At 37.0% G+C, this 144179-nt stretch overlaps 1 protein-coding gene across 6 annotated transcripts; it reads right to left on the bottom strand.

Moving 5' to 3' along the window:
* Window positions 1-7955: 7955 nt before the first annotated feature.
* HBS1L (HBS1 like translational GTPase) lies at window positions 7956-94846 on the bottom strand. Of its 6 annotated transcripts, XM_007078586.3 has the most exons (18): window positions 94480-94749; window positions 89935-90000; window positions 80950-81078; window positions 80257-80451; window positions 43679-43787; window positions 39292-39551; window positions 38657-38822; window positions 35976-36093; window positions 30773-30919; window positions 28428-28502; window positions 27560-27677; window positions 27090-27158; window positions 24235-24339; window positions 20602-20692; window positions 20059-20167; window positions 13493-13593; window positions 10219-10363; window positions 7956-8624 (listed from the first exon to the last, which is right to left on the bottom strand). In XM_007078586.3, the coding sequence occupies exons 1-18, from the start codon at window positions 94520-94522 to the stop codon at window positions 8613-8615; spliced, it is 2058 nt and encodes a 685-aa protein (XP_007078648.1). In that variant the 5' UTR covers window positions 94523-94749; the 3' UTR covers window positions 7956-8612. The 6 variants fall into 6 exon arrangements, with proteins under 6 accessions (XP_007078648.1, XP_042843117.1, XP_042843116.1 ...); XM_042987183.1 differs by lacking the exons at window positions 80257-80451; window positions 80950-81078; window positions 89935-90000; window positions 94480-94749 and adding an exon at window positions 75227-77489; XM_042987182.1 differs by lacking the exons at window positions 80257-80451; window positions 80950-81078; window positions 89935-90000; window positions 94480-94749 and adding an exon at window positions 65725-65902.
* Window positions 94847-144179: the final 49333 nt, after the last annotated feature.

The raw sequence follows: 144179 nt of genomic DNA on the forward strand, positions 1-144179 counted from the left end.
AAACCAGGGTGGGTATTTCGAAGTCTAATGCAGGGAAATGGTTACATTGTGTTGGAAGGCCGAGAGAGGAGAGAGGGGCCAGTCCGGCTGAAGCGCCCAGACGATAGTTAACATCAAAGAGAAGATGTCATGTCTGAGCCCCAGGAACACAAGAAGAGGTGGGTAGAGGGAGCTCCTGCAGGGTTGTGGCGTGGCCACAGCGGGCTGGGCCAAGGGCAGCTGGGGGCTGCAGCTCGAGCTGTCGCTGGAGAGATGCTGATAGGGCCTGGAGACAGGGAGCGTCTCTTCCCTCCCCCTCCTTCCAGGCTCTTCCTAGTGCCTCCCGTTGGCAAAAAGCCACTTGGCAAGGGATCTGAGCGATAGGGTCTGCAGACCCCAGCTGTGGCCCCACAGTTCAAAGTACCAGGGAGGGAGCCTGGAGCAGAGAGCTGGCAGGGAAATACCCAGCCCAGACAGACTTATCTTTTTTTTTTTTTTTTTTTTAATGTTTATTTTATTTTATTTTTATTTTTATGTATTTATGTATTTATTTTTTTGAGAGAGACAGAGCAGACAGACTTTTCTTAGTTTGTGTCCCTGATTCTCCCACTCAGCTTCCAGTGTCTTGTTTGCTCCTTCCGAACTTTCTAGAAGCCCACCCTTCTTTCTCCTAAGCACGTCATGCTCAAAAATATGCATCACCCTCCCTTCCCCTCCCCCACTTCACTGAGATTTCTCTCACCCAAGCTATTGAGAAAAAGATCTGATTGTGCGACAGAAACAACGGAGACTAATGTGGATTGCTTAATCAAGGTTTTTGTCTTTTTGTATAGTTTGCAATAATCCAAAAGATTCTAATTAGAGGACTACCTAAGGGAGATCTTTTAAACAGAAGGGACTTTCCAAGGACACCGGGGGGGAATTTTCTGGAATTTTCTGACACAGAGAAGCAGAATAGTGCAAGAAGCTGGCCCCAGTACTTGTAACGTGCACTTGGTGCTTCTCAGAACTTCTCATAGAAATCGGCCCAGCTTCAGAGCAGACATGAAGTTAGCTTTAGCTGGTGCATCTTTGTGCCACTTGTCATTCAAGCTTGACCTGGTCCATTTGGGCATAGTGCCGTGGCCCTTCACTTCCCTTCTCCCTCCGTCCTAGCAGCCCCTTCCTGTCTACACGGCAAACATTGATCCCCACGTGCCGCTCAGCCACAGGCCTGACTCTGGAACCAGAGCGCAGGTGAAGTGGGAGACGCTTCCTGAGGACACGGCATTCAGCCTCACTTCGGCCTGAGCCCTAATGGGTCTTCATGCCCTTCCCTTGAAACTCAGGACCAATCGTCTCTTGCCTGTTTCCCTTAAGGAGACTAAAATCCGATACCCAAGCCTAGGAGTAGAGACTCTACTCCCTTGTGGTTCCACCTGCCTCACTGTACCTCTGCATGTGACCTGCTCCCGAATCCTGCGGACTGGTCCACCTGCTCTGCAGTGCTCATCCTGCTGAGCCCAGACCCCTGGACTGCGTCCAAGTGTACTCCCATTGGCAGCAACTGCCCCCGCCGCACCCCAGTGGTTGCTCTAGCGCCAGGGCCTGCACAGTGAGAATAGAGGACTCAAGGCTTTAAGTTCAACTGACAAAATTATGAACATGAGGTGTGCAATATTCTGAAGATCAGTAGTTCTAGAATACTTCAGAAGGCGACAGGGTAATTTTCACCTCATAGGCAACAAATTGTTCTTTTTGGAATTATTCCCTGATTTTCCACGATCCTCTCAAGTGTTTTTGGAACTCTGAACCACCCAGGTGGGCCGCAGTACCAAGAAGTAAACGGTGTGTTTGTTACGTAAGCATCTCCAGAAGCCATAGGGGAAGATACGGGTACCTTCCAGTTCTCTCTCTCACCTTCGTCTAGGGGAGACAGAGCACAAAGCAAGTCACAATGTAGTAGCGTGTGGGTACCCCGAAGGCGGGCACTATGCTTGGCAGAAACCCAGGGCGGGGAATGGAGAGCTCCACCTGAGTTCAGTGAAGGGACCAGAGGACGGGACTTTGGAGGTGGATAAGGAAGGACGGGGAGGAAGTTAACAGGCAGACAAGAAGTGGGTAATTCCAGGCAGAGGCAAGACCTGTTGAGGACCCCACCATCCTTCTGTCTCCACAAGAACCTTGACCAGAAGACACTCTCCTCTCTGCCCCCTCCTTCTCCCCTCTCCTGGTTCTGCAGCCTTTTAATGGGCTCAAGTCTCTCTACTATAATATTGTATCATGTGACTATATGGAGGAAAACAGAAGCTGATAAAGTGAAAATGTGTATCTTCTCCAGCACGAGAACACTGCTCTGAGAATCACAAAATTAAACCCAGTTAATGGGGTACCGAATTGATATTACAAACGCCACACGCTACCTCCTGCCCCTATATTGGAGGCATAATTTAATTGACTTGTTTGTTCTGTTTTACACTATTATTTCTACCTATTTAAGTGGTTTCCGAGTAAGGAAAAAGTTGCGTCTGAGGGCTGAAAGCTGGCTTGGCCATCTTGGGTAGGCCATGGTGTTCTTCTATCAAACATTAACAATTCCTAAATCTCTGACATCAGACAAGGTCACTGTGATCCTGAAGTGAGATCCTATAACCGCTGAGCGAAAGGCACTGTGCAAACCATAAAAACGACTGAACGACTCCCTCCTGTGGCTAACTTGAGTGACTGCTGTTGCTTTACTTGCAGCCATTGCCCCTCCCTCAAAGGGTACCCAGTTGCAGAATTACTTCCACTTTCTGACAGCCACCAAGTCCAGAAGAAACCCTTGCTCACTCGAGCCCACCTCAAAATTACCTATGTGTGCCAAACTCTCTAACAAGCCCCTCTGTACCCCTTCTTACTCAGAAGCACCTAGTCTCCATCGTGGATGGCCTCTCTTGCTGCAGCCAGCATCGGTCATTTTGACTAGTCGTGTCCTGGTGGTCTTTGACTGATGACACCAACAAATGATGGGCACCAACATATGCTTGATGCAGATTCTTCTACTATGACTTCCCGGAAGTTTTGAACTACATCTATGACCTGAGTATTGTATATCCTGCCTCCCCACTTCTCCACCCCCTCCCACAAGGACTCCTTACCTTCACCTCTGAATACCACCGCCTGGGTGGCTCAGTCGGTTGAGCGTCCGACTTCGGCTCAGGTCACGATCTCGAGGTCCGTGAGCTCGAGCCCCGCATCGGGCTCTGTGCTGACAGCTCAGAGCCTGGAGCCTATTTCGGATTCTGTGTCTCCTTCTCTCTCTGACCCTCCCCCATTCATGCTCTGTCTCTGTCTCAAAAATAAATAAACGTTAAAAAAAAAATTTTTAAACGCATAATGAAATTAGTGGCCTACATCCCCTCTAAAAGTTTTACACATTTGGCACCTGTGTCCCTTTGTCTTCTAAAATGTGGTGCTCCACAAAAGACTGGGGTTAATTTTTCGTTTCTTTGAAGATGACATTTTTGGGGGAGGCTTGCTTTATTCCCAAGATTTGTTTTAATCTTAGAAAAGTCAACGTTTTGACAGAAAAATGTGGTTGTGATCCCTTTGTGATGTTTTGCACAAAAATGGTGTGCTCTCATCACATGCAATCTTGGGATCTCTCTGTCCACCATTTTCATCTATCTGTGTTCTAGGAGTGGCTCCGAAGGAAAACTTACAGGTCATCAAACTTATAATGATCACCTGTTTTCAGTCTTCAGCGAGTATTTGGATGTTGCTGTTATGATTTAGGTCGGTTCCTATGCAGTCTCTTCCAGCCTATCCTGATTCCTTCCTCAACTCAGCAAAATCTCCTGCTGAGACACCATGCAGCAGTTCAAGAAAACTCGTGTTTGTTAGGATGCACCTGAAAGGTCTTTGCCTCCAGATGCTCAGAACACTACTCTACATGTAGGGCTGATTTTTCCACAGCCCTCATGCTGTGTTTCACAATCATCTTTAAAAGAAATCTATCGGAGCCCAGTGCTAGAAAGCAAGAGTGTATTACGTGCCCTCAGCCACCTCACAGTCCATTTGCGTCCTGGTAGAATCTCTGGCAGCCAGTTGATTTCTTGTCCGCATTCTGAAACGCAAGCACATTTCAATCTCCGCAGCTCAAGAGGCTCACCCCAGGTCAGGAAAGACTCCAAAGTGGGGCTGTGGTTTAATGACAAGAGGACAGACAGAAGCAGTGCTAAAGTTTGCTTTTCTTTCTCTTTCCTTCACTATAAAAGTAGCCGTCTGCACACACAACATTAGAATAGAAATAAAAGCTTGTAATTTTCGGTCACTACACACATAAGGAAATGGAAAGCAGTCATCTGCTGCCACCGGCATTAATTCTTGCACTCACTCAACAGTCATACGTGCTAGGGACTGTTCCAGTTGCTGAAAAATAGTGGTAGGCAAAACAGAAAAGGTCTCTTTCCTCTTGGGACCGACATTTCAATAGGAGAAAATGACGAATTATACAAATGAAATATGAAATTGCAGCCATGAAAGGATTCCAAGGACAGGGACAAGGTCCATGAAAGCACGCAGTAATCCTATCTACTGTAATCAGAGCCCACGGGTTCCCTGGAAAGTGACAACGAGCTGGTACGCGGGAGCTGAACCTCATGTTACATGCGGTCTTTCCACCAATCCTCATCATGTAGTTATATGCCTCATCTCATCCCTAATGTTTATTTTTAAAATCTTGAATAGCTTTGGCATTTTCAAAGAACCAGACTGTAAATTATTCAACGATTCTACTTTTCCTAAGACCTCTGATACAGAAGGGCTTTCAGTGGCTCCATCAAGGGTTTCTGTTGGGTTCATCTTGCCCCTGGACCCCATCCCTCCTGTCAGCACGTTGTTCTGCTGGCTTGTGGCAGCTCTGGTCCCACTGTTAAGATGCTCATCGGTGTGGCTCTTCTTACTGGAGGTAGGTGGGTTCTAAAGAATGGTTTTCACTGTTGGTGGGATTTTAAAATGTTGCTAGTTTGGAGGCCAAAAGCTGCCCTCTTGGGTGATTTTGCCAAAGCAAAACCTGCCTCCCTCTCCCCGCCCCCCCCCCCCCAATTTTTAATTTTGCAGGAGGGAGACTGTGATTTCCAAGTTGAATTACTTAGATTCAACAGAATCATAATGGCTCCCCTCCTCACCTAGTCCCCCTGCATTGTCCTTAAGGTACATTCTTGCTAGATGCTTCCATATTAATTCTTCAGAGAACCCCCTGGGCTGGGCTGTCAGCCCTAGGAAGACCTGTGCTCCAGGGCTCTCTCCTGTGCCTAGAATATGGCAGGCTCATGTTGAGGAAGGAAGGAAGGAATGTTTTTCCATTCATGTATTTCTATGGGTATTTTAGAGGAAAACTGGAAAATGATGACCCAGTAATTTTTATTGGGTCTTCTTATCTGGAAGGTTTGTGTGTATGTGTTTTAGCCATGTAATCCTGATGAATTCCTACAAATCAGGAATGTGCTGGGGACATTCAAATGACTGTATTTTTACATCTTTTCTTTTTTTTTTTTTTAAAGAGAGAGAAGCAAGAGTAGGGGAGAGGGGCAGAAGGAGAGACAGAGAGGATCCCAAGCAGGCTCCACACTCAGCACGGAGCCTGATGGGAGCTCGATCCCACAACCCCGGGATCATGACCTGAGTTGAAATCAAGAGTTGCAAGGTCAAGCAACTCCGCTACCCAGGTGCCCCTTTACATCATTTATTAAAAGCTACTAATACTTCTATTGAAAAATCTTGATTGCAGTATAAAATAAAAAGATCTTGAGTAATGATCAAAACTACATTAAAAAATAGGGGTGCACCCACATGCACTCTCTCTCAAAATAAATAAAAAAAATATGTGCTAGAGGCAGAAAAGAAATGTATCAAAATATTGGCAGCAGCAATATTTAGGCAATGGAACTATGGGTGAATTTTATTCTTCCCTCCACTTTTCTGTATTTTACAAATTTTATACAGTGAAAGATTACATTTTAACAACGGTTAAAGTAATTTTTCATCTGCATATCCATAGGAGAAAAAAAAGTCTATGTCTAGAAATTGTTTTCTAAAATACCTCTCAAAATAGAAGGGCTCAAATACTGTCGTAAATAATGTACCTATGGAAAAAAACACTAACAAGTCAAAATATGGATCTATCATGTTTTTAAGGCCAGTTATTCTACAGGCAATTGAGCGGTGGAGATTCACAAAGAGCTGAGATCAGAGAACAAAGAAGCCACTTGTGTGCAGAAACAGAGAAACCATAAATAGGAAGAAGAAAAACAGCACGGGAAGCGAAAGTGCCCCCAAATGGATGCACTGTTAGTAGTATGGATGGAATTTTCAGGGGGAAGATTTCCACCAAAGCCAAGCTGGTGTATGCTTGCTGTTCGTCACTTAACCCCAACCTCCTACTGCCACCACACCTCTCCCACGCTGGGTGCGTCCCCTTAATGTCTCCACCCCCTTAAACAACAATCAATTGTACACATAACGCAAATAAGAAGACTGCACTTTATCACAATTTAAGAAGGGAGAAATAAACACTCATTTCTACTACTGTTGCTACTATTTTTTGATGCTAAACTTTTTTTTTTAATGTTTATTTATTTCTGAGACAGAGAGAGACAGAGCATGAGTGGGGGAGGGGCAGAGAGAGAGAGAGGGAGGCACAGACTCGGAAGCAGGCTCCAGGCTCTGAGCTGTCAGCACAGAGCCTGATGCGGGGCTCGAACTCCCAAGCTGTGACATCATGACCTGAGCCGAAGCCGGACACTTAACCGATTGCACCACCCAGGCGCCCCGATGCTAAATTCTTAACAGTTAATTCTATCAAGGCCTTATACAACACTGAGTGCACGTCTCTTGTTCTGGCCGCACCCCTGCCCAGTCCCAATCAATTTCTCCTGCCTAAAATCACCCTGAGTTTCCATCCAACCCTCCCATGATTCTCAGCCACGTGCTGTGCGTGATATCCACTTCACACCCAACTACAAGGGTGCCCCAAGCAAAGAAATTAAACTCAATTACAGTCAGTGGTGAGCTGTTTCTAGAACTTCTGGAAAACAAATGCTCTTTAAACCTGCCCTTGACCTTGATGAAGGCTCTGCGGATCCAGGTGTGGAATTGCAGGGGGTTCTGAACAGAGTCAGAGGGAAAAGCCAACACTGGAGAAGGCGAGTATAGATGAATGAGTCTTTGCTGACACTGAGCTGCTCCATCTAGATGGAGTCAATGTCTGGCTACCGCTAGTCTTTCTTTTTGGTTTACATCACTTTAAGTTAGGTTTTTGTCAGATCGATCTGTTAAATTCCTGATTACTATAATGCATAAATAAAACACTTTCTTAGCTTAGCAAGTTTACACTGGAGTGACAACTACTCAAACACTCTTCAGTAAAGAAATGTACTATATGGGTGTGTTTGCTCCGTGATCATTCACCCAGCAGCACACCTACACTCTGTACATTTTAGCACATGGATGTTATTCTTCCACAGAATAAAAGAAATGTTGTCACACAAGGTAAGCCGCCGATATACAAATCACACTATTTCCCAATAAAAAGGTTTATCATACAGTCCATCAGATCAGAGTCCCAGGCCCAGCTGAGGATGAATTCTACCCTAAAGCGACTTACACTCAGGAGGCAGCACAACAAATACCCATTAACTAAATTTACCTTGGAGTTTGCTGTTGCAACTTTAAAGAAAAACATGGCTTTACTCACAGGGGACTTACAGTCTATAAAGTATGCAAGATAAAGTCATCATGTATGTAATTCTAAAACAGAGAACAGGAGAAATAAATTTATGGTTAGAAATGGAGGAGTTGAAATTTAATCTGTTAGGAAAAAAAAAAAAAAAAAAAGGAATTCATGTGTCGGGAAACTTAGGTGAAAAAGATCCCATAAAATCCCCAAGTCATTTTTAGCAAGAGTGGTAGAGAACCTCATAAACAGACTCTAAGAAACAAAACACGATCTGCTGTTATGCTCAAACTAAGGCAATTTATTAGCTGGCTTTACACCTTAAATAATCTCTTGGTTACCTACAGGGACAGTTCCACTAATTCCAAACTAAGCTTTCAAAAGTTCATTGTTGGAGGAAGAACATTCTTATGCTCAACACAAAATACCTCTTTTATAACTTTCAGCAAATCTTTTCTTAGAGTTAACTAAAAAAAAAATTGCTCAGGTCAAATATTAACTACCTCAACAACCAATTTAGTTTATTTTCCATCAAAATGTGCGCAGGAGAGTTGAAAATCAAAAGAGAACACTGTAAACATTTTGTGGTTTGGCTGGAAGTAGAGTTCATTTCATGATGACTGAACGTCTTCTAATACATATTTCTGATAGTTTCCATAAACCTCAGCAAAGTAAATCCATTCACTAACATTTCAAAGGGAAAGTTGTTTTCTTAAATGAAAGTGCAATATTAGCCTTTCTTTGCCATTTGGCAACTTGAAATTTTCGCAGGAGTGCTGATTAATACTTCTTTGTAGTTGATTATATCATTTTAAGTTTCTCTCTCATTTAAAAAAATATCAATTGCACATTGTTCCTTTAACTGAACAACTGGATTCTTTAAAACAGAGGTTAGCTATTTCACTGCATTTGGAAACATGGTAGAAATTCTGACCCATCATTCTTTTATCTGTAAAAGAAAAAAACAAAAAAAGGCGCTATAATTTATTCATTCACATTTTAAGAACAACGACAAAAGGAAAATGACAGTGAAATAATCATTATATCAAGATGAAACTTTTCTTTTTTCCTGCAACTTTTCCCCTTCCCCAGTCATGCTATTTCTGAGATTTACTATAATCTCTCCATTATGTTCCACAAGACACTGTGTCTTATTTCTAGAATGCTCTTTTAGAAAGAATGCTTTGATGGATTACGTGTAACGTTGCTGACAGTGCATTAGATAACATTTACTGAATGCCAATTACGGTGCCAAGTGTTTTGTGTAGACCTTCACTTCACGACGCTGGGAGGTAGGTTCCTGTACCCCATTTTTACAGGTGAATAAACTGAAGGAGAAATGTGCTTGTGCTGCTAGGAGTCAGTGGGGTAGTAACAAACTTGGGCAGCTGGACTCCAAAGCCTTTTGCAGGATGCAAGTATAACTGGATTTGGATGCAACAGAAAGCCCCATGTTCAAAGTAGACACTCCATTCGATGAACTGAATAACTTTCATGCGGAAAACGATCAAATGAAGTAATGAAGTTCCCTTTAAAAAAATAATATTCCTAAGATTTACATTAATCATGATTGTGTGGAAGAACATTTAAATTACTGAAGTTCTCTGGTCCAGTTCTGGCTATTTTCTCCAAAATTCAACTGCACCTTACATTATACAATAGGTCCCTTTCATTAACATTAATTGAACTTTCTGAATGAATCATTTCAAAGAACACTGAGAACCAGTTATTTAAAGAAAAAACAATAATGATGGCTCTTCTATTAAATGAAATCACTTCCCCCAAATTCATTGGACTCTTAAAGTCTGTATTCTCATAATTTGGATTGCATAGTTCCAAATCTATTTTTCAACAAATTTAATTAAAAAAAATTTTTTTTAACATTTATTTATTTCTGAGAGACAGTGAAGGAGTTGGAGGGGGGCAGAGATGGGGGGAGACAAAGAATCTGAAGCAGGCTCCAGGCTCTGAGGTGTTAGCAAAGACCCAACATGGGGCTCAAACAAACAGTGAGATCGTGACCTGAGCCAAAGTCAGATGCTTAATCCACTGAGCCAGCCAGGTGCCCCGAATTTACTTTAATTTTTAATAAACGTTTATTTATTTTTGAGACGGAGAGACAGAGAGAGAGCATGTGTAAGCAAGGGAAGGGCAGAGACAGGGGGAGAGAGAGAATCCCAAGCAGGCTCCACGATGCCGGCACAGAGCCCCACGTGGGGGCTCGATCTTATGAACCCTGGGATCATGACCTGAGCCGAAATGAAGAATCGGACACTGAACCGACTGAGCCAACCCCAGGCGTCCCGAAAGTTACCTTAATTTTGAGGGATATCACTCATGGGGAAGATAGTTTGGAAGTCTCACTGTGAAAAGTTCTAAAACCACACATTTTCTTGCCATCATGTAAAAAGACTTGAACATAAATTTTAAAATCTTGTTCTCATACCATAACTGTGTTCCCCTTAAGCCATAAAGTCTCAGTGAGCATTCTCACAAAGCAGGTAAAGAAGAGACGCCACGACAGGTAACCACCCTCACGGTACCTCGGTGACCACGCCCGCGGCGATGGTGGAGCCTCCGTAGCGCAGCATGAACCTCCCCAGCTCCTTAAAGTCTTTGTACAGCTCCAGCGCCACCGGCCGTTGCGTCTGCAGCTCCACCAAGGCGTTCTGGCCTTTGGTCAGCAATCTGTCAGGACAGGGGGAGCGGGGACGACACGGATAGCCCGCAGAGGTGAATAATGCGGTAACAAGCCAAAAAATGTATATTTCACATTTCATCAACTTTCAAAAACTTAAAGAGTTTTTAAAATGAAAATATATACCTTTGAATTTTTCTGGGTCAGTTGAAAGAAATGAGAGGAATAATTCTAGATTTAAGAAATATTAGCTACATTTTATATACGTGTGTGTGTGTGTGTGTGTGTGTGTGTGTGTGTGTGTGTGTGTGTGTGTATTTTTTTACCAATCTTCCAAATACAACTCTTGAAGGACCCTATAACCTAAAATGCTCAAGGGCCCTCCACCAAAGCCTTCCTTTCATTCCCTCATGCAACTGAGAGGTTCAATATCTAATAAAGAAAGTAAAGAATTTTCATTTTAAAAGAGGAACATAATATAAAATTCTAATTGGGGGGACGAAGTGTTAGGAAGTTATGTATAAAGGGGACAAAATCTCCTAGTGCCAACAGACTATTCTAAACCTCTCTCTTTCCTTCCCTCCTCTCTCTTTTCTCACATAGGAATAATAATTCTTTAACAAGGGTTCAAAATAAAATCACATAAGATTTTCCCATCGTATGATGTCTGTAGGAAATGAACGGGGTGGGGCAGGAGCCTTCATATAAGCAGTTCCATACAAATATAAACAAAAATCCTCATGCAATGGGCCCTCCCAAACTTACGGGAAGAGTAGATCCCAAAAGGGGACATTTTGAAAATGTTCTCTAATTTAATTTCGATAACATTCTCTAATTTAATTTTGATGTGTTCTAGAAAGAAAACAGCAATTATAAACTCTCCTTCTAAAAGATTAGTTCAGAGACAGAATAAGCCAAAAAAGTTTTTAAAAAAGTATTCCAAAATTTCCAAAAATTGGCTTTGGACAATTTCAGTCCAAAGTCCCATTCCTTAGAAAGGAGAGTATCTAATATATTCATAATTTGTACTTAATGTTGTTTCTAGAAAGCTTGATTCCATCCATATGAAGCAATCAAGTCTAATTTGCCAGCGGTGGAAAGGAAGGAAAGACCAAATGGTGCTGGTGTAAAGTAAGAGAAAGGCTACAAATTAGGTGCCAGGAAAAATTAATATGAGAATATAGTAGAACCCAGAATCACTGAGCAGGGAGCAGAAGCAGGGAGGGGAAAATTCAGAATTAGATATGATGAGTCAATTTTAGATTGAGAATTCTCCCAATCACTTGTGTGGGTCAAACAACCTGGATCCTGCCAAAAATACTATAATTTATGTGAACCAGCTGACTAGGTTAAATTCCTGACTCTGCCCCCTTGCTAGCTCTGTGAACTTGAACATGTTCTATAACTTCTTTAAACCTCAGCTTCCTTATCTGAAAAATGGGGGAAATAGTACGTGCTTCGTAAGGTTGCTGAGAATATAAACCATGTGAAAGCAGTCCTGAGAGAGCCTAGGAAATAGCGGTCATTCAGATGTTCGCCATTATTTACACTTCTCGGGACATTATGGCATCAAGGACTTTAAAGACTCAGGTTAAACCTCAAGAAGTATCAATGACTACACATACTGTGGTGAGCACTGAATAATGCACAGAACTGTCAAATCACTATGCTGTACACCTGAAACTAATATAACATTGCATGTCAACCATATTTCAATACATTTTATTTTTTTTTTAATTTTTTTTTTTAACGTTTATTTATTTTTGAGACAGAGAGAGACAGAGCATGAACGGGGGAGGGTCAGAGAGAGAGGGAGACACAGAATCTGAAACAGGCTCCAGGCTCTGAGCACTCAGCACAGAGCCTGACGCGGGGCTCAAACTCATGGACCGCGAGATCGTGACCTGAGCCGAAGTTGGACGCTCAACCGACTGAGCCACCCAGGCGCCCCTCAATACATTTTTAAAATCCATCTTAAAAAAATAAAATAAAAAGAACTATTAAGGAACTATCTTCGAAAGAGAGATTCAGTAACTCTTTCTTCCTAACTGATGGAGAAACGGGCATGGGCATAGAGCAGAGTGAAGACTCACTTCCACTTGCACCCTACCTATTAGCCCACTAACCACCTCTGGGCCTCTTACCCAGGTGCAAATGAGGAGGAACACCCAAAGACTGAAAAAAAGGGGATTTTGGGTGGGATTCCCCATAGGGTTGAAACGAGGAAAACCCCAAAGCTAAAGCAGCCAAGCCAAACTGTGGTTAGTTAGCCTTTAGTTGAATCAGGGTAAAAAACTTCAGGTTCTCAGGAAGCGCTTCCTTTGAAAAATCCCAACCTTGTCCCAGCCAAAGGGAATTGTCCCCATTGAGGCCTGGATATTAACGATAATCAAGAGGGAAACGACATGGTGGTGATCACCTCAGCTTAAAGCTCCATGTGGATTCTGAACAGAAAGAAAAATTCTGGGTGGGAAAAAAACTAGAAGCTACAGGGTATGCAAATACACTTTTTGCCTGGACTATTCTTAAAGTATGGAACGCTTCTCATTAAGGAGGCGACAAGAAAGTGAAGGGCAACACTCAGGCGTAATCTGGAACTGGTGGCTAGGCATAATCGAAATTCATTCTTTAAAATGTAGAACTGACTTTTTTAAGTGCCTTTATTTTTACATCATCAGTACCTAGGGCTTGACACATATATGCAAATTTACATTAATATCTCTAGTCACAATCCACACCCCACTGCCACCATCCATAACAGAAATTATATCTAGCGGCACTCATACCTAGACGGAAGCTTAAATATATGATCTGTGTTTATTTTAATCTAGTCTGCGCAAAGGAAGATTTCTGGAACAAGTAAAATTAGATTTAGATTTCATTTATCACAAAGAGAAATACTGTCAAAATGAATTAATCAGTAAAAAATTTGCTAAATTTTAGTTTTTTTTAAATGTTTATTTATTTTTGAGAGAGACAGAGACAGAGCTTGAGCAGGGGAGGGGCAGAGAGAGAGGGAGACACAGAATCCGAAGTAGGCTCCAGGCTCTGAGCTGTCAGCACAGAGCTCAAGGCAGGGCTTGAACCCACGGACAGTGAGATCATGACCTGAGCCAAAGCCGGACGCCCAACCGCCCGAGCCACCCAGGCACCCCTTTGCTAAATTTTAAAATACTCACTTTGGCTTCTTCTTTGTGACTTCACCCGTGCTTTTGTTTAAGACGCTAATCAATCGTTTAATAACGGCAGGCTCACTGACAGTCTGGTAGTGTAACAGCACCTGAAACAAAAAATGGTCCTGTCAAAACACTCTTTATCGTGCACCCGCGGCTGTTTATCCTGGTGTCACATTCCATCATATGAATGCACTCGGCACTCCTGCCGGAAGCTTTCGGGGTCTCCAGCTGCTTCCTAAGTCCTACCATTCCGATCAGGGTGTTCCTTCACTTACTAAGGGAAAAAGGTCACAGGAGCTAGTTCGAGTCTCTCCTCCACTAACTTTAACGAACCTTAGTAGATCACACAACCTTCCTTACAGGGTCGTGATGAGAACTGAACAAGATCAGAGACAGTGCCTGGTATAGATGTTCATCAGATGCAAACTGTTCCATCACAAAAATGAGGGAAGGGGGATCATGTGATATTCAGCAGTAGTTAATGTATTCATTGTTGGATAATGAGAGTAAAATATTATATAGGACTTTATTAGACAGTCTTTGAACTCAGGCCTGACTCTACACTTTCCAAGTGTGTGATCTGGGGCAAGTCCTTTTAAAGCCCTTTATCCCCAACACCTCCAGCCTCAGGTTCCTTATCAATGAGAAAAATCAGATAATGTTATTTTGAAGTGCTGACTATTCAGTTAATTGATGATCTTAAATTTTAGCTATTATTGTTCGTGTTTTATATGTAAGGAAGTTTAATATCAAAAAGGTTAAGCAACTTAATGTGGCCATGGTGATATGTTTCAGAGGTGAATTTTAATTTTTTTTTTAATGTATGTTTATTTTTGAGAGAGACACAGACAGAACGTGAGTGGGTTAGGGGCAGAGACAGAGGGAGACACAGAATCTGAAGGAGGCTCCAGGCTCCGAGCTGTCAGCACAGAGCCCGACACGGGGCTCAAACTCACGAGCTGTGAGATCATGACCTGAGCCGAAGTTGGATGCTCAACCAACTGAGCCACCCAGGCGCCCCTCAGAGGTGAATTTTATATGCTGGGATCAACTAGAGTAAGAGTTACACTGGCTATCCTCATTCAAATGACAAGCACTAAATGTGCAATATGTCTATAGTTGGGTATAGTGGGAAGACCAAATACTCAGCAAGTGGCAAAGCTGGCAAAGTTTAAGTGGTCTGACCATTTTATGCTGTTTGCTTGAAAAAACACTGACACTTCTACTATGGGACTTCTTGGCTGGGACGGCACATTCAGAAAAGAGAAATACAAGGGGGACTTGTGGATGCACAATCCTGGACTCTGTAACTTTCTAAAAACCCAAGTCTTTCAACCAGCACTTTGTTTATTCTGTCTACTTCTCTCCCCAGGACAATGCTGCCCTCAGTCCAGGACAATCCTCTCTCATCTGAATTAAAGTGCAGGCTCCTTCCTGGTCTCTCTGCCACCACTCTTGTCCCTCCCTTAGCCAGTCTTCTTGAATCTACCAGACTGATCTTCTAAAAGATAAATTTAACGATACACCCTTGCTTTTTAAAACCATGGAAACTTTAACTCCACTACTAGGCACAAGGCCCTTCTCAACGTGACCCTCACTTCTCCAGCCTCATCTCTCTCCATCGTCTCTTCCATTCTCCGTTCCAGGCACACAGAGCTTCCACTCCCTACATGTACCACGCCCTTTGTAAGCTTTAGGCTTTTGCACACGTGATGCCTCTGGCTAGAACACAGCCTCCACCTGTGCAGCCTCACTGGGCTAACTCCTACTCATGCTACTCCAACCCTCTTAGCGTGAAGCGTCCCCTCCTGCAAGAAGCCTGACCTCTAGTCTGAGCTAGACACCTTCCTCTGGGTCCCCTAATCCCACAACATAACCTCTCACTTTTATTGCAGCTGCTGTTTTAAGTGTCTGTCATCCCATGTAAATATAAACTCTGTGACACAAGGAACTATGTATACCAGTACCAGACATTTAACCAGCACTCAGTAAGTATTTATGAAATAAATGTAAGAATGAAGGAATAAGAACACCTACAACACGTGCAAGAAGAAATCAGTCATGTGGTTTTGTTTCTTTGTTTTTTTAAAAGGCACAACCAAACCTCCATTATTCTACAAAGGCAAATTAGTTTTTGTTTTGTTTTGTTTTTTATCAATGGCATTTGACCATTATAAACTGGAAACATTCCAGAAAAATTTAATGACCAACTCTTACCAGGGGAAAAAACCTTCCACAACACATGGTAAAGTTACATTTGTGTATCCGACACAGTCAGGGGTCAAAGAGCACCAATGTGTAACATAAACCTAGTTCTACAAATCTAAGAAACATTTTTTTTGCAACAAACAGGTAAATAAGCAGAAAGCCCCTTACATGGCTCAGGTGTGACTAAGAAATCAATACCAGTCTCCATCCAAGGCTCGCCAAATTTGAAAGAACAGAGGCACACGAACCTACTTAAGTTTCTTCTAACTTCTGTGAGCTATGTGTGGGTTCCACCCAATGAGGTGGATGAAGAATGGGTCGTAGCAGTTTGGGGTACAGTGTGTGTGTGTTTTATGTCCACAGTATCTTACAGGTAGTAGCTCAGGAAAACAAAACAAAAACAAAAACAAAAAAAACCTTTGTGGAACACGAGTGAAAAAATCTACATGCCAAGTAAGTGGAAAGTAACTGTATATTATATTAACATTTAGTTCATGTTACATATAACCCAAGTCATCTATAATTCAAACCAGTATGCAGCATAATGTAAAAGGAAAAGGATTTCAAAGTGAAAAGTACTGACTACGAGTCCGGGCTTAATCACTCATTATTCGGACAGTCACCACACCCGAGTCTCCAATTCCTCACCTGGAAGTGCAGACAACACTAACACAAGTCTATGATCTTATCTGCAATTCAAAAATCCAAAAGACTGAAAACCTAAGTTGTTCCTAATTCTGCGATAACCCACTTAAGTAGCAAAAGAGGACTTGAAGTAAGGCAATTTACAGTCCTTATTTATTCTACTTAGCATTGACAAGCTGTGACGCAGAATTACTAGTATGTTTGCTTACAGGGTGTTGCCCCATCATCTGTTAGGGGTTTTACATAACATGCATGCATCACATCACCTTTCTATAATCTGAATACTTCTGAACTCTGAAACACACTAGCTTGAAGAGTTTCAGATAAGGGTTGGGACTCTACTTCATGTGGGGTTGTGAAAATAAAATTATGCAGTGTTTTATAAAACTGTAATGAGCTACATCATCTGTTAGGTGGTAAAATAAGTCAAATTATCATTTTCCTTACACTTCCAGGTGACCTATATTTTAAAACTATCAAGGCATATATGGTCCATTAGTTTACAACAAGAAAGCTAAGACCACTCAATAGGGAAAGGACAGTCCTTACAACAAATGGTGCAGGGAAAACTGGGTAATCCACATGCAAAAGAACGAAGATGAAGCCTTACTTTACCCATGTACAAAAATTAATTCAAAATGGATCAAAGACCCAAACAAAAGAATGAAAACTATGAAACTCATAGAAGAAAACAGAGAGGGAAGTTTCCTTGATGTTGAATCTGGCAATGATTTCTTATATATGACACCAGAAGTATCGGCAAAAGATAAATGGGACCTCATCAAAATTAAAAACTGTTGTACATCAAACAGCATTATTAAGAGATTAAAACGACAGCCCACAGAATGGAAGACAATATCTGCAAATCACATATCTAATAAGGGATTAATATCCAAAATACATAAAGTACTGAAAAGATACTCAACATCACTAACCATTAGGGGAAATGCAAATCAAAACCACAATGAAATACCACTCACTTCACAACCATTAGTTTGCCTATCAGTTAAAAGCATCCTACTCTTGATTTTTGGCTCAGGTCATGATCTCATGGTTTGTGAGTTCGAGCCCCACATCGGGCTTTGCGCAGATGGCACACAGAGCCTGTTTGGATTCTCTCTCTCAAAATAAAGAAGCTTAAAAAAATCATCCACACCGCCCCCCCCGCCCCTTACACACACACACTACCAAGTGTTGGTGAGGAAGTGGAGAAAAGAGGCCACTTGCACACTGCTAGAAAGAGCATAAAATGGTGCGGCTACTATGAAAAATAGTCTGGCGGTTCTTCAAAAAGTTAAACACAGAATTACCACATGATCCAGCAATTCCACTCTTAGATACACACTCAAAAAAACTGAAGAAAAAAAAAAGGGGGGGGGGGTCAAACAGATACTTGTATGCCAATGTTCAAGGAAGCATTATTCGCAATTGCCAAAAGATGGAAACAACCCCAAGGTCCATCAACGGATGAACGGATAAACGATACATGGCATACACATACTATTCAACCTTAAAAAGAAATGAAATTCTGACATGTGCTACAATACTGATGAACTCTGAAAACATTATGCTAAATGAAGTAAGTCAGACACAAAAGGACAAAACCGTATGATTCCACTTATGAGGGACGTAAGATAGGCAAATTCATAAAGAAAGAAAGTAGAATATCGGTTGCCAAGGGAAAAAGGGAAGGAGTAACAGGGAGTTTTTGCGTAGAGGATACAGAGGTTCAGTAGGGGGTGAGGAAAAAGTTGTGGTGATGGATGGTGTTGTGTTGACGGTCGCACAAAAACGTGAGTGTACTAAACGCCACTGAACTGTACGCTTAAAAACCATTAAAATGGTAAATTTTATGTTACAAAATATTTTACAGTAAAAAAGCATAAGTTTAGTTAAAGTCGAACCCATTCTTCTATTTTTCTTCTTAAATAGAGTTTACCATACAAACTAAGAGACACAAATACTTTATGTAGTGTTAAGAAATGAGTCCCCAAATAGCAAAATTTTAATTGCTTGGGAAGCCTCTTCTCGGTTTAAAAACAAAACAAATAAACCAACAAACAAAAACTGAAGGTTCCTTCCCACAAGGGGCAGATTAAATGACAAAACACGACTGTTTTATTCTGAAACAAATTTCATCCTCGTATTCGTGAATCAATATACGCGGTGTAATTTCATAAAGGAACACGGACAAACTTTCAATTCATACTTATTTTTAAGAAACTACTGTAGACAGGAAGACAGTATTACTATTCAAAGTAACTACTGACCTCTTGACCTCTCTACCTCTCCAATGGCAAAAATTATTGCTGCATGAGTAAAAACTCGCCGTAACCAACCTCTCCAGTTTCTCCCCACTGGACATACTGCTTTCTAAGAACGAGTGCCATTCATTCACAGCAATTAAGCTACAGTTTCTTGCCTGTTAAAGAAGAATTCTGAATATTTAAAAATTAAATATTTTCAACTATAACAACTATTTTGGAGAAACAATTTTAGTCTTTTTTTAGCATTTGGGAGAAATGGTATATGATTAAAACTAAAATTCTTGAACAGTATCTTATATTTTTTATATGACCAAATTTACATAGCAATAATTACAAAGAGTTATAATCAAAGTGCATGGTTATTTCAAAGGCGTGTAAGTATAAAATGAATTTAAATAAGCTAAATAAATTTATTCCCAACCTCTAAAACATGATCACTAACTAAACTGAGCTTAAAGGTCAATTACTACTACTGTCTTATTTTTATTTCAAAGATGCATTAAATGCTGAAAACGATCTGTTTATATTTTCAAAGGCAAGCCATTTAATTCCACTAAATATTTTATTGTCGTGCAAATCTGTACTATATGAGCTGACCAAGAAAGAAAAAAAAAAAGTCTAATAGGAAAAACTTCATCTGTTAAGTGGCAAAAGCAAAGTATCAAACTCTAAACACAGGATGGCCCCAAACATCTGAAAAAAAATTACACATAAAAGAAGAAACCCATGCAATTCACAGGCAGTGTATCTTCTGGCCAAGTAATATTAGAGTAGAAAAACTCCTCTCCTTCCCATAAATGTGCATGTTCAGATGATGCTGGTAAATGATAACCTACAAACAAACCTCACAGCCTGCAGGGTCTAAATGTGTTGCTTCAGCCCAATTAAAGTTAACCCTGTGTCAAGCATCCCCAGAACGTATTCATAAATACCAATGGGTGGACAACACGCACACATAAATATACACTAAATGTAAAGTGTAGAGATATTTATGTAGTATGCAATTACAGAGTATTCTTATCTTTTATGTGTGTGTTTTCCAAAGTTTTCTATAATAATGTGTTACTTTTATAATCAAAAACACTATAAATAAGCATATTAAAACCAGAACAGAAGACATAATCTAAGATTAGTCAGGTAGCCTCTAGAACACAGTAAAAAACATCAACCATTTTCCCTAAATGCGTTTTACTATTATCCTTACTTTGTATCCTGTTGATTACAAAATTTCTTTTTAATGCCTCCCTGAAAAAATCATCAGACTCAAGGACCAAAATGAAAAAATACAAATGACTTTCAAAGTCTAATTTCATGTTTTTCTGGATTAGGGTAGTAAGAGGTTAGCTGAAAATAACTATAATAGCATTCTCGCTTGTAAAGTAAGTTACACTTTTTAAGATGAAGTTACTCTGAATTTATAAAAACAATAACAAACATTTTGAAACTTACAGGAAATCCTTTAGTGATAGGAATTTCAATATTAAAGATGAGGATCCGAGCTCTGAAACGAGTGCAAGCTTTAATGGGTTCTTTGGGGCCACAGAATATGCAGCCAACACTGTAACAGAAAAAAAACAGAGACGGGGTGGGGGGGGAGGGGGGAGAGAAGGTACTTGAAGAACAAATAAATACACATCAAATAGGAATATCTCTAAAACCATTTACAAATAAAACAATCAAGTAAATTGGGGACTTTTCTAAATACTCCCTTCTGGGTTAAGGCAAAGCTTATACCATTATTAACCTTCCACCATTTTCATACGTTACAGCTTTCACTCAAAGAACGTGTTGAGTACACGTGCTGACATGTATTAATTTCAGTTTTAAGCAGATTTTGCTCATCATTTTTACATTTCTACAAGTGCCTATTTTTGGCCAAATGAAATTCGAAATTAATACTCATTCTTTCAGTTCAGTAGGTGAGTTGCAAAATCTATGTTTTGAGGTCCTACATCCAAAATAAGGGTCGCTTAAACTCATTTTCTCACTCACTTGATCTTGATGATATCCATGCCAACCAGCGTAAGACTAACATGATCACCTGCCGCCGCCCAATCAACAGGTTCATCATGCAGAGTGATTCCTGGAAATGAGTAAGAACCAAAGCATACAGTGAAACACCTCAATATCAAACCATAACAACCAAGAGAGCTTGGCTGATTTATGCCTCATCAGTCACTACTCATCATTTTCAATATGAATGGATTGAGAATGAGAAGTGTAACTGTGAGCGTTGAGGAAAACACACTTCCTCTAGACTTGACTCTTCTAGAACACCACCCTAAACATAAAGTGACTTGTATTTGTCCAAAAAAGGCTGATTTCTGCTTATTTAATCAAGGTTTTAAAACTCATTTATACAATTCATTTTATAACTCATTTATACAGCTATTAAACATGCCCCCATTCAAATAGTTCTCTTATATTAATAGATGCGGGCATAATAACGCAGTTCAAATCACTTAATAACATAAAATATGGGACTAGGGGAGGTGTCCAGTAACCCTTAGGGCATCAGTGCTCAGTCAGATGGTACTCTTGACAGGCCCCTTCACTATTCCTGGCTCAAAAGAAATGCTTCCCAGAAAGAGAGAGAGATCCACAATGCTAACTGGTTATAAGAAAAGTGTAAGGAAATTTAATTTAAAAATGATCCCAGGTGTTGCTATACACCTTTATTACCGAGGGATAATCCTGGAGAACAATTACAAAGGGCATTACTCCACTACCTTATTCAAAAGCTATTAAAAGGTATCTCATATTTTCTGATTCTATGGGGCAAATTAATGGGCTAATAGTAAGCTCCTTTCCACTAGAACTTGAACCTTTTGATGAAGACAGTGCATAGGCCAACCACTGTGAAATAGTTCTTGATGGACATATTTTTAGTAAATGATAACTCACCCATATCTTTCTCAAAATACTATTTTTTTCCCATGTAGCATACACTTAAGAAACTCTTAAGTTTCTTTTAGACTTTTTATGAGTTCAAAGAGAACTTTAAAAGCTCTGAGACAACCTAGAGTTTTATTTGAAATTTTTATGTATGTATATACCTGCATTAGTCTAGGAGGAGCCATAACTTTTATCAAGGCATCAAAGAGGTTCTTGACTCCAAAAACTTAACAATTATAATATTAAGGAATGTTTGTTAAATTTTCAACTAATTAAATTTAGTTTTTAAATGTAAACTTATTAAAAAAAATTTTTTTAAAAAGGTGGGGGGGCACCTGGGTGGCTCAGTTGGTTAAGTGTCCGACTTCAGCTCAGGTCATGGTATCACGGTCCATGAGTTAGAGCCCCGCACCGGGCTCTGTGCTGACAGCTCAGAGCCTGGAGCCTGCTTCGGATTCTGTGTCTCCCTCTCTCTCTGACCCTCCCCCGTTCATGCTCTGTCTCTGTCTCAAAAATAAATAAACATTAAAAAAAAATGTTTTTTTAAATGTAAACTTAAAGTGATCACATCTGATTTTTGTTATGAAATGTGGAACTGAAGGCAGGAGCTGGCCACTTACAAAGAGATTGCCTTTAGTTTAGGATTTTGAAGAGCTCTCATACTAGAATTTTAATTCGCAATATAAAATTTTGTAGAGGCAATCTATAATCTGATTTTCTCCCTCCAAATATGTTACACTGTCCTATATATGATACTCATCTTCTTAAGGACCTTCTTCATGAGACAGACATCACACAAAGTAGTACTTTTTTAACACTCCAAAAACTCGATGTGTTAATAAAATGAAAACACAATTTAGAATTTCCATTTCTTGGTAGCAGATTTAGTCACTTCTCTCTTTTTAGGAGATGTTACTGGTTAGTGATAGAATTGTTGAGATAGAAGGGTGCACTGAGCAATTAAGTAAATCAAGCAAAAGCAACGGAGCTAGAAATTGAGGACTGAGGGGCGCCTGGGTGGTTCAGTCAGTTAAGCACCTGACGTCAGCTCAGGTCATGATTCCCACAGTTCCTGAGTTTGAGCCCTGCATCAAACTCCGTGCTGACAGCTCAGAGCCTGGAGCCTGCTCTGGATTCTGTGTCTCCTACTCTCTCTGGCCCTCCCTTTGCTCACACTCTCTCTCTCTCAAAAATAAATAAAAATTCCAAAAAAAAAAAAAAAAAAAAAGAAAAGAAATTGAGGACTGAGAACCTCCAAGTTGGGTTACAAGAGTAGCCATCAAGGAGTAGGGTATGATCTCAGGTACTTCTTACACAGCTTTCCTTTAAGATTAAAGATAAATGATTAGAGTTTTTCTGGTGGGGAAGGGACAGGAAGAAGAGAGGGAAAGAATGTGGGACTTACAGATGTAAATTATGATTCTGGAGGTCACAAAAGAGCCGGTCTGTAAGGTCCATGATAATTTTAGGACAATGGTTTTAGTTTTAATTCATGTCTGTTGATTATTTTAAAACTTCCTATCTCAAAAAAGCTCATTAACCTACAAAGAAATTAGTATTTCAAAAGTGTTGTTGCTCTTGATCACTTTAAAAAACAGTAAGAGATCTGAACTTGCAAATAATAGATCAATGGAAAATGATTCTTTTTAAAAAAGTGTGCATTACTTGTCATCTAAATAGAATTTTCATGATCCCTAAACCAGCAGAAAGAAAAAAGCAAAATGGAAATAACTTTGGCTTTCATTCCCCTATTCATCTTTAAATTTGTTCTAAATTGTTACCTAAACAGATATTCATTAATTTCTTAGACTCTAAGAAATCTGCTTTTAAAGTAAGCAAATTAATTTTTAAAAATGTACATTCAAATTTATCATCCAGTCAGGTACAACTCTGGATATAAACTATAATAAGAGTAACAGAGAAAAGTACTGAAATTTAACAACTTGTAACATTCTCAATATACTGTAATTTAAAATTGCTATAAATTGTTACTTTGAAGTATAAATCAGAATGTCAGGTCTATGTTGAAGTTGGAGGCTTAGCTGGAAACTAGATTAAGGTAAGTACAGAATTATAAACTTTTAAGCAGAATTCAGAACAACAAGTACACTTGTAAGGTCAAAAGATTAGAAAATAGAAATAGTTATTGGTCAGTGTGAAAGGTCACATATTACATGTGGGAAAGCAGTAATTCTGGCACGTTAGCTCAATTTCTCTTTTTAACATTAGGATTCTCTGCATTTGCATCTTATTTTCTTAGGTCTTTCTGCAAAAAACAATTTTTTTTTGGTATAAGCATGATTAAACTGTTAACTGATAGTAATTCTGAAATACAAATTTCAAAACAACTAGTTACTGACTGTTTAGTGCCAGGATGGGGTTAAATTTAATTTCTGCTGCTGAATACTATTTTCAATGTATCTGTCAGGTGTCTATACATCTGGTTAGATCCTAACCAGGCTTTTAGAATCAGTGTCAGGAAAAAAAAAAAAAAAAAAAGAAATGCTACCACAGTTAGAATGTTCTGTGTACATTTATACACACATAGTCACAACAGAAAAAATCGTTTAATGTTTTCACATTTTTATCTTCAACAGTTAGTATCATTTTGACAGTCAGTTACAATTTCACTAAGAGGTTATTTACTTAGGAGTTAATAACTAAACTACTTTTAAAAATCTGCTGTCTCAACTTAAAGGTTTTCAGCAAAAGAATCTTGCAGAGGAATACCTTTCGCAGTACAAGTTTCATTAGGAGGCATTGCTAGTAGTCGGTCACCGGTCTGGATATAGCCAGCTTCAATTTTACCAGTTACACAAAATCCAGATCCTTGATCTGCAAAATACACCCAAATCTTACAACTCATGTAGCCACGTTATCTAATGATTCAAGCTGTTAGCTACGTTTTGTTCCCTAGTAGGTTATATAAAACTAGTAGTTCAATGAACATTTAGCAATGATCATTTCAGAATTTGTAACATTATCTACTAAATAAGACATACCACATTCTACTCTATATCTTCTTACAAATAAAAATATTCATGTTACAAAAAGGGAGATTCATTCCTCTTTCAAATATTTAGTGTTTACCAAGTACCAAGCCATGTGCTAGCCTCTAGGAATAAAGAGATGAAAATATAAGTCCCTACCTGTAAAGGGGTTTTACTCTAGTGAAGAGAAAGACAAAAACAATTACACTGTCCAGAGACAAGTATAACTTAGGACGTACAATGAAAACAGAAAGAGGTACACCGAAGAATTCATGATGAGGGGGAATGACTGCACGTTAGCTGGGCACTCGGGGAAAGAACAAGAGTTTATAAGGTCCTTGTGTATATGGGGAGGGAAAGAAGGAAAACACCAATGACCCAGGATACTATATAAGCAAAGGCAGAGTCATAACCAAATGTGAGATGTACGAAGACCCGTGTGTCACGTATAAGGAATGCTTATGGCACCACATGAGGCAACAGGGGGAGGCAAAGGGCAAACAATAAAGGGACCTCATAAATCATAGTCAGGGCTTGAATTTCATCCTCAGTTAAGGAATAGGAAGCCGGTAAAGAAATGTGAACAGAGAAGTGACATGATGGTATTTCGGTGTCAGAGAGGAGGGGAGACTGACTGCAGACTGGAAGCAAACTCAAGAATTTGGGAATAAGTTATGACAGATTGAAGGTGATGAGGTAGAAGAGGGATAAAGGCAAAAAGGGGAAGTCTAAGATGATGGTGCATCAAATGTGAGATAGGAAATTAAGGAACAAGATCCATTTTAGCCTTGGTGAATCTGAAGTGCCTGCCAGACATACAGGTGGAGACAATGCATTCCAGGGGGCACCAATCACATCAAATTCCATGAGAATGGGACCCTGGGAGCACACTCCCTGTGGAGCTGTCCAGTAGCAGTTACCACATGTATCCGGAAAGTGAGAACAGGTTTGGGTTGGAGATACTGACTTGGGAAGCATCAAGACACAGGAGGTAGATGAGTCATGGATGTCTGTCTGAAAACAGCACGTCAAGTAAGAAAAAGACTGAGGCAGAACATCAGTTAGGAGTCAGAAAAAGAGGAGCCCACAGAGAAGATACGGAGAGGTCTGAGAAATGGACAGGACAGTAAGAGAAAGTGGGTCACAGAAACCAAGGGAGAAAAGTTTCAAGGCGGATATGGCTACCAGCTTCAGAAGTAATGCCAAATTCAAGTAAGATGAAAGACAGAACTGAAAACTCTGTAGGGACTGTGGCAACCAAAGGGTCATTTGGTAACCTCAGCGGGAACATGCTAAGGGGGAGTAGTGTAGGCAGAAGCCAGGAAGCAGCCTGAGAAGAGAGAGAGAATAGCAGGTAAAGAGGTAGAGTTAGCAAACACTGTTATTCAAAACACTATTTTTGTATTCTGTGTGTTAAAGAGATAACAGGCATTTTAAAAAGCATTACCGGTATTTCTTCTGCTACTAGAACGTGGAAAGCTAGTAATAATAATGATTCATTTTAATTTCACTGAATGATTTTTTGGGAAGCACCTTCATTTATTAAACAATTATTAAGCATGTATACGTGGGAGGCACTAGTCTGCACTGAGCTAGGTCCTGCAGATAAAGATACAGAAGAGACAGTACTGGCCCTTAAGGACTCCACAATCTAAGTTCAATAAAAAGCACAGAAACAATTACACTACTGACTGAACAATACACTGACAGAAGATACTGAGAACACAGAAGGGCACCTTAGGGTACATGATGGGTGAGCCCATCAGTTACCAAATTATTGCTGCTCAGTTCGAAATCCATTCTGCACTGCCTATTCCATGATAATGGCGATTTGGGAGACCACTGACATCTTTACTGTAATGATTATTCCAACAATTACGTTATACCCTTCCATTTATTAATATCTTTTATTTCATTTCTATTTTATAGTTTTCGAAATAGGGTTTTGTACACATTAAACTGGATGTACTCTTGGGTATTTATTTAATACAACACGTTCTCCAACATGGCCTTCTAAGTTTGCCCTTCCTTGCATCCTCTTCCTCAGCCTTCTGGTACCATATAGAGTTTCCTTACATCTTATAATCACTCTTTTATCATATTAATAATTCTTTGTCTCAAACTTCTCTTTTCAGCTATGGATGGCATCTTTCTCCTGATTGGACCCAGACTCTGCTACAGATAGGTACGAAATGGGCAAGAAAAGAGAAAGACATAGTGGTAACAAAGATTCTGTATTGGTTAAGAAATAGTGAACAATCCAGTTTGGTTGAAGGATACAGAAACTAAAAAGATCTATTGAGAGGGAAAAAAAACCATGAGGCTAGAAGATAAAGGGCAAGAGATTTCACACCTGGAAGAAGAGTATGAGCTGAGGAAACGATGTAAGCTGAAGTAAACTGAAGATTTTTCTGGGGAGGGGCATTAAATAACTAGAACTATGCACTTCAAGATTTATTGGGCCTTGATCCTTACGCTGGCATAAAGAAGGGGGAATATGAAGACAATGCAATGATTTCGTCTAAGAAAAGAGGTCAGGGGAAAAATGGAAAAGCAGGGACCGTACTAAAGAAGAACCAGGGAGGCAGCGCTTACCTTTGAAAACATCAGATACACATAATCTAAAAGGCTTATCAACAGATCTCTGAGGCGGTTTGAAGGAATCTGGAAAAAAATGGTAAAAACCAAGGTTTAATTTAAAAGTAATTCTTGACTCAGGTCTAGTCGGCCCATTGTCATCCCATGTCTCCTAGAAAATAATTTTCTTTTATACTTACTAATAGCAAATTGACTCTCATTCATCTAGCATTTTGTGGTTTATGAAATGTTTTCATATACGTTATCTCATTTAATGTCAACAACCATCTATTGGTTAGGTAGGCACGAACCTCAGTAATTAAATAAGGGAAATGGAGTTGAAATTTAGTTGAAATACTGCAGAGGATTTCAAAACTACTACTCTAGCTCTTCTGACTATAAAACCTATGCTTTTTCACACACATCACTTGTCTCCCATCCAGAACTCTAAATGACAACATCAAGCTTATAATGTACTAAATTCTTACCAATTTGTTCTAATAAACATAGTCCTTTATACCATTTTGTGAGTTCACTTGATTGAGATCTTGTGATTAGATTTTCACCACTGAGACCACTTGTAGGGATGAAAGCTACATCACTCTCCTATTAAAAAAGATTGAATATATGAAACTTAATACAACACTGTTTTCAAAAGGTAAAAGACCCACCATTACCATGCTGCACCAAGTTTGTAAAAGCAACAACATACTTTTTAAAAAGTAATAGAGGGGCACCTGAGTGGCTCAGTCACTTAAATGTCCTTTGGCTCAAATGATTTTGGCTCAGGTCTTATCTCACAGTTTGTGGGACCAAGCCCCGCGATGGGCTCTGTGCTGACAGTGCACAGCCTGCTTGGGATTCTTTCTCCCTCCCCCCCCCCACCCCTCCCCTGCCTGCACTGGCTCTTTCTCACTCAAACATTTAGTAATAGAAATCACAGAACTACAGCCTTGAAGTTATCTGATCCAACAGTTTTCAACTTTTTTGATTTTTGTAAGAAACTTACAAATTTGTTCAAAACACTCAAGCACTTTTGTTGGGCAACAAACGCTTTGCTAGAGAAATTCCTCTCCACTAGTTTCCACTGCAGTGGAAGTGTGGTTTCCACTCCTCTGGTACCTCCCTAAACCTATCCACCTAATTTAATAGCTGGAGAAAAGTCTTTTACTTATGTTAAATCCAAGCCAAGTTATAAAATATGTGCAATTTTCTAAGGCAAAGTAATCCTAAGAATATAAGATATACAAAAGACCAGGCAGAAATAAAAACAAACAGAATTAAACATACTTAATAAGACAAGAGCAATCAGTAAAATGAGACTTAAGGTACCAAATAAATTTAAATTTATCTTACCTTAAAACCTGCTTGTTTAAGAAAGTGCCCAAGTTTTCCAGTAATCTCTTGAAACCTTTCTTGTTGCCAATTAACCTGACAAAGATTCAATTTTTAAAACTATGCCTCAGATTATGCTATAAATAAAATTTAAATTTCTGCAACAAAATATTAAAAAGTCAAGACTACAAAATAAAAATATAAAATCTATTAAATATGAAATCTATTAAAATTTAAACTTGGAATATCAGATCTTACTATTAATATGATCTAAAAATAACTTTCCCTACAACAGAAAACCTAGAAAGAAACTGCAAGACATACAGAATTTTTTGTATATAGCTATAAGTGATTTCAAATTTGGGGAGACAGAGTGAAGGATTCATTAAGTTATGCTCAGACCAACTGCTGATGTAAAATAAAATTACTGATGCACCCCCACCGCAAGCCAAATAGACTAAAAATGTATGTTATATGAACTCTATCTAACAATATGCATGCTGTAGTATTTAGAGGTAAGTGTAACAACGTGTGTAACTTACTTGGAAATTCTTGTCAAAATAAGATGAATTAATAGGGAGACACAGGGGTAGATAAGACAAAGATGAGATCAGTAAGTAGGAGAATCTTAAGTAGAGGGTATAGTATGGTATTTATCGTAAAACTCTCTCCACTATTTTTTTCCTAATCTTTACATTTGAAAATTTTCGTACTAAAACACTGGGAAAAATAAAAAGTATGTGTAACAATAATACTGTAAAAGAACCATGTAGAAAATTGTAAGTAAGTATCTGATCCCAAGGTAAGAAAATACCTAAGCATAAAGAATAAAAAAAAAATATGCTTATAAACTTGACTATATGTCAAAAATAAACCATAAATAAGTTGAAAAGTAAAATAACTGGGAAAAATACCTAAGACAAGATAAAGGATTAATATCTATATAAGTAAATTATACATAAAAATCAGTAAGAAAAAAATGTTTCAAAAATAAGCAAATTATATAAATAATTCCCAAAATAAAACCATAAATGGTTAATAAATATACAAAGTATATTTAAATATTATTAACATTCACTAAAGAGTCGGTTAAAAAACAAAAAACATGTTTGGCAGTGCCTGGGTGGCTCAGTTGGTTAAGCGTCTGACTTCAGCTCAGCTCATGATCTCAAGGTTTGTGGGTTCGAATTCCATGTCAGGCTCTGTGCTGACAGCCCAGAACCTGGAGGCTGCTTCGGATTCTCTTTCTCCTTCTCTGTCTGCCTGTCCCCTGCTTGTGCTCTCTCAGTCTCTCAAAAACATTTAAAAAAAAAAAAAAAAAGCATTAAAATAAATTTAGGAGCTCCTGGGTGGCTCAGTCAGTTGAACATCTGACTTCAGCTCAGGTCATGATCTTGCAGTTCATGAGTTCGAGCCCCGTGTCAGGCTCTGTGCTGACAGCTCAGGGCCTGGAGCCTGCTTAGGATTCTGTGTCTCCCTATTTGTCTGCTCCTCCCCTGCTCATACTGTCTCTCTCTCAAAAGTAAATAAAGATTAAATAAATAAATAAATAAATAAATAAATAAATAAATATGTTTGGCATATCAAATTAGAAAATAATCATTTAATAACAGCAGTGTTGATAAGAGTTTGGGAAAATGACTACACCATATGTGCCAAGAGTAAATACCAGAAGATTTCTTGAAGGCATTTTGATCATACATAGCAAGTCTTTAAAAATGCATATGCCCGTAGGCCCAAACATTTTCATAAAATAAACAATTTCTAAATACACTACACACACACACACACACACACACACACACACACACACACACACGGAAATATTCAAAAGTCGGGGATTATTTGAACAAGTTATAGTATTTTTTGAAAATAGACTAGAATAAAGCTATAAAAACAAGCTGTTTATACAAAAATTAATTACTTAGAAACATGCACAAGAACATTATCAATTTTTTTAAAAAGGAGCTAACAAAAATAACACGATGTTATGAAGAAAAATATTGTCATCTATAAAAATAAACTGGATGGATGCACAGAACGAAAAGTTAAAAGATTTTGGGGAAAAAAAGAGAGTTGGAAATATGGGTTATTTTGGGTTTCTTTACACTAAATTCATTGTGTATTATTTTAACCAAAAACAATTTTAAAAATTTAACTTTTTAAAATTATCTCCGAAAATGAGAAGACATCTTCTTGCTTAAAAATCACTAGTATTTCATTTATTTAATACCAGGATCGTGCATTTTTTTTAACTATGGTAACCAAACTAGTAAGATGTACACTAGCCACATCCGAGGTCATCGATACAGCAGAAGAACATTTTAGTTAACATCTACAATGAATTCTCAGTCGCCTTCAAATACCTGATCCATCTTATTGACTGCAACCGCAAGCTGAGTTACTCCAAGAGAACGAACCAAGAGGCCATGTTCTCGTGTCTGTCCCCCGGTCTCAAATCCAGCTTCAAACTCTCCCCTGCTGGCGTCTACAACTAAAATGGCTACATCCGCCTAAGAAAAAAGAAATAATCAAAATTAGAAATAATGTCACAGCATTTTAATTCAAAGGACAAATTAGTCAATTAGTTGTGGTCAGATTTTATTTGTTTTTTTTAATTGTGGTCAGATTTTAATGGCAGACTCTAACCTGACACCAAACCCTAAAGCAAATCAAACGAAAGAATTACATAGATGGATTAAAACTTAAATATTAGAAAAACTAGCATGTGGCCAAAAATAACGATACAAAGAATTTAAAAATTCCCATATTTGATTATATAACAATTAAAATATCTAGACAAAGGAGGGAAAACATAAGCACAATTAAAACGTAAGTAAACTGAGGGGCGCCTGCGTGGCTCAGTCAGTTAAGCCTCCAACTTCGGCTCAGGTCATGATCTCACGGTTTGTGAGTTCAAGCCCCTCATCGGGCTCTGTGATGACAGCTCGGAGCCTGGAGTCTGCTTCGGATTCTGTGTCTCCTTCTCTCTCTGCCCCTCCCTCACTTGTGCTCTGTCTCTATCTGCCTCTCAAAAATAAAATAAATGTAAAAAAAAATAATAAAATAAGTAAACAGGGATAGGTATTGGTAAAAATTATAATCTTAATATGAAGCCTTTACTAAAATAGGAAAAAAAAAAAAGACATAGCTCTGCAGAGAACTAGATAAAGAATACAAGCAATTTGCTAAAGAAGAAATATAAATGGCCAAGAAACATTAAAAAATTCAAATTCAGGGGCGCCTGGGTGGCTCAGTCAGTTGAGCGTCCGACTTTGGCTCAGGTCATGATCTCAGGGTCTGTGAGTTCAAGCCCTGCGTCGCGCTCTGTGCTGACAGCTCAGAGCCTGGAGCCTGCTTCGGATTCTGTGTCTCCCTCTCTCTCTGCCCCTCCCCTGTTTGCTGGCTCGCTCACTCTCCCTCTCTCAAAAATAAATAAATATTTAAAAAATAATAATAATTTTTAATTCATATTCACTATAAACAAACAAACAAAGGGCATTTAAAAATACATCAATATATTATTTCCTTCCCTATTTCTAGAAATCACATTAGGCCAGATTTATAAGACAGAACGATTTACTGTAGGCCAGGGTGTCTCACTAGACAGGCATTCCTATGCAGTGCCTGTGTAAGGGTGCAAATGATCTGGAGGGCATTTTCACACTAAGTATCAAGAGCCTTAAAATTATATATATCTTGCTTCCTGCCAATTCCACTCGTAGGAATTTATCCTAGAGAAGTAATTATGAATCTACACAAAGATTATCAGAGTACTATTTATCATGATGAAAAACTGAATAAACGCATTACCAAAAATAGCATATTCACCCTCTACGGCCAAGAAAAAGAACCTTGACTTAGCACAGTCTCCTAACCTTTCTGCAGTATTTTGGGAATCAGGTGAAAGACATTTTTTCCTTTCATATGCCATTTACACACACACACAAAAAAAGGGAAAAAGCTAACCTCAGCCTTAGCTCCTTTTCCTCTAGCTTTTAAATTAACACTAGTTTTACAGGTTCCCACTATTCTTTTGTGTTGATGCTTCTTTCTGTGTCTCCACTTGGATCACGTGGATGCAGTCTCTGAAAATTTGCAGTCTCTGAAAATTTGCAGGAAAGTCTGTGCAATCATAGGTGTTCCTCCATATTCATTATCATCAATTATTTCTGTCAATGCATTGTCGGGACATTCTTTAAAGGAACACTCTTTCATTTTTTCCCCTTTGCAGGCTTACCTGTTCTAACAGAGATCTGGTCTTCTCTAACCCAGGATAGACTGACTAACTCTGACAGTACCCCCCTGAGCTACCTCAGACAGGTACTTGATAAGCACTCTCTCGAGGGTCCTCTTACACTCCGTCCACATGAAACGCTCTGGCCTTTGGGTCAGAACAGAGTCCACAATAGCATTTCTCTTTGCTGTTTCCTCAATGACACTTTGTTTATGCTACCCAGTTTTTAAAGAATTTCACATGAACTGCCATATAATCCTCACAATGAGAAATAAAATGGCCATAAAGTGAGTAAAAAATATATCAGATACTTTGCTCTGAGCAGAACTTTATAATGAAATTAGAAGTATCATGCACATACTTTGGTGGGGGCAATTTACACTATGATTTCTATTCTTCTTCCTTTTATTCCTACCCAACTACTTCTGCCCTTCTTCTCCTCTCAAGTGCAGCATTCATTTCCAATCCTTCATGACTTAAAATACGGACCCATAATTTCTTCAATGAGATCCAGTTCTTTGAACAAGGATTCTTGTTTAAGAGCACAAGCCAGAGCAATTCATGTCAAAACCAGCTCTCTCACTCATCTGTACTCACTAACAGGTCTCCCACCTCAGGCAAACATTGTCTAATCTTGTCAAGGGTCAATTTACTTGTATGCAAGTGTTGAATCACGATATTGTACACCTGAAAATAATTTTACACTGTTAACTAACTGGAATTTAGATAAAAACTTTAAAAAAAGAAAAAAAAATCTACTCCCTTCACAGAAACACTGAAGGGTAATATATAAAGCACCCAGCCCTGACCTTCCAAATCCTAGGCTCAGTAACTGTAAATCTCTTTCTAATCAGGTTTTGCCACCAGCCGTCAAGTTTTATTTGTTTTCTTAGGTTAAAATTTGAAATTCATTGAATGAGCATGAAGATATCTAAGGCAGTAAGTATTCTTCCTAATTCACTCTATTACATATCTCCAAAAAATTGGGGGGCAATTTCTCTCTTCTTTCATGCAACAGCTTGTTTTGGGGAGCTCACATGCCCCTACATTTTCAAGGAAGCCCTTCCAGCACTAAAAAGAGATCTTCCCTCGTCACGTATACTGCATATATTCTTCTTGTAGTACATTTGTGTTAGCCTTTTGTCTTTACAAAGTTTACCTTCCTACACTGTGATTTCCTTGAGGACAGGCAGCATACCCCGTATTTTTCTTTGTATCTCTAAAAGCCGACCCCAGTATTTTGCACACTAAGTTACCTAATATTTTGAGTCTATTTCTTCATTTGTCATATAACAGAATTCGATTAGATACTTTCTGAAGTCCTTTCCTATCCTAATTCCATTAGGAGCTTGGAATAAATGATCATTATGATTATTCTGGATTCCAAGATTCTAGGATTCAAAGACACTTTACTGTAACCACTTGTTTTGATGTTTGCCTTTCCCATTAAACTATCAAAATGTGCTTTGCAGTTCATCATATCCCTATATTGCCTACCACAGTGCTTGGCACACAGTAGGCATTCAGTAAGTATGCACTGAAAGAAACACACACACACACACACACACACACACACACACACACACACTGAAACAAAAAGAAAAATATATTGTATCCTTTAGTAAAGAGAAAAATATATTGTATTCTTTGGTCATGATCTACACTACTTTAAAACAGGGATGGGGTTAACTGGCTGACTCCTGTTGGCAGAGCATACAACTCTTGGTCCCAAGGTTATGGGTTTGAGCACCACGGTGGGTACAGAGATTAATTAAAAATAAAATCTTTAAGGGATGCCTGGGTGGCTCAGTTGGTTAAGCGTCTGACTGGCTCAGGTCATGATCTCACAGTTCGTGAGTTCAAGCCCTGCATCAGGCTCTGTGCTGACAGCTCAGAGCCTAGAGCCTGCTTCGGATTCCGTGTTTCCCTCTCTCTCTCTGCCCCTCCCCTACTTGCATTCTGTCTCTCTCAAAAATAAACAAACATTAAAAAATTAAATATTTAAAAATAATATAAAATAGGGAGGATGTGTACTTTTATTGTAAGGATTAAACTAAATGCATACAAAACACCTAATACAGTGTCTAGCCCATATTTGGTATTCAATCCAGAGTAATAATTATTTTTCAATCTTCATTATCTTGTTCAGTCCACAGACCTTAAATTAATATTCTGAAATTATATCTCAACTTTCTAAACCAGAGTATTTTCTCATTTATCTTCAAATATATTCAAATTTATTCATATAAAATCCTTTTTAGGTTGACGAATGCTCATATTAACATTCCATTTAAATAGCTGTTAAGAACTCAGAAAATGGCCAAATGCTTACCAAGTGACAGGCAAACTTCTGAACTCTTCATATTTTCCAACAATCATCTATTATTAAAAAAAATTGATGGCCTCTATGTGCAGGGTTATTCCCAATGTTTTAATTATTTATTTAAAGATATTACCTTTGATTTTTTTCAGTATCCTTAAGAACCATGTAATTCTATAAATTGCAATGGTTGTTTAATCCTGTAAAGAAAGTAAATGGGTGCCTGGGTGGCTTAGTCTGTTAACAGTCTGACTTCGGCTCGGGTCATAATCTCATGGTTCATGAGTTCGAGCCTCTCATTGGGCTCTCTGCTGTCAGCACAGGGCCCACTTCAGATCCTCTGTCTCCCCGCTCGTTTTCTCTCTCTTTCAAAATAAATAAATAAACTTCAAAATAAATAAATAAATAAATAAACCGCAGGGCAAAACTCCCAAGCTTCAGTACTTCTGCATAAATCAGCTCTTTAAGAAGATACAGGCCTTGACTATAAATACAGTAAAAAGGCAGATACTCAAATATTCACTCCAATTTATTAATATGATATAAAGCTATAACTCATTAACACTTTATCATTATTTTTACTATAAGAAATCCACAGCTTTTATACACTTGCTTCTATATCATAATTAGAAAAGGTTTTATATAGTACCAATAAGATCATAAAAATACAGTATGTCTCTATTTTTTCAAATTTTTCCAAAAGTTAAAAATTTTTAATTTACAATATTTTTTGTTTGTTTGTTTTAATTTTAAGTCCTAGTATAGTTAACATACAGGGTTATATTGGTTTCAGGTGTACAATATAGTGACTCAACACGTCTATACATGACCCTACGCACATCACGGTAAGTGTACTCTTTAATCCCCATCACCTATTTCACCCATCCCCCACCACCTCCCCTCTGATAACCATCAGTTGTTCTCTATATCTAAGAGAGTGTAGAATTATAACCTCAGCATCAGGAAATTTTATATACAATCGGTGTACTATAATTCAGGAAATATCTCGTACCTGGGCTGCTCCTGTAATCATATTTGGAATGAAATCCTTATGGCCTGGAGCATCCATTAGTGTAATAACTTTGGTTGTGGTCTCAAACTTTGTCATACCAACATCCATTGTTACTCCCCTTAAAGAAATCAAAATGGTTAGAATGCATTATAGAAATAATCAGTGCTACTACGGATTAAATTATTTAATAATATAGGCTAAATGACAGTCTAAATTCCTAAGTAACAATGGGAATTTTATTACCTAGTCTATTATTTTGACTAATCAAGGTATCATTTGGGACTAGAATTTCTGCTATAATACAATTACACTTGTATAGCTTGAAAACAAGGTTGTGGACGCAGCAAAGTTTAATCAAAATGCTGGGTATTTCCCATTCCTGCCCCCACCCCCTTTTTGGTAAGAGACAATGCAGACTGTGAACAAAGAAAGATATGTGGGGACATCTCTGGAAAATGAAACAATAAATACTGAACAGGAGAAAAGATAAAGTTAAGAATGACCACTATCAGGAGGTAGTTTTCCTCATCTTCTAATGTAGATGTTTCACTAATTATAAATTTATAAAACTTTCATTTGCAAGGTAGGTAGGTCAGTATGTTACACATTTAGAAAAAAGAAAATATCAAAGGAGATAGCAATTTTTTCAAAAAATCAAGAGAGATAAATAGTAGTTTGTTTCACATCACATTTCATCCTTCTTGGAAACCAACACGGTGCCTCTTAGCTATAAAACAGTAGGTTCAGATTTTAAGAAAGCCCACGGAGGGTCTATATGGGTACTGAGTCTTTCCAGATGTCAGGAAAGGGAAATCAGGTGGGCAATAAACTGGGTAATCATTCATCTTGGTTTGCCCCAAATAGTTCAGAATAATGAATGAGCACTACCCTACTACCAAGGGTTCTGACGATTATAATAAATTATGTGTCCACCCTAGCATAGCAGTAAGGTAACTGTGGGTCTCCTTGATCATATCATTCTAGTCTAATCTGAAACCATGGGCTTGTTGACGTGGTAAAAATGATGCTTAGTTCTAATAATCCTCAAATAATTGCCTAGAATACTGATGAACCAAGACTTATTCTGAGCTCCTGCCTAGACTTTCAGCAGAATACACTCCTTTGAGCCAGCTCTGGTCTGCATTTGTCACACTAAGGATATAAAATTCATTTATGTTCAACATTAGATCAGAACAGAAGATTTATAAATATTTAACATGGTGGCATAAGTAACACACTGTATTTTTGAAATGCTATTAATGTTAAGAGTTTAACTCACAGTAGTGAGTTAAACTCTCATTATGTATCTAGAAGCATCCGCTATCTACATATAAAATGAAAGAATACTCTAAAATTGCATCATACTGAGCAACAGACAACTAAAAAGCCATATATTTTAACAATATGTTTCATAAACTGATAAGTGAAAATTATTTAGTCTTCTAACATTGACATCATACAAAAGTGCCACTGTTTTCAATATTCATTTTCCAATTTTTCTTATTAGGTTGGAAAACAAGCTTATGACCCTATATAGAATAAAAAAGATACCTACCAGGAAAAAAAAAAAAAACAAACCCACCATGGTATAAAATTCTGTTTATCAAAAGAGCTACGGAATATTGTGACTCCTTTTATTAAGAATTGCCTTATATTATAACACATACTATTCAAGACTCCGAAAAAATAAATACGCACTTTTTTAAAGTATGAAAATCTAAATATATCCTCTGATATTCAGAAGGAAGATAGGAAACATGCAATAATTTCTTTGTTGATTTAGGACTTTCAGAGGACTTCAAAGTCTTTAGTCATTACTTTGACACAGTCGATAATCTCGCCATTTCACTTAATTATTAGGTGTCCTCTTTCTTTCCTGAAAAAGATGCCACTGCGCCCCCTCATCCCTGACAGTTCTAACATGATAAATATCACTACTCTAAAAAGACTTGTTCAAAAGAAATACTTTGGCCAGAAGTCTATGAGTAGCTGTTCTCTCCTGCAGAGTCAGCATTGGGCACAGTAACAGATACAGGAGTAATTGACTAGATTAAACCTATATGGTAGGAGATAGGTTGTTTTTTTATAATATAATTTATTGTCAAATTGGTTTCCATACAACACCCAGTGCTCATCCCAAGGTAGGAGATAGATTTAATTACTTGTGAACTCTATCTCATAAAAACATAGTACAGAAAGTATAAAGATGAATTAAAGTGATCATTTAAACTTACTGGTCATTTTAATTTGAGACAGAAGACAGTTTACTACAAAAAGTTATCTTTCCTTAAAGTCACTTGATATAAAATTAACAGTTTTATTCATAATTTTAATTCAAAATCAAGTCAACTTGACATATACTGAGGGAAGTGACAACTGAAACTTCTCTCACAGAATAAGTAGCTAAGAGTTCTTACTGCCTTTTTCTGAGTTTGCTTTTTAATTTTTTGATAAACATTCTTTTAAACTATTCTCATAGAATTTGGAAGAGTAGAAAATGTATATAGATACAATGAAAGCTATCATAAAAATATTTCCCTGATAATTAAAAGCTTTTCTCTAAAAAAAAGTTTCTAAAGTATTTCATGTTTTTTTCCACACATATTCAACACATATCGCATACTTATTTAAAAGATTATGTATATCATTTCAAACTGAAAATTTTGAAATATAGTGACTACCTTTCCCTTTCTTCGCCAGTCTCATCCAAGACCCATGCATATGCAAACGAAGCTTTGCCAGCCTTTTTAGACTCCTGTTCATACTTATGCATAGTTCTTTTGTTTACATTACCCAGAAGATAAAGCATATGGCCCATCAGAGTACTTTTCCCAGCATCAACATGACCTAAGGAAAATTGATTCAAGATTAATACTAGGTACAATTTCCAGATGTTGTTCACATAGAGGCATTGCAAGAATATGTAATCCGATAGCTCATGTCAGTGTTTAGAGTAGTAAGTACCAAGTTTTATCAAAGGATAGTTAAAATAAATGGAGAAAAAAAAAAAGAGCATCTCTTTAGAGAGGGGGGGGACGTTTCCTTGACTTTTGGAAATTAAACTGTCAATAAGACATGCCACTTTCAAAATGTTCACAAAACGAACGTGCCACAAGCAAGTCTAAGGACCTCCTTGGTGATGTGGCGTTATGTCACCCGGGGTGACTAGCAAGCATTACGATGCAATGCCTCCCTGCTTAGGTCCATTTACACGCGTACACAAACTCAGACTGGGAATGAGTCTGCACGCTGCCACCAGAAAGCTGCCGGGCCGAAGCAGAGGTGACCAACCATCCAGAGGAACAAAGGGCATTACCAATGACTACCAAGTTGAGGAGCTGCTTCCCTCCTTGCCGCTTCTCCAGTTCCGCTTTCACGTCTATTTGCTGCCTCAGCTTGCCGGACTTTTTCACTGGTGTTGGTGCTGAACTCTGCTCTTCTGATGTTTGAATGGTGTGGGATGGAAGAACTGATTTAGAAACAGTGTCAAGAACATCAGAAGGAGCAACGCCGGTTTCTTCACTAAGATGGCCTTTTTGAGGCGTGTGGAAACTATGACCATTTTCTTCAGTTACTCTACAGAAAGCAGAGACAGAAAAAAAGTATTTAAACCAACTCAACTGGCATCCTATAATGTCAGAAGGGCAGAGAAGCTGTCTGTTCTCATTTCTTACCTTTGGAGACCAAAAATGATCTCCGCTAAGTGGCCAATCAATGAAGGTGGAAATGATAAGTAGCTAGACCCAAAACCCACAAACAGACTTGGAAGGTCCCAGGAGAGAAAGAGTCTATCAAAAACTGAGGTAAGAAGAAAATATCCTGTAAAATAACTGAATTCAAGCCCATAGCCTTGGCCATATAATCCTATCAAAACAGATGGCATAAAGGAGATATTTTGTAAAACTTGGCATCAAATGTATTCCTAGAGATAAAGTAGTATTAAAAAAAAATTGGGTTTATCCCTAACTCATTCTTCCAACAGGACAGAGACCATCTGTTTCGCTCAAATACCATCTTTAAAGGAGGTATTTCTGAATGTTTACATTTTCTTAATACTTTCAGCAAAGAAGCTTTTAATTCATTAATTCAACAAGATACCTGATTTTCTAAAAACTACAACTCACAACTGGCATTGATGTTGAAAAGAAAAGATACAGATAAGAAACTGATCTACTAATCCCAAAAGTTTACCATCTAGTGAGGGACTCAAATACATAAGGTAGAAACAAGGCCACCTAGCATAACTTGTTTTCCCTTTGATAATGATGATACCCTCACAAGTAAACACTGATCTTAGTTCATTAGCTCTTTGACCATTATCTACACAAACTGTATCCAGTGCTATCCCATGGGCATCTAGAAGCAACATGATCTAATCAACCAGACTACGCTATACTTAACGTTCCTTTCAATGACATAGATAAAAATTAGGACCAAGAACAAGTTAAATTGCAAGTTATTAAAAATGAGACCAACTCTATCCAATTCACTTTGGAACTGGCAAAGAATTATACACAGTAAGCAGTTTATGTGAGAATAGTAAATCTATTTTCTTCTTGCACGCTGTAACAAAAACGACTCAGGGCAATTTTATATGCTCAACGCTGACCTTTCATCCTAGGCCTCAGGAAAGAGTCACATTAGTTATATTTGCAACTTTACTAAAACCTCGCATCCACTCCTACTTTCTCTTGCTTTTGAAATCTCTACTAACAATTCTGGTGTTCATTTGCTAACACTGCTTAGAAAGATTAGCTTCATCTTGAACCACAGCAAAAAAATTTAAGTTTGTGGAAAAGGTTCCAGTTCTTTTGAAGGATTCCAACAGGCTAAATTAAGTGAAATCTTAGACTATAATTTGCAAACATTTGAATGACCACAGCTTCTAAAACCAAAACATGACAACTGTGCATCACAATTTCTCGTTTCAAATCTCTGTTTGTAGTTACAGAAGCTTTTCTTCAAAGGAAAGCTTACGTTAACTCCTGTATGGAGAAGAGATCCAAGCAGAATGGCTATGGCTGGCAGAGCTCAGTGGGCCCAGCACAGGAAGAGCTTCACAAAACATGGGTCTGACTTGAACATTTCCTTTACGATTCAGTAACAGAAAGGTTTGCTTTTCTCTTGGTTTCACAAAAACAGTCCCTTTCAAGTAAATCCTAGGTAAAATGCAAATCAGGTCACTGAATCGTACAGTGTTAGAAGGAAGTGACCAAAGTAAACAGAAAAGCATCCTAGGTAAGTCTGTGCTCAGGAAAACCATCTGAAGGTTTATTATCACGAAGTAAAAGTCAGTATTTTTAAGATTTTGAAAAATCTCTAAGATGAGGCCTAAAAATGACCATTCTGAATGGCACCTGGGTGGCTCAGTGGGTTAAGCATCCAACTCTTGATCTTGGCTCAGGTCATGATCTCACAGTTGATGGGATTATGCCCTGCTGTCAGCACAGAACCTGCTTGGAATTCTCTCTCTCCCTCTCTCTCTGCCTCTCCCCTGCTCATGTTTGCTCTCTTTCTCTCTCTCTCTTCCCCTCCCTCTCAAAAATAAATAAATATTTTTTTTTTAAATGACCAATTTTGTAACTACTGACTGATGAAAGAAAGAATAAGTTGGCTGAATGTTTTTTCAGGTGCTTTCTGATATAATTTTGTAAACTTATCTATTATTATCATATGATTATTCTGGGTTTTTTTCCCCTAAACCATCTTTCCAAAAGTGGGAATATTTCTACATGAATCTAGAGGCTTTCTTTCTCGTTGAGTTATTTAAATGAGACTAGGAAGCTAATAATTTAGATTTAAGAGTATTTGTCCTCTATGCAAGGTTCAAACCATTTATACTTAAATAAGCTTTGTCTAGAGAGGTATTTACCATCTTTAATATTAGTGAAGAAAAAGTTTGCTATCTCATTTCTTCTAAGCAATGCATTACCCTTTTTTACAAGCCATCACTGGGAATCACACTGTGTCGATATTTATGCTGCTGAAATCTCGACTCAGAAGTGTTTTTTTATGTTTCTCTGCGCTTTCTCAAGATCAAATCAGAATAACAGCCTAAGTATTATCCCTAACAAGTCCTATATAAGTATTTGAACAAATATAGCTTGGTCCTTAAGCAATATTATGTATTTCTGAGTAACCTGATCTGTACCTACAGACCTTTCATGTTCTGATGATGTCTCTTAGAGAGCTATATCAAAGTACTAACTCACAGGCTGTTTTTTCACCTTTACATATTTACATATTTCCAAGTCTGTTTTTAAAATAAAATGTATTTCCCCAAGGACTCTGATCAATGAATATTTAAACAACTATTCTATGAAAGAAATACAATGATGAGCATTAATGGCCCTGCCCTCATGAAGCATATAGTCTGAAAGGCTTGCATCACACTTGTAAAGTAATACAAAGTTAGGCTGTCAATAATTATTTACTTGTATTTACTATTTTTCTCTTGATCATTTATTATCCATTATTTCCTCTAATTATTCCCATAGATAACTATGCATTTACTTCTAATGTGAATTGGGGCTTATTTACATGTTGCTTTCTAAGACTTCCAAAACATTCTGCATTAAGATTATAAAATCCTTAGAATAAGAATTGCATATTCTGGGGGTTTTTTTCCTCTCTCAATGAAAATAATCCCATAATGGGATTAAATGGTTCCCAAGACATAAGGATAAAAAAGAAATTTATGATTCCAACAACCCAACCCCAATGCAGAGAGAAAAGACATACATTTAGGTTTTGGTAACTAAATCAGGATTCAAAATTATTTTAAGTGACTGAAGTTACCCAAATTAAAATGTAACTTTTTCATTCATCCAATGTCCTAGATATGGAGTTCTTTCCTGCACTGAATTAGAATAAGTTCATCAATTTAAGATTCTTCACAACTAAGACTCATGAAACTTCCATTAATTTAGATAGAAGAATGTTGTAAGGGAAAAAAATTGAGGCTACTTAGTTTATATTTCTTGAAATTAAAAAAAAAAATCCTCTACTCTTTGTTTACATTTGATAACAGCAAATCTTACCTATCTAAATGGCAGACAAAACATATACAATTTATAAGTAATAGATTTAAGAAAATTTTAAAGAGGCTCTATTAAAGTTAATGTTTTTAAACTGTGCTATTAAGTCTCAAGCAACCAACTTCCCTTCTCTACAAAAACTCCTGGGAGAATCCTAAAGACAGTGATAAATGAGTGCTACTAATATAGGATTTATCATTTCTCACCAGATTTGAAATTCTAGGTATGTTTCATTTCATATTTTATGCCCTTGTTCTAGTGGCCCACTTTAGTCAACCTGAAAATCTAAAAGAGTTTAAATATCATAGTCAGAAAAACTTTTTAAATTCATGATTCCATGACATTGAATTCCCAAACACTGCTTACCTACGCCATCTAGTGGCAGAAGGATTCCGTATCTCACAGTGTTAGATTTCACAAAATATGCTTTTTTATGTTAAGTAGCTAAAAATCGTTTAGTTTACATGAGGACACTGACAACGAGATAGACTAAGTCATATACATAATTTAGAATCAATCCCTTTTCTTTGTACCATGCCATTCTGAGAACGCACGATACTTCAATGTTAATGACACATCATGCAAAATTAAAATAGTTCTCTTACAGTCAAATACAAGACAGTACCAATTTCAAATAAAAAGGTGGGGGAGGGTTAAAAACCTTACCCAGGCACTTCAAATCCCATAGTTTGCTTCTTTCCGGACACGGTCATTTTAGCAACTTTTGGCACAATTTCAGATTCACTGTGAGATGACTGGGAATCTACTGATTTTCCTAATTAGAGAATAAATACAGAAGACTAATTAATTAAAGTTGATTTCTAGAAATATTTGTTACACATTACATATTATATGAATATATCATATGGTAATTAAGTTTTATGTAATTTATATCTTTAAACATATTCTTTTCTCTAAAAAAATTTAGTGGAACATTAAAATGTTGAAATTCTTTTGTCACCCTACATTCTGGGAAATCCCCTACTACTGGGACTATGCTATGCTTAACCTCTACCAAATCTCTTCCTAATTTTGAAGTGACTCTTAAGTTTCAGTATTAAGAGGTCACAAGGTGGTTTCTGCACTGAGCCTTGCTCTGACAGAACACCTAGACCCTAGATCCCTCTCTCCTACCACGCCCTTTCACACTACTAAAATTGTCTGGTCAGTTAGCAGATGGCTAAGCTATTTTTAATCCCATGGTACCTATAAACTGATGAGCAAGTTAAGAGTCTGCTGGATTGTGCTGGACCCTGCATATATTTTACTTGGGCACAATATTAGGCTAGGTAAGATATTTAATCTCTGTCAAGAATATTGGGGAAGATATCAATAGAGAAACAGTGAAGAACAAAATTAATTATGAGTTAGATCAAAGTAAGGCTTTCATGCATTTGATCCTTTAAAAAATATACAGGTATTTCATAGAATTGTCTACAATGTATCTTTATAATTTTTAGTAGTATTACCACTAGGATTGGGTCCACTTAAAACTGCAGAAATTGCACATGCTTCACTGGTAAATATACATACATAAATTACTTTTAAAATTAGAAGTAAATTAATGTACAGAATGCATATAAAATATTTGTTATTTGCCTACTAGATGCCAAGCACTATGCTGGAAATATGATGGTGAACAAAAGTTGATGTAATCATTGGGCTGAAAGGGCTCACATCTAGTGGAGAAGGTATACTAACTGAACAAAAATAAAACTGTTATTAGTGTTATAAGCATACATGGTGTCATAAGATATGGTGATAGGGCACACAAATTAGAGGGCCTCCACAGGAGAGTTAAGAGTTGAGCAGTGATGTAAAAATGAGTAGGAATGACCTACCCAGAAGGAAGAGCACTGCAAACAGAGAGAGTAGCTGGTACAGTGACTGCATTGTGGGAGGCAGCACAGTACCTCAGAGGAAGTAAAAGCACAAGGTTAAAGGAACAGAGTTAAAGGAGCTGAAGTAGGGGCAGCGGCCAGGCCATGCAGAGCCTTTACGCCATGCCAAACATCCTAACAGAACTGGAAGCCACCAAAATGATGTGAGCAAGTAGGGAGAAGAGGAAAGAGACAGGGGAGAAGATAAGAAGTCAAGCTTAAGGAGAGGTCTCCTCTGGAGCATCTGTCTGTGATTCATTAGCACAGAATTAGCTGAAGGCACAGACATAAGTGAGATCACAAAACGAGAGAACCGGGGGTGGGAAAAGAAGCGGTACTAGGACAGAGCCTTGCGAGAAACCCAGCCTTTGGTCACAAGATAGAGGATGCTGAGCCTGCAAAAGGGTGACAGGGAAGAGACAGGGAGGGGAGGTGGCCGAGGAAGCCAAGGGAAGTTTGACGGATCTGGCATCACCAGAGTCTGAGGACTGAAGATGTGAAGATGTTCACTAGTCCTCTAGACATGATCTCTTCGGATAAAGGTCATTGGTAGAATTAGCAAGAGCCATTTGAGACAAGGGACAGGAGAAGCCGGGATGGGTTAAAAAAAAAAAAAAAAATGAAGCTAAATAAAAAACAGAGGCGGCAATACCTGTCCACAATCTATTCGTAATTCCAAAACCAAGAGCTCTGAAAAAATAAGGTTTTGTTTTGTTTTAATTTGGAAGCAAAACTTGACCCGGGACACCTGGGTGGCTCAGTCATTAAATTTCAGCTCAGGGCATGATCTCACGGTTCCTGAGTTGGAGCCCCATGTCGGGTTCCGCACTGACAGTGCAGTCTGCTTGGGATTCCCTCTCTCCCTCTCTCTGCTCCTCCTCCCACGCTCTTCTCTCTCTCTAAAAATAAATATACTTAAAATAAACAAAAACAAAACCTGACCTGGACTAACATGAAACTATTTATAGTCCTTACTTATCCCACTTAAAGTGTAAAGCCATGCATGTCCAGGTCAGAAACAACAAGGTGATGATTACAGGGTGCTGCCCCACATCCCACTGAGATTATCACAACCTTAGGTAGTACGTACATGTCGATGCTTTTCTAAATCCAAAAAAAAAAATCTGATTTCTGAGTCAAATCTTGTCTGAAGGGCTTTAGATGAGAATATATGCAAATGACTCTTTAAAAAGTTTGGCTGGAAAGGGAGGGTTATGGTAGAATGGTAGCAAAAGGGTCAGCTGACAGAAAAGATAAAAGTGAGATGGACTGGCTGACAATATTAGGAAAAGCAAGAACCACATTTAGATATTTTAGAATTTCTGAGAAGGCAGAAAGGGATGGGATATGAAGCACAGGCAGAATCCAAACTAAGATAGGTAAAAGGCTGTTTTTACTGTAACAGGAGGCAGATACATATGTTGAGCTGGAAGATGTAAATCCCTAATGGTTAGATTCTATTCTCTCCATAACAAAGCAGCCAGCGACCTAGTGAGACTGAGACTGAATGAGGAAAGTAAAAAAACTGGCGAAGCAAAGAGTCTTCAATAATCATTGCAGTAAGTTCATGAGTTCAAGCCCCGTGTCATGCTCTGTGCCGACAGCTAAGAGCCCAGAGCTTGCTTTGAATTGTGTCTCCATTTCTCTGGCCCTCCCCCACTTGTGCTCTCTCTCCCTCTCAAAAACAGATAAACATCAAAAAAAATTTTTTTAAGAATATTAAAAATAAATAAACAAACAAATAAATAAAAAGATTTATGAGGAATGCCTGGATGGCTCAGTCAGTTTAGTTTCTGACTCTTAATCTCAGCTTAGGTCACGACATCAGGGTCGTGAGTTTAAGCCCCGCAATGGGCTCCGCACTGGGCATGAAGTCCACCTTAAAAATAATAAACAAACAAACAAATAAATATCTGTGATAATACATTTATAGAGGAATCAATTTTTTCTTTGTGACTTTTTCTAGCAATGCTCAGCCATGTATGAACAGACACAGAGAAGACATTAACTGCTTCATTCGGTGTTAACTTTCTATCCAACAGGTGCAAAGAGAAAAAGCAGAGAAACAAGGAAGTTAAAGGTATTGGCAAAAAGGGGGGGGGGAGTTACTGAAATTATAAATCACGAATTCTAGGTGGGATTAAAGAAATAAAATGTAGAAGGAAGACTACCGATACACTGGGAATAAAGGAGAGAGGCCCAAAGGTCAAGAAAAGGTCATGATTTGAGAGGCACAGCTAGGTGGCTGTGGTCAGAATAAGGATGTGAATATGTGATTCTGGAGGAGGTGGATTATAGTGAATTGCTGATGAGGTGAAAGTTACTGGAAATCAAGTGGCCAATGAACTCAAAGTCCAGGTATGGTATTTGTTGGTGTTTTTCCACATGGATGCCCAGGTAGGCTATGATCATCGGAAGCTGAGGGTGAAGAATACTGTAAACCAACTGCCAGTGAATAAGGAAAAGCAGCCATGAGCTTGCTCACTAAGGACTAACAAACAGGTGGCTTAGGCAAAAGACAGGAATTTCAGAGGAGCAGAGACATAAGGAAAAAAAAAAAAAAGGATGAAGGAATAACGGTGTTGGAAAAGGCAGCAAAGAGAACAAAGCTGACATTCCAGACCCTGAGGTTTGAGAGACTATAAGTGGAGTAAAGCCAAGGAGTGGAAAAACCACTAGGAAAACAGATTGAGGATTACAGAGGCATTTGACTTTTATTGGGGGGGGGGGGAGGGGAGGGGAAATAGTTCCAGATTATAGCAAAGTAGAGAGGAGTGAGAGAGGAGAGAGGGATAAGGAGGAAACTGAGAGCACTGATACTGATGATGATGATGATGATGATGATGATGATGGCGGTGGTGGGGTGTGTGTAGGTTGGAAGGTGACCCTAAGACATGGAAAAGAGGCATGGTGAATTTTGGCCTCTGTCAAATGAATAGGGCAAAGACCCATAAAGCACAGAAATGTCTCAATCCGGGCTATACAGGACTAATTCCCACTTCCCATTACAATTCATTTTAATAACTTCCAACTGGTTTGCATGTAAAAAACGTTGACCCCACTTACACATTTAATACACTGAAAAACTGTAATTTTGACTTTTTTTTTTTAAGTAGGTGGGTCATAAAATGGCATAGAAAGTCTTAAGCACAAAAATCACAACATGTGATCCTATAATATTTCTGCAGATGCAATAAATATATATTCCTTTCATTTCTGGTGATTCTTATCTATCAGACATCAAACCCAAGATGTAGTATTTGAACAATTCAGTCATTTAAGTGAAAGTCTTTTTTTTTTTTTTTTCTAACAGGAAAATGAGTCCAGTATTATAGATTTGATTATCACTCATTAAAGCAGTAGTTCTGAAATCTTTTTATTTAGGTCACATACCCTTTGAAAAAATTCATGAAAACAATGGGACACGCTTGACAGAAAAAAGCACCATACACACAAAATTTTGCATGCGATTTCAAGCGGTTTAATAATTCCAACTCTAGAACCTTCCCCTTGAGAGATAAACTTGACTCAGGCTATTTTGGAAATATGTTAATTTCAATTTGATGTTATCCACAGTCAAAGAAAAAAGATACATTCAGCAAATTTTCCACTGAGCTGTTGTCAACAGCAATGTGATACACTTCCACTTATCCAACCACATTACAAAATTCCCCTCATAATCAGATGGCAGACAAAACCTACTAAGAGGTCAGAAGTGAATGAATAACTAAAATAACCAGTTGTGGATCACTAAGAGACATGAGTATTCAAAGGAGTATTCAAATCCATCACAGAAAAGTGTAAAATGTTTACTGTGTTCTCCCATCCTCCCTAACCAACTAGAAATTCGTTCACTGTATAACAACCTCAAAAAACAGCATTAAATTTTCATAAAATCCAAAAAAAGTCAGCATGGAATGAATTTTCTATTGCATAGAAAAAAAGAAGCTTGGACTCTGGTTCCTGCTCTGCAACTATTCAGCTATTACCTACCTTCCAGCTTACGCAGCTCCCTAAATCTCGCTAGCTCGTTTCCTCATCTACAGACCTTCCTCCATTTACCACGGGGCTATGTCCTGATAAACCAGCCTAAGCTGAAAAGATCATAAGCTGAAAATGTATTTAATACACCTAACCTACAGAACGTCATAGCTTAGCCTAGCCTACCTTAAATGTGCTCGGAACATTTACAGTAGCCTACAGTTGGGGAAAAAAATCACCTAACACAAAGCCTACGTTTTAGTCAAGTATTGAGTATCTCATGTAACTTACTGAATACTTTAATGAAAGTAAAAACAGACTATATGGGTACAGAATGGTTGTAAGCATACTGGCTGCTGACCCCTCGATCAGGTTACTGATTGGAAGCTTCAGCTCACTGCCACCATCTAGCATCATGAGACAGGATCACACCACATTACATCCCCGGGGAAAGATCAAAATTCAACATACCGTTTCTACCAAATGCGTATCACTTCCGCACTATTGTAAAATTGAAAAATCTAAGTAGACCCATTGTAAGTGAGGAACCATCTGTACACAATGAAATAAATTAAATAATTTCTAGTTCTGTATATGTCTATGACTCCTAAACCACTAACACGATCTTTAAATCAAATAGCCCACTAGGAAGTAAAAGTAAAATGTGCCATTCTAGAGGAAAAGGATGTCTTCTCTCAAGTCATGTAAAATCCAGCGACCAAATCATGGTTACCAAAAAAATATGCATTCCGAAGATTCACATATTAGTGACTAGTGTTCAGTCTCTAATAGGGTAGAGGAGAATTGATCATCATTTTGATTTTTCATTCGGATAGAAATGACAGCTATCCAGTTGACCAAGTCTAACCTGCTTGTTTTACAGACCAGAAAAAGAGACAAGAAGTTGAGTGACTTCACGTCAAGTGGCAGGACCAACACTTAATCATCTTACCTTACCTGTCCAATTCACCTTTCTCATACTCCCAGCTGGCTCTCAAGCAAAGCCTCCTTTTTCCCTGCAGTTACTCCTTGATGGGCTGCTTCCTCCAGGGCTCCACTGTGTTCCTTTCTTGGCTAAGATCTAAATAGCAGTGTCTAGATTTTCTCTTAAGTACGAAACTATCCAGGCCTCGTCTTGAAGATCTTTTTCAACACGTATGCCTTTGTAAAGGATACACAGCTCAGCTTCCCTAGTACCACCCAAATGTCATTCTCTGGCTGAATTTAATGACAACCTAAGCGTGCATATCCATCCACATGATTCACCCATCTCTGATTCATTTCTTTGGTCTCAAAGCATCTTCAATATTAGACTACTAGCTCTTGGAGCATAGAAACTGCCGTATACATATGTTCACATACTCGACAGCACATGACATGGTGCTCTGCCCACAAGCACTCAATAGAGTTTAGTGATTAACCCCTAAAGGTTTACGTTTTGAAAACATGAGATGATCTCTTGTTTTTGCAAGTTTTCCTCCACCTTTTCTTTGGACAATAACCTCAATTTACTCTCTACCTACTTCTTGCACTTAATACCAGCCACCCAATGTTTCTGCTTTTCTAGACTGCCACGTTGGCCTTGCTATGGGCACCTCAGTATGCTCTCCTGGCAGGTGCTTTATAAGCTCTTCTGGCTTTATAACCACCATGTAGAGTAGGTGTAGAGTAGGTATAATTATACCTACTTTACTTTAAGAAAACTGAGGTCCAAATTTGTTGATTTTCCAAAGGCTATACAACCTTGGCCTGTGACATAACTAAATTCAAAAAAAAAAAAAAAAAGAAAAAAGATATGAATCACATGGTAGCTATCCTCAGAGAGTTTATATACTATAAACTGAGAGATAATTACAAAAGTGGTAGAGATGTTATAGAAACAAGAAGAAAATTCGAAGTATGCATCTATTTAGAAAAAATTTAAATGAAATGAGATCTGACATGACTCTGAAAAAGAAAGAAAAATAACATGAGAAAAAACATATTTAAAGGTCAACCAGGCAAAAATTCTGAAAAAAACTGGGCCTAGTCATAGACAGACAGTAACACAAAAGCATACCCTACTTTTAGCTTGAGCCCAGTTTTTTTTGTTGTTGTCGTTGTCATTTTATTAATTTGCTTAAGTGTCATGCAAGTAAGTTTCAAGAGTACATAACAACAACAAAAAGAATGATCTGGCAGTAAAAATCCAGAGACTATTTTGGGGAGAAACAAGCCACATTGATGCTGAAATTCATTTGGAAGAGTAGAAGTGAGAATGACCAATAAAATTTTTAAATTAAGAATAATAATAGGGGAACCAAACTAGGCGATATCAAGAACTCCTATTAAGTTGGAGTAAACTAAAATGAGAATAGATTGATGAATTAGAATAGAGCATCTGCAAATGAACCAACAGGATGTATTTGTATTTGTTATACATAAGAATTGGGAAGAAAAAAAGAGTAAGAACTGAGTAATGAAAAAATAAGAATACACATACAGTTATAGATAGAAATTCAGTATATACAAAGTGATGCTTCAAATCACCAGGAAAAGCATGGGGTATTCAATACTGTCTGTATTGGGAATATTGGCCATTTGAGAGGAAGGTTCTATCCTATGTCTATGGTGTATCACATAAGTATATCATGTATAAATTCCTTATTGATCAAGGAAATGAACATAAAGGAGAAACATATAAAAATATATTTACAATCTTCAAGTGAGGAAGTCTGACAAATTTTATATAAAAGTTTTAAATTTCTCCCTGATTAAAGATACCACAAGCGAACATCAAGTATCTGGGGAAATATATATATGGGGTTAATCTATATAATAAAAAGAGCTCCTACAGGGGCACCTGGGTGGCTAAGCCTCTGACTCTCAATTTCGGCTCAGGTCATGATCTCATGATTTCGTGCATTCGAGCCCCATATTGAGCTCTGTGCTGACGGTGCAGAGCCTGCTTGGAATTCTCTCTCTGCCCCTCCCCCGCTCATGCTGTCTCTTTCAAAATAATAAACAAAAAAATTTTAAAAGAGCTCCTACAAACCACTTAAGAGAAAACAACTCAGAAAGAAAAAGTGCGAGATTAAAAACAACAACAACAACAACAACAACAACCCAAGTCAAATTACACAAGTCAAAGAAAGGTGTGGCAGAGCACAGGGGAGACGTGAATGGGAGGGGGATATAGGGGAAGGAGGACTAAAAAGGGAGGTGGCGGAAGACGAGGGACAGAGGGGGAGAGCCAGCAGAGAAATAGGTAGGAGTACTTCTTTTTTATTAGCAGCTAGTGTTGCCAAGCTAAAGGGGAAAGAGAGTGCTATCTGACATTGTTGGCAAGAGCACAGCCTGGTTCAACTTTTGGTGGGGAGGAATGCGATAAAATGAAAATGCTAAGTACGTTATACTTCTGGGAATGTGTTCTACAGAAATATTAACATTACTGTGCAACAGTATACAAACAAGATTCTTTACTATGGTGCTGCCTATAGGGCAAAAAAAAAAAAACAACAAAAAAAATTGTGGGTGGACATCAATAAGGGAATGGTAACAAATCATGATGCATCTAAACAATGGAATAGTTCACGTCAGATATAAAAGTAGTAAACCTACATGCATGAAAAGGAAACCATTACACATTAAGTGGAAAAAGAAAGCACTGTAATATTATATAGTAAAGGTGCTGTATCACTATACTAATGGCATTAAAAAGTCCACAGGAATGGAAGTGAACTTTTAAAAGTGATTACATCTACAGTGTGCTATCAAGAAAAAAAATAACTTTCAAAATTCATATACTTCTATGCTATATTATTTTTATAATTAAACATGTTTAAGTGAAAAGCATACATATTAAAACAAGCACTTTAAAACACTAAAAACTCCTCTCAACTTTATTCTTGAGATGCTCTTGATTTTTCTTATAAGTTCATAAAGCAAAATCCTACTACTTGACAGTAACACTTAGAATCATCTTACCACAACCCAAACTCTTCCCATCAATGATCTTGAATACCACATACTACTGAAAACATCCACTGAAAAGTTCATGCTTGGAAACAAGAGTGCCAAGTTCATCCAATCAGTCATTCAATGACAACTTTATATTCTGCATGTTCTATGAAGCTGAAAGTAATGCTCTGAAGGGTTTTGGTTTTTGGATTATGCAACCCCCTTATTTAAACTCTGAAGCTCCTTGACAGCAAGGGTTGCCATGTGTTGGATTTCTCTATTTTTGCAACCTAAATATTTGATACATGTACATCATTGATACATGATTGCTCAATTGAACAAAATAATTTCATGATAGCTCTTTCAATGTTCTAATAATAAGGGTGAAAACTAAAAAGGAACTATAAATGTGAACTTTGAACAAGGTCATGGCAAAATCTATCCCGCCCGCCTCATATTCTCTAGAGCACGATTTCTCAACCTTGGTACTACTGATGTTTTGAGCAGGATATTTCTCTGTTGTGGGGAGCTGGACTCCCCATCACAGGATGTTTAGCAGCATCCCCAACTGTCTACAGACACATCCAAGTGTCCTTGTGGCCCCAAATCACCTCCAGTTGAGGACTGCTCTACAGTTATTAGAAAAAGCACTAAATACATATTATATACCCTATAATCACTACCTCAAATGTATAGATGCTTTTTCTTGTCCAAACATAAAAAATCCCAAAGTCACTGTTTTCTGATTCCCCTTTTTCTCAAAACGTCTATATCCAATTAAAACTAATTGTATTTACTATTCCTCATAAACATTCCTCAAATTTGTCCTTTTCTTTCCTTTCCCATCTACTTAGGTCAAGCCCATAGAACCCCATGCCTGATTTACCTTTCAAGACTCATCTCTTCCCTATCATTCCCATAAATGAAATGGAATTCTCTGGCATACACATTCTTGTTTTCTCACATCCGTGGCCATGGCCCATGCTATTTCCATGTTCATGAAAATCCCATTATTTTCATGCAAATTATTAATATAAGGAAGCCAAGGCTTCTTGATAATGCATGAATCACAGAGGTCAACTTCAGCACCATATACTATGATCAAAGACTCTTAGATTCATTCTACAAAGATTTACTGAGAGCCTGTGAGGTATAAACACTGGTCCTCCCCCCCCCCCCCCCGTGTAACTGGCAACAGAATAAAGAACCTAGAGATACACTTGCATACTTTCATGAACCCCCCCATAATCACTCCATGTCAAAATCCTCCAGTTCACCAGAGTTTGGTAAAGTAGGTAATACCTGGACTCTCCTTCAACATAGCCTTGGTGGAATCCAGGCTCTGCTACTAACTATGTGACTTCAAGTGAATTATTTAACTTCTGTGCCTAGGTTCTTCACCTATAAAATAACAATAAGAGAACCTACCTAACAGGGATGTTAGGAGATTTAAATAAGTCAATACACGTAAAGCACTTAGAGCCAACACCTGACATATATTAAATACTCAGTGCTCCACAGTAATGACAGAAGGCGGCATAGTCTGTGAGTCTCTGAGATCACCAAAATACCAACTTCCTTTTCCTCGTTTGACACCAGGGAATCCACAGTTACAAATTACTCTCTGGCAATCACATATTAATTCACGATGGGGAGAAGAAAAATGCCAACTGTGTAACACTGTACTAAGCACTGGGATAAACAGATCAAATAATAAGACATAATTCCTATCAAAAGACAGAAGTCTACTAGAGATAACACACATACTACAATGTGAACTATGATAACACAGACAGGCATCAGAAAGGTACTGACCCACCCACACTGAAAGAATTAGGCAAGGTTTCCTTTAAAATATTTCTAATGAATCTTGGAGGGAAAAATAAGGATAAGGGGATTGGGAAATAAGACACAATGCCTGAAACAATGCAACTGCCAGTAGATTGGCATGGCTGGGACACAAGCAGAGAGGGTAAGTAGGTTAGACATAAGAATAGAAAAGCAGGCAATGCATTTAGGGCCATGTACAACATTAAGACATTTAACTTGATTTTGAAACATAAGAAGAACCACTAACAGAATCAAAGCATTGGAGTAAAATATCAGAGCTTTTAAAACTTACTCTGACCACAGCATGGAAAATAGACTGAAGGCGAGACTGGAGAAAGAGCAGTTAGAAGACTGCTGTCCTAACACGTGTAAGAAATTCTACGGACTGACCTAAGATATGAACGACAGAGACAGAGAAAGGGATATCCAAGCTATTACAGGGTAAAATTAGGAATCCATAATACCTAGATGTATGTAGACAGGTGAGAGAAGTAAAAGTTCCCGGACTTTCCAGCAAAGAAGAATGAGCAGATGGTTAAGTCATTACCAAATAGAAAACACATTCCAGAGAACTAAGAGAAATCTGCTAGTCAGGGTCTTGCTTCTTTGTATGGGTCCTTTCATCAAGTGCACAATTACAGCAGTACATAGACGAGGACTGCCACCAATTTTTTTTTTTTTTTTAACCACTGTTTAGATACAATCTTGGGTCTATAGAGTTTTGCAAGTTAAATTATAACATGTTCTTGGCACTGGGGACACAAAGATGAATAATAGTCTCTGTTTTCAGACACAGACATAAAGACAGACAAGACTGAAAGAAAATACAGGCAAGGAAATTAAGAGAATTTTGCAGGAGACAGTGCTATGACTACAGATGAGCAAGAACCGTAGCACAGGGAATAAGAGGAAACAGGCAGGAGAGGAAAATACACTCTTACATCATGATGATGAATTAAATGTTACAGAGGCAGAAAATAGAGATCTTAATCCCTAGGACTCTAAATTAGATATGAATATAGAACATATTGGGTCTGAGATTCTTTCAAGGCAAAGAGAAATTGGATAGAAATCTGGATAATCATGTTTGCAGAGGAAAAGAAATGACAGCACCATTAAAACACATGAACTTAAGACCTGGGAATGGATGAGGTAGCTTACCGAAAATGAAGGCTGAGAGGGCAGGCAATGGAGGAACTCAGATTAATAAAGAGACAGGCAGAAAATAAGTATTCACATTCCTTGTAGAGTTCTTACAAGGAATTTAGAGTCATGGAATCATGCAATTTTGTGGGCTGTATTTTTAGAAGCCACTTGGTCCAGTCCTTCATTTTACAGATGAAAATTTCAAGCAGATTTCTAAAGATCACATGCTTAATTAATGGGAACTTTGCTTCTTTTGTCCAGGCTGCTTCCAAGGCACACTCCCCTTTCCACTCTGTTTCCGGCTGCACCTCCTCCAGACTTCATGGGGCTGATTTCCTCAAGATTACTGAACCAGGTTTACTTTGAAGTTAAATGTATACGAAAACTGCTCAATCAAGTGTCTCTATAAAATGTTAATGCTTTGTCAAGATCATGATTTTGTGATTTTAGTGAGGCTAATCATTAGTACCTATTTGGATACTTCTGGTCACAGTTAAAGTTAAAATCAATAATTATGATTTCTTTTAGTATTTGCATTTCAAAATCTCCAAAGAATCTATTTGGTTAGAGCCTGGTAGTTACATCAGTCTCTGCTTACCAAAGAAGTTTCTGTTTGACACAATTTTAATTTCCAATGGGAAATTGGATGGGTAGGCTAAGTTCCCCTAATAACAAACACATAAATACTAACTCCTTAACCTTCTGCTCACGCTGATTTTAGGAGGGGAAAGTGACATTTAGACTGTAAGGCATGCATCATAGCATTAGGCTATCAATTTTAGGTCATAAATGATACTCCCAAATTCTTAACAATGATAACTCCAGACCAAAATGATATGACTTGGAAGTCAAAAACCTTTATTGTATATTCTCATAAAACATATATTGTTTTCTGACTATAATGTAAAATTTCAATATAAAGTATGTGCCTTACCTCTCCATCCAACCTACAAGCTCCAGAAGGGTATTTTTTGTTTTCCAAAACATCCAGTCCAGTGCCTGGTACACACTAGGCACTCAAATATTTTAAAAGATTATATAATTTTATATATGGAAAAAAGCCAGTGATTCTCAGCTTGGGAGAAGAGGTAGATGAAAAAAACAAGGCCATCTCTGCCTCTCTTCCTTTGAAAATCCTTGTCACTGGAAGATACTGATGCTGACAAAGTATTATTATCTTTCAGATGTCCTGAGACAGAAAAATAACTCAAAATAACATATCTGATATAGGGGCGCCTGGGTGGCTCAGTCGGTTAAGCGTCCGACTTCAGCTCAAGTCATGATCTCAGGGTTCATGAGTTTGAACCCTGCGCCGGGCTCTGTGCTGACAGCTCAAAGCCTGGAGCCTGCTTTGGATTCTGTGTCTCCCTCTCTCTCTGCTCTCCTTCTCTATCAAAAATAAATAAACATTAAAAAAAAATTTTTTAATGACGTATCTGGTATAAAAATATTTTTATAAATGAAAGAGTGAAGTTCATCTAAGTTAAACAATTTGACCACCCAGATTAACATTCTTTGCAAATTATAACCTACCTCTTGTTGACTGGTTTCAGGTTCATAACTAAAAAGATGTTTGAAGATCTGCCTCAAGTCAGGAAATTAGTTCAGATGACCTTTTAAGGTTCCTGCCCTCATAATCCTATTTTTAAAAATAACCAGTTAGCCTATTCAGTGAGAATCTCTTCCCCACATATATACCATTAATTTCTAAATAACATCAACTATACAATATTTTTTTAACATGTTAATACTATCATCCACATCAAATAGGGTACTAGTTAGTGAAAACTGTTATCTAGGAAATAATACTCTTAAATCCAGTTAAAAATAACTAAGGTGTACTTGGTTTTGCCTATATAAAATTCATAACTAAACATGAGAAATATTACAAGGGGGATGTTCAAAAATATGGGTTTGTTTACTTAATGGCATTAAGTAATTTCAAATTTGAATAATACCTATAAAGATGTAAAAACACTAATATAGAACACTAGTTTTGTTTTAAATTAAAATGCTTTTCACCATCTTTAATCTAGGTTTTTAAAGTATTCTCTGAAACAAACTGGGGTGTAAAAATTGCTTCTACATTTAAAAATGTGTGTGCAGACAAGTATAAAATATAAAGAAGAAAAATATAGGATACAAAATTATATGTATAATAATTGTATTAAAAAATCTTGAGATAAAGAATAAATATGCATAGGAAAAAAGTTGAAAAAAATATGGCAAAAAACAAAACTGTTGTCTTTGGGTAAGATAATCATTAATGATTTTCCCCTTCTTCTACATTAAGAATATTACTACTTTGATACTGAAGATAATAGGTTAATAGGTGATTTTAAAGAAAAGGAGAAAATATTTATAAGGTTAAAATAAAAACCTTCAAACTAAATTTACAACAGACTCTTAATGTAAGAAAAATTTACAATTTAAAGTAATTTGGATCAAAACACCTTAAGTTTAAGAAACGTTTAAGGTTATTTAGAAAGAAAGGGGGGGTAGAGGGGAGTTCCAGGTAAGTATACTTTTTGCCATCAATCATCACTGTTCGCAAAAATGTTTCAAATATACCCAGTACATACAGGTATTCACACACAAAAATAAGATTTTCATAATTTCAAAGAAACCAGTGTTAAATTTTCAATGAAAAACAACTACTTCAAATATGAAACCATTTCAGTGAATCTGACTACATCTTTAAATTCTAGTTACCAGATGTACATTCAAAAAGTACATCAGCTAGGTTACAGAGAATAAACCACTTCCTTCAATATTACAGCTGCACTGACTGTGATTTATTCAGTATGAATTATTTTTTCACTTTAAAACATCCTTTATATAGCATAATTTGCCTCATCAAATCCACCATGCACCACCACTTGCTATGACACAGAAGAAAAAAGTTTTCATTGGAATCAGATTTCAATTTTTATAAACATTACTGAGCCAGAAATCTTTAAAAATTGAAAAACTTCAGATGAACAGATTTCAACCTGTATATTACATTATATACCTTCAAGCAGTATCCACAAAATTTATAATCTAATGTATGTAATGAATTTAAATTATGGTATTGTAACTTATTCTATAGCAATTAAACATTCTTGCTATTTCAAGAGTTAAGGAACAAGGGCAAACTACATTACTAATAATGTTCTTTAAGAAAAACCCATTTACATTTTGTTAATATTACTGGGATAAAAATTTCGTTAGACCAGAAATGGAACAAAACCTTCTTATTTTATAGAATAGAATTATATATATCAAACCCTTCAAAAACTACATTGGTGTCCCTTACCATTCTTCCCTAGATTTCTGTTTCATTTATTCTAAACCCGCCCTGAAGAAATCTCGTCTATATTCCTATCCTTGGGATTATCCACCCTTGGAAACTTCCTAACAAATTTTGTTAATACTTCATGTCTTGTTTAGGCATGAATGCATATTTGAGAAACACCTCCTCAACAATGCAGGATAACCTAAATTTAATGAGTTCCTACTATGTGCCATGAAATGCCATAATGGCTTAACATATAACTTCATTTAACATTATAGGTACCCTAAAAAATAAGAACTATTATTATCTTAATTTTTTGAATGAGGAATTTGCGACACACAATGCTGAGGAATTTGCTAAAGGCACACAGCTAACAGGTGGTTCAACTGGAATATAAATCCAAGCAATCTACACAAGTAACTGTGCTCTTCTCCAAATTACTGTGGGCACTAGCAGTGAGAATCTACTTCTAGTCATAAAATCAGAGAAACACTAAACATTTGGATAGAGAAAAGGCATAGAGGAAAAGGCTCATAGCATGCACATGAGCTGAAGTAAGAAAAAAAGTTTACAAGAACCTTGTTGAAAACTTCAAGAAAGAGTGCCAACTTTAAAAGAGATAAATAAAAATTAAACTGCATTAATAATTTAAAAGGCATTAAGTTTCATTAATATTCTCATTATCTAGCTGTCATTTACACTTTTATTTTAGTGACTGTAAAATACACACATATGCGCACAGACACAGGCCTACATAGGTCAACCTAATCCATATTTCCATCTAGTCCCCAATTTCCTTCCTTAATTCTATCTTTGGGATCTTCAAGAACATGGCCTCAAAGACAGGAAGAGGCTATTGCATTGAATAATCCTAAAAAATAAATAAATAAAATTAAGTTTTAAAAGGACACACAAAATGTCATACATACTATCTGCACATATCATCTTGAATTCACATGTGGGACCAAGAGTCATTCCTAAATGATTTAAAAAGAGCTGGAAATATTGAACACTACCCATATCCAGAAATAACTCCCTAATAACAAATGTAATGAACTTTAAAGCAATCAGTAAAAGGAAGAAAATAAGGGAAACCAACACGGTTTTAAGAGACTACTATAGCATAAAAGCTGGGTTAAGTAAATCAGAATACACTTTGAAGTAGATAGCATTATTGCCATTTTAAAGAAGAAAAGAAGTCTCAAATCCAGTCACTTTAGCAAGGCCATGCAGGTAACAAATGACAGAGCTAGTTTGCAAAACACTGATCTAATTTGAGAGCTACCACCCCTCTGATCCCACACACTACTGATACATACTATGACACATACAAGCCCATGCGTTGAAATTTTGTAAGAAAGTAAAGTTTTACCCTTCTTTACACACTAAAGTAAATTTTAGAAGAATTAAAAGTCAGACATTAAAAAAGTCAAACATAAAAAATTCATATAATTCTCTCAAAAGAAAATTTAGAATATGTATAACCTAGAGGTTGAGTTGTTTTGTTTTGTTTTTTACTCCAAGACTCGAACCCAGTAAATTAAAGACAGATAGAGTGAAAGTTTTTCAATTTTTCTATAGAAAAAGAGATCATAAAGAAAAAGACTAGGCAAACTATTTACAATGCGTAGAACTAAAAAAATTCTCTCTTAAACACTGGCCTTAGCAACATATTTATAGATATGACTCCTCAGACAAGGTAAACAAAACCAACTATTGGGACTACACCAAAGTAATAGTGAAGGAAACCATCAACAAAAAGCAATCTACTGAGTGGGAGAAGATATTTACAAATTATATATCCGATAAGAAGTTAATGTCCAAAATATATGAAGAACCCATAACACCAAAAAAAAAAAAAAAAAAAAAAAAAAAAATCTGATTAAAAACACAGAGGACCTGATTGACATTTTCCCAAAGAATACATGCAAATTGCCAACAGACACATGTAAAGATGCTCAACATCACTGATCATCAGGGAAATGCAAATCAAAACCACAATGAGGCATCACTTCACACCTGTCAGAAGGGCTAATATCAAAAAGACAAGATATAACGAGTTGGCGAGGATGTGGAGAAAAGGGAACCCTTGTGCACAGTATTTGGGAATGGAAACTGGTGCAACCACTGTGGAAAACAGTATGGAGGCTCCTCAAAAAATTAAAAATAGAAATACCACATGAGACAGTAATTCCACTACCAGGTATTTACTCAAAGAAAACAAAAACATCAACTTGAAAACATTTATGCAAAATGATGCTTACTGCACCATTATTTACAACAGCCAAGACATGGAAACAACCCAAGTATCCATCAATAGATGAATGGATAAAGAAGATGTGACATACACACAAATATACACACACACAAACAGAATAATACTCAACCATAATAAGAGAATGAAATCTTGCTATTCGCAACAATATGGATAGACCTAGAGAATGTTATGCTAAGTGAACGAAGTAGGAGAAAAGACATGTTTTCACTTACGTGTGGAATCTAAAAAACAAATGAACAAACAAAAAAAGACTCTTAAATACAAAGGCTGCCATAGGGAAGGTGGGTGGTGGATAAGTGAAACAGGTGAAGAGGATGAAGAGGTGCGAACTTCCAGTTATAAAATAAACAAGTCATACAGATGAAAAGCACAATACAGGGAATAAAGTTACTAATATCACATGGTGACAGATGCTGATGACACTTATCACGGTGAGTACTGAGTAACGTATAGAACTGTCGATCATTATACTGGACACTTGAAGCTAATACACTGTATGTCCACTATACTCCAATAACCACTTTTAATTGGTATCAATAATATAAAGACTTCAAATTAATAAGGAAAAGACAGCCTAATTAAAAATGGGCAAAGGATACAATTAGCAATCCACAGAACAAGTTCAAATAACAAATGAATATATGAACATACTCGATTTCATTAATGATCACAAAAAATGCAAATTAAAGTAGCAATGACACATTAGTTTCTCACTTGCCAGACTGCCCAAAATCAAGAAAAGTAATGATACCTACTGCTGGAGAAGGGATGAACCATAACTTTCATAAAGCACTGGCCATATCTATTTAAAGCAAACAATACGCCTTTCAACACAGTAATCCCATTATAGGAAATCAATCTCATAAATCAAAAGCCCTAGATTGTAAGGATATATATACACAGATGTTCTACAAGCAGTGCTGTTCATAAAAGCAAAAATTGGAAATAAAATGTATGTCCTTTAATATGGTAAATTTTTAATAAATTGTAGTATAACATTATCATGGAATATTACATAATCACCAAAAGTTGAATAAGTTGAAAATATTCTAGTTGACAATGGATTATAAGAATGTGAAATTATAGTATTTTTTAATAAAACATTAATGAAAAACCCCTGTATGAGTGTCTATTTTTATATATTATGTGGAAATAAATAAATATATGGAAGAATCGAATCTAAAAATGGCTAAGTGGGGAGAAGAGCCACGTGGGGCTTACAAGAAAACATCATGAATGACTAAAATAGGCCTCAGAAAGTCAAGACTCATTTAATAAGCACCCTAATGCATTACACTTTAATATAATCATGTTTTAACTGCACCTGTTCCTTAGTTGGTAGTAAAAGAGCACTTTATTTCTTTGAACTAAGTTCAGTTATCACTTGTTGAGCACTTTCTACGTGCCAGACACTGCCAACAGCATCACATACGTTATTTTACTTCTTTATAGAAACTTCTAAGTTAGGTACCATTTTCTCATGAGTAACTGGTATTTTAGACAATACCAACCTCTGTAACAGCACACACAGTGCAGCACACAGATACAATTTTCAGAAATACGTAGGTGACTGTCACCTCAACAAGCCACCCAAAAATGACATAAAAAAGTCACCACCTTTGATGCTTATCCACTCTATTAATGAATGAAAACTTCAATACAAATACAAAATCCATCACTGAAATATAATTATCCTTTATAAAATGTTACAAATGTTATTATGAATAACAATTAAATGTAAGAGTAAATTAGCACAATCCATCCAATTGCTTTAAAATTGCATTAAAAATGCCCATACCTTTTTAACCAGCTACTCTATCCAATACTACTCTACAATATCTTTTATCAAATAATTGAAAAAAACACACAAATGTACAAAATATTTACTGTAGCATTTTCTGGAATAATCAACTAAAAAACTTAAGTTTGCAAAGTGTCTGATTAAATAACAGTATTATGTTAATAATTGTTGGCATACAATAAAGGTCTATGGATAGCTGTTAGGGGCAGAGGCAGGGGAAAACGGAGAGGTGTTATGAGTATAGAGTTTCAGTTTTGCAAGATTAAAAAGTTCTGGAGATCGGCTGCAAAACACTGTGAATATACTTAACACTACTGAACTATACACTTAAAAAATGGTTAATACAGTTGCTTCCGTATCTTGGTTACTGTGAATAATGGTTCCATATCCTGGTTATTGTGAATAAATATGGGAGTGCATATAAAACAGTGGTCAATATGGTAAACTTCATGTTATATGTATTTTACCACAATTACAAATAAAATTAAACAAATTTTTAAGAAACTTTTAAAGTACGTAGTACATGACAAAATTACAACAGATTTAAAAAGTGATGTGTGGTCCCATTTAAAAAAAAAACTAATATTCTCCATATATATAGAAATAGGTACACAATGTATAAGAAGAAGGACATTGGTATTAGAGGCATCTTATTCTGTATGCTGGTTTCACCATGTACTAGTTTTGTGGCCTAGGACAAGAAGTTTAGCCATTTTTGAGCTTCAGATCCTTCAACTGTAAAACTAGGATAAAAATAATCCCTCCTCTTTATGATTATTGAATATTAAAGGAGATAACAGATTAAAGACAATGTTTAGTACAATATCTGACATATAAGTGTTCATTAATATTGTCTACTATTATTGCTTAAATGCATCAAAATGCTATAGTTCTAAATTCTGAATAATAGGATTAAGGTACATGTTTTTTCTTCCATTGGTTCATTTGAATTTTCTAGTTTTACTCAATAAACACTATTATTTATTTAAGCTTTTGCCTTAAAATGGTACCAAGCTATCAACTATTAAAAAAAAAAAAAATTAAATTTTTCAAGACTTCAAACCGAACTGTTGCTCAAGAAATGGAAGACCACAAAGTAGTTCTAAATTAAATAAACTAGAAAAGGACTTCATTTCTTAGGATTGCTCATTTGCAAGGACTTGGAAATTGATACCAATTCTCTATACATGAAGGCCAAGTCTCTTGCCAAGTTAATACTATCAAAAAAAAAAAAAATGCTTGAAAGTAATTTTTGAATACCTCACTAATGATAAAACTGGTTTCCCTGGCAAGGGATTTAATTTTATCCTTAAGGTATTTATCAACAAATAGCAAACAAGGTTAAATTTTACAATATAAAAGTTTGCTGCAAGTACTATGTAACAATGAAAAGGGCACTGGAGTTCAAAAAAACTCCATTTGAGTTACAATTTACCTCTTAACACCCATGTGAAAGAAGTCGATTTATTTATTTAATATAAGCCTCAGCTTCTTCCACCTAACTCACAGATTCTCCGAATGACTAAATACAATACATACAAAGCCTGAAACACAGTTTACATTTCAATATATTCTATTCCCTATCGTCTCTTGAGAGGTAGTGGCTCCCAGACAGAACACTACATACAGCCAAGAAAAAGAAACAGGTAACATGTTCAGAGGGAAAGCACCTGGCTACATATGGTGTTTCCAGTAAATCATATGTAGCCCTCAGGGGCTACTATAAAGCTCTACAGGAAAGTCTGTGACCTCAATGTAGGTCTCCAATGGCTACCACATGTTTTTCTGATAAAAAGTGAGTATGAAATAACTAAAATGAATGTTGTCATTTGCTTCCACTCTATTCCTTGTTGAACTACTTAACAATGCTTAGTATGTACACAAAGCACTCAAAATATACCAAAAGAACTTATAATTGCCTTGGAATGAAACATGAAAGTATATAGCTATAATCAGATTATAATTTCTATGGTTAAAAAAAAAAAAGTAATCAAGCCTGAAAGAAAACTCTGTATTTGGCATTCATGCAATTCTTATATGGTACTGGCTCTAGCAAGAAAAAGATAAGCTGTTTTGAGAGGTTAAAGCAAATTATTTTTAAATTAAGCAATTAGTGTTTAAGTTTTTCCAGTGTAGGTGTACATACAAAGAGAATCTTAAGACCCATCTGAGAACGTTCTGAACCAGATGAGTTTTTTCAGTGAAATAAACCACTTCCTTTCAAAAGCCCACATAATTTTAAAGCAGAAAGTCAATGAACTCTGAAGTTTTCTGTACAAGTATAAAATACTTCTAATTGCTTGAATAAAATTACTCAGTGATAAATTAGTGAAAAAAATTTTTCAAAGAGAAAGGTATTTTACAGGGGACATCAAAAATATTAAATATGCCTACTTTAAACTCCTTACAAAAAAGGATTAAAGTAAAATGAAATATATTTTAAGCACTTTACTAAAAGTTCATGTTTAGAAGTGTTTAGAAGTGTTCTCATATTAACAATTTTTCACTGTAATATAGACTTTTCAAATTAATACTGGGATTTATTTCCAGGACATGTTAAAATCTCACAACACGCTCTACCTGAGAAGAAAGAAGGGTGGCATCTCCTCCTAAAACTCTCATGTCATTTGCTCTTCCATTTCGTTGGGTGATGTTTAAGAGACAAACAAAACACAATAAAGAAATAGAAATGATCTTGTTGCAAGCATTTACAACTCTTACAATTTTATCTTTTTTTCAATTCCCTACACCTTCTTAGTGAACAACCTACCATTAAGACTCAAGAATATGAAAATCATTATGTGCATACTTATAATATTTCAGACATTCAAATAGAATACAGATATACTATATATATGAAGATTGCTTAATTGACTTATTAAGAAAATAATAAGATACAGAAAATAACTATATCCTCACTATGTACAATTAGAGTTTATTTTCTAAATGAAGGGAAAACAAGATGAAATTCAAAGGGAAAGGAAAATGAATAGATTTCTAAACAGTATGAGCAAGCCAATATTAAGACAAACCTTATCAAAAATAGCTCAACTGTAAAGTATACTATTAAAATATATTTCTCCAAAGTCTCCAAAACTTTTAAACAATCAGTTCTTTTTTTTTTTTTTCCAATGTTTATTTTTGAGAGAGAAACACAGAGCACAAGTGGGTAAGGGGAAGAAAGAGAGGAAGACACAGAATCTGAAGCAAGTTCCAGGCTCTGGGTTGTCAGCACAGAGTCTGATGTGGAGCTTGAACCCATGCGCTGTGAGATCATGACCTGAGCCAAAGTTGGACACTTAACCGACTGAGCCACCCAGGTCCCCCTCAACAATAAGTTCTCTTAATGATCTGATTAATTTAAATAATTATTGGCTACTTTACTTGTAAGGTGACAGCAGTATCAATTTCAAGAACTATAAAAAATGTTAAATTTAGATTACATAAGATTCCTTTTCCAGATTTGCAGACCAACTATTTTTCTTAATACTTACTTTTTTTTAGGTCAACTATTTTTCAAGAATCAAAATAAACCCAATGTTAGAAAAAGCCTCCAAAGCAATCAAGAATTAAACCTCACCTCACACCATAATATCCATTGTGTGGGAAATTACTTTCTTCCAAGTTAGGTTGACTATACATTTATAAACATAAATAGTAAGACTTTTTCTGCCAAGAACTTTCCTTTCAAACAATACTACATGTATTTCAATTTCTGGATGTTTTTGTTTAAAAAAAAAGAGTCTGTGTTACTCAGTGTGGGGAGTATCTTCTCCTTTGGTAGGTTTAAGTGGCAAGGAAAACACCATCAGAAAACTACAAGATTGTCCCAGGATTTTACTGCCTAAATATATGTTCTTTTAGCAGTCCGCTCATGAATGCGTAACAAAAGTACACAATAACCTGTTCAAAGATTATTTGTATTTGCTATTGATTTTCCATTTTGCATATGCTAAAAAAATGAACTAAAATGTTATCTAAATTAAGGAGACACATTGACATTTAATGCATTATTTTAGACATCAGAGTTCTAGTTAATTATGCCATAATAAAAGGCTAATTTTCACATAGGTATTAAGTTCTCAGTCCAAAATTCCAAAAGTACAAAAACACTGAAAAATTCTCTAAATGAGAAATAGAAGAAATTTCTCTCTATACTGTTCAGTGTTATGTCATGATTAAGTCAGGCTGATATGGATAGTGGAATCATTATACCTAAGCATTTAAACCTTTGCTACAGTCTGCCTTACTGACAAGCCTCTCAAATCAGTCTAGTTTTACAGCTGAAAAGAGGGTGTTTAATATGATCAAATGCTCTAAGACAAATTATACACTTTCTACCCTATTTTTCTCCCAAAACGCATACACGGGGCGGGTGTGGGGAGGGGAGAAAGAGAACTAAGGACAAAAGAGAAAATGATAAAAACACCAGGAGAAAAAGTTGGAAAGTAAGCCAGCAGAACTCCAGAGAAATGCGGGCCGGGGAGTAACACTAGAGAAATAAAAGCCACATTAAACGCAGCATTATCAGACTAGCTAGCAACATACAATAATAGAGAGCAGTACACCAGTATCTGCAAAGCCCTCCACAAAAGCAAGAGGGACCTAAAACCATGACCTGTCAACTGGTCATGCAAATATAGGCCCACAGAATCCTTTTCAAATATTCAACAACTTGGGAAATATTTCACACATGTGTATTTTGCAAGGAGGGGATGGTGAGCGGTCAAACCAGATGTCACAGTCAAATGAGACAAATAGAAGCCTAATCATGAAAATGCTATTTTAAAATGAACTATGGTTGTTTTGAAAGTAAGGAAGCTTTGAGTACAGAATAAAATAAAAATGCTATACATCTTGGCAATAAATAATACGACTAAAAATACAGGACAAAAAGAGAGAGGGGGCAAGTATAAGAAACTGTAACTTTGATGAGCTCAACTTTTAAATCCAGGACTCATTAAATTAACTGTTTAAAGTTAATAGTTCAGTTAATAGAAATGTCAACATAAAAGGTATAAAGGTAAATATTTTAACTAAGAATTTAAAATATCAACAAAAATTATGAGAAATAGGGAGGGGATGAAGTATAAATTAATTTCTTCATCTTCCATAATGAGAGATCAACCTATTTCTTAGTGCTGGCAAATTAAAGTATGTTACTATGTTACAAAGATAGTACAAATCTCCAAGTTACCAAACAGTACACACCAAGTCAAAATACAGACCATGTATCACAGAAGGTATTATACCTAGCCTATCCTTTGACTCTGACAAACGCAATTATATCTACAGGAGGCACAAATAACCAAAGTGACTCAAAACATTGAAAGTAAAAGGATGAACAAGTCCAATTTAGGGAAAGCAATCATGACATTAAGCAAATTGAATTTAAGTCAAAAAGCATAAAACAAATCAGAAAGGAACTTTACATTAAGGAAAATTCAAATCCACAGAAAGATCATGTATCTTTACATATCAAAAGGCATAAGGTAAAATCTGTAAGTAATAAGATGAAATAAAATAGAAGGGTATTATATTTTAACTTACCTCTCTCTCAGCCTACAATTAAGGAAACAGATTTTAAGTCAGCCCACTGAACCCTCTAACAATTTAAAAAGTAACTGACAGAAATGTATCATATTTTGTATTCCTCAGACAGAATTCATATTCTTGGCAAGTGCCTATGAAACCATTCTAAAACTACACTGGGCCTCAAAAAAAAAAAAAAAACAAAAAACAAAAAACAAAAAAAACCTCAGTAAACTTCTAAGGGCACAGACCACATTCTCTAACAGTACAGTGAAATCAGTAATCTTAACAAAAATAACGAAACTCCCACAATAACCTGGAAATTTTAAGACTTTCAGATTCTTGGCTTAAAAAGGAAATCAAAATAAAAATTGTGAACTATCCAGAAAATAACAGTAACTCTAAAGAAACCCAGAAAATAACAATGATTCTAAAAGAACCCATGAGCAAATATAGTATCCACAGGAAAAATAGAACTACAGAGACTTAGGTAAATAAGACAGAATGTAAACAATGCGTATCAACTACAAAGCAGTGGGGAGAAATAAGGAAAAGGTGGAGCTAGGACTCCAATCTAACAATTTATTTCGCACAACAGAGAGAGAGGTCTGCAACTAAATGGTGGGTCCATGAGTATCTGTTATATTATTTTCTTAATTTTTCTGTGTTTGCAATCTCATAAATTAAAATTAACTTCTATAATAAAGAATTGAAAATGCATTTAAGTTAAATTAAATGTTCCACTCAGAAAGGCAGAGAAAAAAATGGAAAACAGATTAGATAATAAACAGATTACTCACAAACTAATGAAAAAATATACCAGTAGAACTAATTATTAATCCAAGAGCCAATCTTTGGAGAATGAAACAAATTAAAAGTAATAAAATCAAAAGAAAACAAAGCTGGCAGAGGGGAAGAAGAAAGTGGAGGGGAGAAAACAAAATAAAAATGGAGGGGCACCTGGGTGACTCAACCAGTTGAGCCTCTGACTTTGGCTCAGGTCCTGATCTCCTAGTTCGTGAGTTCGAGTCCTATATTGGGCTCACCGTTGTCCAAGTGGAGCCCGTTTCAGATCCTCTGTTTCCCTCTCTACCCTTCCCCCACTAGTGCGCTCTCTCTCTCTCTCTCTCTCTCTCAAAAATAAACATTAAAAAAAAATTTTTTAATAAAAAAATAAAAATGGATATTGAGGCACCTGGCTGGTTCAGTCAGAAGAGCATCAACTCTTGATCTTGGGGTCATAAGTTCCAGCCCCATGTAGGGCATAGAGATTAAATAAAACTAAAAAAAAAAATAAGAAGAAGAAGAATGGAGATTTAACTAAATATAAAAGAATCTAAAAAAATAATGACAATGTTTGCTATAATGCTAAACAAATACACCTGAATGAAATGGATGGTTTTCTAAGAGAAATAAAACATTCAAACTGACTCTAGAACATTTCTCTATTGAAAAAGATAAATCCTTTGATGACACAAATAATTTCAATGCTCTTTAAATTACTTAAGGGTAAAGAAAAACTCTTCTCTATAAAAGCATCACAAAGAGGGACGCCTGGGTGGCTCAGTTGGTTAAGCGACTGACTTAGGCTCAAGTCATGATCTCCACTTTTGAGTTTGAGCCCAACATCAGGCTCTGCCGAACCCACTTTGGATCCTGTTTCCCCTCTCTCTGCCCTCCCCTGCTCATGCTTGCTCTCTCTCAAAAATAAACATTTAAAAAATTAAAAAAAAAAAAAAAAAGCATCACAAAGAGAAATTAAAACCTGAAAGAACACACACATATACACAAGTATAAATTAAATTTGCGAATAGATGGAATAACCATCAACAGAATATTAGCAAATAAAATCCATCATATTAAAAGAATAAACTACCATGATCAACTAGGATTGTTCCACATTATAAGTCTACTAGAAAATCTACTAAAATTATAATGTTTAATGTTTAATAATGTAATGTCTAAAGCCTTTTGCCTTTGATAAAGACAATATATTTTCTCCAAACATTTTTGAAAACACTAAGTATCTCAATAAAAATTAGAACTGGATTTTTTTCCCCCAGATAATTTGACCAGCTTGTTTCTAAAGCTCATGTGGAAAAAAAAAAAAAAAAAACAAGAGAGATAACTCAGGAAAACTACGAAAAAGGAAAGAAGAAACAAGATAGCCTACAAACATTAAAACCAAATCAAAATTGTGTAAGAATTACCACGGTAACTAACGATCTGGTACTGGCATAAAACAAGACAAAGAAATGGAAGAGTACAGAGTCCCAAAATATAGAGATAGGAAAGAATTTAGTGTATGTCAAAGACGGCAGGTTCAAATCAGGTTAAAAGAGAAAAGGGACATGTAATTAAACAAAAGGTACTGTGACAAATCCAACTGCTGGAAAGACAAAAGATGCTGGTGAATAAACTGCATTCCTAGCTTCCTCCGTAATGGCAGCTAGATCAAAGAGTAAAAGGTATTAGAAAAGAAAAAGAAAAGAACAGAACAGAAAAGAAAATCTGTCAAATGTATTAGAAAAAATGAATGATTTTTTAAAAAATTATCTTTTGCTGGAACGGAACTTTCAAACAAAAACCTTTAAGAGAAAAGATTGACGCATTTCAATACACGAAAATTAAAATTCTATCTTATAAAAATAACAAGCTGGTAATCAGAAAACAGTATTTTCCAGGCATACAACAAAGGACTAATGTTTTTTTTACTTTTAAGTACATGTACACATATATATACAATACATACATTGTATATATACACACACAAAAAGTCATTATGAAAGACAACGAGCAGAAAAATGGGTAAAGATTAAAAGTAGACAGTTCCAAGAAAAAGAAATACAAATAGATTTAAATATACGATAAAGCAGTTAGCCTCACTCTATTAAAAACATATAAATAAATGAAAAAAAATATTTTCTAATTATCAGGTTGGTGTAATACCAGAAAGAGTAATAACCATATCTGTGAGAATCTACACAGAAATACTCAGAAACCTGTGAGAAAGGAAATTAGTACAATCTCTGTTAAAGATAATTAGGCAGCATCTATCAAAAATTTAAAGTATATATTTTTTGGCCTAGAAATTCAACTTCTAAAAATGTAGGGTGTTCATTTTGGGGTCATTAGTGATAGCAACTGAAAACACTTAAAATGTTTATCAACAAGGGCTATTTAATGTACAACCACATTAAGAAATCCTACACAGCTTCTGAAAAGAATGAGATTGATCTCTGTATAAACAGTAAAGTCTGCAAAAGGCTTTGACAACTGGTACAGATAGAGAAGTGTTACAGCATCTTCCCATTTGTCTAAATATATACATGCAGGTTCACATAGTGATATGCAAGTAAAGTTTCTAGAAGAATAATACAAAAGAAACGATTTGTTTACAGATTTATTTACAGCTTCCTGTAGGGAACAAGACTGTGGGAGCGAGACTCACTTTCTACTTTAAACCCTTGTCTACATTTATGTGCCAGACATACTCTAAGCTGAAGAGACATCAGTGAACACAAAAAATACCTGCCCCCATAGAAGCTGCGTGGGGGCCATGGGGAGCAGTAGGGAGACAGGTAATAAAAATAACTCTGTACGCACACACAATGTCAGATGATTTAAGTGCTGTGAGGGACAATTCAACAGGACTACAAGGGAAAGGGACTATATGTACAGAGGGGTATAATTTTACATGGAGAGGTAATAAAAGGAATGCAATGAACCAGGGTGCCTACGAAGGTTCCCCTCCCCAGGACTGGGAGTGAAGTGATATATAAACTACAACATGAAGGATGATCAGCCAGGAGAAATGGGGGTGGTGGTAGGGGCAAAGCACTATACAGAAGCAGAGGAAACTCAGGTAGGTTTGTTCTGGGGGGGGGGGAGGGAAGGGAGAGAGGGCGCACAAAACAGAAACAAATTCAGAAAAAGTCTTATAAAATAATTTAAAAGGTTTATACAGAGGACAGAATATTAGAGCTAGAAAAGTTACTCTGGTTGTAATGTAGAAAGTGTTTTGGGCAAAATAAAATGAGAGGTAAAGAAACCAGTTCATTTTTCAGTAATTTTGCTCAAAACTAATGGCCTTTTAAGAGGTAAACTGGCAGTAACGATGGAGAACAGTGGGGTCAAAAAATGTACAATGCCTCCTCATTATTGATGGTTTCCATATTTAGAAATTCACCTATTCACTAAAGTTTATTGGTAACCCCCAAATCACTATTTATGGCACTTTTGCAATCACTCCCAGACAAATGCAGAGAAGCAAAAAATCTGAGTCACCCAACATGCACATTCCCTGCTGGGTCAAAAGGTGATACCCTGCCTTCTTGTTTTGGCTCTTACACCATAAACAAGTATCCTTTTTATGATCTATTTCGTGTCACATTTTTCACACTGTGATTTTAGTTGGCTACTTTGCTGTTTAAAATGGTCCCCATGAGTAGTGCTAAAGCACTGCCTAGCGTTCCTAAGTACACGGCAGCTATGACGTGCCTTATAAATAAAAGCCATGTGTTCGATAAGCTTTGTACAGGCCTGAGTTATAGAGCTACTGGCTGTGAGTTCAATGTTAATGAATTAATGATATGTAAATAATACATTTTAAACAAATGTCTTTTAATAGATACATAAAGTAAGGTTACATACTGACAAAAATGTTGTGACCAGAAGATGAAAGGAACCTAACCCTGTATTTCCTGTAAGAGCAATGCTTCAGCATTTGAGAAGTCAGTGTTGGCATACTGCACTCAGCGTTCACTAATTTGTGATTTTATCCAATGTAACTACCACAAATAACGACAATCAACTGTACATACACAGATGTTTTTACTTATTTGTAAAGCAGAAAAAATAGGACCGGTAATCAATTGTAAGTAAATGAGGGAGAGAAATCAAGGACGATGTTAGCTAGGTTTCTGGGTTAAGCAACTGGAAGACAGAGACACTACTAAGAAAAATAGGAAACAGAGGAGGCAGCAGCTTAGATCAGGAGGGCAAAGATGTCAGCTGTGGAGAGTGTAAAGACATGTAACTACCACACTACAATCAATATAATTATGTGTTTAAGTACCCACAACCCCCCCTCCCATCTGAGGTTAACAATCATTGCTTTGTTCACCTTGTGATATCTCTTGCAACTAAAATGATGTGATGTTTCCCTTTCGGTCATATAATATAAACCAGGCACGTCAACATCAGAAATGGGCACTCTGTCAATTCTTTCCCCTTCTACTTCCATCCTTGCAATTACAATACCCATATTCGTTGTAACCTATATTTTAATAGGATTTCTATGTTAAGTCCTCAAAAGTAAATACATACGAAATTTTACCTTTTGAAAAGCAAGAATTTGAAATGGCAAATATCTTAGAGGAAATTCTTTACAAACAGGTAGTTCTTTTTTTTTTCTTAATTTGTTTACAGGAACATAAAAGTAGTACCTTCAGCATAAATTATTAAAATTCCATTCTGAAGGCTCAAGCTTATCTAAAAATCCCTATAGATAAACTGTGTTGTTTTCTTACTTGATTTTGGAGAACCTCAGAATTGTAATTTATTTCAACGTCGCTTTTACAAAAATGTATATATACACTCAAAATGACATCTTTTACACCTTAAAAATTAAAAATACAATGTATAATTGCATATACTGAGTCTTATATAATTTTAAAAGAAAACTAGTAAAGAAATTACTATCAATCCTTCCCTGTTTAGTCAACATTCTCTTTGTTCACACAAGTAATAGAAAACAATTTTTAGGCTACTACAAATCTGACTCTATAAGCAAATACATACTTGTAGGAATACAAGACAAAAAAACTTGTTGATACACAGTTCTTCCTCCATGTATAACTGTGCACTTGTTTATTTGTAGTGGTCCACATATAAATTCAGGATCAATTTAAAAGATAAATAATCACATACGAACCCATTATTTTCTCTCAACTGTGTTTATCTTAACAGTGTTTCCCTTTACATACAAAGAAAAGCACTATACTGGTTTTATCTCTGATGTGAAAATCAGTTGTATGACCTCCCACCGAACACTAAAAACAAAATATAACACACTTGGGCTATTTATTACTACTTATATGAGAAGACAATAGGATGAAAGGAAAGTTCAAGAAAGAAGAATTAAAAGCCAAAGGAGGGAAGGAGGTTGGAATGCCAATTATTAAACTGGAAATAGGAAAAAGGTAAAACAAAAAAGAAAAGTTAAGCGAAGTGTTCTGTAAGGAAGTGAAACCCTAGTTCTTGCCAATTAATGGAAAGAAGAATCATAACCAAAAGAGCCAACCAAAGACTTGAGAATGCAAAAGGACAAAACATCCATGAACATTAGATCATTTAAGGACAAAAAACGTGACCAAAACTAGCAATTTTAAATATTTTTTGTATTTTGTATCATTTAGAACATAATTACAACATTGTATCTATTCCTAAAGTAAAATTTTAATGCACTTGATCATAATGCAAATAAAAATGACTTTGCACTACAAAACTGGTATTAGAATTGGAAAATAAATCAAAACACTTAGCATACCTGAGCTACCAAACAGCAGTCAAAAACGGGCAGTTGGTGCAGAGTACGCATTTAGTGCGAGCAAATCATCGTCACTGAGGTGTATCCATAAACAGGCACTGGTCGCTTTATCAAGGGCCAAAGGCCAAGGGTGGAAAGGGCAAAGGGTCTTCTCGGCTCCACTCTCTGAATCTCAGAGACTGACAATTCCTTACTCAACAAAGCCAAGTACATGTCATGTACTTGCCTGATGGACCAGGAGCCATGACAATGGCAGGGAGACCTATTTAAAAATTGTTGCCTTTCCTATCATCCTGCAATATAGGATTTTCCCTAAAGAAATAACCTTATAAATGGTAGTTACAATCCTAATGAGCCAACAAAGGGAAATCTAGTTCACTACAAAATCTACTTTTAATGGCTTAAAAGTATTACATTTCCACTTGAAAATCTGTTATAAAAGATGGTAAAATAATAGTACCACTGTTCAACTTTAATATGAGTTACATAAATATTTGTGGATTCACGTGCAAACTGGGTACACTTGCATTAACACTTAATCTATCAGGAATTTTGTCAGTTCCAAACTCATAGAATACAATTCACTTCTAAGTTGGAGAGGGCCCATATATAAATCTAGTTGATGAGTCATACCCTAATTTTGCAAAAGTACTAAAATGTTTCATCAAGGTATAAGACTAGGAAAACAAAATCAGCAGTTGGGATAATTTAAACTTTAAAACTGACCATAAAATATAACCTAATTTATATCATCTCGTAAGTATCAGTATGATATACACTGAAATACACAATTAAAAACAAAACCTGAAGGCATCACAAAAAAAAGTGTTTGGTCAAGAATAAGGAAAACATAATTCTAGCTTAAGATTTCCCACCAAAACAGTGGATATAAAAACATCATACACAGTTAAAAATATTGGAATGTCATTCTGAAAATAAACTGAAACAAGAAATACAAAAAAGAAAAATTATAAAAAGCACTCTGAAGTAGCTGCCAGAGAAAGTAGGTCTTTACTAGGAAAAGGCCAGCTATTTTATTTTCATTAAGAAATAACATTTTAGACCCTACTTTTTTCTGCAAGAAATACTAATGATACAGTATCAGCATCCTCTTATGCAAGACTATAATTCCTAATTAGCAATTTTCCTTGGTATTTCTGATTACGAGAAACTATAAAATATAAATTCACATTGGTCAGGTGCTATCCTTAGCATTAGTAATTCTTTCCATTCTATTGATTTCTTCCCCTAAGGCAATAGTTCTCAAGTAAAAGTAACACATCAAAATCACCTGGGGACTTGTTTAAAAATACACAGTCCCAAAATGTCATCCCTCTGAGACTAACTGACCATGTCTGGATTGAAGCCACGGCATCTGTTCTGAAAAAAATTCCCCTAGCGATTCTGATCGCTAGTTGAGGACCACTGCTTTCAGGGATGAATTACATACTTGTTCTACTGCCTAGAAGAGCTCTGATTTGGTCTGACACTGCTGAAACTTGGTCATGGTAGCACATACACTGTCAGTATCAGAGGAAAACACATTTTATTACTTACATAAGAAAAAGCTAAAAAGATCTGATAAAATTATCTATTCAAACAGCATGCAACCATACTTGAAAACACTTTCTACATATTTATTTCAAAGTGTGCATTTAGGACAAATGGTTTCGAAAATGTATAAAAATAATTTATGTACTAATCCAACTTCAATATGTACATGGTCCCTTAAAGGATTTTCATTTTATTATCATCAAAAATGTATTTCAACAACCTCCACAGTATTCTTAAAAGTCAGGGATTTTAAAATTTTCTAATAGAAAAATTTTATCCACCTACAGAAAAATAATGAATGGGAATGATATCACTAATATTTTAAAATATAATTATGTCTCACCTATGCTATGCCACATATCAGAAGAAAAATCTTTATCTCTAAACTAGAATAATCCCAAGTGGCATTTTCATTTAAGAATGAAGCACAAAAATGTTTTACAAAAGAAAAGGTCTCATTATAAAAACTTATAAAGTTGAGTGCTTCAAACAAAAATATCTGAGGTTTGATTTCACAATATCAAGTTTCCATATGCATTTTGTAAACATATACACCCACTTTAGGCTATCAACTTAAATAAAGCCAGTTATCACTAAAAGAAAATATAGTAAAAAAAAGTTTTTTTCAGTGCAAAAATACATTATCAACTAAAGTTATCAACTGACTTAAGACAATTTTAATATAAAACCACAACTCTCATCCCATAATATACAGTAATCCTATAAAGATTTTAAATTAAAACAAAAACTCTACAACAGTTATCAAGTTCTCCTGTTACTATTCTCTAGTGAAAGCTTTCTTCTGATTAGCTTTTACAATGTCATCAGGAGATGCTGATTTGAAGTCAAATGGTGTTATTGCTATAAGAGGACTTATTTCTTTGTCCTTTATGTCTTGAACTTGTCTACTATAAAGAAAAGTCTTATAGAGGTCAAGGGTGCGTCGCTTGCAGCTTTTCAATGGGTAACGAAGACACAGTGTAGAAGCAAAAGCTGAAGGTCTAGCAGCAAGAGCCTTGGTCCAAGAGAGAGAAAAAGGTGGGTTCCTAGTCAAAGAGCCTTTATTGGTTCTCTTATTATCCTTAGCAGAATTGAAATTTTTCCCTAACTTCGAATTTAAAACTTTAGTTCCTGATGTTGGAGCAACTGATTGGTCTACTACATGTTTTGGAACAAAATCAGGGGTTTTTATAAGGACACTAAGATCAATATTTGAATCTATTCCAGGTGAACTCATCTCAGATACACTGAGCTTAAAGGAATCCTTCTTAAACTGAGAGTTGTCTACATCAATTGTTTCTGCAATCAAATCAGAAAGTGACAAATTCTCAAGGTCTCTTGTAGGAGAAGCTTTACAAAATGCCAAAGATGACAGAGATCCTGTTAACTCTGATATTCCGGTCGAAGATGGATACCGATTTGCTAGCCTTGACAAGGGAAAAGATCCCAAACTGAGATCTGTGAAACTGGCAGATGACTGGTTACAAAGATCAGATAAAGTAAAGCACTGGCTTGGATTATTTTCTTTGTGTTCCTGAAACAGTTCAGCTAGGGATGGACTTTCACACCCGGCAAACTGCAGACTGTCATCTTTTAAAATGTAATTCTTGGCACTCTGTTCAACTGAAGAAACACTTCCAACTTCAGTCATTTTACTAGTATTTAAATTATCATGAGCTATATTTTCCAATGAGCTAGTTAAGAGCAAAGGACTATTTAAATTTCCTAAGTTGTTCTGTACTGGAATGTTATGGATAGCAGGAAGTGAATTATTCTGAATACATAAAGAGTTACTAGGCGTTGTGCTCTTTATCATTAAGGATTTTAAATCTGGTATTTCTTTGAATGCAGAATCATCTTTGGAAACACATTCCGATTCATGAGGTCTAAACAGATCAGCACCTAGATTCTTTGAAAACAGACTTTCCAGACCATCCGTGGATGATAATCTGACTGACGGCTGACTTTTACAAGAATCTCTTGGCGCATCATCAATGAGGTCAGCTAGCGAAAGCTCTTTTGTTAACTTACATGATTCTAGTTTCTTTTCACTTTTAGGTCTGTCAGGTTTCTTTTTTTTATGGAGTAAAGAGTGACTTGGTACAACTGAGGAATTATGATATAATCCATATTTTGCTAGTGGGCCAGAAAAATCAGAGGGTTTGCTACTACAATCCAAATGGTTTGCGGATTGAGGACAAGAGCTTTGAACATTATCAGCTGAAACTTGAGAGGAAGATAATAAGACTCCTTACCTTACAAAAGCCATTAATTTTCAGATGAATAGGTTGACATATGCAGAAGACAGTCACAGCAACCAAAAGGAAACATGAAATGAGGCATTTAATTACTAAATGTTTCTTATGATTACAGCATGAATAAAGCGATCAAATATTTGATCATTATTTAATAAGTGAACACTCTAAAAAAAACAATAATAAAGGAATTTTACCTTCCTTTAACCATCTACAGTGACCTTCATACTTTGTTCACTAATATATACAAATGTAAATATCAAGTTAGTCAATATTCTACTTTTCACAAATTTTATAATGTGAGGTTTTAATGTACTTAAATTATCGTCATGGTTATCTCAAATTCAAAACAATTAAAAGACCAATGAAAAGAACTAGGTTTATCTTCTCCTATATTTTTAATGTGTTAAAAACAAGCAAACAAATAACATCCTGTCATCTCTGGGATAAACTATTAATAAAGATGAAATATTAAAGACTCATTTTCATAGGGTCAGTTACAAGTGCCTCCACATCAAAATTTTTTTTTAATTTAAATAGATAATAAAACCCATCCTTGTTTCATAGTAACAGATTGCATACGACTTTGATGTGGTAAAAAATCTAGTCCTCAGGTTACAGGAAATACCAGCCCAGTTAATAAATCACCATGGTCGTACTGACAGATACCATACCAATTATTACAGAGGTACCTCAGTTCCCTTCTTATGCCAATTCAATTTCCAAGCTTAACCCCAAATTCTATAAATTTAAAATTAAAGATCTGGCTTTGAAATGAAACAGTAGTATGATACTTATGGTATTTCAATAAAACTAACATATTTATAAATACTATAAAAATAAAGGGATTTCTGTAATTAATCGTCTGGCTATTAATTTCCACCTCCTGACCCATTAGAGTTAGAAAAACAACAATAATTAAAAAGCTCTCTAAGCTACTGACAAGAAGCAACAAGTGGCTTGTTTTTGTCTGATTTTATTTCCCCTATATCCTGCTAGTTACAAAACAAAGGGAAATTATGAAAAAACAAGCTGTAACAGAGGGAAGAAAACAAAGCGCTCAGCTTAAAAATTCACAAAGTGGAAAATCAATTGATGAAAATCAGGATTACTGTAACATGCAAAATGTTCCGCCCATATTTCTTAACAGCCTGAGCAAATCAGTGCCTCTTTTAAAACATTAGCTGTAAAACCACTAAAGGAGAACAAGGAAAAGCATACCTTTTGCAGTCTTCCCTGTGGATGCTGCTCCCTCACTCTTGACCTTCAAATTCTGCATTTTATCTTGCTCCAGAACCAGTGACAAGGCCTTCTGCACATCAAAATTGTTCTTCAGAACTGCTTCGACCAATATGTCATCTGGCACGGCATCTCCAAGTGCCTCTCTCATGTGATCAAGGCATGAATAAAGACGAGCTAGAACAGAAAATAATTAAAAGGCTGTACTTAAATGGTGTCATGGAAGAACACTCAATCTTGAAAACTAAAAAAAGGGATTTGAAACTATATTAGGATGTACAACTCTCCTCTTTCCTTGGCAAAAATTATTTATAATGATTATATTTTTATCCACAATATATCTCTTTCCCTATTAGAGCTTACGAAATAATAAATATTGCTACAAGAAAACAAATCACTGAAGTTTCTCTCCTGAAGAGATAAAACAAAGATCTCAGTCAAAAATTCCAGTTAAATAGCCACACAACCAATGTTTCAGCCATACAGTTAACCATACATTCCTCATAAAATATACTTAATAAAATGTAAATTTCCCTTGACGAGACAAGATATATTTGTACCATTCCTTCCCACCATCACTATCATGAACAATCACAATAAAACTGAAAAATTCTGGTATACTGATTACCAATCATTTTCAAACACGAAGCACGGATAAACTACTTTTTACTATACCTTGATCAATTCCACTTAGCTGATGGTTCAAAAAAGAATTGGAGGACTCTTTCAGATCTTCGTAATCATATTCTTCTACAGGCTCAACAAGTGAAGGTTTGTCACGTCGTGAGTAAATAAACTGAGCAGCTAGAACAGAAAATGATGGAAGAATGCTGTAGCACAGCCACTTTCCAGTAAGTCTTTTTTTTTTTTAAAGTGAAAATAAAAACAAAAGATGCTGACCAACCACCTACAGCCATTTACCCACATTCTGTAGTAACAGCTAAAAACAAAACAGGGACAAAACACACCATACTCCAAATCCTGCTCAGACGTCCTTACTAACTACTCACTGGCCTCTACAATCATCCTCCTTTTTATCTCCAAAACCTTCACCGAGCTGACTCGCCACGGTTTTCAAACACTACCTTTCCTAACACCTCATCCCTGCCTACCACCCCATCTTCCCTGCCATATTCTCTTCTTTGGAACAAATATTTCAAACCACATACCAAACTTGCTTATTTGTACAATTAAGAAAATACTAAAGGGGTGCCTGGGTGGCTCAGTCAGTTAAGCGTCCAACTTCAGCCAGGTCATGATCTCACAGCTCGTGGGTTCAAGCTCCGCGTCAGGCTCTGTGCTGATGGCTCAGAGCCTGGAGCCTGCTTTGGATTCTGTGTCTCCCTCTCTCTCTGCCCCTCCCCACTCATGCTCTGCCTCTCTCTCTCTCTCTCTCTCTCTCTCTCAAAAATAAACATTAAAAAAAATCTTAAATAAAAATTAAAAAAAAGAAAATACTAAAAACTTAATTTTCACTTTCTGAGAATCGCTAATTTTGTCTGAACCCAACAGTTGATCAAAATCATAGACCTTAATTTTTGAAAACCTCCTTTCAATCACGCATTGTCTACACTGCATAATAGCATCACATACCTAACTCTGACTTTCAGACATCAGCCTGTGCCATTCTATAGCACTCAGTGTCATCCCTCAATGTGTAACTGGTATTGTATATTTCATTAAAAGGAGGAAAGCCAAAGTATGAAAGTGTCAATATATGTCTGCGTATCATCAACCAAACATAAGTGAGCAAAGAAGAAAAATCATCATGAACGCCCCCAGGGCTGACTCTTCCACCTCAGCTGGATGCCCACTGACCTCAATTCCTGCAGCTTGTGTTCAATTGTGAAGAAATATAATTAAAGAATAAGTTAAGAAAGATAGAAAGTTAACAAAGACAGAGGGTAGAAATACAGTATTCTACACGCAAAGTGTTCCTAGGGATTTTATAGTATTTAGCTTTCTGGAAGAGCACATAACACTTAAGTCTACTGCTTAGTGTTCCCACATTGAACCTTTGTGCATGTTTTCAGGAAGGCATGACCTATGAAAGAAAGAGAAACTAACCATAAAGTCTATAACCAATGCATATAAATAATGCACATACAAACACTAGATAATGCTATGGCTTATGTGTAATACCCCTACTCAGAGAGCTGTGGCATAAGTGCTATCTATTCATAGACTATATAAACGATGGCCTTCGAGATTAGTAGTAAAAGCAAAGAAAAAAACGTAATGATGCATTTTAAAAGCCAAATGAGTAGTACAGATGAGTGCTACAGAGGCACAGTCACTGAAGACTGGCGCGATTATACAAAATGAGGTAAGAACATCAGAAAAACTGAGGAGCAGGTGGAAGACACCTGGGACAAAGAGAACAAGTAAGAGAGAGAGTGCGGCTATTCTGCCATACTGCGTGTTTCCTTAACACAACCTACTCACACCAGATGGTAAACAGGAGAACGATGAGGGTAAAACATTCAAGTCGCTTTGGTTATGAGATTTTGCCCCCACTTCGATGTTTTGCATCATCACCTAAAAGCAGCAGGTACAAAGTAACGTCTACCACAGCTTACACCGTAACTGTGACCGTACCATAAAGCCAGAGAGCGCCACATTCTTCCTCTAGGCTCAGTTTGGAGGACCTGTGACTTATTTTGTGCATGCCTACTGCTTCTTGACTCTCCAAGATCTGTGAGCATTTTGCCTTTGCAACATGACTTGTTAGTTTAATTCTTTCTCACATTTCTGTTAAGCTTTTACCTTTTTTAAAAATTTAAAGTTTTATAGTTACTGGAATATTTCTTTATTAGGAAGTTAAGGTAGCTTTTCAAATGTGCAAGCATTTTCATTACTGTTTTTGCAGTACTTTACAGGCTGAGTGATCTGTCACGATCCTATTTTTTCCCAGTTCTGTTATTTTTTGTATACAATTCTGAAGACCCTAAGGTTTTCAAAAAATACACATATTAGGGGCACCTGGGTGGCTCAGTTGGTTAAGCGTCTGACTTCCGCTCAGGTCATAACCTCACACTCCGTGAGTTCGAGCCCCACGTCAGGCTCTGAGCTAATAGCTCAGAGCCTGGAGCCTGCTTCAGATTCTGTGTCTCCCTCTCTCTATACCCCTCCCCCACTCATGCTCTGTCTGTCTCTCTCTCTGCCAAAAATAAACACACATTAAAAAAAATATACACATATTATGGGGGTGCCTGGGTGGCTCAGTTCGTTGTGTCTGACTTTGCCTCGGGTCATGATCTCATGGTTCCTGGATTCGAGCCCCATGTCAGGCTCTGTGCTGACAGCTCAGAACCTGGAGCCTGTTTCAGATTCTGTGTCTCCCTCTCTCTCTAACCCTCCCCTACTTATGCTCTGTCTCTCTTTCTCTCTCTCTCTCAAAAATAAACATTAAAAAAACCTTTTTATTTAATAATACACATATTATGTTGCATATATACCCTTATTTATCTCCCTCTAGTACAAGGAGAATAGAGCACTGCTATTATAATGAAATGGGGTGGAATGCCTGAGTGGCTCAGTTGGTTAAGCATCCAACTCTTGGTTTTGGCTCAGGTCATGACCTCACAGTCCATGAGTTCAAGCCCCACATCAAACTCTGCACTAACAGCATGGAGACTGTTGGGGATCCTCTGTCTTCCTCTCTGCCCCTCCCTGACTCTCTCAAAAATAAACATTAAAGTAATTAATTAATTAATAATAAATGGGGTACTAAAAAATGTAAACTGGACCACTTTGTGCCTGGTAATTTATAAATTATTTTCCTAGCTGTAATAAACTACTCAGTTTAGCCTAAAAGTAACAAAAAAAAAAAAAAAAAATACTTTCCCTAACTTCTTCTCTTATCTTTCAACTGTGAGGAAAACCCTAAGGAAAATCAAAAATTAAGTAAGGAAAAAAATCAGATAATTCCCTCAACAATTTTCACTCAGGAAATATTGACAGGGAAAAGGAAGTTGTCAATATCCAGGCTGCTACTCAACCTCAGAGGAACTATTTTTTTTCTGGGGTGGGGGGGGGGGAGGCGGATGGATTCTTATCCCCAATCTACACACAAATCCAACTCAGAAACCTACACTGTGGCTACTGTTTTAGAAATGCTGTTGGCTGGATTTGCTGGGAATTGGGGCGGGAAAGAAGGTAGACAAAGTCCCCAGGGAAAATAGCTACTAGTGGGGAAGAAACAGTCCAAATCTCTGAAGTTGAAGTGAGAACCCAAAAGGCAAGAAATACAATAAAAAGAGAAAGAAAGAGGAGAGAAAAGGATAAATACAAAATACTATTCTTTTCTAAATTTAAATCACAAACTTTGATGGAAATGCTTTCTGAAAAATTGGAACACCCATAATTACTTTTAAAACTTAAGGCATTTAAACATATATGAAATTTCAAAGAATTCAAAACCTGACTCCTAAACTGCCTCAAATTGTTCCCTAAACACCTTAAATTGAATATCATGTAAGAGGCACTCATTAATGATACAACTGCCTGAGCTTCCTCCTCTGGAGGTTCTGATTCTGTGATGCTGGAAACGGGACCGGAATCTGTATTTTTTTAATGTGTTATGTATTTTTGAGAAAGGGAGAGGCGAAGTACGAGTGGGCAAAGGGCAGAGAGAGAGAGAGAGAGAGAGAGAGAGAGAGAGAGAATCAGAAGCAGGCTCCAGGCTCCAAGCTGTCAGCACAGAGCCAAAGCGGGGCCTGAACTTGTGAACTGTATGATCATGACCTGAGCCCAAGTCTGACACTTAACCAACTGAGCCACCCAGGCACTCCCAGGGAATCTGTATTTTTACATTATTCCCAGATGACTGATATCAGGGAAAGTTAGGAAAAACTGGCTTACAAATCCCCCTATAGTCCACTTTGTATATGGTCATCAGTTCCTTTCCAAAAATATTACCCCTTATTCAAAAACCTCCAATAAGCTGACATGACACACCAAAAATTAAAAACTGCCTTCCAGAATTTGCCTATTTCTGTTCCCAGCCCTCTTTCCTGCTGCAAATTGAGTGTTCTCAAATAAGCCTCACATAGAGGCCACTGCTCAAGCACTACTGTTTCCTCTAAGATGCCATTCTTCCTCCCAAATGTCCCAGTCCTTCCAGAAGCCTTCCCAGACCCTTCAGGCAGGACTAATGTTCCACTCACCATACCACTTTGGCACATTTGAAGAGGACATTTAACATACTTCCTTATACCAAATTAATTCATAAATTTATTAGAATTGGGTTTTTCTTATATATTAATTGATGCTTAATAAAGATTCTGAGTTGGAATGGAATGAATACTACTGTTTAAGCAATCATTGGAGGCCTTTTGACTGAGTGGCTCCAATGCCTTGATAACAAATGGAAAACTAAGCCAGAGTCAACTCCTAAGCCTGAGGATTAAGAAGAACAACCAATCAGGGGTACCTCAATGGCTCAGCTGATTAAGCTTCAGACTTAGGCTCAGGTCATGATATCACAACTCAACCTGTGGGTTCGAACCCCAAGTCAGGCTCTGTGCTGACAGCTCAGAGCCCGGACCCTGCTTCGGATTCTGTGTCTCCATCTCTCTCTGCCCTGCCCCCACTTGCACTGTCTGTCTGTCTGTCAAAAATAAATAAACATTAAAAAAAATTTTTAAAAAGAACCACCAATCACAAAAATCCAACTAGGCTTTCTCAAATAATGCAACCTTTAAGCTATAGTCAATCAAATAATTTCCTTGCTTTGTTTCCTATCTTCTCTATAAAAACCCTGTCCCTTAGTCCAATCTGGTGGGGGGGGGCTGTAACCACTTCCAGTTTGGAGCTGCCTGATTCAAACTGGTGTTTGTTCGAATAAATTCTTACTAATTGCAACATGCCTCAGTTTATCCTTTAACACTTCCAATTACAGTAAGCAAAACAAAACCCACAACTGTTCAAATAAAGTTGTATATATAGGCTCTTTTTGCCATCCTCAATTCCTTGACTATGTTCAACACGCAATATCAAAGTCAATCTTTCCAAAGGAAAAAAAGCTGTAACATTTAGAAATTCCCTTTCCATCAGGACAACGGTGCCTACCTAGAGTTCAAAAACGTACATGTGCTGATGAATTTTAGAAAAATTCTTATTAATTGATAAAAATCACTCAATTATCAGAATTCATAAGACCGTGAATATGATCAGCTCTTCAATGACATTGGCTGCTTCTTTAAGAACAGAGCATCCTTCTAACACTATTCATTTTTTATTGAAAATCACTTGGAAAATATATCACTAAAAAAGAAAAATAAGTTTCTGATCTAACATCACTATTGCATACATGTTTTGAAAAACTAAAAGTCCCCAAACCACATGCATTTGTTAAAAACACAGTTTGTCACAGAAAAAACTCAAAACCATTTCATTGTACCTCCCACTTCAATAAAGTCACTGACTTCTTGGCGTATAGTACAGAAGTAACTCAAGGAGTAAAACTATCCTGAAAATGAACCACACACAAGACACACCGTCAAGACCTATGAGAGACAAAGGGATAAACTCTGACCTCAAGAAAGCGAGGCCACGAACACACAAAAAAAAAACACCCTCTGAATGCCTGACGTGGTATGCCATCAGTTCCTTACACGAGATTAAGAATACGTTATCCAGATAAGCCTAGATAAATGAATGTGTTAGCCTGCAAGATTAAGATGTCTTTCAGCAGTCTCTCTCTCTACAAAGGTTTCCACACTGTGCAAGCCAGATTCAACCAACTTCCAAATCCTGTAGCCCTTAATTCCTGTAAGGTATCTCTTGAATCTATCTCCAAATCGAATGCTACCACCCTCGTCCTAAACTTTGATTCTCAAAGCAAACATCAACAGACTATGGAGAGCTTATTAAATAAAAGAGCAGCTGTGCCCCCCTCTGAACAGGGCCAAGAATTACTTTTCTAACAAATTCCCCAGTGATGCTGATGGTACCTGGACCACACTTTGAGAACACTGTCCTCAAATATCCTCATCTCCTCTAGATTAATAAACCCATCTCCAAACTAATCTATGTACATCCCCTAATGTACTACCTTCAATCCAGTCTCTACTATGTAAGAGATTTTTTTTAAAACTCCCATCTAGGGGCACCTGGGTGGTTCAGTTGGTTGAGTGTCTGACTCTTGATTTCAGCTTAGATCACGATCTTAGGGTCCCAGGAGCAAGCCCCTGCTTAAGATTCATTCTCTCTCTCTCCCTATCTCTCTCTCTCTCTCCCTCTGCCCCTCTCCCCTGCTCAAGTGCGCATTCTCGCTCTTGCTCTCTCTCTCTCTCTCAAATAAAATAAAATACTCCAATCTAATTATCACCCACATCATCTTCTCAGTTTCATGAACATGCCATGCTCTCCACTGCACTTAAAACATGAGTGATAAAGTTAATGCTACCAGATATCACTTTATCGCCTAGTCGACTGTGACAGTATATCGCAGGAACCCCAAAGGGTTAACCCATGAAGTTTTTTTAACACTGCAAATGGCAAGTGTCTCAGAGGTACCTTGAAAAAAATGAAATTTCTTTTATCCTTCATCCCTACAAAATGTGGTCTTGAATCCCAGCAACGGAGCTCTAAAGGCATGAGGATTAAGCCATCTCTGAGCTTGTAACCCAGTCTTCTTTACTCTGCTTTGTGATGCTGGGGTTGCAGTCTCTAGGAAGTTCATTTCTTTGACAGCTGGCTCCCTTTTAGGATCAGCCAATGGGGAGATGCTAGAGGGAGACTGGAAGGTCAGAAGAGGAAGACACGTGCTCCTTTCCTTTCTGCTTCTTGTCCATCCCCCATCAGCCCAGCAACACTGCACGCTGCAGTAACAGCAGTTAGTACCAGTTAGCAGTTTTCCCAAAACTCCCAGAACCAGCTTCAGTGTGCCCCTGCCCACATCCCTCAGACACCCTGACCAGCCTGCTGACTAGAACTCCCTGTTGAAAAGGCTGAATCCCAGGTTCACAAGGTCCTTTTGCAGGCACTGGCACCAGCCATGCACTGTCCCCCTCCTCAGAGGTCTGAGTCTCCGTTCCACAGCCCCTCCTCTGAACTTCAGAAGCAAAGCAGCACCCTGCTATCACAGGTCTAAGTTCCAGCTAGAAGCACCTCCAGGAGCTTCTAAAAGGTTGGGTCTGACCTCGCCCACGTGCTCCTCCAGGAACTCAGAACTGTAAATGCTTCCTGAAGTTACCACCTCCCTGACACTTTGCTCGCCCTTTTTGCATTTTTTTGTTCTCTAAAACCTAGTTAACAATTTTTTGTATTAAATTCTCTCTGGCAGGGGTGCCTGGGTGGCTCAGTCAGTTAAGTGTCTGACTTCGGCTCAGGTCATGATCTCATGGTCCATGGGTTCCAGCCCCGCGTCGGGCTCTGTGCTGACAGCTCAGAGCCTGGAGCCTGCTTTGGATTCTGTGTCTCCCTCTCTCTCTCCCCTTCCCTTGCTTGTGCTCTCTCTCTCTCTCAAAAATAAACAAACATTATAAATAAATAAATAGATACTCTCTGGCAAAATGACTGGTACAATTTCTATCTCCTAACAGGATCCTGAATGGTAATTGTGTAACACTAGAGCAAGATTGGAAAGGCCCTGATTAGTAGTAAGGCTAAATGAGGAAAGCAGAAATCAAGAGCTAGATGCATTTCAGAGGAATAAGGAGAGGTGCTAAGACAAGTTGTGGAGTATCTCTGCTTTATAGGGAAGAGGAATTCTATAAAGTCAGAAGGGACATATTTGGTCATCAGAGACTGAAAGTGAGATTAAAGCAGGTACAGGTCTACAGGGCAGCTTCAGAGACTAAATGGGATTAAAGACAAAGTGGATTTTGATAGAATGTTAATTATATTAAGTCCTTAATATAGAGCCCTTAAACTTGTAGAGAATGAGTGCTGTGAATTATACTTATGTTGTACCTAACTGTATTTAATTTTACCCTGATTTCACAGCATAGTAAAATTTAGCAGGGCATTTTAACTAACTGTTTATAGAACAGAATGAAATTTGAAGACAAATATATTATTAGGGAAATTATGAGAAAAGGTCTGGTCGAGCATTATGTATTTGCTGAAAAGAATATATGAATATTTCATGTTTTCTTTATACAGTGACAAAGAACTCTTTCAGCAGGTAGGCAGGAGATACAAACTGATGCCCAGTCCTACCGAAAAATGAACATGACTCTGGCTCCATCAGAAGTCTGAACTACATATATTTGGTTTATTTAACAAACTATATAACAGTAAACTGAAGTACTATATGAAACGTAGTCTATGTGTAACACCTCAATGTTTCTAATATTCAAGGGATCCCTGAGTATAGAAAGTTAATTGCTATCTGCTTTCAAAAGTTTTAGGTTTTCATTATTGACTAAATTACCATTTCAGTACAATTTAGATTAACTGCATGTTACAAAGAATTTTGGAAAAAACATACTTTTCAAAGTTTTCTTCAAATTGTTGAAAGCTAAATGATGAAATCAATACTTTAAATTCTTTTCTTAGGTAAAGAAATGATTTTATACACCTTTAAAAGTTAACATACAATTATCTTTTAAACATTACATAATATCATAGCCTTATGGAACACTCTAGTCCTAGAATGACAATGATACTTACTTAACATTTTTAAACCCCCAAATAATGGAAATCAAATACCTGTTGATGGCGAAATACAATAATCATCCTCTACAGACTGGCCATAGAGATCATCATCTTCAAAATCTATAATAAAAACACAAAAGATAAATTTATTTACAAGTTCTTTTTATATTCTTAGTTATTAACAAGGAAGCATCAGAACTTTCTCCAAACTAAACCATCCCTCAAAATTACAGGAACTTGGAATGTCTGCTTTTCAAAAAAATTCTAAAAATTTTATCCACAAAGTAGGTACTTACTGACTTTATGCATAAAGACATACACAGTTCTGGGGCGCCTGCGTGGCTCAGTTGGTTGAGCGACCAACTTCAGCTCAGGTCATGATCTCATGGTTTGTGAGTTCGAGCCCCGCGTCGGGCTCTGTGCTGACAGCTCAGAGCCTGGAGCCTGCTTTGGATTCTATGTCTCCCTTTCTCTCTGTCCCTCCCCTACTCATGCTCTGTCTCTCTGTGTCTCAGAAATAAACATTAAAAAAAAATTTTTTTTTAAAGATATACACAGTTCTTCATTTTTTTAAGCTAATTGGGTTTCATTAAAATTTTTCTAAGTTTTCACTTTATGCAATCAAAAAACGATAACACCACAGGCCACAAATTTGAATTGTCTCTCTGGTGTTAAAACCTGAAATAAGCCATCCATTCATTTTGTTTCACCAAGTGCTCTCTATGACCTAAGCATTTATTTCCCATACAATCGACTAGCACAGGGTATACAATAAGACCATGAAAACAGATTTTCTTCACGTCAAGCTAATTTCTATAAAAACCATCTTATCCTAAACTCCCTTGTGCTCTGTTCACGCTAATTGGACTTCTTTTCCTAGTGACCAGAATATGCACTTTGCCCAGATTTCCTAAAGCTGCTTCTTTTTCCTAGTTAAGGTTCCAGCTCAAATGTCACCTGTTTGCATACATCTTCCCTGACAACTACCTTCCCTGACCATTCCCGTAGAGCAGCAAGCCCCCTACCACTTTTACTCTCTAGCACACTCCTCCAACTGTCTGTCTTCAAAGCACTATACATCTGTGTCATTCCATGAGACTACAAGCTCCTTCTGGGCAAGGCTTTGTCTTAGCCAACTACCTAGCACATGTTTGGAACTAAATTAATTCTTGTTTTATTATAAAGTAATGAATCAAACAATTTAAAACTAAAACCTCCAAGAAACATAAATATATTTACATAAAGGTATTTATTCACATGATAGACTACGCCAAGGACTAATAAAGATATCTGAGGGGCGACAGTGAGTGACAGGCACATTCCCAGATCTATAGGAACCTAAACTCTAACAGGAACCAAACACAAAAAACAGGCAATTAAAAAATTATATGACAAGTGTCTGAGACATGAGAAATATAGACTGATTTGGGAACACACACGTGAACAACAAAAACAGAACTGGAAGTGCGATGGCTAGAGAAAGATCCCCAGGAAAGTAGTATTGAAACTAACTCCAAAGGATAGGTACCTAGTTTCTCAGGGTATTTATGTATCAGGAACAGCATGTTCAAATGCTGAAACCAAATGTTTATGGCAAAGAAAAATTAGACAAATACAACTATTGGATAAAAATATGTACCAGTCAATAAATTATTAGATCACAATCCTAATCCTAAGGTAGCAACTTATAAATGAGTCATTTACAAAAAAAAAAAAAAAAAAAAAAAAAAAAAAAAAAAATTAGACATTAAAGGCAAGAATCTTTTTTACCAGGTTAGTTTTCCAACTGAAAGTGACCCTAACAGTGCCACAATATAAATAAAGTTTATTTATTTTTGACAGAGAGAGAGAGAGAGACAGAGACAGAGACAGAGCATGAGTGGGGGAGGGGCAGAGAGAGAGAGACACAGAATCTGAAGCAGGCTCCAGGCTCTGAGCTGTCAGCACAGAGCCCAACATGGGGTGGGGGCTCGAACCCATGGACTTCGAAATCATGACCTGAGCCAAAGTCGGATGCTCAACCGACCAAGCCACCCAGGCGCCCCAACAGTGCCACAATATAAAAGGATGAAGAGAGAGGCACCTGGGTGGCTCAGTCAGTTGAGCCTGCGACTCTTGATTTTTTATTTCACTTCAGGTCAAGAGATCTCACAGTTGTGAGATGGGGGTGGAACCTGCTTAGGATTCATTCATTCTCTCCCTTTCTCTCTCTCTCTCTGCCCCCCTCCCTCCCCCCCCTCCCCCGCTAGCACTCTGTTTCCCAATAAAAAAATAAAGATGAAGAGAATTCTGTCCTAGGATTTTTGTAAAGTGGTTCTTTTCCTTGACAAAATTTTGTAATATTTACTGCACATAAAGCATTTTACCAGCTAGTGGAGTAAATGTAACAGAGTAAACAGAACAATAAAGAATGGACTATGCCCTCCTGGCACTTTTAAATTAGTAGCTAACTGAGGGGTGCCTGGGTGGCTCAGTCAGTTGAGTGTCTGACTTCGGCTCAGGCTCAGGTCATGATCTCACAGGTCGTGGGTTCGGGCCTGGCACCGGGCTCTGTGCTGATAGCTCGGAGCCTGGGGCCTGCTTCCGATTCTGTGTCTCCCTCTCTCTCTCTGTCCTTCCCCCACTCATGCTCTGTCTCTCTCTGTCTCTCAAAAAATGAATAAACGTTAAAAAAAAATTAAAAATTAGTAGCTAATTGAGCATTAGCTAAAGGCAGTCATGTAAGGTACTATCCAAACAACAGAGAAGAACAAAGTGAGAGTTAAATTGAGGAACCAATAGGTTTTAAAGCACATACTCTAATAAAGTTATATTACTTTTGAGAATTTTCAAATTATTATTTGAAAGTAATACAAAGGAAACATTAACTAGGAAAAAAAAAAAGAATAAACTGGACCCTTAAAATGAGTAGAACTTTTATAAGCAGGAAATGGGGAGGAACCTCCCATGCTACAGGAACAGCTTGTTTATGACGTCATCAATTGTTCCAAAGAAACAAGACCAAAAAAACCAACCTGACCTGGGATTGCCCAGGTGAAAAGATATTTAGCACTCACTCCCACAGGCCCTGCACCTCTCAACCAGGAAGCCTTCCTTCACACAGAAATCCTGCTTTAAACTCCTCCAACCCACTCGGAATAAGGTGTTCTCACTTAAGTAGTAGCTCCCACAGCATCTTGGGAGTACTTTTTGTAGCATGTCATACTCGAATCATCGGTTACTTGTGTATTTCCCCCTCTACAGTCCCTCAAACATCTTACTATTTTTCCCCAAAGCTTGGAGCAGTACTCCAAGCACCCAATTAATGAAGAATAGGCACTCAATTAATGTTGGCTGAAGAGATTATGCATACTTATTGAAGAAATGGGTACACTGCAATTAGGCCTATCCATACTTTTCCTGTCATAACTGCAAAACTATCTCTCGGGCCTAAAGTCATCTCTCAGGTAGCAGCGATCCACATGCAATAAATCCACTGCATACACTTAAAACGACCTCCGATCTGAAGTGAACACCAGGAACCTAACATGTGCCAGGCTGGCAAGGTGAATCTCCAAATGCAGTACAGGGTGTTAGCTACCCTTCACTATGGTTAGGGCATACTGATGTTCTAGAATAATCTGTTGACAGTGCCAATAACAACCACTGACATATTAAGCACACTTAGACTATTAGCACTTTAAAAAGCAACAGGTCTTAACTCCTTTTTTGCAGTCCTTCATATTTGTTTATAATTTTAGTTTGTATGATGCTTGGTGATGCCTAGAACTGTTGACTACAAGGAGATGATCCACTTATCCTAAACTAATGCTAACTCCTTTTAAACTCCTAGAGAACATTCATATGCACATTTTTTTATTTCATTTTTAAAAATCAGTAAGTACTTTCCGGAGCCCCCTTGCTTCTAGTGTTGCTTTTTTTCCCATTCCAAAAAACATTTATATTGAGCATTATCAACCAAGAACGGAGTATACACCTCAAGATCATGTGATCCACTTATTAATTAGGCCGTTTTAATATCTTTTTTATCGTCTCCTAAGTTTCCAATTTAACTTGAAACTCATACAACATAAGTTCAATTAGCTCAAGCCAGGTTCTACACAAAATGTATGCATGAACAAACACAGAAGATTCACCATGTATATCTAATAGTTACAGCCTAACAATTGAAGGTAAGCATGAAATCAATCCGTCTTTTACAAGCGAGCATCATTTCGTGGGCATTTTTTAAAGTGGGGTCGGAAGAAAATACCTAGAAGTAGGCAACTGTGTACCCGACCTGGGAGGAAACAATGGGAGGGAGAGGTGACGTGCACAAACATCACCGAATCCCAACCTCCGCAAATGTCCTCCCCATAGGACGACGTGCAGCACCTCTCCTGCCCTAAAATAAAACCAATCCCAGAGGGCAGAAATCACGACATAAAACAACGCCACTCGCTGGCATTCAGATGAACTGTTATTTTCTCCAACTGAGCCTGCTGTGAATTCCACCCTGGCACCACTAACGAGAAACTCACATATCAAAGTGTATGCCAACGGGCTGGAATCCCAGCTGGAACGGCGACAATGACGTCCCGGCAAGACCCTGCCACATACCTTCATCGTAGTTATAGCCTCGAACATTCCGATGCCGGGCCATGGCGGGAGAACAGGCCTTTGCCACAGCCCCTCACAAAACACACGGCTTAGATACTGATAAGGCGCCAACTGCGGCCTGGACAACACACACACGCCATCTTAGCTTCCGGCAGGCCTCTGCGCTGAGCTCCTGCGCACGCGCTACGTCTTAAGCCGCGCACTGCGCGACAGCAACTTCTCAGGGTCACCCGCCTCCCCGGAGCGCATGCGCAGTTATGCTCACGAAAAAAAGCTCTTGGGCGTGCCCCGCCCACAGACAGGTTGACTGACAGGGGCTTCAGGGGGCGGGTATCCCAGCGCCTACCTTTTGTCGATTTGGAACAAAAATTTGGAGCGTGAGTTCTGACCTACGCCAGCGTTCCAGGTTATTTCCCAAACTGGTTTCTGCTAATGAAGCTGACTGTGTGCCCAATAAGAGCAGGAAGCTTGTGTAGCTTTCATCTTTGAGGCCCAGGTAGGGACATGATAGACACTCCCAAACTTGTACATGTTTGGTTTAAGAATTAGTTCAAGATTCAGAAGGCAGAAAAAAGGACTGTTGAAATGAATATATATGGTTAAGTTGAGAACCTGAATACAAGAGGTCACCATACTTTCGTGTGTTATTTACTGTTTCACGTATGTGCTCCGTCCTGCATTAATATCTCTAGTAAACAGCTGTCTGCCCTTAGCGATGCAGAGGATTATGATCAGCATCATGAAGAATTCTGTAAGCATTCATTGAACACGTAATCATGTGCAGCATACTAAGCGTATTAAATATAGCTTTTTAGACATAACATTGGCTTTAGGTATCCTCATCTCCAAGAACACAAAGTAAGGCCATGTAAAAAAACTAACATCGTACTGAACAAACTACATTTGTTTTAACCTGTGTTTTTGAAATGGTGTTACTTTACATCAAATTCTAGAAATGAGTTGAAAGCTTACTCAACTTTATTATACATAATAAAAAGATAATAATACCAGTGCAATTCGTATTTGTAAGTGGCTCGAAATATAATTTACACATGCATTTGAGTGTGTCTAACTGCCAAGTGTTTGTTCTTAACTATCACTGATGTTTAATGTAGCTCCAAGACGAAATTATACACAAAAATAGTTGCTAATTTTATATGGCTTAAGGGTTTTCTTTATTTTACACTTGTAGATAATTTTTATGTTGCAGTCTGTTTCTTCTAAAATGGAGATAGTTAATAGTATCTAACTCACGGAGTTGTAAATAATAAAGTATCTTTTTAAGAGTATTTCACACAGATCTCAGTAGGTGCTTTAAAATATTAGGCATTATTAAAATACAAATGGCAGCTTCTAGTCCACTGTAATTGTCAATTACAAGCTTCAGTGTAACTCACTGAGATATGAAATAGATGAGTTATATAAATTGCACTACAGAAGCAATCGGGAAAAAAACATTACTTCTGCCTGAGGAATAGTATATAATTTGCCTTTGGTTCATCAATAATGCACTCTCTTAACATTCTAAATACTTGAGAGCCTTGACTACCTCTCAAGTAATAGGGTTTCTTCAATAGCAAAGTCGTCAGTGACTTCCTCAGAAAGAGTTAGGGATTTTATTCTCTGCCCCCAGAACTCTTTTTTTTTTTTTTTTTTAATGTGTATTTATTTTTGACAGAGAGAGACAGAGCACGAGCAGGGGAGGAGCAGAGACAGAGGGAGACACAGAATCTGAAGCAGGCTCCAGGCTCAGAGCTGTCAGCAGAGAGCCGGATGTGGGGCTTGAACTCACAAACTGTGAGATCATGACCTGAACCAAAGTTGGACACTTAACCGACTGAGCCACCCACGTGCCCTCTCCCCAAACTCTTTACCTGTGATTCTTGTATTATGGTTTGATGGAAAGTACCATAATTTTGGAATCAGTCAAACATGGATTTCAGGGCCAGTTCTGCCACTTTCCATTAACTTCTTTGGGCTTAATTTATTCATCTGTAAAATGGGTATAAAAAGATATGTCTTTTGTTTTGTGAAAAGTAAGTGAAGGATGTCAAAACAGTAGGTGTTCAATAATAAGTTCTGTAAGGGAGGAAAAATTCTCTACTATCCTTGGGTCTCACTTACGCTGGCATAAGACAAATTAATAGGAGAAAAGCATACACGTTTTAAATTCTTACACGTGCATGGGAGCCTTCACGAGAGAGTGAATATCTTAAGTGACCAGAGCAGGAAGTTTTGATACCTTTTAAACAAAAAAACAATCAATCAACTTGTCAAGAATTTTTAAGAAAAAAGGGTATGGGCTATGGGTAGTAAATTGTGGGGAAGAAACTAGGAAATGTAGGGTAGGGGCAAAAGGGATGCAAAACAAGTGGAAGATAAGGGTTATTTCAGTAAATTTGTACAGATCCATTTCAGCATCAATTTCCAGTCTCTGACGATAAGGATTCTTTCTCTTCCTGGTATAGGGAGGGGACAAATGAATAAACAAACAAAAAGCAGAATCAGATGTGTAAATACAGAGAACAAACTGAGAGTTGCCGGAGGGGAAGTAGGGAGGATGGGCAAATGGGTGAAAGGGAGTGGGACACACAGGCTTCCAGTTAGAGAATGAAAAAGTCACCAGAATTAAAGGCACAGACAGTATGGGGACTACAGTCAGTGATATTCTAATAGTGTTGTATGGTGACAAATGGTAGCTACACTCTGTTGGGAGCACAACATAATGTATAGAGAAGTTGAGTCGTTGTGTTGTAAACCTGAAATTAATGTAACATTGTGTCAACTATACTCAAATAAAATAATTTTTTTAAAGCCTCTTGGGGCGGCTGGGTGGCTCCAACAGTTAAGTGTCTGACTCTTGATTGCAGCTTAGGTGGATGAGTTCTACTCTGCATCGGGCTCTGCACTGGCAGCATGGAGCCTGCTTGGGATTCTCTCTCCCTCTTTCTCTGCTCCTCCCCTGCTCATGTTCTCTCCCACCCGCCCCCCCCCATCTGTCTCAAAAATAAATACACATTTTAAAAAATTAAGAAGAAAGTTATAAATGAAAATAGCATTAATATATTACTGAAAAGTTTAACACCTTTATTGAAAAATCCTTGACAAAAATAAACTACATATGTTAAAAGTATACAATTTGACATGTTTTGGCATATGTATTTACCAGTGAACCCATTAACCCAAACAAGATAATGAACATACTTAGATTCCCAAAAGTTTCCTCAAGTACTTTATAGTCTCTCTCCCCTGCCCCTCTCTGCCTCCTCACCCTAGCCCCAGGCAGCAAGTGACCTCCTTTCTATCACTATAGATTAGTTTGTATTTTCTAAAATGTTATATAAGGAAATAATATAATGTGTATTCTTTTTTATAGGTCTTCATTCCGTCAGCATAATAACTTTGAGATTCATCCGTATAGGTGCTTTAATCAATAGTTCATTCCTTTTTATTGCAGAGGGGGATTCCATTGTATGGATATACCACAATTTGTTTTTCTGTTCACCAATTGATAGCTATTTGGGTCATTTTCAATTCTGGCTACTACAGATAGAGCTGCTATGATTATCCATGCACAACTCTTGGGATGGACATAAACTTTGATTTCTCCTAGATTAACAAATACCTAGGAGTGGAATGGCTGGATGATATGACAGGTTCTCTCTAGCTTTTTAAGAAACTGCCACTATTTTCCTAAGTGGTGGTAACATTTTATGTTCCCGCCATCTGGGCAGTTGTATTTTCTCCACATCCTTGCTGGTCACTTGTTATGCTCTAAAGATGTACTTATTTGACATTTCTAAAAAAAATTTTTAACGTTTATTTATTATTGAGAGAGAGAGACAGAGCATAAGCGGGGCAGAGGGAAGGGGAGACACAAAATCTGAAGCAGGCTCCAGGCTCTGAGCTATCAGCACAGAGCCCACAAACCGCAAGATCATGACCTGAGCCAAAGTCGGACACTTAACTGACTGAGCCACCCAGGTGCCCCTGCTAATTTGACATTTCTATAGCTTCTCTGCTGAAGGATCCATTTGAATCTTCTCGTCTACCTTTAATGAGCTGTTTGTTTTCTTATTTGTTACTTTAGAGAGTCTTTTTTATGTTCCGGATAGAACTTCTTTATCTGATACAATTTGGAAATATTTCTCCCAGTTTGTAACTGGTCTTTTCATTCTCTTAACAGTCTTTTGAATAGCAGAAGTTTTTAGGTTTGATGAAGCTCAATTCATCAATTTTTTAACTAATGGATTATACTGTGGATGTTGTATCTAAGAAATCTTTGCCTAACCCAAAGTCACAAAACTTTTCTCGTATTTTTCAAATAAGGTTAACAGTGTGGCATTCTACAATTATACGTTTTACCATTTTCAGTTGATTTTTGTGTATGACGTAAGGTTTGGATCAAAGTTCATTTTTTACATATATATTTTAACTTGTTCCAGCACCATTGTTGAAAAGAAGGTCCTTTCTCCACTGAATTTCATCTGTGTCTTTATCAAAACTCAGTTGTCCATATATGTGTGATCTATTTTTGGATTCTCCATCCTTTTTGATCTAGCTTGACATCAATACCATGTTATCATGATAATTGTAGCTTCATAAATCTTCAAATTAGGTAGTGTTAATCCTCCAACTTTCTTACTTTCAGTTTTCTTAGCTAGTCTAGGTCCTTGGCATTTCTATATGAATTTTTTTCATTTTTTGAGCGCAAGCAGGGAAGCGGCAGAGAGAGAGGAGGACAGAGCTGGCTCTGTGCTGACATTAGCTAGCTCGAAGTGGAGCTTGAACCCATGAACTGTGAGATCATGACCTGAGCCGAAGTCAGACACTCAACCAACTAAGCCATCCAGGTGCCCCTACATGAATTTTTAAATGAGGTGATCAGTTACCTCAAATATTCCTGCTGGGAGTTTGGCTGATATTTTACTGAATCTGCTGATCAATTTGGGGGCAATTGATATTTTAGCGTTGCTAAAAATATGTACTCTTTCAACACATGCACGTCATATGTCTCTCCATTTACATAGATCTTTAACTTCCCTCAAATGTTTGCCCTTAAGGGGTGCCTGGGTGGCTCCATCAGTTAAGCATCCGACTCTTGATTTTCGGCTCAGGTCATGATCCATGGTGTTAGATAGAGCCCCATGTTGAACTCCTCTCCACCTCCCCACCCTCCCCCGTATCAAGCCCCGAGTTAGGCTCCGCTGGGCATTCAGCCTGCTTAAGATTTTCTCTCTAGGGGTGCCTGGGTGGCTCAGTTGGTTGAGCATCCGACTTCAGCTCAGGTCATGATCTCACAGTTTGTGAGTTCAAGCCCTGTGTTGGGCTCTGTTCTGACAGCTCAGAGCCTGGAGCCTGCTTAGGATTCTGTGTCTCCCTCTCTCTCTGCTCCTCCACCACTCACACTCTGTCTCTCTCTCAAAAATAAATAAAACATTAAAAAATATTTTTAAAAAAAGATTTTCTCTCTCCCTCTCCCTCTAGCCCTCCCCTGCTTGCTTGCTCTCTCAAAAAAAGAAAATATAATAATTAAAAAAAAAATAGTGCTTGCCATTTTGCAGTGACTAGTCTTGCACAATTTTTGATAATTTAATTCTAATTATTCCATGTATATTTATTCTATCAAAGATAATAATTTTAGGGGCGCCTGGGTGGCTCAGGCGGTTGAGCGTCCGACTTCAGCTCAGGTCACGATCTCGCGGTCCGTGAGTTCGAGCCCCGCGTCAGGCTCTGGGCTGATGGCTCAGAGCCTGGAGCCTGCTTCCGATTCTGTGTCTCCCTCTCTCTCTGCCTCTCCCCCGTTCATGCTCTGTCTTTCTCTGTCCCAAAAATGAATAAACGTTAAAAAAAAAAAAAAAAGATAATAATTTTAAAAATTTCAAGGAAAAGGTACATAATTACACTATTAAAATTAATAAGTTAATAGTGCCATAGACACACCAAAAACTGTACCTATATGTGATAAGAACAAAGTAGAAAAATAAAAAGTAAAAGTAAATTACATGAGCATAAAAATATCCTCAATACCTATGATAAATATAAGGAAACATGCATAAGGCCTAACCTGAAACCAGAAAACATTGCCTAGAGTAATAAAGGAAATCACATTAAATGGAGAAATATACCATGTCATGTTAACTGGAAGAAATGTCAAATCCCCCCAGACGAATTTATATTCAATATTATCCCAGTTAGATCCTAGCAGTTCTTTGCTGGAAATTCACAATCAGATTCTGTAATTTAAACAGAACTGCAGGGATTCTGGAATAATCAAGACAATCTCAACAAAGAATGTCCTTCTCAAGTTGAGGAACTTGCACTCTCACTAAGACTTGCTTGAACGGTAACAGTAAGGAAGACAGTGTAATATTGGTACAAGGGTAGACAGAGACACCACGGAAACACTACCAACAGTCTGGAAACAGGCTCACACATGTGATCATCCAATTTACAACTAAGGCACCACTGCAGCTCACAAGGAGAGAGAATGGCCTTGCCAATAAATAGTTTGATCACAATTCTAGGAAAAAAAAACAACATAGGAACATACCTATATGACCATGAGATGGGCAAAGTTTCTCAAGGTACAGAAAACACTCACCACAGAAGAAAATATTCATAAATTGAACTTTATTAAAATTAAGAACTTCTGTTCGTCAAAAGACAACATCAAGAAAATAAAAAGGCAGGGGGTGTCTAGGTGGCTCAGTTGGTTAAGCGTATGACTTAGTTCATATCATGATCTCATGGTTCGTGAGTTCAAGCCCTGTGTCAGGCTCTGTGCTAACAGCTCAGTCTGGAGCCTACTTAAGAGTCTATGTCTCCATCTCTCTCTGCCCCACCCCACTCACATTCTCTCTCTCTCTCAAAAATAAATAAATGTTAAAAAAAAAATTTAAAGAAAAAGGCAAGTTGCAGTCTAGGAGGAGATACAGCACATGTGTCTCACTAAGAACTCATGTCTAGAACATGAAGAGAAACCTCTACACCCCTTCAAAATATTTGCTCCTCCCCCCAAATTATAAATGGTTAAGTCCCAAATAGGCACTTTACAAAAAAGAATAACCATATGGGCATTGAGCATTTGAAAAGTCCCCAACACTATTAATCATCAAAAACAAATGCAAATAAAATCATAATGAGTATATCCCTACCAGAATGACTAAACTTAGTAGTAGGTTTGGCAAGGATATAGAGCAACTCATGAACAACTAGAGCACGTGCAAACTGGGACAACCACTTTGAAAAGCGTTTGGCAGTATCACTAAATACCGAACATATATGTGCCCTATAACGCAGAAATTCCCCTCCTAGGTATAGACTCAACAAAAATTAGTGCTTGTGTACAAGAATGTTTGTAGTAACTTTCTTCATAATAGTCCAAGAATGTAAACAAACCAAATATTTATGAACAGCAGAATAATCAGTTGTGACATATCCATTTAATAGGAAGCTACACAGCATTGAAAAGCAGCAAGGGAGATTTTATACATGTGTAAATTTTTTGTGCTGTACATTTAAGATCCATGCAGCTTTTATACCTTAATAAAAATAAATAAAAAGAAAAATAGGGGGAAATCCATGGAATTTTCGAGATTATCTTTGATGTGGAATAAAGGAAAACCTACATAGTTTTCAAGTGTTTCCTTTAAGAAATCTTCATAATGTCCTGTCTTAAGGATATAAATAAAAGCTAAGAACTCATATATCTGGGTTAGAATTCACTCAGCAATGTATCAGTATTTCCTGGAGTGTAATCTGTTTTCCATTTCCTATTCCAAACTGGGCAATTACCCATCCATTTAGACTTTTTTTTTTTTTTTTCTGCTGAAATAGCACTACTTTTGGCAGTTGAATACTCAGCTATTCTGGAGTTTTGGTCAATAAATTATGGTGACGTCTGCGGTCCACAATTCTTAAACAGAAATGAAAGAAATGGGCATAATCATTAAGAAAAGAAGAGGGAGGGGAAAGAGTTGTAATTGTGACATTAGACACAGTATATAAGAAAAGTTCTGGAGTTTTCTAATTAAATGCCTAAGAAAATGTGGCCTATACTACAAACTGTAAAATGACACTGATATCTGGAAGGATACTTTTGGGGTCCTTCACAATTCTATGAATGTGATCATAAACTAATAATATAAATTTATTCATCTTGACTATTATTGCCATATATCTGTAACATCTGTAAAGAGGTTACTTAATTTTTCTCCTGACCTTCTAAATTAGTTCTAGAACCCTCTGTCTGACTTAATGATATTCTAACCCTCCTCTATGGAATTTCCCCTGACTTCCCTCATATATTATTCTTTCTGTTTTCATTTTTTCTTCTTTTATTTTGAAGGCATAAAGTTAGTTGAGTGAAAATTGGCAAGATCTAGTGAATAGGTACTTCATCAGGACAAAACTTTGCCCCCAGAGAGCTTGAGGCCCTCCCGGGATTCCATGTTTGACAGAAGTATTGAGAGCACAATTAAACAAACAAGAAGGTATTCAGAGAAGCTGAGACAGATCTTCAAAGAAGAGTCAGTGGTTGGTTTTTAATTCCTGTGTGGCATTATGGAGCTTAATGCAGAACATATCAAAACCTTGGAAAGGTAATGGTGGGGTCATGAACTTCATAAGGCAGAATAATTCCCTATGAGAACAAAATAGAAGTCAAAGAACTCTATATGTAGATATGAACTACTAAACGGGGGAATACCCGCAAAACAATAGTGCCTGGGCGAAACCTTCTTCCTCCGCAGGTAAGTTCTTTCAACCGCCTATCCTGGGCTGTCTGGCTGCCAAGCATTTTACCGTGAAATATAATAATAACTGTGGTTCAAGTGTTCTTCATAACATTCACTTTTTTAAGAGCTCATATTGCTTTAAATATCCTAGTAGTGACTAATCCTCCAGTTTAAAATCTTTGAGTTTCGGGGCACCAAAGCTCAGTTGGTTGAGTCCAACTCTTGATTTCAGTTCAGGTCACGTTCTCATGGTTCGTGAAATCAAGCCCCACATCTGGCTCTGCTCTGTCATTGTGGAGCCTGCTTGAGAGTCTCCCTCCTCTCTCTCTCTCTCTCTCTCTCTCTCTCTCTCCCTATCCCACTTGCACTCTCTCTTTATTTCGAAATAAATAAACTTAAAAAATAAAATAAAATCGTGTAGCCACATTACTTACAAAATAAGTCCAGATCCTTAGAAAGATATAGGAATCCATTTGTGATTTCACTGTTGCCTGGTTTCCCACCTTATCTGCCACCCGTCCGCCACCCTACCTGAGGTACTCTATACCACATCTCCTACCGTTAGGAGTTCAAGTCCAGCCACGCTCTTCCTGCCCAAAGACACATACACATGCTATTCCTTCTGCCTAGAATGTCCTTCTGTATTCATACCTTCTCTCAAATTGTTCAAGGACAGCCTCAATAGCATCACAATTCTGTGACATCTTCCTTGACTCTAACGGAATAAGCACCCCTACTCTGTGCATTCAAAGTACCCTTTGTAGTCTCAGCTATAAAATATATTAATAATATTCTAATTATCTGTTTGCCTATAACCTCCACCTCCCTAACAAAATATAAATTCCTTAAAAGCAGGACACTCTTTAGTTTATCTTGTATCTTCAACATCCAAACTAGTGGCTAGTACAAAGCTGGAATAAATAAAATATATTTTGTTGAGTGATTGTTGAAAAATTTATAATATATAAAATATATTTGTAAGGTGGAAGAATTTCATGACTTTGCAGACCTCGTTATCAACAGGATTCTGAAGAAATTGTTTGCAAGGAATGAGAGAAAGGGTGGGTAATATAGAAAGACAGGATGTGCATAGAAATTTCCAGACTATAACGGTCTCTTTTATATAACTCAAAAGAAATGAAACATGTTCACACAAAAATTTGTACACAAATGTTCATAGCAGCGTTATTCATGACAATCAAAGGGTAGGACCAAATGAAATGACCATTAACTGGTAAATGGATGTATAAAATGTGGTATACTCATAAAGTGGAAAATGATTTGACAATAAAAAGGAACAAAGTATTGATAATATACTATGACATGGATGAACCTTGAAAACGTTACATTAACTGAAACAAGCTGGTCACACACACGCACAAAACGCATATACTTCATGGTTCCATTTATATGAAATGCCAACATAGATAAACCTATGGAGATAAGGAAGTAGGGGACAAATGAGGACTGACTGCTAATGGGCAGGGGGTATCTTTTGAGGATGATGCAAATGGCCTAAAATGTATGTGGTAATGGTTACACAACTCTGAGAATATACCAAAACCACTTTTTAAATTATATACTTTAAATGTGTGAATTATAGGATATGTTAATTATATATCAGTAAGGCTGCTATTAAAAAAAAAAGAGGCTCTTTTGGTGAAATTCTATCTCTTTTAAATAAATATTCAGCCAATTTGAAGGGACAGAGCCCATCTGGCCCTTGAATGCTGTGTTGGTCCCCACTGAGATGGCAATGGTATAGTTTTGTGCCTTGGTGCTGACATCCACCACCAACACTTTTGAACTTTACCACTGCCTCCAATGGTAAGGCCTCCATGAGGCCTTCCCATCCTTACTTCAGTCTTCTTGGTCCATTGGAACTTTTAGTACTTCTGGTCCTTTGACGGGGCTAATGACTCTTATGTGTTTTCTCAGCTCTGTGCTGCAGCAGGTGAGACTCAGTATGTCTGTCCTCAGTCAGGGCTCTTAGTCCCCATCAAGGTAATACTGCACCACCTGCTACTCAACTTTCAACATTGGGTTCAGAACAATGTCTAGGAGGCTTTCTTGAGGGATTTTCAGCCTCTCCAGACTATCTTCAAAAAAAAAAAATCAGAGCACAGCTCCCAATATTCCTGAATTTATCCAATCCATCTGGAAATCTTGAATGTAACAGCTCCCACTAAGTTGAAGAGAACAATCCTTGTTGAACATAGGTTTCTGGTTTTAAATTTAAATTTATATTCATTGTTCTTCCAAACTAATTTTCATATGAAAAATTTAGTCAATATTACTATAATAATGTTTAGATTATCTATGTGTATGGACAAAGTTTGAAAGGACACATGAGACCATAAAGTTAGCAAGGAAGTTGGACATATTCTGAATGTGTTTTTGTTATATGATAGAATTATTGTTTTAATTATCAGTGAAATAAAGATAGCTGACATTTATTTAACACCTGCCATATTTTAGGCATTGCAACATGTGCTTTAAAAGCACCATTTACCAGGGCACCTGGGTGGCTCAGTCGGTTGAGCATCCAACTTCGGCTCAGGTCATGATCTCGAAGTCCATGGGTTCGAGCTCCCCCGCCCCGTGTTGGGCTCTGTGCTGACAGCTCAGAGCCTGGTGCCTGCTTCGGATTCTCTGTCTCCCTCTCTCTCTGCCCCTCTCCCGCTTGCTCTCTCTCTCTCTCTCTCTCTCTCTCTCTCAAATAAACATTAAAAAAAATTTTGTTTTAAATCACCATTTACCTAGGAGAAAACATAGGCAGTAAGCTCCTTGATATCAGTCTTGGTGATGATTTTGGATTCAATACCAAGCAAAGGCAACATAAGCAAAAATTTTAAAAGACTACATCAAACTAAAAAGCTTCTGCCCAGCAAAGGAAACCATCAACAAAATGAAAAGACAACCTACCAAATGGGAGACAATATTTGCAAAATTATATACCACTTTCCTCTGCTATCCCAAAGTAGAGCGCTCCTATGAAAACTTTTGTAAGCCAAAATGCCATTCATTTATATGGAAAATTTTTTGAACATTTTCATACCCAAAAACCTCTCTTAGGCTTTTCTGATACCTTAGGACATCTTGCTAATGAATACATAAAATAAATTAAGATAAAGCACAGATATTCACAGACATAATTCAAAATTATGGCGGCTTGGTCCTAAGATGGTGAGCATAGTTCCTGGGGAAGCAGCATGGTGGTGTCACTCTCACTGCTGGGCATGTGCTCTGCCTCTCTAGTGGCTTGTTGCAGAACAAACACTGATCACTATTTTTGCATTTCACCTTTTTCATGAAAACGAAAATCCTCTTCTTATTTCTTTCAGTTAATGAAACAGGTACTAACGTAGGTCTTTCATAAAAGTGGCATAATAAGAAGCTTCCAAAAAGTGGGCATATCTGTATCTGATAGAGGACTAATATCCAAAATAAATAAAGAACTCATATAACTTATGAGCAAAAAAAAAAAAAAAAAAGATTAGAAATGGGCAGAATATCTGCATAGACATTTTTCCAAACAAGACATGTAGATGGTACATGAAAAGGCACTCATCATCACTAATCAGCAGGGAAATGCAATGAGAAACCACAATGAGATATTACCCCACATCTATTAGAGTGACTATTATCAAAAAGACAAGATATAACAAGTGTTACTGAGAACGTGGAGATAAGGGAACCCTTGTGCACTATTGGCGGGAAGGTAAATTGTGCAGCCACTATAGAAAATAGGCTGGAGTTTCCCAAAAAGATTTAACACGGAACTACTATATGAGCCAGCAATTCCACTCTTGGGTATTTACCCAAAGGAAATGAAAATACTAACTCCAATAGATATATGCATCTCTGTGTTCATTGCAACATTATTTACGGTGGCCAAGACATGGAAGCAACCTAATTGTCCATCAACAGATGATGGTTTAAAAAATGTGGTATATTTATACATTAGAATATTATTCAGCCACAAAAAAAGAATGAAATCTTGCCATTTGCAGCAACATGGATAGACCCTGAGGGCACTATATCATGTGAAATAAGTCAGAGAAAGACAAATACCGTATGATGTCACTTACATGTAGAATCATTAAAAAGAAACCAAGCTCATAGGGACAGAGAACACATTGGTGGTTGCAGAGGGAAGAGGGGGTGGAATGAATGAAGGTGGTTGAAATGTGCAAACTTCCACTTATAAAATATAAAGGTTTTGGGATGTGATGTACAGCATGATGACTATAGTCAATAATAACTGTATTGCATATTTGAAAGTTGCTAAAAGAATAGATATTAAAAGTTGTCATCACAGAAAATAAATTTTGTAACAATGTGTGGTGACCAATGTTAACCAGGCTTATTGTAGTGATCATTTCACATTATACACAAATATAGAATAATTATAAAATAATTATATTGCTCATCTGGAAATAATGTTTAAACTGCATGGGTCCACCTAAATGTGGATTTTTTTTTCAATAAATACAGTACAGTACTATAAATGTATTTTCTCTTCTTTATGGTTTTCTTTTTTTTTTTAATGTTTTAATTTATTTTTGAGAAAGAGAGAGAGACAGAGAACAAACATGAACACAAGCACAGGAGGGGCAGAGAGAGAGACACACACAGAATCCAAAGCAAGCTCCAGGCTCTGAGCTATCAGCACAGAGCGCTACACAGGGCTCAAACTCATGAACCACAAGATCATGACCTGAAACGAAGTCGGAAGCGTAACCAATTGAGCCACCCAGGCTCCCCTTCCTTATGATTTCTTAATAACACTTTCTTTTCTCTAGCTTACTTTATGGTAAGCATACAGTGTATAATACATATAAACACACAAAATATGTGTTAATCAACTGTTGATGTCATTGACAAGGCTTCCAGTCAAGGCAAGGCCATTAGTAACTAAGTTCTGGGGGAGTCAAGAGTTATATATGAATTTTCGGCTCTGTGGGGTATCACATGTGGGGTACCCCCACATTGTTCAAGGCTCAACTGTGATGTTGTATATCAATTATTCCTCAGAAAAAAAATAGTTCCTTTACCATTCACTCCTTTTCTATACAATGTCATTGGTTTAGCTCGTGTTCAGATTTAATAAACCACATTGGAGACATTTAAAACCACATAGTAACACACTGCTGCTAGAAGTTGTTCCTTCTCTAGAAGTGATAGACTCTTGAGCAAGTAACTTGATTTCTGAGGACTCCAATTTCTTCAAATGCATAACAGGCCTTGATAAACTTGTCTCTGCAGTATTTTGTTTGTTTCATTCCCATCATCCTCAACCCTTTTCTTCAGTCCATGCCTGTCACTTCCCTTACAACAACTCCAAGACTTTTTTCTTATGTAAATTCACTTTCCAATGGTATTTGCTTAGTATTTAAATGCATTTTACACAAAATTATTTTGTACTTGTATTCAATAGTTAATAAGTGTATTTCACTGGCTTATGACAGGGGGGATGCATTTAATCAGACCTGTGGGATTCCACTATGAAGCACAAATGCATTTGAAGGACACATGTTGAGGGATGCCTGGGTGGCTCAGTCGGTGGAGCTCCCAACTCTTGATTTCAGCTCAGGTCATGATCTCGCAGTTTGTGCGTTCAAGCCCCACATCGGGCTCTGCGCTGACATTGCAGAGCCTGCTTGGGATTCTCTCTCTCCCTCTCTCTGCCCCTCGCCCACTTGTGCTCCCTCCCCTCTCAAAATAAATAAATAAAAACTTAAAAAAAAAAGAAAGATGCATGCTGAAAGAATCCTGAAAATGCCAACAAATCAAGATTTAAAGTAGGTTTTGAAGAAGTCTGAACACACCCAAGCTATAAATTCGTATTTGTGTTCCATGATGCACCTTATAGACTTTTTAAAATATTTACTGAAAAAAAATCCTACAAGTATTAGAAGAGGAACAGAGGTGGGTTTACCATGAAACCAGTAAGATTAAGCTTCAGAAGCCCTAACTTCTATGAACTCCTCCCTTGAGGCCATGGGAGGGGCCCCATGAGCTTGTTCACACAGCTGTGGCGTTCTGTGAAATTTCAAAACTAACATGTACACTCACACTTGGTGTCTTTGTGTCTCTTCACTTCAATTTTCCTTGCAACACAACTCCTCTCATGTTAGGTGTCAATGATGTGGCCACACACATTTTTAGGTTCTGGCTAAGGGAAAATTGAGACGGGGATAGCTTTACTGGAGTCTTGTGAAACGTATTTATTTTGTTCACACTCACCTCTACTTTACGAGGAGGATACAATAAGGTGATGAATTGTATCGTCACTTCAAAGGATATTGAAGATCAGTCAAGAAGTCACAAAATGCACTGAAACCTTTCAGCTTATGCATGGAAGTAACCTGAGTTCAATTTTCCCAGATTTTACTTAGTCCTAAACTTTCCATGATGTTGCCAGTGCCATGGAGCATCATGTGACATTGCCACTATGCAATGTGAAACTGAAAGAAACTTTTCTGGATCTTCAACAAAAAAACTAAAAAGAGAAAATTCAGTCAGCTTATGCTCATTGAATTACCTTTCTATTCCTTCTACAGAAAATTATAAAATCATTGTCTGGGGAAGGAGAGATCAAATTATAGGCAGGCCAAAATGTAGGGAAAAGTAGTACAGAAGCATGATAGACCATTAATTCCTAAATATGTTATTTTTATTTTTATGGATTTTTATTCTATTCATGATATGTGTCAGCTTTTAATATAAATTTACAAATTTTTTGAGATTCTTTTCCTCAATCTAAATACATACTTACTTTTTGAAATAATTTTGTAATAATTTCATGTTTCTTTTCTTAAAGAAGGACCCCCAAATTAAGTAAGGTACAGACTCCACCAAAGCTGAATCTACTTTAGTGAGAAAAGTCATAGGTAAATAATCTGAAATAACATGCCAGTTTCCTCCCCTTCAACATCAGTCAGCAGCTACAGTTTAAAAGGATGCAGTTTCTTACGCAAGGAATAATGTGGAAGTAGTAGGGGATCTACCAAATAAAAAAAAGGGAGATGGTACCCGATTGTTGTCTTTTTGGAAGAAGCATGACCAAGGGAAATGTAGTCGTTTGGATTGGAGCGTTGAAGAACGTTGGAAAAGAAAAAAAAAAATGTTGGGTGGGAATATTTCAGTGAAAAGATGCAATGTGGATTTGTCCATCCTGGTTTAAATCCAGGCTTGCTGGACATACATTGTTAGTGTATACACAACTTCCTGTAGGATCTATGCACTGTCCATTTCTGTGTATCATCTTGAATGCTGCCCGTGTTTTTTTTTAACTTAGGGATACACATGGCTCCTTAGCCATGGGAAAGAGATGGATCCATGATACAAAATGCTCCAAGGCATCAACGGAATATTAATAGCAAATCAAAGGGCAAAGCATTTTAAATGCCAAGGGAAAATTCAAAGCAAAGAAAATTTGCAAATCAAATTTAAAGGAGAAAAAAGCTTAAACATAAAAGGTAGGGTTTGACAAGGTAAAATAGGTTCTCATTCCAAGTCATTTAGAGCAGTGAACTGCTTGAGGAATTTCCCTTCCTTGACCTGTCATACTATGTTTTCTTCGGAAAGGCAGAAGATGGGATACATTGTTTAGGAACCTAAATCTGGAAAAACTCTGAGAAGACAAGATTAAGACAATATAAATCCAAACCATTTAAACTACTTGGGATAGTTATTCTTAGAATTCCGTAAGAGGGGAAAGGTGGAAAATGAGGAAAATAGAAGGGAAGCTTTTCTCTCTCCCTCATTTCCTTATAGGTGTAGGGCTGGAGGCATTGGTCATCTTGCAAAATAGGATATGGGGCAATCACACAACAATGTTGCCAGTATTTTGGACCACAAATTTTGTAGACTATCCCATAAAATTTGTTGGCAGTTCTAAAAAATATCACACTGAGAGAGGACCCTTAATATTGATTACTTTTGCGTAACTTGACCTAAGGTCATTTAGAAGACTTTTGGCTCCTAAATGGCTCCTAAGGAAAACATTCAATGTGATTGGTTATTTTTAAACATTTTTCTTATATACTGATTTGTGATTTTCAGATATGATTTAAGTAAGCAAGACTTCCTTTGACTTTGGTTGAGATCTACATAATCACATTGGTATGACTACAGGACTTATACCCATATTTGCATTTACATAAACAGCATAAGCACTAGTCCTTTCCAAGTAGAACATTGAGTAACAATTAGTTCTCATGAGTTCTCATCACCATTGTGGTAGGTTATATTTTCCTAAGATGTCCACATCAGTATTCCACATCCAACATGCTTTGCTTACCATGTGATGCTGGCACCCTGCATTGAAAGAGGAGGGTCTATATTTCCCTGCTTAAAACTGGATGGATCTGTGACTACAGTGGAAGCCACATTCTGTGTCTTCCTAAGCTAAGTCATAAAAGGTCATAAGGCTTCCACCTGTTCCTCTTGAGATGCTCACCCTGGGAAGCCAGCCACCATTTTGTTAAGAAGCCAGCCACATGGGAAAGCCACGTGTAGGTAGGTGTTCCAGCATTAGCCTGAGATGAGTCTAGATGACAGCCCGCATCCACAACTGTGAAGCTTCAGATGATGGCAGTCCCCAGCTTTTCCATTACCCCAACTAATGCTGAGGGAAATAGAAAAAACTTGTCCTCACTAATCCTGCTCACATTGCAGAGTTATGAACAAAAATATATGTCTTTGTTTAAGCCAATGAGTTTTGGAGAGATTTGTTATGTAGCAATAGATAGCCAGAATAATTATCACCCCAAAAATAGTTCAGTAGGAGACATCAATAAATATCTCCAAGTTTTTTTAAAAGAGCTCCATGCCTAGGAACTCTCATAATTTATAAAAATGCTAATGGTGTTTAAATAAAATTAATGATAAACACTATTGATTATGATCATTTCTATGACAAAGAATAAAAGTTTAGAAAGTTTGCTTTAAGTGAGTTTTTTTTTTTTTAATTTTTGTCACTAGTCACAATTATGAAAGCTGCCTCCTAGGTATACCATGAATAATCACAAAAGATCGTTTTATTCCATTCTGTTGATAATTTATACTAAAATTATCTAGGAAGGCTAGTGTAACAAGGACTTGATTTTCTAACTGGAAAATTTATGTTATGAAATTCTGTAGTTTCCACTCTTTAACATGTTACCCAACACATTAATTGCCTGAAAAGCTTTAAGGAACAAATATTTTATTCAAAGGTTTATGCTTTTTTAAAAAACCACAACTCGACAAAGAAACTTTTGACAAAATGTCTTTTTCTCAAGTAATATTAACGTGGGTCATTCATGATTTTTTAAGCAATATTTCTACAGTATTATTACATTTTGATTGTGTTAATAATTTATTCAGATTTATCTCAAGGACTGTTTGTTCCTTAAGTCATTTTTTGATTCGTGAATGAGAAGAATGGCAGGAAATTAAGCAGCATACAATTAACCACATCTCCAAGAGAGTCTTAATAAAATTCAATACACAATATTCTCTGTAAGACTATTTTTAATCCTTCAAGATGCTTAAGAATTAATTGTCCCCTGGGGCACCCGGGTGGCTCAATCGGTTAAGCGTCCGACTTCAGCTCAGGTCATGATCTCATGGTCTGTGGGTCGAGACCCTCATCAGGCTCTATGCTGACAGCTCAGAGCCTGGAGCCTGCTTTGTATTCTGTGTCTCCCTCACTCTTTGCCCCTCCCCTGCTTGAACTCTGTCTCTCTCTTTCTCAAAAATAAGTAAACATTAAAAAAAGTTAAAAAAAAAAAAAGGAATTGTCCCCTTCCAAGTGTTTTAGATTAGGCAGAAAGTGAGATCATGTTTTTCCCACACTCAGAACATATTAGTATACAGACATTTGTTTTAATGTATAGGTAAATATAGGTAAATCATAGCCTGATAACAGTCAATGAAAAAGAAGAGAAAAACAATAAAAAGCATGAGAGGAAAATGATGTTGAAATTATGATTTTTAAAAAAATTTGGCCAACAAGCCCAACAGAAAGGGCCAAATACTGGCTAATCTTTACATTGGCCTCTCTGTCTTCTTCTTCGCAGCATTGGACCCAGGGGTATTGGCTTGTTAAATTCTGAGCTTGTATAGAGATTTTGCCTCTGGCTGGCTCCTTCTGCTTTAGGAAAAAAACATTTTGGGAGTGAACAGATGTTTAAGAAAGAGAGATATCTAGAAATAGTTTATGTGCCTTCCTATTGGCACTCTAGAGTAGGTGATAAATGGGGGATTTAGAAAGAAACTAGATTATCCTGAGCTGTGGTAGAACTGAATTCTGGAGTCCTTTACATTGTAGCAGATTCCCAGTATTTAGCATGGGTCTTAGGGGACATACGTACAGTACTTATCAATATACTTATCAATATGTTATACTTATCTATATAAGCAGTGACTAGAGAAAACTTTGTCAAGAAGAAATGCATGGGGAGACTCCTTTGTTGTGCTTCCTATTAAGGAGCAACTTGGTGCAAAGAAAGAATAACTTACCATCCTTTAGGAGCTTTTGTCCCAGTAATTACTCAAAGGTCACTGTGCATCTTAGGTAACCCACTTTACCCTCCCTTGTTTATTTGTGTTTAAGTAGGTTTTATGACATGACCTCTAAGTTTCTTTCCAGTTTAACATTTCTACGATTTTTCAATAACAGCAACAACAACTTCTGTCATCTCTGAGTGTAAAACAAGCATATATATAGTGTTCTTCACTAGATCTGAACATAAGAGCAAGTTTCTAGCTTTAATGCTTAATCCTGGTATGACCTGATAACTCTATGAGGACATCCTTATAGATTACAGCAAATACTAATGCACTGATTTCCACGTATAAAAAGCTGTTTGAAATGTCTCATCTTGATTATCCACCTTGATAATGATTTTAGAATTGAAAAATTTGCCCATTTCTGTCTTTTAATATATGCTATACTATACAAATGAAAGTAAAAAAACAGTATAGTCCCTGTTCTACAATTGGTCATAGTCAATACATACAAATTAGAACATGAGTAAAACACAAAAATTATGTTAAATAACCAAATAAATATTAAATTTATTCAGTATCAAAATTCAATATCAAATAATATTGAAATAAGTGCTTTCTGGGAAATTAATGAAAGGGAAACATGGGGATCACAGGATTATACACAGGGGCCATGAAGACTGAGAGACAGTTGGGGACTAAATACAAGAATGTGAATACTATGCTTTAGAAAAAAATGATTGAATGGCTTGAAGCTATCTAGCCTAGACAAAGGAGACCAAAGGAAGATATGACTGCTATTTTCAAATATGTTAAGAAATACCCTGTAGGTTACAGATCAACATATTTTGTGTTGCCCTAGAAGGGTGGGATTTACAAAGAGGAAAGTTTCAGTTGAGTATAAGTACAATTTAAACAATGTTTTCCAACCATGGAATGGTGTGTCTTCAGAGACAGTGAATTTCCCATTATGGAAAATATCTTGTTGGGAAATTTTTAAGAATATTTCTTCATTTGGGAAGAGATTGGACTACATGTCCTTGCACGAGCTAATGTATCTCTAGTCTGTGATTCTATTTTTAATTGAATAGTAAACAAAGCCAAGAAAACATATTCAGCAAAAACAAAAAACAAAAAAAAAAATAGACACTGAAAAAAACCTTGGTTTTGGGAAAGTAATAGGTTTCTAAATGGAGAATTATGCAAAAAAAACAGAGTATGGAATAAAAAAAGACAAGATGAGTAAATAGATTTAGCCAGGCATAACACTGACCTTCAGGGTGAGGGTTGGGGCCTACATCCAAAATGCAACCAGAAGTTGACAGATTAATAAGAGGAGAAAGGAAACAAATCATAAAGTCAATTTGATGCCATAGAAAAGGGTAGATAATAACTGTTACACCATACCCAGTGCTAAAATTAGGTCAGGCATCCAACGATTTTAGGATTGTAGCAATTTAGATAGGAAAAGACCAGGACATGGGCTAAATCCTTGACCATGTATTTTTGCATAATTTAGGCCAATGAGATATAGTGGAGGAGAAACATGAAGATGAGAAGTTGGGAAAAATATATCGAAAGAGAGATGTGAGTTTAGTGAGTGAAGGTTAAGGAGAGAGCTTTACAAAGGACCTGCAGAATTTACACGTAATTCTTTTTTTTTTTTTTTTTTTTTTTTTACTTCTCCATCAACCGAAAGGGAATTCTCTTCCAGAAAATAAGTAAAATTTGAGCTCTTTGCACATTTGTATTTATTAAAGATTACACACTACTTCAAGAAGAATGTATGCTAATATCCCCACAACCTGGTCAAATTCCAAGTCAAATAATTTCATTCTCCCTACCTAAATCCTCTGCTGTTTGAGGGAAATCATACTTCATTTTACTTCTTTAAAAGCTAATAAAACTTGTCTGGAGTTGTTCACACTATTACACTATGTGGTATCATGGGATTCTTGGATTTTTGAAAGTCCACAAACTCTTTATATCCCTCAAAAGGACTCTTTAAATGGAAGTTGCTAGCATTATGCCTAACACTAACATTTTAGATCTTCCATTATGTTATTAATATACGTTTACAGAGCATCCTAATTAGGGAATATAATTTAATATGATCGTTTTTATATAGCAATGTGTTATCTTGCCTAAAATTGCACGCATGATAGAAAACAACGTCTAGCTTGTCTTGTATTTTACACAGTTCTCTTTGGAATGCTTTTTGGACTCACCATAGAAATCCAAGAAAACATCAGCTTCTGCTTGCTTCTTCATTTCATCTCTCAGCTGTCACTTTTTCTAAATTCTCCTTTGTAATAGGGCAAGACCTAACTTGACTTGGTTGTTGGAAAATCCTGGCATCATAGGAGGGTGGAAACTTGGCCCTAATCCAATGAACTTGCATGATAACACTCTTTCAGCTTCATTTTGGTGGTTTAATCTGATAACCAGAAAGAAAGGAACTACTTAACAATATGTCAGCTTACTATCTAGTTTGCTTTACAGGCCTAAAGTATGAAATTCTATTACCCATTGCTAGGATAAATGTCATATCTTGCAAAGACTAATCTTGTTCAACGGATGCACTTTTAAAATGTATAAATCTACTTGAAAACCAATCTGATAACAAGAACATGCCAGCAGAAGGATGATTCAGTTGTATCAATGTACTTGTCACTCAGACCTCAACCAAAATTAAATAATAATGTGATGGGGTTGGGTGGGTGTTAAAAGCATGCAAAGTCTTGACAATAGGAAAACATTAGCCACGAGATGAAAAGAAGAATTTTTTTTTAAGTTCCAGGCAAAATACTGTCTAATAAGGTTTTTAGACTTTATCACATGAGTATAAAGAGACAAAGTGTCAATTTGCTTGAAAAATTAGTGAATCTTAAGAGAGGTTTTACTTACTTTGGCCATTGTCATTATTTTAAAATTGAGATTATGCATATTGTCCTGACTTATTCTCAAATGGTATGTTTGAAATTGGGAATATAATTATTCTATGCTTCAAACGTTGTATTTAATTTCATATGCTAGTGAGGAGAAGGGCTTTCTCTTAACTTCATTTGCAGCAAATACGTTCTAACTCCCCACCATTTCCCAGTTTCTCAATTTTCTTGCTCCAGTCTTTTTTTTTTCCAGTTATTTGTGAATATATTGTAATATGATTTTATTTGTAGAAAATATTGGCCGAGTTCAATAGCCTATACCTGAAAATGAAGGTTGTCCTCTGTGCATTCTTTAATACTTTAGCAGAGCACTTTAATTTAACTATGTCCAATTTCACATGAGAAACTGTTTCTCTGAAAACAATTTAAACAATTCTATGATAGGACCATTTTTTTAATGTTTGCAAAGTCCAGCTCTAAAAAGCTACATTTTCCTAATTATTTCAACCAGCCCCTCCCTACCACAGAAACCAGATCCATGAGTACATAGTCACACAAAAATATTATAATATTATAATTTAATATGTTGGATACCCTAGTATTTTTTTTAATTATAGCAAATTAGGATCTCTATCCTTACTTTGTAAATGGATAATTAATTGCTCTTTAAGTGAACTTTTCTCACTTCTCCCTGACCTTGACTTGACTTTACTATTTTATTATGACTCTAGTGGCAGGAATAGAAGTTATCCTTGCTTCCTTCCTTCCTTCCTTCCTTCCCTGCTTCTTGTTACTTACTCTTAATTAAAAGGTTAGGAATTTAACTAAAGCACCTGTTTTGGTTTTCTTTTTAATACTCTTTGGTTGGTTATTGTGTATTTGTGCTTATTTGTTTAGTTAGAAATTTGATTATATAGACCTGTGAAAGAACTCATATGTTATTTTTATTATTATATTCATAAAACAACATTTCACTTCTCACATCTTTAAGAATTTTATCGGGGCACCTGGGTGGCTCAGTCAGTTAAGTGTCCGGCTTTGGCTCAGGTCACGATCTCACAGTCCTTGAGTTCGAGCCCTGTGTCGGGCTCTGTGCTTACGGCTCAGCGCCTGAAGCCTGCTTTGGATTGTGTGTCTCCCCCTCTCTCTGCCCCTCCCATGCTCATGCTCTGTCTCTCTCTGTCTCTCAATAATAAATAAACGTTTAAAAAGAAAAGAATTTTATTAGAGGAATGACTGGGTGGCTCAGTCGGTTAAGCATCTGACTCTTGATCTCAGCTCAGGTCTTGCTTTCAGGGTTTTAGGTTCGAGCCCCGTGTTGGGCTCCATGCTAGGCATGAAGCCCACTTAAAAAAAAAAAAAAAAAAAAAAAAGAATTTTATTAGAAAACTTCATATACAGACTAATGAATAGTTTTCTATTCCTATGTTCATTTAAATGTGAACGTAAAAAATATTAAATGAATTAGATGCAATGTTTTCTAATTCCATTTTAAAGAACTGAGCAAATATTATTGATATTTTATATTTGAGTGTTTTAGGCAGAGCTAAAATATGACAATACCTGCTTTCCTATTTGAGGTCCTGAACCTCTAGGGCCTCCGTGAACTCTCAAATGCTAGTATCATTTCAAAATTTTCTATTATTGGCTGAATATGACCCAATATATTATTTCTTCTTCTTAGGAGTGGGATCTTTGGACTTTAAATTGGGCTTCCTAAAACCAAAATGCCTAAACTTGGAGGGATAAGTGCCTAGTAGTCGGCACCTTGGTCACTAGAAAAATCAGTGAGGTTCTATACTTTGGGAAAAGGGAAGACACATTCATGCACACATTTTCAATCATTTATTGAACACCTACTATATGACAAACATTTCATTAGAAACCAGACATACAAACTGAAAAGAAGAAAAATAACATAAAACTGTAAGGAGAATACAGTCTAGAGAAAGCAACATTGTCATTGAATATGAAGTGTTCTCTACTTAGAATACTCTTCCCATTCTCCTTGCTCTTGACTCCTTCCCAGTGCAACTTTACTCGCACTGACCCACATCCTTCCTTCCCCTCCCCACTCCCCATCACCTGTTCAACTTCTATTCCTTCTTTAGGTTTCAACCTAAGCATCACTCCTTCAGGAAGACCTTCTCCAACTCCATAGACTTGGTGAGGTACACCAGCTATGGACTTGCAATTTTTCCTTATAATAAATTCCAACCATTTTATTATATTACTTGCTTGATGTCTATCTTGGGAAGTTTAACACAGAAACATGTTTGTTTGTTGTTTTTTGCTACTATATTCCTATTACAGAGCACATTTCCAGGCTCATACTAAATGCTCAATAAATACTTTCTGAATTAGCAAATGAATGAATAGATGCAGTTCAACATGTGTAAATAAAAAGGTGTATTTATTGGGGCACTTCGGTGGCTCAGTCGGTTAAGCCGTTAAGCATCCTACTTTGGCTCAGGTCATGATCTCAAGGTTCATGAATTTGAGCCCCGCGTGCACTCTGTGCTGACAGCTCAGAACCTGGAGCCTGCTTGAGATTCTGTGTCTCCCTCTTGCTCTGCCCCTCCCCCACTCACCCTCTGTCTCTCTCTCTCTCTCTCTCTCTTTCAAAAATAAATAAACCGTAAAAAAGTTTTTTTACGGTTTATTTATTTAATAAACAGGGTGAGTAAAATAACAAATATTTTTTAAAGGAAAGATGAAGACATGATAGGATCGTGACTCCAATGTTATAACTCGCTCCCTGCTACTGGGGCTCCACACACACTTTCAAGTCTTTCCACAATGTGTTATCACAGCTAAGTTTAAGTTTTACAACTCCATCTTTGTCACTTTCTGATTCCTAGTTTTAGATTATCTTGGAAAGGATGGGCACACGCTCACTTTTTTTTTTTTTTTTTTTTTTTTACTAAATGGAAGTTGTTAGTAATGAAATAAAAATGTACATTTCTATATATTTATTCAAGACAAAAAAATTAATGCTGTGTATTTTGTGGAATGCCTCTCTTCCTAATGCCTAACACAGTACATTGACTCTCTAACACTTGTCAAAAGTCCAGTTGAGATCACTTATGTTGGAAAGCAATGGTCAAAACTACGCGCACTGATTAAGTGATTATCTCAGCTCTAAACCCTGTTTTGAGATGCTGGGGCTGAGACTAAGTGAAGCACATTTCTCTTTTGCCATCTGCCTCCCGGCTAGGCTCAGCCAATGGAAGATACTAGAGGGAAACAGAGAGGCTGGAGCTGAAGAAAAGACTTGCTCCTTCCTGTTTGCTTTCTGGTTGGTGTTGCCTCAGCCAAGGTCTCTCGTCCAGAGAGGCCAAGAGGCAGAGGCCAAGTTTCTTGTGTCCTGTCAACCACACAGTGGGCCCCCCTGCCCCCTCCCCCCGCCCCCCGCCCCCCACACACACACTGTTACCACTAGGGTCTGGTCAGAAAAACAGAAACTACAATGAAAGACTGTATGAGTGTTAAAGAACTGAAAAGCAAAAGGGGCCACTGAGGTAAAACAGAGCTAAGCAACCCCAGGAAGCGGCTACCACCCAAAGGCAAAAAGGAAGATGTGGGAGTTATCAGAACCTAGAGGCCTACAGGAAGGACTCAGCAGGGCCTCTGAGGAGGGGCTGTGCCTGGCTGGTGCTGGTGCCCCAGGAGTTAAGAGGAGGAAGTTCACTGAGCTGGGACCCAGACCTTCAAGTGGGGTGCTGTCTGGCTGGTATAGCATGTAGAGAAGGAATCTTCAGTTTTGAGCCAGCTTATGTCCACTGCTGTGATTCATGAATATCTAAATATATTTGCTTGTTTGTTTTGGTTCAAAGAGGAGGAAATAAGTTTTAGTGACCAAGTGCCTAAAGAGATTGGTGAATGAAGAGCACAGCATGGCATTTAATTTCTAGCTTGATCTCTGACAAATTCAGAATCTTATAGAGGGAGAGAGAGACTGTAATCAGGCTTAAGAGATCATTTCCTTGAAAGTCTTTGAAAAACACAAGTAATGTCTCTTAGATTTCCACATGACAAAGTATATCACGAACTGTAAGAAATGAGTGCTCTGTCCCCTAGTTTCTGAGAACTCAGTGTCATTTGACATGATAAAAGCTGAATTGCATATGGCGGTGCTCAGCACAGAGTGCTACCACTGTCATGGTGAAAATCAGAAAAATGCAAGTGTTCGATAGGGAACAGTTAAAGATGCAACTCAGAAGTTCTTCCACAAATGCTAGATTCTTCTCTCATAGTTGTCTACTATACAAATGGATTTTGAAGTAACATTTTGATGTCTTGGTGAGGTGTTCATTGAATAGCTATTGATATTTTCAGCTTAAAGCACAAAATTGGGGTGAGATTCAGAAATATTTGTACATTCCATTGATAACACATATCCCTGCCATGAAATTTTGATTCAGTTAAAACATGTGTGAATTAAGTTAGGTATTACTAATTATGTGAAATATGGGTAACACACGTCACAAATATTGAGGGTAATTTAATATCATGTCTCTTTTTACCATTCCCCATGTAGTCTCTCACATAGGGAACCAAAAAAGCCAACAACTTCCATGCACTGAGCATTTATTTTACGATAAAAAGTGTGTGCTACCATGCCCAAAAAGAAACATGGAAGCTGTGCCATCAAATTCTAACCATGAGTTCCCCTTAAAATCTTTTATTTATTTTTTTCCTAATTTTTTAATATTTATTAGTTATTTCTGAGAGAGAAAGAGAGAGAGAGAGAGAGTAGGGGAGAGGCAGAGAGAGAGGGAGACACAGAATTCGAAGCTGTCAGCATAGAGCCTGACATGGGGCCCAAACCCACAAACCACAAGATCATGACCTGGGCTAAAGTCAGACACTTAACCAACTGAGCTACCCAGGCTCCCCCCTTTAAAATCTTTTAATCTTAAATTAGAGGAAGTAAGCCTTTATGGATTCAGGATTTTTATTAATTTAAAGAACATTAAATGTCTAATCATGCTTTGGGGTGGACATAAAAAGACGTCAAATGTAACAGAACATTTAAAAACGTTCTGAAACATTGCCACTCAATATGCTGGAGGGCATATTGCAGTATTGCAATAATTGTTGGAAGCATGGTTTCACTGTAACACGTTTTATACTAACAATGATATTTAAGCAGACAATCTGTTCAAGACTTCTGCCTGCTCAATTATTTACAGTCTAAGTCTAATGTATGCCCCACACATTTATTTCTGTGAACAGCCAGTATTTTGCTGTAGAAAGAAGGTGTTTGTAAGCATTGCCACATGGTCCTTGGGATATCTGAGCACAGGAAGACAGTCATTTCTTTTTAAATTAGAAAACAAAGACAAACCATAGTCTACAGAGAAGCAGTGTTGAATGTTGTTCATTTGAAATGTTTCATGGATTTTTACATTGCTTTTAACTGAAGATACTGAAAATATACGGTATAAAAACAATTTCTTTTTTATATAATAAAAACTGTCTCCCTAAGAGTTGAAAGTGTGCCTCAACAGACATATGTACATACAGGCATACACACACACACACACACACACACACACACAAGAGTCCCTCAGCAAAGGGTAGAATATTTACTAGTTGAAAGCCTTTTAGGAAATCTCTGACCAATCACTAGCTGACCACTAAGCTAACAGAGCAGAGACTTTAGTAGCCACACACCGCAAAATATACAGACTTTATATAATTCGTTTGAAAAGTCACCAAATAAACGAACAATATAAGCAACAACAAACCCTTGGGTTTCCAATTTCCACAGGTTGCCACATCATATTATTTTAAATGTCCAATTTCTAATACAAAAAATTAAAAGACACACAAAGAATCAGAAAAGTATGGCTCACACACAGGAGAACAATAGTCAGAAAAAAACTGTCTCTGAGGAAGCACAGACATTGGATTGCTTAGACAAAGACTTTAAACCAGTTTAGGGAACTAAAGGAAACCATGCTAAAGAATTAAGGAAAGTATGAGAATGGTGTCTCATTATAAAAGCATACCAATAAATTAGTAAAAATTATTTAAAAAATGAATCAAATAGAAAATCTGGAGTTGAAAAGTACAATAACTGAAATGAAAATATTACTAGAAGGGCTTGATATCACATTTCAACTGACAGAAGAAAGCATCCATGCACTTGAAGATAAATCAACTGAGATTATCCAGTTTAAGGAACATGGAGGAAAAAAAGAATGAAGAGAAATAAACAGAGCTCTAGAGATCTGTGAGACAACATCAATGATACCAAGATAAATATAATGGAAATCCCAGAAGGAAAGGAGACAGAGAAAGTAGCAGAAGGAATATTTGAAAAAGCAATTATTTAAAACTTTCCTACTTTATCTTTTTAAATGTTTATATATTTATTTCGGGAGAGAGAGAGAGAGAGCACAAGCAGGGAAGGGGCAGAGAGAGAGGGAGAGAAAGAACCCTAAGCAGGCTCCATGCTGTCGGTGCAGAGCCCAAGGTGGGGCTCGATCCCACCAACCTGTGAGATCATGATCTGAGCTGAGATCAAGAGTCAGACGCTTAACTGACTGAGCCACTCAGGCTCCCCCAAAATTTCCTAATTTAATGAAAAACATTAATCTGCACATTCAAAAACTCAATAAATGCTAAGTGGGATAAACTCAAAGAAATTAAGACTTGGGCAAATCATTGACAAACTGTTGGAAGAAAAAGATAAACAAAGAATCTTGAAAGCACAACAGAAAAGTGAACATGTACAAGGGATCTTCAGTAGCAGTAATACTCTGACTTCTAATCAGAATCCTTGAAGGCCAGAAAGCAGTGTAATAACAGTCCAAATGCTGAAAGAGAAAGACTATAAACCAAGAATTCTATATCCAGCAAAACTATCCTACAACAATGAAGAAATTAAGGCATTACAAAATAAACAAAATACTAAAAACACTAAAGGCAGGCTTTCAAGTTGGAAGAACACTAGACAGTAATTTGAATCCACAGGAAACAATCAAAGCACCAGTGGAAAAAATATATAAGTGAATATAATAGAATAAATGCATTTGTTTAATAACTTTTTTCTGCTCCTATTCGATTTAAAGGGCAATTGTATAAATAACAATCATGTAACTGTGTTGATAGGCTTTTAATAGCACAATGGAAGGGGGAGGATGATGACCATATAATTTATTATCAAAATCAAAGTAGTTTTGAGAGTTCCAGAGGACATTATTAATAATTATGTCAGGACAAAAGGCATAAGTCAGAAATGTCCTTTGCTACAGGATGTAGGATCACCGTGCTTTTCAGAGAAATATTTAGGTATTTTGAACAATTTAGTTTGTATTATGTATTTGGCTATTATCTCCTAGGGCAAATTAGGCACTATATTTTAACATTTTGATACAATCTGATTGTGAGAAATCACTTTTAACATATATATATATATATATGTTAAATATATACATATATATATATATATATATATATATATATATATATATAGCCACTACCACCAAGTAAATATTTTGTTTGGGATTGTATTGGTTCTAGAGACCAATTTGAGGAGAATTATCTTGTAGTTTTCATTATACAGATTTTGTGTATATATTATTAAATGTATCCCTAAGTAGTTCATGCTTTTATGCTATTGTAATCTGTGTGTGTTCAATTTGTTTATTGCTAATATAAAGACAGAATTGATATTTGTATATTGACCTTATATTCTACAACTTTGATAAGTTCCAGTAATTTTTTGTAGATTTCATTTTATACCTGTGATACAAGACTAATATTTTAAAATATCTATGCTTACTGACTGAGGTGAGGACACGGGGAATTTGTATTTGGAAATAGAAATTATTAACATCATTTTGGAAAGCATTTTGATTGCATCTATTAAATTTTAAATTAAATTATACATATATTTTTAGCTCAGCAATCTCACTGATGAGAATATATATTTGCTGAAACTCTTCTAAAGATTTATTACCGTTCAATAAAACAGTATTTATTCTTTATTCTTTCTAAAGCTTTGTCTTGCTCAGAGAATAGGTATCTATAGTCTGGAAAACAAGTATTTATTCCTTTTGAATTTACATAATGGACACACAGCTACCTAATTTTTTATTGAATTGCCAAAGAATTTTCATAATTTATTCAAAAAATGTACTCAAATCAGCAATATATTTACTTAACCTACTTTTTTTTTTAACTCTGGCTTCTATCTCTCCTTCATTATCACTCTCTTCAATAGAAAAACAAACAAAAACAAAGAAAACTTAATTCTGATGTGATGAGACTACCATGATTTTCACATATTTCTCTGTCTACATTCATGCATACCTCTAGTGTTGGATGCAATCAGAAACTATTCATTATATCACTCTATATCATATTAAATGTCTATTTTTTTTTGCTATATAGACTTTTTTACCCTTTGCAGAAATACACAAATACTTTTCTCATAAAAGTAAAAGTAAAGAAGCAAAGAGATGTTATGATCAGATCTTCTTCAAGGACATCTGGAGGGTAGCAGGGTTATCTTTTTAAGGCTTGACATACAAGAGGGTTGATTTATAACAGATTCTTGGAACAACTACTATCTGCAGGACCTAGCAGACAGAAAAAATGCAAAGACATAAAGAAACTCAAAAGAAGCCACTTGTGCATAGTCATTAACTGCAGAGAATATGGTCTATGCTCTTATAAAGAAATCATTTGAAATATCACATGAAGAGAGGGAGTCAGAAGCAGTGACAAATCCTTCAAATGGGGGCTCCAAGCCTGGCCTTGTCAGGCTTAGAGAGGGACAAACAGCATGGACTGGGGGAAACATGCTGATTATTCCTTTTTCTATTTTTTGAAAAGCTATACTATAATATAGCTTTTGAAAAGCTATAACAAAATCTTGCTTTCCTTTTTTCTTTATCTAATACCCTCTTGCCTGAAATGTCTTTATTCTGCTATAGTGTCTCGAATTGCTACGATTGCTTCAGATCTCAGAATATTACATTTCCTCATCTTTTTCCAGGAACCAAAGATTTCATGTAAGAATAAACTGAAAATTGATGGTAGGTACATTCTTCAGAGATAAATAACTCTCCTTCAGCAATCCTAGGCTACAAGGTGTTCTTGTGGGTGCACAAAATTCTTAGAATTCTATACTGGGCTAATAATACACGAGGTGGCCTTTTAGTCTAATTACCAAAGATGTTATCTTGTTTCCTGCTGTGAAAGAAATATATAATAGTAATCTTATTGAGTGTTCTCATACATTTGATTAGTATAACCAGCTAATTTCAATAAGTGTGTTGGCTTAAAATGAACATTTCCTTCAGTATTTTGAAGGTTTTATTTATAGCTGCTCAACCCTTCATCTATTCCAAAGAAAAGCCTAACAAATATTTACTGAATATCAATACATTTTATCTACAATGGTGTAGCCATAAAAACATTAGAAATACTGTTCACAGTGTTAGTCAAATATAGGAAACCATAATTTGGTGAAGAATATTAAGAAGGAAGGGAGGAAGGAAGGAAGGAAAGGAGGAAGGAATAAATAGAAATTTCTGAAATTCAGCCTTGACTCTACCTAATCTGTTGAGAAGGAAATATATGCTACAAATTTAAAGCATGGTCTTCAAGAAAAGATCAAAATTAGTGAAAAATCTTGTGAACATAGTGAAGATGCTATAATCATCAAAATAATTGGGAGTAAAAAGGGGCGCCTGGGTGGCTCAGTCGGTTAAGTGGCTGGCTTCGGCTCAGGTCATGATCTCGCGGTCCGTGAGTTCGAGCCCTGCGTTGGTCTGTGTGCTGACAGCTCAGAGCCTGGAGCCTGTTTCGGATTCTGTGTCTCCCTCTCTCTGACCCTCCCCTGTTCATGCTCTGTCTCTCTCTGCCTCAAAAATAAATAAACATTAAAAAAAATTTTTTTTTTAATTATATAGGAAATTTCACCAAGAAAACCCTAAAAAAGAACAAGAATCTGTGCGATTGACCCTGAGTTGTCAGAGCAAAGATTATCCAGGATAAACAGGAGGTAGAGGCTGGTGATAACAACCCATTTTCAAAATGGCAACACTGGTATATGACTTTGAGTCAAACTGGGAAGCCTCCCTCCTCTACAAATAGACAATCCAGGCTTTAAAATTACTTTCAACTGGGGTGCCTGGGTGGCTCAGTCGGTTAAGTGTCCAACTTTGGCTCAGGTCATGATCTCATAGTCCGTGAGTTCGAGCCCCGCGTCGGGCTCTGTGCTGACAGCTCAGAGCCTGGAGCCTGTTTTGGATTCTGTGTCTCCCTCTCTCTCTGACCCTCCCCCATTTATGCTCTGTCTCTCTCTGTCTCAAAAATAAATAAACATTAAAAACACAATTAAAATTACTTTCAACTAATGTAAGAATTGAATCAAATTGCCTTTGAATGTAAGCTCCAGAGGAATTTTTTTTTTTTTTTGGTGGATGATCCATATAAAAAGAAATGCACCTTTCTACAGTCAAATACTGGGGGAAAAATCAACAATATACATTGTTAGTATATACACAACTTTATTCATTTAATGGGCTAATGTTCATTCAAATGTCCTGAATACTTTAGGGATGCCTGGGTGGCTCAGTCGGTTGAGCTTCCGACTTCGGCTCAGGTCATGATCTCATGGTCCGTGAGTTCGAGCCCCGCGTCAGGCTCTGTGCTGACAGCTCAGAGCCTGGAGCCTGTTTCAGATTCTGTGTCTCCCTCTCTCTCTGACCCTCCCCTGTTCATGCTGTCTCTCTCTGTCTCAAAAATAAATAAGCATTAACAAAATTTTTAAAAAGTGTCCTGAATACTTTAAAAATTAACCTCTTGGCTTAGGTCTGAGAGTTCCTAGCCAACTTCAGAAGATTTACTTTACGTTTCCTTGGGGCCAGCAGGGGAGCCCCTCAGCAGGGGGCAGTTGGGATGGCACGTGTTGATTTATCATTTCCCCTTACCTACCCCAGTACATTTCTTGCAGGCATTATCCATGGCTGCAGACAGACAGAAGGATGTGCTTCACGGACTCTCTCTAGGGATACTCCAATTCAGTTCACCTAATTGAGACCAATGCTTTAATGTGTTTCTGTGTATGCAATCATACTATAGAAAGACAAATTCAACTGCTTTCACGCAAGGTAGTTCTCCTAATGCTTTCTCTCTCTCTCTCTCTTTTTTTTTAATATAAGAATTTTCTCTAGATTGACTGGGTTCTAAATTCATTATGAATCCGGTAAACGCTCTGAAATTTGTGCTTCTATATTATACACCTTGTGTCTGTTACTACCTGTTGTGGCTCTGTGTTCTGGATTTTCAAGCCTCAAAGATAATCACAGTGTCAATACCAGTGTCTCTGTTTAGAATTTTCCATCAACAGGAAGTCAGCACAGATAAGGTTCACTTGAATATCCCAGCTTTCAGAAACCCTTAAAGATCTTTATGTTCAAATGCTGTGTTAAAAAAAAAAATGACACCTATTTGTATTTCACTTCAGCCACATCTGGAAGAAGATAAGAAAATTTATTCTGAACTCCATCACTTCAATATTATTATGGTTACTTCGTTGTTGAAACTAAAGAAAATGAGTCTGAGATCTGGAAAGAGCCACTAAATAATTTGTTCCAGATTCTTGTCCATGATGACTAGACTGGGGGGGAAAAAAAGGACAAAAACCAGAGTAACAAAAATGCTGTTTTGGAATAATAAACAAAAGCACAGGCTTTAGAGCTGCACATGGACACACATCCCTGGGTAAGTGCATTTTGTTAAGCTGGTGACATCATTACACTTCAGTTTCTTTGATAAAATGGAAATGGTAACTCCTTCGTGGAATTGCTATGGGGATTACAGCATTATGGGTGAACTCTCAGCCTCGGCACCCAGGACGCACTTTATATATTGGTGCTGTTAGTATTAGAAAAGTCTCTTCCTGCTCATGATATTGACAGAGGTTAAGAACTAAACCAGGGTAGAAAGACTTTGACTTCTCTGGTGATTGCCATGGTCGTAGGAATTCAGACAAAAACTTATGTATCCATTTGAGACTCGATGAAAATCAAAGAGCTGGGGGTGCTGAGGGCTAAACATCAGAAGAGCCATGGTTGAATGAACACAGCTGGACCAGATGCTTGAGGACAACTCTCTCCTTCCACTTCCCAACCCATAAATCCCAGAACCCCGTGCCTTTTTGTGAGAACTTTGTACCTTCATGTATGAGGGAAGCAAGGATCTCCCCAAACAGGTCCCAGTTAGCATGTTACCAATGTTTTCACCAAACGATACCTGTGTCCTGCCTCCTTTCCATGCCCTACTGACCTTTCACCATCAAAAAAGAAACACCTTTGATCTATATTATGACTATGTTTTATTTTTTTTAAGCAAAAGACATTCGACTGACATTCCACTTACAAATGGATTCAAAACCTAAGTCCCACTACTTTAAAATGATCGTGTGATTGTGGTTTTTTTTTTTTTCCTTGAGGGAGTTTAACCTTTGTGAACCATGTGGCAAAGGGACAGGACAGAACATGAGTCGCAGTACACATGGGAACAAACAGCCAAACAGCCAGACACGAAGACAGACAGCGTCACAACAACTCCATAGGCTGGCAGTTTCAAAAGTAGAATTTTTTTTTTTTTTTTGTACTAGGCAAACCACAGTTACTTGTGTGGTTCGTGTGTAGCTAAAGGCCATGGCTCTCCTATCACATGATCTCAAACAGAGCTGGCATTCTTCCAGTGAACAGGTGCTAACGGTCCCTGAAAACCAGTTTTTAAAAGAGACTACAGAGGGGTCAAAAAGACATCATCAGCTGTCATCCTGGGGTGATATGCTTTGAAATGGAAAGAAAACCAGGTTTCCCAGAAAATTGCCATCAAAGTTGAACAGAGATTTCAGTACATGAGCAGGACACAATTTACCCATAATTTCTCTTTACTGACTACCTACTGTGTGCCAAGTACTATGCATTTCCTTAGTTTTGTCTATTTAAATCTTGCTGTTCTTTAAAAGCTTTGTGAATCATCATTTACAAAGGCCTTTCCTTCCTTCCCTGACTAGGTCAAATCCTTTTCAACAGGCTGGTAATACTACATATCTCTCCTTCACAGCACTTACAACATCTGAATTTTTCATTTATTTATTTTCTTCTTTGATTAACATTAGCCAAGAATAAATGAATGAATGAATGAATGAATGATTGAATAGCAGTTTTTGGCACAGGTAGGTACTCAAAAAGCTTCCATTTAATTAACTATACCTTAAATTTATGAAACAAGACCTCTGTAAAAAAAATCTTAAGGTTGAGAACATTTATAATAGGCACAAGATTGAGGCAGTAAATGGGGGCAGATATGACAATAGAGTCTTTGATGTTGATAGAAAGGCAAACTGGAAAATATTCACCCTTCAGAAGCTCAAGTCCACCCACACTGGAAATTGTCACTAACGTACTCTCACCTAGGAATAACACATACCCTGACTTGTGAAGCTTGTCTCGTTCTTTTACTCTTATATAGAAAGGGGTCAAGGGGCAAAGAGAGGATGACATAGTTCTATATAGTTCAATATATTCTATATATGTATATATGTAAAATCAACATAGTTTAAATATATGAGAACTTAACTGGGCAAAGAATGCTGAGCTAATTTAGGCACTAAAACAGTGAGAAGTTATGTGGCTCAGATTTTAAACAGTCTATTATATCTCTGATACTGCAAGTATCTAATCAGGAAAGCCTCTTGGCTTTGAAATATTTCATATTCATTCTGAGGGACTGGGCAATTTTTCCTTCATCTGGTTGGCTTGTAATAAAATCTGTATTATTTCTCAGTAACAAAATACAACAGCTGCATCTACTTTGCAATAACTTCCTTTTTGGGGTCTCATTAAATATTGGTTGCTGCTTTGCAAGAAAATATGGAGCTATGGTCATATCTCAAAAGATGAATTTTTCTTTACCAATGTGGTAAGCAGAATAATGGCCTCCACAGATGTCCAAATCCTAATCCCTGGAATCTGTGAGTATGTTAGTTTGCATGGAAAAGGGGGACTTTACAGGTGCAAAGACATAAAGATTAAGGTTAAGGACCTTGAGATAGGAAGATTATCTAGGTAGATCCAACATAATCACATGAGTCTTTACAAGCAGGAAACTTTCCCAGCTAAGATCAGGGTCAGAGAGAGATGTATGGAATACTGAAGATAGAAAAATGTGATTTGAGGAGTGAACCCCCTGTTGCTAGTGTTGAAGATGAAAGAAGACAGCTATGAGCTAAGGAATGTGAGTAGCCCCTGGAAACTGGCAACAGATTCTCTCCTAGAGTCTCCAAAAAGGAGGATAGCCCTACAGACACCTCAACGTTAGCCCAATAAACCCTGCATCAGACTTCTGATCTACAGAACTGTAAGGTCATTAATTTGTGCTGTTTGAAACCACTAAGGTTGTGTAAACTTGTTAGGGAAGCAATAGAAAACAAATATAGCTAATATCAAATGTATGCCCCCCTGTTTTGTTTACATGCCTTTTTGGGAGTACCTACTTACCTTTACTTTCAGTGACAAATAATAGCATACGTTTTTAAAAGATTATATGACCATTTGAATCAATACGGGTAGTATCAGTAATGCATGTAATTAAATCGAATCGGCCATAATACAAACAGCTATGACCAAGTTCATTCATGCACAGGCAATGACAACTGTATTACAACTGCCCTCTCACTGACAGTGACAGAATTGTAAGATGCACTACAGTTTCGGAAATGTTCTAATGGGAACAAAGAGAAGCTATGAAATGTGGAGGGGAGGGATTGTGCTCTTCAGTTCTTGACAGTCCCTACCATTCCTCACTACCAACCCGTATGCTCACTGGCATTATTTGCCTGGCCTTTACGGTCCTGGTGTAACCTTTCAAGGTCTTCTTTTACGGACTGGAAAAATGGCTCTAACCCTAACTGCTGTTTCTCTTCTCCTTAAGTCAGTTTTATAAACAAGCACATGGCCAATTTTTCAAAAAAACAAAAACAAAAACAAATAAACCAAAGTCATATCTATGTCTGTCTTTCTTGACAGGCAACTTCAAACTTTTCATGGTTCTAAATTTTGACCGAAAAAGCATAAACCCTTTACTGTGGCATCCAAGGCCCATACAACATGGCGCTCTACCAAAACGCATGTAAACTCAGTATGTATATACCAAAAGCATTCTTTTGGTCTCACTTTCCTCCTCTACGCATATCTGAGTGCTAAGATTTTGTTAGAATTGAGCTGAACATTCAGCTACTCCATGAGAACTTTATCAACCAACACAGTCCTTGATCACCCCCTCTGACCCTTGTATCAAGTGTCTAAGGCCCCCAAATTTTCTGACGTATCTAGCACCATGCCCTAAGTCACATAAAATGTCAGTTGTCAATGATTATGAAAATGTTCCCAAACTTGGTATTGTCCCTTGACTCTGTTTTGCTTATGTCTACCTTGGCAATTTACTGATGCGTTTTACTTTGCCTGAAGTGAGTCTGTTCTGTGCTCTATTTCTATCCAGTGGTGTGTATAACTCACAGTTTTCCGCAAACAAAATTCTAAACTCTTTAAGACAAGAACCTTTATCATGCTTTTTGGATATTAGAATTCTACTCCTGGCACATACTTGTGGTGTGGCTTTGGGAAAGTCACTCAATTTCTAAAAGCCTCAATTTCTTCATTTGCCAAATAGAGCAAATGTGTAAGAAGGGACCTACTGAAGTGCCTGGCATGTAGTAAGGCCTCATTAAATGTTTATTGTTTGCATAATATTAGTTTATAAGCTTCTATCCCATCTCGTTCCCCGCCACTGCGTCCACATTTACATAAAGGTTACTCTTTAGACTAATTATTTCATCCCTAAGCTGGTGTAATTCTAATCTTTGGAATGGTTTGCTGCTTACCACAATGACCACAACTAATGATATGCTATCCAGAGGACAGACACTCCCAGAGGTTGGTGCTTTGTTAGTGAGATATTGAAGGAAAACACTGTCATCTTTGATCCTGAACCTTATATTTTCCACCTATAATAACATCTGCCTCCTTAACAAGAGTTTTGGGAAGCTCAAATGAGATAAATTATGTGAAAGTGTTTTATACGCTTTATAAAGTACCATTAACATAGGTTATTAGTATTCCAGTGTCTTTATTTACGATTTTGTTTCAATTAAATCACTTTCCCAAATACGATAAAAGAGGCTACAAACTCTCCTCAAAGATTACTCTTTTATCCATTCATTCTGTCAACAAATATCTATTAATGTTCTATTACAGGCAGAGTAACTATGCTAGCCACAAAGGGGGATACAAACAGGTAATACATCCGCCCTTTAAAAAGTTCGTATTATCCTTTTTTCCTTCTCACCTTTCACCTTAAGCCATCCTGTTTATCAACTGAACACTTTATGTGTCTGCACATGTGACAGCAGGGGGTGGAGAAAGGACCTGAGTAGGTGACACTGAGGGGGACTCATCTGTAAGAACGACTCTGTTGTACCATGTGAACCACAAGAACTGTATTTATAGTGTAGTGAATCTTCTAGAGATGAAAACTGCCAGCCCCAGAAAGCAATGCCAAATTATGAAAAATCTGGAGGCAGAAGAAAACCACCAAAGGGTATTCTTAAAAAAAAAAAAAAAAAAAAAAAGTATACCTACTAAAGACTCTGACCACATATCATTATGAGTCATAGTAAAATGGTCTTTGGTGATTCACTGCTACTTATTTTTTTTGAGCATGATAATTATCTTTACTGCTTAAATTAGGTTTTCTTATTTCCAAAAACAATTTTTTAAAACCTTTGAGCCTTTGTTGGATTTTTATTCCATTGTTTAATGTAAATAAGATTAAATACTCTAGGCCTTTCAAGTCTAACATGAGACTTGGTTACACTTTTGTAATACAGGATGTATTTGAGTTTCCATTCTAGATCATTTTTTGAAAGAATAAAAAGGGGTTTTTTAAAATTGTAAGTTAGCTATAAAGTAGAATTTTAAAACAAAGATTATAAAAATGCTATTTCATTGTATTCAAACACTGAGCACTTAAAGATAAACAAAGGAAGAGAGAGAGAGAGAAAAAATCTTTGAGATATTTTTACTGCCTATACTTAAACAAGCATTAACCTATTTCAAAACCAATATCAGTTTCATAGTAAATGAGTTTGGACATGTGCATGATTATGGTTACATTTTAAGTGAAAATGGCCTGGCCTGAGGCCGAAAATCTTCAGAGATACTAACCACTTCAAGATATTCTTACTACATTTGTTCATTAATGAGTGAATTCGTCTGACGGGTGGATCAGATGCAACTGAGCTCTCCATTAAGTAATTGAATTTATGTGTATTTTAAATGCCTGATAATTTATGAATGAGGAAATAACCTGAAATGCTCAAAAGAATAGCAAAAGTATGTTCTCCAAAGACCACTTTACCTCCCAAGCTCGGTCCTTGTTTTCTTTTGCACATCTCCACATTTTCCATGATACTTGGCACGTCATAATTTGTTGTTTGATATACATGTGTGTGTGTGTGTGTGTGTGTGTGTGTGTGCGTGTGTGCGTGTGTGTATACATATATATGTATATATTACAATGAATTCATAGAAAAATAAACTACATTGAGAGAGGACGTGTGCATTTCTACATATGTATTTCAGCAATCTATCTGACTTAGTGGGAACAAAACTACTTTGCCAAGAATTTCATTATTTAATCAATTAGCCCTGCTACGACTTTGCACCATGTGCTTAACCAAGTCACTTACTCCTTGTTTCCTCATGTTGATTTGTTTAAGAATTGCTTCATCATTCGTGAAATAGGACTGTCTTTCTGACTTTGTAAATGTATATTTGTACCTCCCAACCCAGGCAGGGATACATAATCCGAACTTTGTATGATGTCACAAACTCATTAAAAGGCTAGTGTCCAAGCTTATTAAAATACTAAAACAAGACGTACACCAACACCTCCTCACAGAATCCTGTCAAATTTTAGGAAAGCATATATTCATATTGTGTCGTGAAATAGCTGATGCATATTTAACAGGCACAGCGTCTCAGACATTAACTATCACGTTATGAGAGTGAATTCTATATCTGACCCTAATTATGATTTTTAGTTCTTTAGTTTTCTCTTTAACCTCTGTATTTAAAGAAAGCTCCTGAGAAAGACAACTGGCTGATCCATACTAGTCATAAATACATATTTGTAGTGCAAAATCTTTTCAAATATCTTCAACCTCGCCAATGAACCGATGGCGTTGCTAGTATTACTGATATTATTTTTTCGATTCTGTAGTCAAGAAGAGGAAGGCATGCTAGTTCGGTGTATGCACAGGAACATTGCTCAAGAGAAATGGATGTAACTAGAGGGAATGACATTACACACAAAATTCAAAGAAGTAGGCAAGCAGTTCTACCACCGAACGCATTAACATTACATAATTAGGCACCAGACTGCTTGTTTATTAATTCTTCAATAAATACATATTCGTACTTTAAAAGGTACCAAACACTATTCCAAGCATATCACTTGTAACTCTCTTCGTCCTCCTAAGACGTTTTGAGTCAGGTATTCTTACTGTTGTCATTTCATAGATGAAGAAGCTGGGATACACAGAAGTCAAAGCCCGAGGCTAGTAAAGCCCAAAGCCTTACAGCTAAGTAAGTGAAGGGCCTGGGATCCAAACACAGCACTCTGGATGTTGAGCTTCTACAGAGCAAGGACCACTTCCTGCCATACTTAACAGGGTATGTTGTATGGAGAAGCATTTATTCAGTATTTGCTGGATAGAATCACGACAGCAGTGGAAAGTTTTTGCCCGTATCGTTTGCTGAGCTTTTCTGTGCAAGCCACTGCACCAAAGTAAACCAAAGCCGCTACTTCTAATGGATGTTTATTGGGGCAATAGGGCGTTAGTGAATGAAATAAACTGGAGGTATCATCCCAGTTTTGCTCTGCAACTTAGAGGTTGGGTAACAGTCAGCAAGCCCGCCCTCAGAACCTCCGCTGCTCTCTTCATCAGGAAAATGGGGATACTTCACACCCTGAGAAAGAAGCTATGAGAATTAGAGATAGATAGTACAATAAAGTGGTGCAGAAAGCGATCTATGGTAATCAAGGGCTTAATAATAATAATGCCTGTAATTATTATTATTATCTCATTAGTTCGAAAGCACACCTCAAGCTGGTGGAACAAATGGAACTAGAACCTGGGTCTTCAGATTTCCAATCCGGCCTGTCCAAACACTCACTCTTATTCTTCTCCTCTATGGTTATTTAGGGTTATTTGGGGTTATATTAAATTAAATAACTGACACGCATCGAATACCACCATCGTACCTCCAACGCACCCCATTTTTAAGTTCTGTTTTTAAGCCTAATTGTGGAAATAATTTTGCAATGCTGCAGGAGAACAAAGCAATTTGGTCTTTCTGATTAAGGAACACTACTGACACGACATCAGGATGAAACTCACTCTGGAAAGCAGATGTTATTATATCAAAACCACAAAATGTTATCAGGGCGGTTCCCTCAGGAGACGCTTACTGGCAAAAACTTCTGACACCATCAAAAAATATAACATTTTTCTCTATATAGGAGTTTATGGTAGAAAATTTAGAAAGTACAAAGGCAAAGAAAAAGAATAAAAGAAAAAAAATCTCCAGAAATTCCTTCACTGAGAAAAGCCCAGGCCTGTGGGAAAAAATGGAGCTGTTCTAAAGTGTATGCAATAGGGGAGCCTGGATGGCTCAGTCAGTTAAGCGTCTGACTCCCGGCTCAGGTCATGATCTTGCAGTCCATGGGTTCGAGCCCAACCCCCCTCCCGCCCCCCCCTCCCCCCCACTGTCAGGCTCTGCGCTGACAGCTGGGAGCCTAGAGCCTGCTTCTGATTCTGTGTCTCCCTCTCTCTCTCTGCCCCTCCCCCACTCGTGCTCTGTCTCTCTCTCTCTTTCAAAAATAAATAAACGTTAAACAATTTAAAAAAATAAAGAGTATGCAATATTTGTAATTTGCATTTTACTTCCGTAATAGAACAGTCTTTCATGTCATTAAATACCCTTATATAACATCACCTTAAAAGGCTATGTGGGATTTTATTTTATGGATACAAAATAACTTACTTTACTGAACAAGTGCTTGTTTACAATTTCTTTACTATTATGAGTAATATTGCTGTGAAGATTCCTGTGATACAGTTTAATTGTTAAGATAGAATTCTGAAAGTGGAATCCTTGGTCAAGGTTTTAAACATTTTTAATGCTTGCCAAAGTGCTTCTGGCAGTGAGTGAACCTTATCAACAATAAATATTATCATTAAAAACAATCTTTGGGGCGCCTGGGTGGCTCAGGCAACAGCCTGACTTAGGCTCCTATCATGATTTCATAGCTCATGAGTTCAAGTCCCACATCGCGCCCTGTGCTGACAACTCAGAGCCCGGGGCCTGCTTCAGATTCTGTGTCTCCCCCTCTCTCTGCCTGCCCCCACTTGTGCTCTGTCTCTCTCTGTCTCTCAAAAATGAAAAAACATGAAAAAAATTGTTTTAAACAATCTTTATACATTTGTTGTTGTTTTTATTTAAATAACATCTTGCCAGCCTTTTAAAACCTTATATTTCTTTGCTTACTAATGATACCCTAATTTAAAAATATATTTGTCTTTCATTTTATATTCTCTTCTTGTGAAATGCGTATTTATGCATGTAATCATTTTTATACTGAACGATTTTTATTATTTATTCCTGTGTACTCTTTATGTAATAATCCTTTACTATAAAAACAGCTGTATTTTCCTTAGTCTCTTTTCTTTGATTTTTAATTTTTAATGTTTTTACCAAAAAAAACTAATGTTTTCATTTTTATGTAATTTAATCTGCTATCTTTGACACGAAACTTAGAAATTCTCACTCTAGCCAGAGATTGTAAAGATATTAACAGTTATTCTCTAGCACTTAAAGGTTATAGTTTTAACATTTAAAAACATATTGTTTTTGGACCTTGAGGTAGGTATATACACATACGTAGAGACTCCTGTATAAAAGGATATAAATAGTACACATTTTATATTTTCTCCCTCAAATAGCCATTTATTGAATGACTATCCTTTCCCCCTTTGACTTGAAATGCCATTTTGTTCACATACTATATCCTCATTTCCAGTTGTAGTTATGGACTTTCCAAACTATTGCTCTGTCTGATCATTTCTATACCAATTCCACACTGTTTTAATTAAAGTGGGCTTATGTTACTTCTTAAAAACTCATAGGACACATCTCTCCCTTTGCTTTTCATTTTCTTTCTTTTCTTTTTTTTTTTTTAATGTTTTATTTATTTTTGAGAGTCAGAGAGAGACTGAGCACAAGTGGGGACAGGGGCAGAGAGAAGGGAGACACAGAATCCAAAGCAGAATCCGAAGCTGTTAGCACAGAGCCTTACAGGGGGCTCGAACTCACCAACCGTGAGATCATGACCTGAGCTGAAGTCGACGCTTAACTGACTGAACCACCCAGGTGCCCCTGGTTTTCATTTTCTAAAATTTCTTAGCAAGTGTAACTCAGATTTTCTTCCAAATAAATGTAAAATTTATTTTGACATATTTTTACAGCCGAGGGTCCACTTTTTGTCTATTAGTGACCTAGCAAGACATTGTTCTTCCACAAGATGCTTAAAATTGCAATACTTTTGACTAGTAGAAGAAAACAAGGTTGTAGATAACAGAACACAACACTGGTGAAAGCTGTGAATTATTTCTCCATGACTTTAATTCTAAGGTAGCCCTTAGATGAAGATCAACACGCAAATGAGCTGTTGGACCAATTTCTACTTAATAATAAAACCTATGTGATTCAGGCCCAGAATCATGGTATGTTTAAAATGGTGCTGTCTGAGGCTAAGAATAATTTTCTTTTTATTTAAAAATTATGAAAGGAATTATGCTTCCTTTAAGATTCAGATCACATTCGCGTTCTTACAGGAAGACTTCGCCATTCTCTCCAGACCTTGGAGTCCTCTCTTTACTGAGAACTGCTGCCAGACTATCTCCTGATATGTACTGCCTTTTATTGTTGTGGGGGGATGTGTGTGCACGTGCGTGTGTGCGTGCGTGCGTGTGTGTGTGTGTGTGTGTGTGTATGCGTGGTGCCAGATGTATCCAGTCTCTACAGCAGATTGCAAACTCTCTATCAGCCCAGTGTCCCACAGACAATACAGTCAAAATGTATCCTTTGAGGGCCATTTCTAATCCTGTGATTCCATGTTTTTGTTTTGATTTCCTCAAGATTATGCTACCAACTTAATTGTCATAATTTCATCATAATTTGGCACTGGTATTTGAGTTTTATGATACTTATTTGATCTAAAAGATCATAGCTTTTATAATTAGCCTACAATCATTGGCATTGTGTTGGTGTATAGATCATATAGGAATTTTTACTGTAAAGATTTTTTTTAAAGGACTTCTGGGGGGGAATTATGGAACAAAGCAGGATTGCAGAATTTCCCTTCCAAACATACTAGGAAAAGCAAGTAAAATTGAACTATAAAGTTAGGAAAGGGGTGAGTAGGAGGACAAAAATTTTTGGTGGGGCACAATTAGCATTGCATAGCTTCTAATTCTTCCATGGACATAACCAGCAAGGAATAAAAAAGATGAACTAAAAGTCTTTCAGAGTAGGGCTAGGGTGCCTACTAGTAGCTGTGGGAAAAGTCTAGAGAAATTCCTCAAAAGTAGAAGCACCTAAAATTATCTTAGAAGCCTGACTGAGGCAGAAGGCTATCAGAACTTATCACCCTATGGAGTGCTGTGCTATCTTAGGGTAGTAAGCCAAAACTCATAAATGGAATATGTTTCTGGCTAACTGGACTGGGTTATAGGACATTTCACATCCTAAAAGACCCTGCAGAATAAGATTTCCCAGCAAGGACTGTATAAGCCCAAATTAAGTTCACCCTCTTTCTTTTCCCTTACCTCTTTGTTGTTATGCAACAGAAAAAGTGGCTTGAAAGAATAAAACTACCCTCAAATATTAGCCCAGAGGGAAAATAATAAATAGGTCTCAGCAGTAAGTGGGAAGAAAATTAGGGAGAACACACCCACACTATATTACAAAGGGCAGAGTGTTTGAACTAAGTCATCTAAATAAAACATGAACAGGAGGGAAAGAACATCATGGCAACTAGACAAACACAGAAAGAAAGAAAGAAAGAAAGAAAGAAAGAAAGAAAGAAAGAAAGAAAGAAAGAAAGAAAGAAAAAGAAAGAAAGAAAGAAAAGGAGGGAGGAAGGAAGGAAGGAAAAGAAAGGACACAAGGGAGAAGAGGGAGGGAGACTGAGAGGAAGGAAAAGTATATTAGCAGCAAAATTAGGTGAAGAACTTTGTTGAAAAAAATAACAAAGAGACAGATTTCTCAAGCACTTTATTACATAAAATAATATACAAATGTATAGATTTGATATAAAGAACAGAAGATCGAGCTAATAAACCACAGAATGAGATGATAAAGTGATTCTAAGAGCAGGGATCTACAAACTACAGTTATTTTTGTATGGCCTGTGCCTGCAATTTAAGATTGGTTTTTACATTTGCAAAAGATTGTAAAAACAAAAAATGAAGAATATGCGACAGAAATGTATGTGGCTCACAAGCCTAAAGTATTTACTCTCTGATCCTTCACGGAAAAAGATTGAGCTGCTCTCAAGCAATGAAATAAGCTAAGAATAAAAATTATACTGTTATAGATTTTAATGTCTATAGGCCACAAGAAACAGAATATATTTAAATATATTTAAATATATTTAAATATAGGTATGCACGGCTATCCATATGAATTTGAGTTACCTGGTATTTGAATGAAAGGTGCTTGAAATATTCCTTGTGGATCCAAAAGATAAAGAAAGAAATTAAAATAACAGGGAAATAGAGGACAAAGAGAATTAGGTAAATTGAATACAGAAATAATTTATCCAACATACAGATAATTTGGTCTTTGAAATAGCATCTCAACAAACTTAATGAATAAAGTTTGTTTGTTTGTTTAATTTAAAGAGAGAGCACAAATGGGGAAGAGGGGCAGAGGGAGAGAGAAAATCTCAAGCAGGCTGTGTGCTCAGCGCTGAGCCCAACGCAGAGCTTGATCACATGACATTTCTTTACCTGCATGGAGTCAGCTCACATGTTGTCTGAAATTAAGGCATGTAGCTTTAAAAAAATGTTTGATCTAATCTAAATTGGAACCAGTCTTAACCACCTTCTTTCGGAAAAAAACAAAACAAAACAAAACTCTGAATTTCAGTAATTCATTCAGCTATTTAGTTTTATTTTAGTTTTTATCCTTGTGTTATATTTAGGCCAAATTAAATATAACATCTCTATTTCTAAAATAGTATGTATAGTATGATCTCATTCTTATTAAATTACTTATGCTCTGTATCTCAGCCCATGCAACTGCCAGTTCATTTATTCATTCATTCAACCCTCTTAAAGAAATGCAAAGAGAGATGTCTAAAAACATATTCACCATGATGCCAGGCCATTAGAAAACCTGTTGTTTTCCACTTGGTAATTTTCTCTTTTGCCTAAAATTCATATGCATGTTATCGTTTTTAAAAAAAACCTAATACCACCTGAAGCTAATGTGATAATGTATATCAACTCAACTTCAATCAAAACTATTCTTTCCAACTTTTAACAAAATTTTTAAAAATCATCTTTTTCTGACCGATTGACAGATTTCTTTTCTTTTTTAAAATTGTGAGAAAGTGTACATAGTGTAAAACTTAGAGTTTTAATCATACTTAAATGTCCACATCTGTGGCATTAAGTATGTCCACAGTGTTGGGCAACTATCAATGTGATACATCTCCAGAACTTTTTCCTCATCCTAAACAGAAACTCCATACGTTTAAACAATAACTTCCCATTTCCCACTTCTCCAGCCCCTAGTAACAACTATTCTACTTCTGTCTCTATGAATTTGCCTATTCCAGGTCCCTCTTTTAAATGGAATCAATCATACAATTTTTGTTCTTTTGTGTCTGACTTGTTTCCCTTGGCGTATTTTCAAGGTTCATCCATATTGTAGCATGTGCCAATTTCATTGCTTTTTAAGACCGAATAATGTTCCATTGCATAAAAATATAACGTTTCATTTACCCATTTATCTGTGTATGGGCATTTGGGGTTTTTCCACCTTTTGGCTATTGTGAATAATGCAATTATGAACATTGGTGTACAAGTATCTGTTAGACTCCCTGCGTTCAATTCCTTTGAGCGTATACCTAGAAGTGGAATTGGTGGATCACATAATAATTTACTTAACATTTTACCATAGCGTTTTCCACAGTGTAATATCATTTTACATTCCCACCAGCAATGCACGATCCCAATTTGTCCACTTCTTTGGCAACAGTTTTTGTTCTTGGTTTTTGATAGAAGCCACATTAATGGGTATGAAGTGATATCTCTTTGTGGTTTTGATTTGCATTTCCCTAATGATTAGTTAGGCTGATTATCTTTTTAAGTGTTTTTGGGACATTTGTATATACTCTTTGGAGAACAGTCTATTCAAGTCCTTTGCCCAGTTTGAACAGTTGTTTATTTCTTGTTGTTGGTAAGTTGGAGGAGTTCTTTATATATTCTGGACATTAATCCCTTATCAGATATATGATTTGCAAATGTTTTCTGTACATTTGCAAATGTTGTCTTCTCACTCTGTTGTGTTCTTTGATGCATAAAACTTTTTAATTTTGGTGAAGTCCATTTCATCTATTTTGTCTTTTGTAGCTTATTCTTTGGGTGTTCTATATAAGGAATCATTGCCACATCCAATGCCATGAAGCTTTCCCCCCTCCATTTTCTTCTACGAGTTTTATAGTTTTGATCTCTTATGTTTAAGTCTTCCATCCATTTTGAGTTCATTTTTGTATATGATGTAAATTAAGGGTCCAACTTCATTCTTTCACATGTGCAGTCATTACTTTTTAATAAATGTTATTACCCAGCAATTTGACCTCTGACATTGAAGACTTACCCAGGAGAAAGTGCAATGAACATCTAAGCGCCCTGATGCATCTTTGTGACACAGTGACCGAAAGCTGCCACTGAGCCAGTCTTCCCAGTGCTCCCACTCATCACTTCCTGAAGGCTGCTGTAGACTGGTACAAGAGCTTCTTTTTCTTTTTTGAACATCTACAGGCACCTGTTCTTTGAAGTGGGTGTCAGCTGCAGATGTAACACCCATCATCACATGACATCTGTTTTTAGTTAGTGGAAAACGCTACAATACTTGACTTGCTTGCCGCCCGGCTTGAAAATCCACAAACCAAAATTTCTCACAAGGGATAATTGTTTTTTTCCTCAAGTAACTTCTTTATATCAAAAGACTTTTTTTAGTATTTAAATGTACCATTTAAAATATTCACCATTTTATTTTTTTTTAATGTTCATTTGTTTTTGAGAGAGAGAGAGAGAGAGCACGAGTGGAGAAGGGGCTGAGAGACAGAGGGAAATAGAGAATCCAAAGCAGACTCCGTGCTGTCAGCGTAGAGCCAGATATGGGGCTCGAACTCACAGACCATGAGACCGTGACCCGAGCTGAAGTCTGAGCCTCGACTGACTGAGCCACCCAGCCACCTCTAAAATATTCACTGTTTTAAGGGGAAAGAAACAAAATGGCATATTTTAAAAATAGTATCTTACGTGCCAATTGTCAGACTGGAAATATCAAAAACTTGGCAGCCTTCCAACTGGAAAGTCAGGTGAATGATCAGTTAAGAAGTCAGCAGCAAATAGAACACACATCACACAAACAAAATATTACAGGTGAATTAAGATGACAAATATGACCTTTTTGTAAGTATTCCATCATAGTTTGTCTAATTAGTATCAATTGTATTTTTCTCTGTATAAATCGAACTGTAAGTAGTAATGTATATTACGTCCATCCAGAAATGTTTTAATGACTTATACTAAGCACTAGTATCATGAAATATTGCTAGATCATTTATTTCTACTTTCAAGACTGCTACAATGATCTGAAATAAGAAATGAGCACTCCTAATGAAAGCAGCCTATGAAAAGATCCTTAGAATTTCTTAGGACCTACCACCTAGCTCTATAAAATCTACTTCTCTCATTCTAAACCCTTGATATTCTATTCCTCTTCCTCAACTATAATGAGAAACTATGGTGTGTACCTTGGGTTGGCTACATAATTTGTGAGGCCCTGTGCAAAATGAAAGTGCAGAGCTCCTTCTCAATAAAAAAAAAAAAAACAACACCCTATTAAGAATTTGAAGATGGCAAGAGCAGAGCTTCAAACCAAGTACAGGGTCATCTGAGCATGGAGCCCTGTGCAACCACATAGGGTTCACACCTGTGAAGTCAACATTATGTATATTTGTTTCTGTGTTCAACCTTATAGATTTCTGAGGACTCAGCTGCAGATGCTAATTCTCAGATGCTGCCACGAATTCGTTTTCTTTCCTTTTCTCTCTCTTTCTTTCTTTCTTCTTTCTTTTTTGTAATATTGTCTCCTCCCTAGGATGTGGT

The sequence above is a fragment of the Panthera tigris genome, chromosome B2 (assembly GCF_018350195.1).
Source record: "Panthera tigris isolate Pti1 chromosome B2, P.tigris_Pti1_mat1.1, whole genome shotgun sequence".
Lineage (NCBI taxonomy): Eukaryota > Metazoa > Chordata > Mammalia > Carnivora > Felidae > Panthera > Panthera tigris.

Coding starts and splice junctions, on each gene's coding strand:
- HBS1L (XM_007078586.3), bottom strand. CDS start 94,522: ATGGCCCGGCATCGGAATGTTCGAGGCTATAACTACGATGAAG. Junction 20,168..20,601: donor ATGGATATCATCAAGATCAA/GTGAGTGAGAAA, acceptor TTTCTGTTACAG/TGTTGGCTGCATATTCTGTG. Junction 10,364..13,492: donor GTCACAAAGAAGAAGCCAAA/GTGAGTATTTTA, acceptor CTGTCCTGACAG/ATTGCTGACCAAAGGCCAGA.